The sequence below is a fragment of the Coregonus clupeaformis genome, unplaced genomic scaffold, assembly GCF_020615455.1.
Source record: "Coregonus clupeaformis isolate EN_2021a unplaced genomic scaffold, ASM2061545v1 scaf0288, whole genome shotgun sequence".
NCBI classification, from domain to species: Eukaryota; Metazoa; Chordata; class Actinopteri; order Salmoniformes; family Salmonidae; genus Coregonus; species Coregonus clupeaformis.
In genome coordinates this window covers 229,119-373,297 of record NW_025533743.1, presented here as the reverse complement: position 1 = coordinate 373,297, position 144,179 = coordinate 229,119, and the positions used below count along the sequence as shown (strand labels likewise).

The following is a 144,179-nucleotide window of genomic DNA, read 5'->3' as shown; positions in this document are numbered from 1 at the left end:
CCTAGTGCTAAGTAAAGCTTGGTCTGAGCCTAGTGCTAAGTAAGGGTTGGTCTGAGCTAGTGCTAAGTAAGGATTGGTCTGAGCCTAGTGCTAAGTAAGGGTTGGTCTGAGCCTAGTGCTAAGTAAGGGTTTGTCTGAGCCTAGTGCTAAGTAAAGGTTGGTCTGAGCCTAGTGCTAAGTAAAGGTTGTCTGAGCCTAGTGCTAAGTAAAGGTTGGTCTGAGCCTAGTGCTAAGTAAAGGTTGGTCTGAGCCTAGTGCTAAGTAAGGGTTGGTCTGAGCCTAGTGCTAAGTAAGGGTTGGTCTGAGCCTAGTGCTAAGTAAAGGGTTGGTCTGAGCCTAGTGCTAAGTAAAGGTTGGTCTGAGCCTAGTGCTAAGTAAAGGTTGGTCTGAGCCTAGTGCTAAGTAAAGGTTGGTCTGAGCCTAGTTTAGCTTGGTCTGAGCCTAGTAAAGGGTTGGTCTGAGCCTAGTGCTAAGTAAGGGTTGGTCTGAGCCTAGTGCTAAGTAAGGGTTGGTCTGAGCCTAGTGCTAAGTAAGGGTTGGTCTGAGCCTAGTGCTAAGTAAAGGTTGTCTGAGCCTAGTGCTAAGTAAAGGTTGGTCTGAGCCTAGTGCTAAGTAAATGTTGGTCTGAGCCTAGTGCTAAGTAAAGGTTGGTCTGAGCCTAGTGCTAAGTAAAGGTTGGTCTGAGCCTAGTGCTAAGTAAGGGTTGGTCTGAGCCTAGTGCTAGAGTAAGGGTTGGTCTGAGCCTAGTGCTAAGTAAAGGTTGTCTGAGCCTAGTGCTAAGTAAAGGTTGGTCTGAGCCTAGTGCTAAGTAAAGGTTGGTCTGAGCCTAGTGCTAAGTAAGGGTTGGTCTGAGCCTAGTGCTAAGTAAGGGTTGGTCTGAGCCTAGTGCTAAGTAAGGGTTGGTCTGGGCCTAGTGCTAAGTAAAGGTTGTCTGAGCCTAGTGCTAAGTAAAGGTTGGTCTGAGCCTAGTGCTAAGTAAAGGTTGGTCTGAGCCTAGTGCTAAGTAAAGGTTGGTCTGAGCCTAGTGCTAAGTAAAGGTTGGTCTGAGCCTAGTGCTAAGTAAGGGTTGGTCTGAGCCTAGTGCTAAGTAAGGGTTGGTCTGAGCCTAGTGCTAAGTAAGGGTTGGTCTGAGCCTAGTGCTAAGTAAGGATTGGTCTGAGCCTAGTGCTAAGTAAGGGTTGGTCTGAGCCTAGTGCTAAGTAAGGATTGGTCTGAGCCTAGTGCTAAGTAAGGATTGGTCTGAGCCTAGTGCTAAGTAAGGATTTGTCTGAGCCTAGTGCTAAGTAAGGATTGGTCTGAGCCTAGTGCTAAGTAAGGATTGGTCTGAGCCTAGTGCTAAGTAAGGGTTGGTCTGAGCCTAGTGCTAAGTAAGGGTTGGTCTGAGCCTAGTACCAAGTAAGGATTGGTCTGAGCCTAGTGCTAAGTAAGGATTGGTCTGAGCCTAGTGCTAGGTAAGGATTGGTCTGAGCCTAGTGCTAAGTAAGGGTTGGTCTGAGCCTAGTGCTAAGTAAGGGTTGGTCTGAGCCTAGTGCTAAGTAAGGGTTGGTCTGAGCCTAGTGCCAAGTAAGGGTTGGTCTGAGCCTAGTGCTAAGTAAGGGTTGGTCTGAGCCTAGTGCCAAGTAAGGATTGGTCTGAGCCTAGTGCTAAGTGAGGATTGGTCTGAGCCTAGTGCTAAGTAAGGATTGGTCTGAGCCTAGTGCTAAGTAAGGGTTGGTCTGAGCCTAGTGCTAAGTAAGGGTTGGTCTGAGCCTAGTGCTAAGTAAGGGTTGGTCTGAGCCTAGTGCTAAGTAAAGGTTGGTCTGAGCCTAGTGCTAAGTAAGGGTTGGTCTGAGCCTAGTGCTAAGTAAGGATTGGTCTGAGCCTAGTGCTAAGTAAGGGTTGGTCTGAGCCTAGTGCTAAGTAAGGGTTGGTCTGAGCCTAGTGCTAAGTAAAGGTTGGTCTGAGCCTAGTGCTAAGTAAGGGTTGGTCTGAGCCTAGTGCTAGGTAAGGGTTGGTCTGAGCCTAGTGCTAAGTAAGGGTTGGTCTGAGCCTAGTGCCAAGTAAGGGTTGGTCTGAGCCTCGTGCTAAGTAAGGTTTGTTCTGAGCCTAGTGCTAAGTAAGGATTGGTCTGAGCCTAGTGCTAAGTAAGGATTGGTCTGAGCCTAGTGCTAAGTAAAGGTTGGACTGAGCCTAGTGCTAAGTAAGGATTGGTCTGAGCCTAGTGCTAAGTAAGGATTGGTCTGAGCCTAGTGCTAAGTAAGGATTGGTCTGAGCCTAGTGCTAAGTAAGGGTTGGTCTGAGCCTAGTGCTAAGTAAGGGTTGGTCTGAGCCTCAGTGCTAAGTAAAGGTTGGTCTGAGCCTGAGTGCTAAGTAAGGGTTGGTCTGAGCCTAGTGCTAAGTAAGGATTGGTCTGAGCCTAGTGCTAGGTAAGGGTTGGTCTGAGCCTAGTGCTAAGTAAGGGTTGGTCTGAGCCTAGTGCTAAGTAAGGGTTGGTCTGAGCCTAGTGCTAAGTAAGGGTTGATCTGAGCCTAGTGCTAAGTAAGGGTTGATCTGAGCCTAGTGCTAAGTAAGGATTGGTCTGAGCCTAGTGCTAAGTAAGGGTTGATCTGAGCCTAGTACCAAGTGCTCTGACAAATAAGAGCTGCACAAACAAAACAGAGTAGCAATGAGCCCCATCTGTGTAGTGTTAGCCGTAGTGATAGCTTAAGTTAACGTAGTGAAGTATTGAAGTGTGCCCTAGATGCTGATCTTGGGTCAGTTTATAATTTCCCCACTAATGGTTAAGGTTAGGATTGGGGGAGGGAAGCTGATTCTAGATCTGTACCTGGGGGAAGGTTAACCCCGGAGCGGTTAGGGTTGTCTCTGTGGTGACCTTACTTACCCAGCTCTCCCTGCAAGGTCATCAGTTCCTGGGACAGGTCCCTGCGCTGCTTAATGACCTCATCACGCTGGGAAACAAACACACTGTTAGTCATCATTTAAAAACTCAGTTTGGGGCTTTGGTTCGCTGGCACACTGCAACAGGCTTGAGCCACGCCCCCCCACACACAAACACAACAGTTCAATAAGAATAACCTAAAAAAATGAATTTGTATAACAGCTTTCAATTCAATATCCTTGAAGATCTCCTTTAGAATAATATACTGCCATTTTAGATGCACACATCAGACGCATATTGAAGATTGATGACAAGTACCTCTGGGTTAGGGTTAGATACAGTACCTCTGGGATAAATCCAATGACAGTAACAGCTTCAGTAGTGTATGTGAGCTCCATCTCCTCAACTTCATTTCATTAACAGGATATTGAGCCAAATATCACAGTTGCATTGCTCCTACTCTAACAAATGCTATTCTACAGCATACAAATATATTTACTTTACCAGCAAATGCAACACAAGCTCCTTCACCTTCTCTTTCTCTCTCCCCATCTTTACAGAGGCAGCCCTAGCTGCAGTGCTCCTCCCAAACTGACGCAGAAGGAATCCCCCACTAACCGGTCTCCTACTCCTCAACAAATCCACCAGACACAGCACCAACTGAGGAGGACCTCAGGCCCTGTTACTGTCCTGAACCTCAGGCCCTGTTACTGTCCTGAACCTCAGGCCCTGTTACTGTCCTGAACCTCAGGCCCTGTTACTGTCCTGAACCTCAGGCCCTGTTACTGTCCTGAACCTCAGGCCCTGTTACTGTCCTGAACCTCAGGCCCTGTTACTGTCCTGAACCTCAGGCCCTGTTACTGTCCTGAACCTCAGGCCCTGTTACTGTCCTGAACCTCAGGCCCTGTTACTGTCCTGAACCTCAGGCCCTGTTACTGTCCTGAACCTCAGGCCCTGTTACTCTCCTGAACCTCAGAGATTGCATGGCTGTGTACTCGATTTTATACACCTGTCAGCAATGGGTGTGGCTTAAATAGCCGAATCTACTAATTTGAAGGGGTGTCCACATCCTTTTGTATATATAGTGTAGCGAACCATAGGCTATGTAGCCCCAGCAGGGGCCTGATAGTGGCTGTTTTTACACTGTGTTTATGGAGACATGGACTGGAAATCTAATGAAAACATGCCAATGACATCACCCAGTATCCTGTAATGGTAGAAGAAACATACAGCATATTATGTATTAGTATTGAGCTGAAAATACAATATCTGGCCAAGAGTTCCACAACTAGTTGTTAAACTGTACTCAATTGTATAGCCTAAGCATGAGTTCATGAGATTCTGTATGAAAAGCACTATATCAAATCTATTAATAATAATAACAATAATATTAGTAGAAAGCCTCTACTATGACCATAATTTGTGCTGCGGCAACCAACATGAGGGAGGGTGGTGGCTGAGGTGGGCTGTGTTCTGTTGGTCTGGGTTAGGGTGGACTGGTCTGGGTTAGGGTGGTGGCTGAGGTGGGCTGTGTTCTGTTGGTCTGGGTTAGGGTGGATTGGTCTGGGTTAGGGTGGTGGCTGAGGTGGGCTGTGTTCTGTTGGTCTGGGTTAGGGGTGGATTGGTCTGGGTTAGGGTGGTGGCTGAGGTGGGCTGTGTTCTGTTGGTCTGGGTTAGGGTGGATTGGTCTGGAGTTAGGGTGGTGGCTGAGGTGGGCTGTGTTCTGTTGGTCTGGGTTAGGGGTGGATTGGTCTGGGTTAGGGGTGGATTGGTCTGGGTTAGGGTGGTGGCTGAGGTGGGCTGTGTTCTGTTGGTCTGGGTTAGGGTGGATTGGTCTGGGTTAGGGTGGATTGGTCTGGGTTAGGGTGGTGGCTGAGGTGGGCTGTGTTCTGTTGGTCTGGGTTAGGGTGGGCTGGGGTGTACAGTATAGTCAGCCAGGGAGAGGAGAGTTGCTGATAGGATAAGCTCATCTGTAGTGCACCGTGGGAAGGTGTAAAGTTCCAATCATATCACTCATATCATATCACATGAGAACAAAAAACAGTGAGCTGAACACAACCCCAGTTCATACCAACCCCAGTTCATACCAACCCCAGTTCATACCAACCCCAGTTCATACCAACCCCAGTTCATACCAACCCCAGTCCTATCTGACCAAGCAGTGTCAGCAACATGATTAAGAACCACAATGTAATCTAATGTCCTAAATTACACTAGTGTCTCAATGTCCTCAATTCTATCAGTATTAAAAGCAACAGTAACTCCCTTACCAGAATTCAGTGTCTTTGTTAAGTGTATGGTTAAGGTTACATACATTTTCTAACCTCTCAGGATTACAACCAAATTATGATAAATGTACTATATTACGTATCGGATCACTAAAAAAAATACAATTTGTACATTACCATGTAGTTTACCAATAAAATGGTCTGAAGGTGATGTTGATATACTCGGAATACATATCCCAAAGGAAATAAATGATCTCACTCCAAGACATTTTAATAGAAAGTTAGCAAAAATAGATAAGATCTTGCTACCATGGAAAGGTAAATACCTGTCAATTTGTGGAAAAATCACCCTGATGAACGCTTTAGTATTATCCCAGTTTACCTATTTGCCTTGCAAACAGTTTTTTAAATTATATGAGAAAAAAATATTCACTTTTATTTGGAACGGCAAGTCAGACAAAATTAAACAGGCTTATTTATATAATGAATATGAATTCGGAGGACAGAAATTATTAAATATTAAAGCATTAGACCTATCACTAAAAGCTTCAGTCATACAAAAGTTATACTTAAATCCGAACTGTTTCTCTAGCAAATTAGTAAGATTGTCTCACCCCATGTTCAAGAATGGCCTTTTTCCCTTTATTCAGATTACAAACTCTCACTTTCAGTTATTTGAAAAGGAAATCATCTCCCAAATATCACTATTTCTAAAACAAGCCATAGAACGTTGGTTGCAATTTCAATTGAATCCTCCAGAAACGACAGAACAAATAATGCAACAAATAGTGGTCAAACTCAAATATACTGATTGATAAAAAAATATATAATATCATAGGTAGGACTGGTGGAGTTGTCGCACATGCAGCTAACAAAAACATATGGAAATGTCTGCTCTACCCAAAATTACAACCAAATAATTGCAGTATTACCGCAACAATGGAAGAGGAAAGTGGAAGGGGGAAAAAGTAAGGAACTTGTCTGTCGGCCTTGCATTAAAGAACATACAGTGGGGAGAACAAGTATTTGATACACTGCCGATTTTGCAGGTTTTCCTACTTACAAAGCATGTAGAGGTCTGTAATTTTTATCATAGGTACATTTCAACTGTGAGAGACGGAATCTAAAACAAAAATCCAGAAAATCACATTGTATGATTTTTAAGTAATTAATTTGCATTTTATTGCATGACATAAGTATTTGATCACCTACCAACCAGTAAGAATTCCGGCTCTCACAGACCTGTTACTTTTTCTTTAAGAAGCCCTCCTGTTCTCCACTCATTACTTGTATTAACTGCACCTGTTTGAACTCGTTACCTGTATAAAAGACACCTGTCCACACACTCAATCAAACAGACTCCAACCTCTCCACAATGGCCAAGACCAGAGAGCTGTGTAAGGACATCAGGGATAAAATTGTAGACCTGCACAAGGTTGGGATGGGCTACAGGACAATAGGCAAGCAGCTTGGTGAGAAGGCAACAACTGTTGGCGCAATTATTAGAAAATGGAAGAAGTTCAAGATGACGGTCAATCACCCTCGGTCTGGGGCTCCATGCAAGATCTCACCTCGTGGAGCATCAATGATCATGAGGAAGGTGAGGGATCAGCCCAGAGCTACACGGCAGGACCTGGTCAATGACCTGAAGAGAGCTGGGACCACAGTCTCAAAGAAAACCATTAGTAACACACTACGCCGTCATGGATTAAAATCCTGCAGCGCACGCAAGGTCCCCCTGCTCAAGCCAGCGCATGTCCAGGCCCGTCTGAAGTTTGCCAATGACCATCTGGATGATCCAGAGGACGAATGGGAGAAGGTCATGTGGTCTGATGAGACAAAAAAAGAGCTTTTTTGGTCTAAACTCCACTCGCCGTGTTTGGAGGAAGAAGAAGGATGAGTACAACCCCAAGAACACCATCCCAACTGTAGCATGGAGATGGAAACATCATTCTTTGGGGATGCTTTTCTGCAAAGGGGACAGGACGACTGCACCGTATTGAGGGGAGGATGGATGGGGCCATGTATCGCAAGATCTTGGCCAACAACCTCCTTCCCTCAGTAAGAGCATTGAAGATGGGTTGTGGCTGGGTCTTCCAGCATGACAACGACCCGAAACACACAGCCAGGGCAACTAAGGAGTGGCTCCGTAAGAAGCATCTCAAGGTCCTGGAGTGGCCTAGCCAGTCTCCAGACCTGAACCCAATATAACATCTTTGGAGGGAGCTGAAAGTCCGTATTGCCCAGGGACAGCCCCGAAACCTGAAGGATCTGGAGAAGGTCTGTATGGAGGAGTGGGCCAAAATCCCTGCTGCAGTGTGTGCAAACCTGGTCAAGACCTACAGGAAACGTATGATCTCTGTAATTGCAAACAAAGGTTTCTGTACCAAATATTAAGTTCTGCTTTTCTGATGTATCAAATACTTATGTCATGCAATAAAATGCAAATTAATTACTTAAAAATCATACAATGTGATTTTCTGGATTTTTGTTTTAGATTCCGTCTCTCACAGTTGAAGTGTACCTATGATAAAAATTACAGACCTCTACATGCTTTGTAAGTAGGAAAACCTGCAAAATCGGCAGTGTATCAAATACTTGTTCTCCCCACTGTAATTGGTTAAAGAAAATTGTGATAAATAAAAAAAGTATACCAGTTTCATTTAAGGACCAAAGGATTGACAGCCGTCCCATATAGATTGCAAAATAGTTGGGAAGAGATTTTTGACGTACCGATTCCATGGCATAGTGTTTATGAACTGAAACGCAAAATGACGCCGGATTCAAAACTTAGAATCTTTCAATTCAGATTTTGCTTGGAAGAGACAGAATCATTAGATCATTTGTTTTGGTACTGTCCATTTGTAGCTTGTTTTTGGTCACAGGTCCAGGAATGGCTGAAGGATTGCAATATTTACCTGGAGCTAACCTTGCAGATAGCATTACTGGGTGATCTGAAAAGTCATAGTCAATCGATCAATAATATAATAATCCTTTTAGCAAAAATGTTTATTTTCAATTTACAATCTGTAGAAACAATGAGAATAGAAGGGTTCAGAACTTTTGTGAAACATCACAGTATAGTTGAAAAATATATGGCAAATATAAATCCAATATGGATGGTGTTAAGAGATAGATGGGAGGTGTTGAATGGAGCTGAAGGATGGGACTAATAACAACTAATGTAAAGCAAACTGTGTCCATAATAAGTATATAGGTTATAGGTTGAGAGCTTTTGTGGAAGAGCACAGTTAGAAAGATATGGTATATAGAAGCACACCGGATGGACATCATGAAAATGATCGGAGAGGTTGAGGAAGTTCAGGAGTAAAAACAAACAATAGAATTATTGTAAAATTGACTGTGTCCATAAAATGTATATAGTATGTATAAGCTGGAAGTAGAGGCCTAAGCATTGTTGTTCACTAGTTTACTACAATTAGGGGAGGGTGGTGGGGTTGGAAAGTAATAAAGGGAAATATTATTTTTTTAAGGGTATGTATGTACACACACACACACGGGGTATTGGAAGTGATGCAGAAAATTACATTGATGGAAGTTACAATCTATCTGCAATATTAAAGCTGATCTACCCCCTAATAAAAAAATAAAATAAAAAAAAAGAAGAATAAATAAACATGTATGGTTAAGGTTAAGACATCCATACAGAAACATTAAAGGTGTGTTTCCTACCTCTGCCAGGGTCTGCTGCAGCACCACCACAATGGCCTCACATTTCCTGTTACTGGCAGCCAGGAGTCCCTGGAGCTGCTGGAGGCTCTGGTTGTTCCTCTCGCACGGTGCCCGGTAGCTCTCCGTGCCCGCTGCACTGCCCTCCGCCAGCACCAGGTCTGGATGCCTATTGCTCTGGGGCAGCGATGGTACTGGTGACCGCTGTTGAGGCTGTGGGTGGCTCCGTGTTGTCGCCCTCGGTCTGTTCTTGTCCACTACAAGAGAACATTCAGCGTTCAGTGTTGTTACAATGTTCAGCATCATCATTTCCCCCTCCATGATCCCTGTAGAAGACTAGATACAGTTTCACCCCATAAACTCCAGCCAGAGACTACTGTCCAGTCTAGCTCCAGCCTCCAGCCCATACAGGATGGCTGTCTGTCCAGTAACACTAGGCCAGCTCCAGGCCATACAGGATGGCTGTCTGTCCAGTAACACTAGCCCAGCTCCAGCCCATACAGGATGGCTGTCTGTCCAGTAACACTAGCCCAGCTCCAGCCCATACAGGATGGCTGTCTGTCCAGTAACACTAGTCCAGCTCCAGCCCATACAGGATGGCTGTCTGTCCAGTAACACTAGCCCAGCTCCAGCCCATACAGGATGGCTGTCTGTCCAGTAAAGATGGCATATGGGACAGTGGCACTGTCCTGTCCACAGAGCCCTTAGCAGCAGAAAGATGATTCACAGAGCCATTATTTCCCAGAGAAAGAGAAGGAGAGAGATGCTCCACTCTTCCAGCCCCAACCACACAGTAAAATGGATCCCCCGAATGAGATTACATCTCCATATCCTGATTCAATCATCCTCCTGCTCTGCTCTCTGGACGGACTCAGTGGTCGCCAGAGCCCGCTTATTTTAGCAGGGCCGTGCCAGTGGTTTTGATTTACATGAGCTTTATAAATATAACACCCCTCTGCATAATAACCGCATGTATCCCACTAATGAACAGAGGGCTATGTAAGCCCTGCCATAGCTTCTTAGAAGTTAAAGGAGACTGACTCTAAAGCTATAGGCGTGTTACTACAAAGTGTTGCCATGAGGTAAAACAGAAGCAGATGCGTTAGATACGGTGTGTTTGAGAACGTATCATTGATATTGGACACCTGCGGCTGGCAAGCTGTAAGACACTAGATGCTGCTTGCCTCGTTCTGTTGAGGGAAAGTATGTAATGGGACAGTGAGGACAGGCTTAGACATAACAGGAATACCAGCTTTAATGAGGGAAAGATTGTACCAATGCCCTCTGGGGACACTTCCAGTCACATAACCCTGGTATCAGATTTAGAGGATTTAGGATGACAACTGGCCTCCCTAATTAAACACAAGACCAACAAACGTGATAGTGTGTTCTGGTTTTGAATGGGACTGGTGAGTGTATGGAGTACTGTAGAGTTCTATCGATGACAAACTCCGATCAGAGAAATGTACCATCTACATCCTACATAAACTTACGCTTATGTGTGAAGCTTCAAACATGAATATCCCTTTACAGACATACTATATTTACCCCATGAGCCCATAGATTAACATACAGGGGACAATACTCTGGCTAAATTTAAAGTGGCAAGGATGGCAGCATCCAACCACATCACAACAGTGAGGGTGTCATTTCAAAAGGACTCTGACGGTCAGGTTAGTCAGACCTACAGTAGTATGCCTTAATGAGCTTCTTCATGAAAGGATGTTAGGATACTGCTTTCAACCCCCATTTTAACATCCATATACAGTGCCTTCGGAAAGTATTCAGACCCCTTGACTTTTTCCACATTTTGGTAGGTTACAGCCTTATTCTAAAATTGATTAGATTGTTTTCCCCCCCTCATTAATCTACACACAATACCCCATAATGCCAAAGCAAAAACAGGTTTTTAGACATTTTTGCACATTTATTAAAAACAATAAACTGAAATATCACATTGACATAAGTATTCAGACCCTTTACTCAGTACTTTGTTGAAGCACCTTTTTGGCTCAATTACAGCCTCAAGTCTTCTTGGGTATGACGCTACAAGCTTGGCACACCTGTATTTGGAGAGTTTCTCCCATTCTTCTTTGCAGATCCTCTCAAGCTCTGTCAGGTTGGATGGGAGCGTTGCTGCACAGCTATTTTTAGGTCTCTCCAGAGATGTTTGATCGGGTTCAAGTCCGGGCTCTTGCTGGGCCACTCAAGGACATTCAGAGACTTGTCCCGAAGCCACTCCTGCGTTGTCTTGGCTATGTGCTTAGTGTCATTGTCCTGTTGGAAGGTGAACCTTCACCCCAGTCTGAGGTACTGAGTGCTCTGGAGCACGTTTTCATCAAGGATCTCTCCATACTTTGCGCCGTTCATCTTTCCCTTGATCCTGACTAGTCTTCCAGTCCCTGCCGCTGAAAAACCTCCCAACAGCATGATGCTGCCACCACCATGCTTCACCGCAGGGATGGTGCCAGGTTTCCTCCAGAAGTGACGCTTGGCATTCAGGCCAAAGAGTTCAATCTTGGTTTCATCAAACCAGAGAATCTTGTTTCTCATGGTCTGAGAGTCCTTTCGGTGCCTTTTGGCAAACTCCACACGGGATGTCATGTGCCTTTTACTGAGGAGTGGCTTCCGTCTGGCCACTCTACCATAAAGTCCTGATAGGTGGAGTGCTGCAGAGATGGTTGTCCTTCTGGAAGGTTCTCCCATCTCCACAGAGGAACTATGGAGCTCTGTCAGAGTGACCATCGGGTTCTTGGTCCCCTTCCTGACCAAGGCCCTTCTCCCCCGACTGCTCGGTTTGGCCGGGCGGCCAGCTCTAGGAAGAGTCTTGGTGGTTCAAAACTTATTCCATTCAAGAATGATGGAGGCCACTGTGTTCTTGGGGACCTTCAACGCTTCAGAAATGTTTTGGTACCCTTCCCCAGATCTGTGCCTCAACACAATCCTGTCTCTGAGCTCTACGGACAATTCCTTCGACCTCATGGCTTGGTTTTTGCTCTGACATGCACTGTCAACTGTGGGACCTTATATAGACAAGTGTGTGCCTTTCCAAATCATGTCCAATCAATTGAATTTACCACAGGTGGACTTCAAATCAAGGATGATCAATGGAAACAGGATGCACCGGAGCTCAATTTCGAGTCTCATAGCAAAGGGTCTGAATACTTATGTAAATAAGGTATTATAGTTTTTGTAATACATTTGCAAACATTTCTAAAAACCTGTTTTTGCTTTGTCATTATGGGGTATTGTGTGTAGATTGCTTAGGATTTATTTATATTTAATCCATTTTAGAATAAGGCTGTAATGTAAAAAAAAAAAGTAAAAAGTCAAGGGGGTCTGAATACTTTCCGAATGCAATGTATTTACATTAACATTGTAATTTAGCAGACGCTCTTATCCAGAGTGACTTACAGTAGTGAGTGCATACATTTTTCATACTGGACCCCCGTGGGAATCAAACCCACAACCCTGGCGTTGCAAGCACCACGCTCTACCAATGGAGCCACACGGGACCCCATATGAACAAACATCACAAACCAAAAATATCACATGATATTCAGGTTAAATGGTAACACCAAATAGGTTTTTAATGCCCTAACGAGAGACAGAAATAAGGTTTTAGACTCTAAACAACATTCCTTACCCCAGGACACCTTAGCGGTTGACTATCCAGGAAACAGGAAAAGGAGCACGGTGTTACCCCAGGACACCTTAGCGGTTGACTATCCAGGAAACAGGAAAAGGAGCACGGTGTTACCCCAGGACACCTTAGCGGTTGACTATCCAGGAAACAGGAAAAGGAGCACGGTGTTACCCCCAGGACACCTTAGCGGTTGACTATCCAGGAAACAGGAAAAGGAGCACGGTGTTACCCCAGGACACCTTAGCGGTTGACTATCCAGGAAACAGGAAAAGGAGCATGGTGTTACCCCAGGACACCTTAGCGGTTGACTATCCAGGAAACAGGAAAAGGAGCACAGTGTTACCCCAGGACACCTTAGCGGTTGACTATCCAGGAAACAGGAAAAGGAGCACGGTGTTACCCCAAGACACATTAGCGGTTGACTATCCAGGAAACAGGAAAAGGAGCACGGTGTTACCCCAGGACACCTTAGCGGTTGACTATCCAGGAAACAGGAAAAGGAGCACGGTGTTACCCCAGGACACCTTAGCGGTTGACTATCCAGGAAACAGGAAAAGGAGCACGGTGTTACCCCAGGACAGCTTAGCGGTTGACTATCCAGGAAACAGGAAAAGGAGCACGGTGTTACCCCAGGACACCTTAGCGGTTGACTATCCAGGAAACAGGAAAAGGAGCACGGTGTTACCCTAGGACACCTTAGCGGTCGACTATCCAGGAAACAGGAAAAGGAGCACGGTGTTACCCCAGGACAGCCTAATGGTTGACTATCCAGGAAACAGGAAAAGGAGCACGGTGTTACCCCAGGACACCTTAGCGGTTGACTATCCAGGAAACAGGAAAAGGAGCATGGTGTTACCCCAGGACACCTTAGCGGTCGACTATCCAGGAAACAGGAAAAGGAGCACGGTGTTACCCCAGGACAGCCTAATGGTTGACTATCCAGGAAACAGGAAAAGGAGCACGGTGTTACCCCAGGACAGCTTAGCGGTTGACTATCCAGGAAACAGGAAAAGGAGCACGGTGTTACCCCAGGACACCTTAGCGGTTGACTATCCAGGAAACAGGAAAAGGAGCACGGTGTCCGCATTGATCTGAGAGTTTTGTTTGTCTCGTTAATAAACAGATCAATGCAGACACAGAGCTCATTTTTATGTAGTCAACAGTTGAAGTGTCCTGGGGTAAGGAATGTTGTTTGGATTTTTTCAAGTCCCTCAGTCAAACACTGGATTCACCTTTTTTGTTCAAGCTGGGCTGAAGTGCGTTTGTGTACACTTTCTTTCCAAGGTTTGTTTATTTATTTTACCCCTTTTTCTCCCCAATTTCATGATATCCAATCGGTAGTTACAGTCTTGTCCCATCGCTGCACCTCCCCTACGTACTAGGGAGAGGCGAAGGTCAAGAGCCATTTGTCCTCCGAAACACGACCCTGCCATGTCACACTGCTTCTTCACACACTGCTCGCTTAAACCAGAAGCCAGCCGCACCACTGTGTCGGAGGAAACACTGACCGAAGTCAGCTTGCAGGCGCCAGGCCCGCCACAAGGAATCACTAGAGCGCGATGGGACAAGGAAATCCCAGACGGCCGGCCAGCCAAACCCTCCCCTAACCCAGACGACGCTGGGCCAATTGTGCGCCGCCTCATGGTCTCCCGGTCACGGCCGGCTGTGATACAGCCTGGGATCGAACAGCGATGCAGTGCCTTAGACCGCTGCGCCACTCAGTAGACCCCTCTTTCCAAGGTTTCAACCTGAAGTACAAGTTAATGGATCAAAACCTGGAGTTGTTGTGTCAGAAATGTCCATGTTTACCACTTCATGATAATAATATTTTGCTGACTGAAACGATTGTTAATAATTCTATTAATAACATAAACTAGAAAAGCACTCTATTGAGACTATAGTTATCATATAATAGCTCACATGTAAATGAAGTAGCATTCATAAATATGCCACATCTTGCACAACCATTTATTTAGTCTATACTGGAAGCTGGCTGTTGGCTTGACCAGCCCCATGCTGGTTTTGAGGGGAGGGCTGTGTGGTATTGAGGGGAGGGCTGTGTGGTATTGAGGGGAGGGCTGTGTGGTATTGAGGGGAGGGCTGTGTGGTGCGAGATGTTCTCTATGTAGTCTGACGCCCTCTGCTGGTGATGTCAGAGGTCCCTGGTCTCTGGACTCTGTGGGGATTACTAATGCAATACTGCAGCAGCAGCCAAGACCTGCCCTGAGACACACATACATGCAGCATAGTCCTGCCCACACGCAATATGATACACAGGCATTGGAAATACTGCAGTGGATACTATTGAACACATTTTTATATAGGTCTCAATTCTGAGTAAACTGACATGTAGAATCATTATAATATGTATCGGAGAAAATATGTAAAGGTCATAGTTTCTAATCAGTTCACTAATTTGAGATTCTGACAATTTCTTAAGCTTTCTTCAAAACAGTTTGAGTGCCCTAATATAGCCACATGGGAGATTGGAGAAGGAACTTTTATGATGTCATGGAATTTCAGTCCCCCTTTAGGAAGTGAGTCCTGGGGTAAAAATTGACATTATTATGCAACAGATAACCGCAGAGTGTTTCAATAATTAATGTTAATCTCTTTTACCTGTATTATTCAAACCCGTCCCAAGAGGCAGCTGGCCATGCACTCTATAATAATAATATGCCATTTAGCAGACGCTTTTATCCAAAGCGACGTACAGTCATGCGTGCATATATGACAATGCAGGGTTGTCCCTACTTACCACAGCCACAAAATACAAATTGGCTATATCGTAAAAATTCTAAAAATCAGATTTTTGGTCTTCATTTAAGGTTAGGCATAAGGTTAGCAGTGTGGTTAAGGGTTTGGTTTAAAATCAAATTTTAAGAGAAATTCTAGAACTAGGCGGGATTTAGACATTTGTGGCTGTGGTAACTAGTGACAACCCCAAAACAGGTGTTTCTGTTGCCATCCAATTGGTGTCTGCCATGGCAAGAGAGCCCCTACAACTATTTTGATCAAGTATCCAGATAAGGAGAGGATGACATAACATGGAAATTGTAACGCACTCCTTCTCCTAGCTCTATAGCAATTCTATTCCCACTCTGACACCATAGAGTGGGGTTTACTGGTGCCACCAGGCGATGGCACGCCATAGCACAATGCATGATGGGTGATGAGAGGCTGATCACAATAACATTATTGTACGGCTGTGGGGTGATGGAATAATACCAGTAAAAGTGCTAAGTGAAACGCTATTGATTCTGAACAATCCCCTCTCCAAAAGGTACTTCAATTCAGAAACTAACTCAGGCCATGTTATTATATATAATTTTCCTGGTCTTTCAAATTAATAACTTGGCACCGACTGTTACAGGGGCACACATTGAAATACAGGTAACTGCCCAAATAAAAGAAACATCAACATAAAAGTGTCTTAATAGGGCATTGTACCACCATGAAACAGACCAGCTTCAATGTTCCTTGGCATAGATTCTACAAGAGTCTGGAACTCTATTGGAGGGATGCGACACCATCCTTCCATGACAAATTCCATCATTTGGTGTTTTGTTTATGGTGGTGGAAAACGCTGTATCAGGAGACGCTCCAGAATCTCCCATAAGTGTTCAATTGGGTTGAGATCTGATGACTGAGACGGCCAAGGCATATGGTTTACATTGTTTTCATGCTCATCAAACCATTCAGTGACCACTCATGCCCTGTGGATGGGGGCATTGTCATCCTATGGGGGCATAGTCATGGTAGCCAAAATAATGGCCTGCCCAGCATTTTTATACGCAACCCTAAGCATGATGGGATGTCAATTGCTTAATTAACTCAGGAACCAGACCTGTGTGAAGGCACCTGCTTTCAATATACTTTGTATCCCTCATTTACTCAAGTGTTTCCATTATTTCTTTCAGTTACCTGTATATACAGCCTTCAGTTAGTGCCAAACATTACTCCTTCCTTCCAACATCTACATCACATTAAGAGATGGGCTAAGTGATCCCCAGCTCAAGAAGAGGTTAGTTACTGATTAGGTTCTGACTTGGATAACACTAGATAAAACCCTTCAAAAAAATCACAACATTTTCAAATCTTTTTATCGATGGCAATTTAAATGCAGAGACACCGTGACGAGATCCTGAGGCCCATTGTCATGCCATTCATCCGACACCATCACCTCGTGTTTCAGCATGATAATGCACGGCCCCATGTCGCAACACAATTCCTGGAAGCTGAAAATGTCAGTTCTTCCATGGCCTGCATACTCACCAGTCACCCATTGAGCATTTTTGGGATGCTCTGGGTCAACGTGTACAACAGCGTGTCCAGTTCCCGCCAATATCCAGCAACTAAGCACAGCCATTGAAGGGGAGTGGGACAACATTCCACAGGCCACAATCAACAGCCTGATCAACTCTATGCGAAGGAGATGTCGCGTTGCATGGGGCAAATGGTGGTCACACCAGATACTGACTGGTTTTCTGATCCACGCCCATAGGTACACACACACACGTATGTAGACACCCCTTCGGCTATTTCAGCCACACACGTTGCTGACAGGTGTATAAAATCGAGCACACAGCAATGCAATCTCCATAGACAAACATTGGCTGTAGAATGGCCTTACTGAAGGGCTCAGTGACTTTCAACGTGGCACCGTCATAGGATGCCACCTTTCCAACAAGTCAGTTCGTCAAATTTCTGCCCTGCTAGACCTGCCCCGGTCAACTGTAAGTGCTATTATTGTGAAGTGGAAACATCTAGGAGCAACAACGGCTCAGCCGCAAAGTGGCAGGCCACAAGCTCACAGAACAGGACCACCGAGTGCTGAAGCATGCAGCGTGTAAAAATCGTCTGTCCTCGGTTGCAACACTCACTACAGAGTTCAAAACTGCCTCTGGAAGCAATGTCAGCATAAGAACTGTTCGTCGGGAGCTTCATGAAATGGGTTTCCATGGCCGAGCAGCCACACACAAGCCTAAGATCACCATTCGCAATGCCAAGTGTCGGCTGGAGTGGTGTAAATCTCGCCGCCATTAGACTCTGGAGCAGTGGAAACGCGTTCTCTGGAGTGATGAATCACGCTTCACCATCTGGCAGTCCGATGGACTAATCTGGGTTTGGCGGATGCCACGAGAACGTTACCTGCCCCAATGCATAGTGCCAACTGTAATGTTTGGTGGAGGAGGAATAATGGTCTGGGGCTGTTTTTCATGGTTCGGGCTAGGCCCCCTTAGTTCCAGTGAAAGGAAATCTTAACGCTACAGCATACAATGACATTCTAGACGATTCTGTGCTTCCAACTTTGTGGAAACAGTTTGGGGAAGGTCCTTTCCTGTTTCAGCATGACAATGCCCCCGTGCACAAAGCGAGGTCCATACAGAAATGGTTTGTCGAGATCGGTGTGGAAGAACTTGACTGGCCTGCACAGAGCCATGACCTCAACCACATCGAACACCTTTGGGATGAATTGGAACGCCGACTGCAAGCCAGGCCTAATCGCCCAACATCAGTGCCCGCAGCAATGTTCCAACATCTAGTGGAAAGCCTTCCCAGAAGAGTGGAGGCTGTTATAGCAGCAAAGGGGGGACCAAGTCCATATTAATGCCCATGATTTTGGAATGAGATGTTCAACAAGCAGGTGTCCACATACACTACATGACCAAAAGTATCTGTGACCAACAGATGCATATCTGTATTCCCAGTCATGTGAAATCCATAGATTAGGGCCTAATTAATTTATTTCAATTGACTGATTTCCTTATATAAACTGTAACTCAGTAAAATCTTTGAAATTGTTGCAGGTTGCATTTACATTTTGGTTCAGTGTATATGATTCCAACAGTTCACCCAAGTGTTTTGATCAATTTAATCGCAATATTTGGTCAAACAAATTGCAATTAGATTTGTCCATATCGTGCAACCCTACTGCATTGTATCATCTAGGTAAGAGAAGTAACCTTTAATGGTTACTCAGCATGTCAGAGGGTTAAATCTAAGGTTCATGGTGTAAATTTAATAATCAAATAATGACTACCTTATAAGGGGATCACCTACAACGACCTACTCTGGGCCTTGTTTCAGGAGTTGCCATGCTGACAATTAATGTCACTCAAAAACAAGTGCCATCTCAATGTAATGTTTGAGGGAAACCTTATTTGGCTTTATTTGCCCAAACAAAAAAAGGATGCATTAAAAAAAAAAAAATCTGATGAGAATTTTATGTGGGATTTGTCCTCCGTCACAACATTCCCACAGCTCAACCTAGTGACTACTGCTGAAAATAACCCACATGTCAGGCTGAAACTGGAGCAGTGGGTCTCTCTCTGCATGTAAGACGAAGAGTGCTCTCATGCGTACACTCTCCACAAATACAACACACACAGCTATGTCTTACTATACTTGCGAGGACTTTTTGGGGACCAACAATTGATTCCCATTCAAAATCATATTTTCCCCTAACCATAATTCCTAACCCTAATTTGAACCCCAACCCTAATTCTAACCCTAAACTTAATCCCTAAACCTAACATTTTACTTTTTTTACAAGTGAGGACCGGCAAAATGTCCTTTGTTCTCTGAATATTAGTTTGTTTACTATTCTTTTGAGGACTTATGGTACTCACAAGTATAGTAAAATGTGTACACACACACACACAAATCCAACATGAAAAACATATTTCTGAAATCAACATGATTGTCAAGAGAAATCCCACTGAGTATTTCATTTAAATAACGTTTACAAAAAAAGAAACACAGAACATAAAAAACATGTTTCCATTTAGAGGAAATGTTCCTGCTGAGAGTCCTCATTATGTGTGCCTACGGCATATTGGCCACAGCTCTCCAGAAAAGGTTTGGTTTAGAATAATCTAGTCAGAATTCAGAACCTCAAACATGCACAGTTTCACACATTCTGGCAATCATGTATGGATATGACCATTGACCACATACAAAAAATGAAAATCTACATCTCAGATAGGCTTATGGAGTTGGGAAGTTCAACTCTTTTCCAACACAAAGTGTCAATACTGTCGGTAACTAAAATAACCATCTCACCAGGTAATACAGCGGCAGGACGAAGACGTCTTGATGAAGCAGTTCTTTTCAGAGGGCTGGCTCTGGACCTTGAGGGCACCTGATTGGTCGACGCTGTAGTTTTGCATCCTGCTGTGAATAATAAAAGCTTCAGATGAGGCTCAGGGTTTGAGTGGATTCGACCCATCACACACACACACACACACCAATAAGACACTGTACCCTGGCTATGAAGGGACTGAGAACAGCTGCATCAAAGCTAGTTGTGCCTGCTGAATTACATTTAAAGGCTGATGCCTCATACGTAGAGGACAGGGGCTACTGATGGGAACTCAGCTAAACACATTTTAAAAGGTGTTTGATCAGTACACATCTTATCAGACTCCTGGATAAAATGAATGTTTAATCTAATCAAACTGCACATAAGTGTGTTTTAACAGTGTCCATCAGCACCCTGTTGACGCATCTAAACAAAGCTTCAAGTCAGCATTTTGGTTCTCTAATCTATTTCCTAAATCACCCAAATTTCCCTTCCAGGGATTTGATAGCAGATGTTTTGAATCTAGACAGGCTCCATCTTATTTGCGCTGCATTATGGGATTTTAGGTGAAACACAAAACAGACTAACAACTAATCTGATTAGAATTTGGGAGATTGAGGGATTCAGAAAACAGAAATTGAGAGGGGATTCATTCCTTCAGGAAGAAAAAAAAAAAAAACCTTGGGGGGAAAAAGCCAATAGAATAGTTGTTAGTCACTTGTTGGTTTTGTGGATAACTATGTCTGTATGAGAATCCCATCTCACCAGGTCCTATGTTACTCCCTGGGTGTGAGAGGAGTCTACCTTTTAACACTGTGGCCTTGGAAGGGATGCTCTTGGGGACACCCTGGGACTTGTAGGGCAGTCTGGAGGAGGAGACAGCAGTAGAGGGCTGGCGGAGTCTGGAACCAGTGACTCTGGGCTTAGTGCTGCCGTTGGCTGAGGAGGTTCCAACCTCTGTCTGGGACCTCGGATGACCTATGTGACAAAACATTGGTAGAGAGATCAGCATTGAGACGCAGAAATCAGAGGCAGAAGTGTAAAGAAAGAAAGCCTGCAGGGTGTAACAGTATATTCTGCTCCTACATGTTTTCATAAGGCTGCACCACAATACACAGACAACATTTCAACTGTACTCAAAGTGCCCCAGTCCTTGTGTTCAGTAGTCCATCTGGTAACTAGTCAGAGATCAGCTGTTATGAGCCATGGTCAAGGCAAAGGGTGAACTGACTGGTGCTTTTGTTCATGCCAGATCAGAGCACTGGTAGAAATATAATAATTGCCCTAAGCAGGTTGGATAGCAGACAGACAGGCTTAGCCTTGCTCCACATCAGGCCTGTTACGCCACCCAATACCCCTCTGATGGAGTTACATAAGCAGGTTACATGAATGACTGGTGTCAAATAAGAGCACAAAGCTGAGTGCCAAATTGTGTGGCACCTATCATTTCCTCATGGTTACTAATTTTTCAGAAACACTGTGCAGCGGCAGAATATTAGACTTCTAGGGTACAGCATCAGTTACATAAACCACCACACAAATCCAAAACACTGTGCAGCTGGTCAGTCCTCTGGTGCTTATACACACTGCTAGACATACAGACCTGACTAAACGATAACAGGATAGCTCACTGTTTACATTACAGAGGAAATGCCTAGGAAATCATTAGGCCGGTGCTTATTCAAAGGCAGGCAGTCTGGATTAGAAAAAGGTATTAACTCTGTACCGCAGCCAATGTTTACACTATCCTCTGGATGAGATGTCACTTTTACTCTATGTGAGAGAGAGAGCAAAGCACTAATGCAAAAGCTCGGTGTGAATCTAGTCTTATAGAACTCTCACAGAGCAGCAAACGTTTTACATTGTATTCTAACTTGAATTTAACTATGTCTGTTGGAGAATGCTCTTCCCTGATGCGGTGCTCTGTTTGGCCCGTGGCGAACACATACCTCCGGAGGCACTGCTGCAGACATCTCTTCCCTGGCTCAGCCTGGCTGCTGGAGGGAGAGCCTGGGAGGCTGAGGCAGGCGCTCCTCTGGCTCTGTTGAGGGATGGTCTACTCTTAATCCTGTCACACGCAGCTCCTCCTGCTGCCGTTGCTCCCGCCGCGGTCTTAGAGGAGGCCGTCTGCAACAAGAGCAACCCATCACTCCCAGAGTCCCACTCAACAGGCCCAGACAGCGCGTTCCCGCTCCTCACCGTGGGCCATAAACAGAGAGACCCAGCTCACTGGGAACTAAGACAAACACGTTGCAGGCAACAGAACCAAGCTGCTAGTGTACTTTACCCCCTGCGATTCATGCCAGTCCCGGACACCTCTCTCTCAGTTTTTCCCCTCCTCTAAAAACACTCTCAGAGCACATGGTGTGTGTTTGCTAGACTCCAGCTGAGCAGCAGTCTTGCCTCTTCTCTCCGAGGGATAATTAAAACCGATTTAAAGTACTACATTTCCATCTAAAAAGCCTGCTTTTTTAGATGGAAACCCCTCATAAGGAGGGCCTTGGAAAAACTGGACGTCTGTGGTCTACTTAATAATAATATCTCAGATCTGCCTAATGATGAAAAATTATTACTTTCAAAACGATCACATGGACCTTCACAAGCCCATTCATCTACAATGTTAGAAAATTAAACAAAGTAGTGTATTATATGCTGCAGTTATTCTAATGAATAATATATTTTATGCACATTTCATCATACTTGGATTTGATTAAACAAGCCAAAACGCATTTATTCTACGTTACGTTTAGGGCACAAGACACTTGCATTTACTTACAGGCAGATTTTCTTAACCTTGCTGCTTCCCTCTTCTGCTTCCTTCTTGGTCTCAGGCTGTTTGTTGTGGGTAGTGGCAGTGCTGTTGTGGCTGGCTGGTCTGGCCTGGCTCTGTCCCAGGTGGACGTAGACCTTGGGGATGATGAAGCTAGCTGAGCTGCTAGGGGAAGCTCTGGACTCCCTGTGTGGTGTAGATGTAGTGGAGGAACTCTCCGAACAGCAGCGGGACCGCCGTGCTGACACTGGTGCCTTGTCCTGATTGGATGGTGAGGAGGCTGAGGAGACGGAGCATTGTCTCGTCCTGTGTGGCACTTCCTCCTTGTTGCCAGCCTTGCCAGTACTGGCCAGGGCTGGTGTAGGGTCAGCTCGCTGCTCTTTGGAGGGTGACTCTGTGGGAGATGGGAAACAGAAGGTCTGGTTTCCAGGCAGCACTGGAGCGGGTCCTCCTCCACAGTTAGAAGCCACGTGCTCGGCCTCTGAGCTGACCCGACTACTAGCCTGACTGCTGGGTGCTGGTGGGGCTGACAGGGATGCTCGACACTCTGCCTCCTCAGTCAAACTAAGAAGAAGTGGACCAATGGGAGACCCAGCAGCCGAAGAGAGGTCTTGGTCATCTGCCTGGATAAATGTAATTCCCAGGAAATCAGGCACTGCATTCTGGACCACAGCAGCCCTAGGGGGGCCATCTTCCACTGTGGCTAGTTTACTACGAGTGTTTCTCATTGGAGTGTTCCTGTTCACATGAGATGGTTTACTACAGGGCTGGTTGACTGGTTTCCCTGGCTTATTCTTTACAGGTGCAGGGCTTCCCAATGCCAACGGATGAGCTGGTCTCGAGCATGATCTTGGGTCTCACATGCTGAAATCCGGCTTTGGGAAACCTGTTGATTTCAGATTTGCTGATTCTGTTAGCTGATGATGGGGGAAGCCTGGCGACCAAACTGTGTTTTGGGGATGCGAGCTTTGCGGCCGCCCTCGCTGGTCTGTAGCCGTCTGGACCACAGGGCTCCCAGTGTGACTTTGTTCCCCAGTGCACAGGGACTCCATTAGGGAGGGGAAGTCCAGGGGTTTGTTCCCAGCACACTGCATTGGTGTGGAGGTCTGGGCACGGCAGTAAGGGTACAGCTCCTCTGAGACTGGCAGCATGAAGGTCCTGCCCTCGGTGGATCCTCCACTGAAATAGGCTTCCGAGCTGGCCCGCCTGCTGAGGGCTGGGGAAGCACCTCCACATGCAGCAGATGGGGCTGGCTCACACAGAAAGGTCCCCTGGTGTACACCCTTTGCCTCACAGGGATCCGCATCCACAGGAGACCCAGGCGGTGCCAGGCCATCCCTCTCAGGAGGGAGATCCTGGTCATCTGACTGGATAAAGGTCATGCCCCAGCACTGAGGGCCTGGGTTGTCCTTTACTTTGAGGGTGTCAGTGGGTCTGTTCTCCAGGAGGCCGTCACAGACGTCAGGCAGGGTGGTGGTGGACACAGACAGCAGGCCATGGCCCAGGTCAGCAGGCAGGGCAGGGGAGCCGTGGGCAGAGGAACTGGTGGATAGCTCCAGCAGAGTCAGAGACACAGTGAGAGTGCCAGCCTCCTGCAGACAGAAGCTGTTCCACCTCATCACCATCTCTCCTGAGCCGATGGAGCAGTTGTTCTCACTGGAACCAGGGAGCGACACGGAGTTACCATTACGGTCCCCAGGCCCTGAGGAGAGGGCCAGCTGCAGGGGTCCCTGTGACGAGGGTCTACTCTTTGTCTTCACACTGCCAGGCTTTTTAGACATGTTTCAGCACAGCTGTGTTTGAGTTTACTGTATACCCACTGAGTTATATCAAGTTGAGTTTTCAAAGCACCTCAAAATTAATAGCTATTTACTTCCATGGGTTTCAAATGACTTGGTTGGGCAGCAACCTTTTGAAACATACAGCTACAACTTTAACTTCATAGTTGATCCAGGAGAATGTCTGAGAATCACCATCAGGAACAGATCTGTACAAGAAAACAGGGACAAAATGGTGAGATGGCTGACGGAGTCAAAGGGGAATATTCTATACAACTATGTGATAAAATACACCAAACAAATTGAACTTAACATAAACCTAATATGCTCTGTACTTGTGTAATGGTCTGATCTCTGTATAAATTACACAAATGTCATCAAATGACATTTTTGGAGGTGACATGTTTGGGCTGACTCTCTGACAATATTAAAAGAAAACCGATATCCCTGGACTAAACACCACACTCAGCACATTGGTGACAGATAGAAGTGACATTGTTAAGGCTTTACTTTACAGGACTATAAGCCTGACATGAACATAGTACGCATACCCATCCTCATAGTTCAATATAAGCAAAAAAAATAAAACTAATTCTCATCAAGGGAAACTGGCATTATTCAACCACTGGCTGTGTTAGTCCCCATGTTTCCTAGCCAATCCAGTGTTTTGCATTACAAATAATACTGTACAATTATCTTTACTCTGATACTCTACTGAATTGTTAATGACTTCAGACACGGTTTCATTAAAAATGTAAGAGTATATAGCCCAACTGTCTGAACTGTTGCTGGTCATGCTGACACTGGACATCAAGGCAGTGAATTCAGACACTCCATTGTATTACCATAGTATAACATTACCCTTTGACCAAAATAACTAACAGAAAACAAGAAACTTGAAATGGCAAATAACATTCCCTTGCCTGAGGGTTATAACAACCCACCCGATGCCCTGAGGCGTGAGAGCCGGGTGGCCAGTTGGGAATGATGCATGAGCAGTCACAACCCTAATGTGGACCCATGTTGGGGTTGATGTTGGGAAACCAGCCCAGTTGGGTTTGAGACCACGACCACTAAACAGGTCTGTTTTGTTTGTTTCATTACATTTACGTCATTTAGCAGACGCTCTTATCCAGAGCGACTTACAAATTGGTGCATTACCTTATAGCCAGTGGGATAACCACTTTACAATGTTTTTTATTTTATTTTATTTTTTGGAGTGGGGGGTAAGGGGGACGGGGGAGTGGGGGGGTAGAAGGATTACTTTATCCTATCCCAGGTATTCCTTAAAGGAGGTGGGGTTTCAAATGTCTCCGGAAGGTGGTGAGTGACTCCGCTGTCCTGGCGTCGTGAGGGAGCTTGTTCCACCATTGGGGTGCCAGAGCAGCGGACAGTTTTGACTGGACTGAGCGGGAACTGGGCTTCCGCAGAGGTAGGGGGGCCAGCATTTGTAGCTGTCCACTAATAAGGAAAACAAACAACTGACGAAATTAAATGATTTGTTTAATACTATACAAGATGTTGCACATCATGATTTGCAATCTACTGATTCTGACAAATACAGTATACTACTCTGAGACGCATTCATTAACAAAATCATTGGTGAGAAAAAGCACCTTGCCAGTCAGTTGGTGTTGTTGTGTATCCGTATCAAGCCACAGATCTCAGTTTACCCAGGTCCCTCTCTGAGATAATCCCATTAGTGCTTCCCACAGCACTAAAACCAACCAGTAGCCCTGTGTACACCTCCTGTGGGCTAGCACTAGCATTAACACTGCTGGGATGACTGCTCCCCTTTACACAGACAGTACACACCCCTCCCCGGCGCGCAAACCCAGCCGTGCATCAGTAACACACAGCGAAAGAGAGAGGGACCTCTTCCATGACCAGCAAGCAGAATAGTCTGTTATTATCCCCCCTCCCTCCCTGTAGGAATGTGGCTTAGTCCAACAGTGCAGCAGTAGCAGCCTCTCTGTCAGTCAGGCCCCTGGACAGTACACAGACAGTACAACGTGCCTGTGCTCGCGGCAGAAGGCAACTCAAGGTCCAGCTCATGTGGTGCACCACTACTAAGTTCGGGGGATGGGGGCAAGAGAGAGAGATCTAGAGAAAGGGAGAGCAACTTGTTATTTTACCCCTGCCGAGCCCATTACGGGGGGGAGTGGCCAAGGCCCGGCAGTCCGAATCAGCATTCACTGTTGCTAAGCAGCCAAAGTGTCTCTTTCATGAGGGAATGGATAAGACAGCTTTTTGGCAAATGGGGGAGAAATGAAAAGGGGTGTGGGAGTGGGATGAGCGGGTCCTAGGTTCTGGACAAAGCCGGACCATTCCTACATACAAATACTCACAATAAACTATTACTGTACATTGAATTAACGTTTGTTAGTTTGAGCAAAACAACAGCACAAATATGCAGGGATGTCAGTCCAGGCCTAGAGTGATAGTGGACTGCTCCCCTGGACCTTCATCAAACCTCTAGGCCTAGTAAACACTGGTGATGTCATCACAGAGGGCATGACCTGCTAGGTTAAGAGCCCTACTGTTGACCCTGCCTGCCATTACAATATAGGGCCTATGCCTGAACCCTACTGAGCCTCAGACCAGCGCTGTTTCTGCTTAATATAAAGGTCCTTACACGTGGCCTGAGGACCCATCATCTCGGCAAGCAACGAGACGCAACCCGAGCCACCAGCACTGGAAGAGCTCCCCGTCCCAAACCATTTCCTAAAGGGATTACAAAATAGGATTACCTGGAGTTACCCAGGGGACAGTTTGGTGTTTCTGTTGCAAAGTTCTATTATGTAACAATTTTGCCTGTAATTAGTGCCCATCATCAGCCTGGAGAACATGAGAGAGAGGAGTGTGTACCGGAGCTCATCAGTTTGTAGCTGTGAGCCCCTGTGAGGCTTGGTTCCAACACAGCAGCAGTCCAGCTCCCTCCCAGACTCCTCCAACGTGAACAGTGATTAGGTCTGGATGAGCGGAGCACAGTCTGCCCACACACTCAGCAGAGCCTGGCCGAAATGTAATTTAGAAGATCATTGTTACAATCTGAAATAGCAGGGTATGAAACACTATCCCCCCCGCCCGACTCAGTCATAGGACCTCTAAAAACATCTGATATACATCTGATACTTCCTGGAAAATTGCTCTGGGAAGAACAATTCCAAAATAATTATTACAAGATTAATGCCCCATTATCTTCAGCTCTCAGTGTGACCCTTGTGGGCAGATAGAAATGAAGATGGAACACACAAGCTTTGTCTTTGTGGAACATAACAACTAGCTAGGCTAACCAGTGAATGTGCTTCATTGTGCCCCATGCATGCAGTGTCAGTGAGTGACGCTACAAGACTGTGACATAGGATAGATTTCCTGTAAATCAGGGATGTGATAACAGAAAACCTGTGTTCAAACGCCAATGATGATGAATTCTGACCATGGCAGGTGGAAATGAGACAAGTGGCACCTTACTGGAGTTAATCAAGTAAATCCAGTCAGTGAAGGTTTACACCGGTTCTACACACTATGAACTGAAGCAGAGGTCAAACAATGCCATCACAGTGGTAGTATCCCAATAATCTTTCCTTTCTCCCGAAGTGTGCACTTGTTCACTTCCCTTCATGGATTTGAAGGGAAATGACAGGTATATGGAACCTCACTGCTGCTCTGCATCCTAATCCCCCAGGCACCCAGCATCCAGCCTGCTCTGCATCCTAATCCCCCAGGCACCCAGCCTGCTCTGCATCCTAATCCCCCAGGCACCCAGCACGCTCTACATCCTAATCCCCCAGGCACCCAGCATCCAGCCTGCGCTACATCCTAATCCCCCAGGCACCCAGCCTGCTCTGCATCCTAATCCCCCAGGCACCCAGCCTGCTCTGCATCCTAATCCCCCAGGCACCCAGCATCCAGCCTGCTCTGCATCCTAATCCCCCAGGCACCCAGCCTGCTCTGCATCCTAATCCCCCAGGCACGCAGCATCCAGCCTGCTCTGCATCCTAATCCCCCAGGCACCCAGCATCCAGCCTGCTCTACATCCTAATCCCCCAGGCACCCAGCATCCAGCCTGCTCTACATCCTAATCCCCCAGGCACCCAGCCTGCTCTGCATCCTAATCCCCCAGGCACCCAGCCTGCTCTGCATCCTAATCCCCCAGGCACCCAGCATCCAGCCTGCTCTACATCCTAATCCCCCAGGCACCCAGCATCCAGCCTGCTCTGCATCCTAATCCCCCAGGAACCCAGCACGCTCTACATCCTTGTCTTCCAAGATGGCGTAGCAGTGCGGTCGCTTTTATTTCATCGTCCTTATGTAAATATCCCGTTTCTTGTTTTTTTTTGTCTATTTTGTATATATCTCTCAATTTTTACTTTTCATCCTTTAACTAAATATACTTTCCTGCAACCCGCCTCACCCAACGTGGAAAGGATTCTATTATTTCTTTATAACTTTCATCAAGAACCGTAAGCTGAATGGCTACCTACTATTAGTCACCGTTAGCGTCTTCCCCACTGTCCGTGGCCTACACTATCCACCAGCCAGCTCTAGCTCTAGCCTGGACAATTGGTCGGCCAGTCTGCACAGCGTGCTATCGACCCAGCGTGCTATCGACCCAGAGCTTATTGGACTTTCTGCCGGAATCACTGGACCCTAGCGCCGGATCATCACAACCAGCTAGCTAGCTGCAACCTGTTGTTGGCTGATTACCATTGCCCTATAGCAAGCACCAGTTAGCCTTGAGCTAGCCTCAGGCCCATCTCCCGGCTATCTACCGCTCTGTCAACCGGACGCGACCTCTAGTGTTGACACTGAGCCCCGCCGATCCAACACGACTGGTTTGCCGACCCGAAATAGTCTGATGTGGTTTCATCAGGCTTCCAGTTGCGACGACCACGAAGATCCATCTGCCAGCCCCGGCCCGCTAGCACACGCAAACTACAACTGTGCTCCCTGCTAGCTGTGCTGAAGCACCAATTTGAACTGCTCTCGGACTCACATATTGCTGTTCACTGGACCTTATGATCACTCAGCTGCACAACTGATGCCTGCTGGACTGTTCCTTTACACGGTACCCTGTCCTGTTTATTCTGTTTAGTCTTAGCCCAAACGTTATCGCTATTTCCAGTTGTTGTCTTAGCTCTCTCTAATAACACCTGTGACTGCTTTATGCCTCTCTCCCCATGTCAATTATGCCTTGCCTATTGCTGTTTGGGTTAGTTCTTATTATACAATTTCACTGTAGAACCCTAGTCCCTCTCAAACTGCCTCATATAGTTCCTTTGTTCCACCCCCCATACACGCTGAGACCGGCTCAATCGGTGCCTCCAATGACGCTATCTCTTTCATTGTTACCCAACGCTTAGGGTTACCTGAACTGTACTCATATCCTTCCATATCCTTTTCTGTACATAATGCCCTGAATCTTTTCTACAACGCCCGGAGAACTGCCCCCCTTTATTCTATGTACCCAACGCACTAGAAGACCAGTTCTTAAAGCCTTTAGTCGTATCCTTATTCTAGTCCTCCTCTGTTCCTCTGGTGATGTAGAGGCTAACCCAGGCCCTGCAGCCCCCAGTATCACTCCTACTCCCCAGGAGCTATCATTTGTTGACTTCTGTAACCGTAAAAGTCTTGGTTTTCTGCACATAAATATCAGAAGCCTCCTTCCTAAGTTTGAGTTATTCACTGCGTTAGCACACTCCGCCAACCCTGATGTTCTAGCAGTGTCTGAATCCTGGCTTAGGAAGGCCACCAAAAATTCTGAAATTTCCATCCCCAACTATAACATTTTCCGTCTAGATAGAACTGCCAAAGGGGGTGGAGTTGCAATCTACTGTAGAGATAGCCTGCAGAGCTCTATCATACTATCCAGGTCTGTGCCCAAACAGTTTGAGCTTCTACTTCTAAAAATCCACCTTTCCAGAAATAAATCTCTCACTGTTGCCGCTTGCTACAGACCCCCTCAGCCCCCCAGCTGTGCCCTGGACACCATATGTGAATTGATTGCCCCCATCTATCCTCAGAGTTCGTACTGCTTGGTGACCTAAATTGGGATATGCTTAACACCCCGGCCATCCTACAATCTAAACTAGATGCCCTCAATCTCACACAAATTATCAACGAACCTACCAGGTACAACCCTAAATCCGTAAACATGGGTACCCTCATAGATATCATCCTGACTAACTTACCCTCTAAATACACCTCCGCTGTCCTCAACCAGGATCTCAGCGATCACTGCCTTATTGCCTGCGTCCGTAACAGGTCCGCGGTCAAACGACCACCCCTCATCACTGTCAAACGCTCCCAAAAACACTTCAGCGAGCAGGCCTTCCTAATTGACCTGGCCCAGGTATCCTGGATGGATATAGATCTCATTCCGTCAGTAGAGGATGCCTGGTTGTTCTTCAAAAGTAATTTCCTCTCAATCTTAAATAGACATGCCCCATTCAAAAAATACAGAACTAAGAACAGATATAGCCCCTGGTTCTCCTCAGACTTGACTGCCCTTGACCAGCACAAAAACATCCTGTGGCGTACTGCATTAGCATCAACTAGCCCCGCGATATGCAACTTTTCAGGAAGTTAGGAACCAATATACACAAGCAGTTAGGAAAGCAAAGGCTAACTTTTTCAAACAGAAATTTGCATCCTGTAGCACTAACTCCAAAAAGTTTTGGGACACTGTAAAGTCCATGGAAAATAAGAGCACTTCCTCCCAGCTGCCCACTGCACTGAGGCTAGGAAACACTATCACCACCGATAAATCTACAATAATCGAGAATTTCAACAAGCATTTTGCTACGGCTAGCCATGCTTTCCACCTGGCTACCACTACCCCGGCCACCAGCTCTGCACCCTCCGCTGCAACTTGCCCATGCCCCCCGCTTCTCCTTCACACAAATCCAGACAGCTGATGTTCTAAAAGAGCTGCAAAATCTGGACCCCTACAAATCATCTGGGCTAGACAATCTGGACCCTTTCTTTCTAAAACTAGCCGCCGAAATTGTCGCAACCCCTATTACTAGCCTGTTCAACCTCTCTTTCATAACGTCTGAGATCCCCAGAGATTGGAAAGCTGTCGCGGTCATCCCCGCGGCAGCTGTTGACTTGGCTTTCAAAAGTTTTTGAAAGCCAAGTCAACAGATCACCGACCATTTCGAATCCCACCGTACCTTCTCCGCTATGCAATCCGGTTTCGAGCTGGTCATGGGTGCACTTCAGCCACGCTCAAGGTCCTAAACGATATTATAACCGCGATCGATAATAGACAGTACTGTGCAGCCGTTTTCATTGACCTGGCCAAGGCTTTCGACTCTGTCAACCACCGCATTCTTATTGGCAGACTAAATAGCCTTGGTTTCTCAAATGACTGCCTCGCCTGGTTCACCAACTACTTCTCAGATAGAGTTCAATGTGTCAAATCGGAGGGCCTGTTGTCTGGACCTATGGCAGTCTCTATGGGGGTGCCACAGGGTTCAATTCTTGGGCCGACTCTTTTCTCTGTGTATATCAATGACGTCGCTCTTGCTGCTGGTGACTCTCAGATCCACCTCTACGCAGACGACACCATTTTGTATACATCTGGCCCTTCATTGGACACTGTGTTAACAAACCTCCAAACGAGCTTCAAATCCATACAACACTCCTTCAGTAGCCTCCAACTGCTCTTAAACACTAGTAAAACTAAATGCATGCTCTTCAACCGAACGCTGCTTGCACCCGCCCACCCGACTAGAATCACTACTCTCGACGGGTCTGACCTAGAGTATGTGGACAACTACAAATATCTAGGTGTCTGGTTAGACTGTAAACTCTCCTTCCAGACTCACATTAGGAATCTCCAATCCAAAGTTAAATCTAGAATCGGTTTCCTATTTCGCAACAAAGCCTCCTTCACTCATGCTGCCAAACATGCCCTCGTAAAACTGACTATCCTACCGATCCTTGACTTCGGCGATGTCATTTACAAAATAGCCTCCAACACTCTACTCAGCAAATTGGATGTAGTCTATCACAGTGCCATCCGTTTTGTCTCCAAAGCCCCATATAAAACCCACCACTGTGACCTGTACGCTCTTGTTGGCTGGTCCTCACTACATATTCGTCGCCAAACCCACTGGCTCCAGGCCATCTATAAATCACTGCTAGGCAAATCCCCGCCTTATCTTAGCTCATTGGTCACCATAGCAACACCCACCCGTAGTCTGCGCTCCAGCGGGTATATCTCACTGGTCATCCCCAAAGCCAACACCTCCTTTGGCCGCAATTCCTTCCAGTTCTCTGCTGCCAATGACTGGAACAAATTGCAAAAATCTCTGAAGCTGGAGACACTTATCTCCCTCACTAACTTTAAGCATCAGTTGTCAGAGCACCTTACCAATCACTGCACCTGTACACAGCCCATCTGAAATTAGCCCGCCCAACTACCTCATCCCTATATTGTTATTTATTTTGCTCATTTGTACCCCAGTATCTCTATTTGCACATCATCTCTTGCACATCTATCATTTCAGTGTTAATACTAATTGTAATTATTTTGCACAATAGCCTATTTTATTGCCTTACCTCCATAACTTGCTAAATGTGCACACACTGTATATATATATGTATTTCTGTTGTATTTTTGACTTTGTTTTGTTTTACCCCATATGTAACTCTGTGTTGTTGTTTTTATCGCACTGCTTTGCTTTATCTTGGCCAGGTCGCAGTTGTAAATGAGAATTTGTTCTCAACTGGTTTACCTGGTTAAATAAAGGTGAAATAAAAATAAAAAAAATCCCCCAGGCACCCAGCATCCAGCCTGCTCTACATCCTAATCCCCCAGGCACCCAGCACGCTCTACATCCTAATCCCCCAGGCACCCAGCATCCAGCCTGCTCTACATCCTAATCCCCCAGGCACCCAGCCTGCTCTACATCCTAATCCCCCAGGCACCCAGCACGCTCTACATCCTAATCCCCCAGGCACCCAGCATCCAGCCTGCTCTACCATCCTAATCCCCCAGGCACCCAGCCTGCTCTACATCCTAATCCCCCAGGCACCCAGCACCCAGCCTGCTCTACATCCTAATCCCCCAGGCACCCAGCATCCAGCCTGCTCTACATCCTAATCCCCCAGGCACCCAGCACGCTCTATATCCTAATCCCCCAGGCACCCAGCCTGCTCTACATCCTAATCCCCCAGGCACCCAGCACGCTCTACATCCTAATCCCCCCAGGCACCCAGCATCCAGCCTGCTCTACATCCTAATCCCCCAGGCACCCAGCATCCAGCCTGCTCTACATCCTAATCCCCCAGGCACCCAGCACGCTCTACATCCTAATCCCCCAGGCACCCAGCCTGCTCTACATCCTAATCCCCCAGGCACCCAGCACGCTCTGCATCCTAATCCCCCAGGCACCCAGCACGCTCTGCATCCTAATCCCCCAGGCACCCAGCCTGCTCTACATCCTAATCCCCCAGGCACCCAGCATCCAGCCTGCTCTACATCCCTAAATTCCAGGCACCCAGCTCTCAGCCTGCTCTACATCTTAATCCCCCAGGCACCCAGCATGCTCTACATCCTAATCCCCCAGGCACCCAGCACCCAGCCTGCTCTACATCCTAATCCCCCAGGCACCCAGCCTGCTCTACATCCTAATCCCCCAGGCACCCAGCATCCAGCCTGCTCTACATCCTAATCCCCCAGGCACCCAGCACGCTCTACATCCTAATCCCCCAGGCACCCAGCACCCAGCCTGCTCTACATCCTAATCCCCCAGGCACCCAGCCTGCTCTACATCCTAATCCCCCAGGCACCCAGCATCCAGCCTGCTCTACATCCTAATCCCCCAGGCACCCAGCACGCTCTACATCCTAATCCCCCAGGCACCCAGCATCCAGCCTGCTCTACATCCCTAATCCCCCAGGCACCCAGCCTGCTCTACATCCTAATCCCCCAGGCACCCAGCATCCAGCCTGCTCTACATCCTAATCCCCCAGGCACCCAGCCTGCTCTACATCCTAATCCCCCAGGCACCCAGCATCCAGCCTGCTCTGCATCCTAATCCCCCAGGCACCCAGCCTGCTCTACATCCTAATCCCCCAGGCACCCAGCATCCAGCCTGCTCTACATCCTAATCCCCCAGGCACCCAGCCTGCTCTACATCCTAATCCCCCAGGCACCCAGCATCCAGCCTGCTCTACATCCTAATCCCCCAGGCACCCAGCACGCTCTACATCCTAATCCCCCAGGCACCCAGCATCCAGCCTGCTCTACATCCTAATCCCCCAGGCACCCAGCCTGCTCTACATCCTAATCCCCCAGGCACCCAGCACCCAGCCTGCTCTACATCCTAATCCCCCAGGCACCCAGCCTGCTCTACATCCTAATCCCCCAGGCACCCAGCACGCTCTACATCCTAATCCCCCAGGCACCCAGCACGCTCTACATCCTAATCCCCCAGGCACCCAGCACGCTCTGCCCTGGACTCCATGTGTGACTGGAGCTGCCAGGCCAGCGTCACACAGAGACAAGGTTATGAGTAGACACACCCTGGTTGCAACCAAAATGGCACCATATTCCCTAAATATATGGATATAGGGTGCCATTTGGGACAGACCCAAAGCCCACTGCTCAAGCTGGGCCACAGGCAGGGGACAACAGGTCAAGTTTTGGGATTCCACTCTACATGCCATTGCAGAGGAACAGCCAACCAAGGTCCTTGGCATGGTCTTTGGATAGTTAGAGCCAGCTACAAAAATAATATGGCTTACTGTGCACAAAAGCCTTTGAGGTATTGCATGGCAATGTAAATAAAGAAACCTTCTCTGATAAGCTGTTTGCTTGCACTGGTCAGCGCAAAGAGGCAATCCTCAAAGAGAACTTACACACAGCCTAAGATGCCATGCATACTAGTTTGATAGGCATTTCACATTAGATTATAGAATGCAACAATAGTTTGGAGCCAGCAATAAATGTTAGTGAGTTTTTCCCTTATAGATGACAGTATGAGCATACTGAAGATCTATTTCCAATCATTTCCTCCAATTCCCCAAAATGGAACATCTCAACAAAGTACCTAATGTGCTTCAGGATGGTTCCAAGAGAAACAGGGTGTTTTAATAGTGAACTAATGAACTGAACCTCAGCTCAGGTTTCTCAAGAAGAGCAGCTTATGAGCAACACCAAACAACAGCCAAACCAAGCCGCTTACAGCCAGTGGAATGAGAGCATTACAGAGAACAGAGAAAATAGCCTGAATAGACCCTGGGTGTATTTCTAGTAACTCATTCAGGATCCTCTTACTAATCATGAGGTCATAGCTCCATAGGCACACCACTGGTTTTAACTAGATGGTATACAGCTACGACCGGAAATAACTTTTGAGAACTTACGCAGCAGGTTAGAACTTACACAGCAGGTTAGGAGAATGAACGTAGCAGGTTAGGAGAATTAGGTTAAGGTTAGCTAAAATGCTCTCCCTAACCTGCTACGAAAAGTCAATTCCGGTCATAGCTGTACTCCATCTACTCACAGGCACCACCACCTCGTTCTCCAACCAAGGCACATTAATTTGAGTAGCAAACTGAAGTGAAGAGGAAATTTGGCAACTCTTGCAGGCAAGTGGAAGTTCATAAAGTTCTTAGGTTTACAGAATAAGAAAGTCAAGGAGGGATATATACATTTCAAAATCCAGCCTCCTGGGTTCAGTGACCAATCACAATGGGAATAAAAAAACCCTGATGCGATTGGTTGAGTGTTTTGCATGGCTCAGGGCCCCAGGTGGGCGGAGTTTTAAACCATTCTAGACCATTGATCCTAAAAGGGATACTTCAGGATTTTGGCAATGAGTCAGATGTACTCTTGGATACCATTTTTGTGTCTCTGTGTGCAGTTTTAAGGAAGTTGCTAACAACATTAGCACAATTGCTAACAACATTAGCACAATTGCTAACAACATTAGCACAATTGCTAACTAATGTTAGCGCAATGACAAAGTCTATGGTAATTGCTAGCTAGTAGATACCATAGACTTTTTCATTGCCCTGAGGGCTCCACCATTGGTAAATGACTTGCAGAAATATGACCCATAGGAGGCCAGGAGTCCATTTTGAAATGTATAGAAGCCTCCTTCACTTTCCAATCTGTAAAACACTCGGGCCTTGATGGTTGGAGGGTACAGGCGTTGCTAGAACTAATAAGCATCGAAATTAGGCCAAATCAAAATAAAGCACTTTAAAATAGGCTACATAGTCCACAAGGCCTGATAATAGCTGACTAAACGCCGTTCCACGGTGAAGGAGTGGAGTTTAGTCAGCTAAATCAGGGCACAAATTGTATTTGAAGCGTTGCTTTTTCTAGAGGTTCCTAGACTATCATATTTTTTCACAAATCTTTAAAAGTCTAGACTACTGCAAACTAAAATAACGAATTGATTATTTTTTTTACACTTGCTTGTGTCAATTGCTGCGTGTATGTAAAAAAATCATACTCACAAGAAGAACGTTTGAGTTGATATGAGCAGATCAAATGGATTTCGCAAATCCCGACATGGATCTTATATGCCTGCTGCACGCGCCCCTCAGAGTTCGCGCTCACCTATGGTGCGTTCAGCAGGACTCAATTTTCGAAACGGAATGAAGTTGGCTCTATTCTTCAATTCATGGCATTTCTATCTGCAATGAATGAAAATGTATACTAACTACCTACTGAACGTGGCCATGGATGTCAGGAGCCTGAGGTGAGGTAGCTTTCAGTTAGTTTTGTTTTAGGACAGTAGGCCTATGCCTAATTATTGCACACACTACAGTCACCAAGCCTAAGCACTCTCATCTTTTTAGAAATTGTTTGAAATAGTCTATCTTTGACAGACTATTATTCTTTCCCCTGCAGGTTTTTATTTTTAGGTAAATTTGAATAGTCAGTCAGCTTATTTTCTCCGCCAGTGAGACAGAAAAACAACAAGTAAAACATTTTAATCAGATTTGCAAGCAAGGCACTTATTGAGAATGATAAGAGCACATAATTGTGATCAGGAATTCATTCAAACACTTCAGCTTCTTGCATAGCTTATGTGATAAAATGTGACTAAATAATACACTGTTTTAGCCCACTTTAATTGGATTGTATCCACAGGATCAGACAATATTGGGCTCAAAAGCAGCCGGCCTTATTTTCATGACTACAGACTTGAGGCCATGCCAGGTGTACCAGACTACTCCGCTGTCTGTCACAGCACTGTAGGCACCTTGGTAGTAGTAGCCATTCAGGTTGGCAGAGTGACATCTAGTGGAAACAGAACAGAACAGCAAGAATTAGGATAAATAAATAATCATAAAGTGTATTTTATTTGTCATAATGTCAAATGATGTATTCTTCGAATGGTTGTAGATTAGAGAGAGAACTTGTCCAAAGAGAGAACTTGTGACATCACCCAAATTAGCCCTTTTAGTAGCCTAGACCATTGATAGACAGAGAGAATAAGGAACACCTTTTTGGTTACTACATGATTCCATATGTGTTGTTTCATAGTTTTGATGTCTTCACTATTATTCCTACAATGTAGAAAATAGTTTAAAAAATAAAGAAAAACCCTGGAATGAGTAGGTGTCCAAACGTTTAACTGGTACTGTATACACTGAGTGGACAAAACATTAGGACATGGACTGACCAGGTGAATCCAGGTGAAAGCTATGATCCCTTATTGATGTCACTTGTTAAATCCACTTCAATCAGTGTAGATGAAGGGGAGGAGACAGGTTAAAGAAGGATTTTTAAGTCTTGACACAATTGAGACATGGATTGTGTATGTGTGCATTCAAAATCAAATCAAATCAAATTGATTGGTCACATATGCATGGTTAGCAGATGTTATTGCGAGTTTAGCGAAATGCTTGTGCTTCTAGTTCCGACACTGCAGTAATATCTAGCAAGTAATATCTAACAGTTCCACAACAAATATCTAATACACACAAATCTAAGTAAAGGAATGGAATAAGAATATATAAATATATTGATGAGCAATGTAATTATCAGAGCGGCATAGGCTAAGATGCATAGATAGTATAGAATACAGTATATACATATGAGATGGGTAATGCAAGATATGTAAACGTTATTAAAGTGGCATTATTAAAGTGACTAGTGTTCCATTTATTAAAGTGGCCAGTGATTTTCAATTCTGTATGTAGGCAGCAGCACCTCTGTGTCCAGTGTGACGAGTTACCAGGAGTCACAGATTTCCCCTGCAGCCCATTCGACCTGAGCAGCCCTTACAGCCTAGTTACAGTGAAGCCATGATGAACCACACAGAGCACGCTGCTTCAGCCTGTTCACTCAAGACACAGGTACAGCATAGTACACACACAGTACATCCCAAAACGTAACAGCTAATACCCAACTGATCTGATCCCTGTTTGTTTTCAGCTGTGGACTAACTCTGAGGTGCAGCGACACCAGATCCTGGGAGGGAAGCTGAGCCAGAAGAGGACAGGGCCTGAATCTTTAATGGCAGAGTATCAGGGGAGACACAGATTGAATGACTCCTACAAAAGGATGGAGGAGCAGCTCTCAGAGCATCAGTGGATGGATGACAGGTTAGACTAAGGGGATAACTTTGGAGGGCAGCCTGCGTTATCATTTGGGAGACCATTATCTTTTAGAAGTGATGTATTTGAGCTAATGTCTTGCCGTCATGTGGAAGCCAGTTTTTCTCAGTCATGTGTCCAGCAGCATGTCGTTGTTTGACTGCTGCTCTGATGAAGAAGCGTGTCAGGGCAGGTGCCTTCCCTGGTTGATGATCTGTTGTCTGTGTGCATGCCTCTGTGTTTGCTTGTTGCTCTTTCTCCTGTAAGTAGTCCATAAATGATTCCATTACCCTTTGTGCCTATGCTGGCAGTGTTTTTGTGTGTTAATGAGTTTGGAATTAAATTCACCTGACCAAGATAGCATATTTTTATGTTGCTAGGATGCCAATGTCCATTCTAGTGATAATTTAATTATTTGTTGGGATGTCCCCTTTCAGGACGGAGGAAGCTGGAGGAAGATGGCTAGGAGATGGGGGTTGAGGAAGAGGAGGAGGTGGACTCCAGTTCAAGTTAAGTGTCCTCTGAGTCTTTCAGAATGAGACAGTCCAACAGGACCAGAGGATCCAGAGAAAGGTTGCTATTGACTGTTTCCCATTCCACTTAACATAATGTCTGCGTCCCAAATGGCACCCTATTCCCTTTATAGTGAATTACTTTTGACCAGGGCCCATGAGGGCCCATAAAGTGCACTAGGGAATAGGGTGTCATTTGGGATGCAGACAATGTATCCGGGCCTGGTCTTCCCTCTCCAGTGACCCCTCTGTGGAGGGAACCTGCGTCCCTCTCTCTAGGCTAGGGGTCAGCTGAGGGTCAGGAGTCATGGCCAGGAGAAGGTGCACTGGGTGTCAGATCTGTCTAGCGTGGAGGTGGAGGAGAGACAGCAGAGACAGCAGAGGCAGGAGAGACAGCAGAGACCACAGAGACAGCAGAGGCAGGAGAGACAGCAGAGACAGGAGAGACAGGAGAGACAGGAGAGACAGGAGAGACAGGAGAGACAGCAGAGACAGGAGAGAGAGGAGAAAGCAGAGACAGCAGAGACAGCAGAGACAGGAGAGACAGCAGAGACAGTAGAGACAGCCGAGACAGCAGAGACAGGAGAGACAGCAGAGACAGTAGAGACAGCCGAGACAGCAGAGGCAGGAGAGACAGGAGAGACAGGAGAGACAGCAGAGACAGCAGAGACAGCAGAGACAGCAGAGACAGCAGAGACAGGAGAGACAGCAGAGACAGTAGAGACAGCCGAGACAGCAGAGGCAGGAGAGACAGGAGAGACAGGAGAGACAGCAGAGACAGCAGAGACAGCAGAGACAGCAGAGACAGCAGAGACAGGAGAGACAGCAGAGACAGGAGAGACAGGAGAGACAGGAGAGACGGCAGAGACGGCAGAGACAGGAGATACAGGAGAGACAGCAGAGACAGGAGAGACAGGAGAGACAGGAGAGACAGGAGAGACAGCAGAGACAGGAGAGACAGGAGAGACAGGAGAGACGGCAGAGACAGGAGAGACGGCAGAGACAGGAGAGACGGCAGAGACAGGAGAGACAGCAGAGACAGGAGAGACAGGAGAGACAGGAGAGACAGCAGAGACAGCAGAGACAGCAGAGAAAGGAGAGAAAGGAGAGACAGGAGAGACAGCAGAGACAGGAGAGACGGCAGAGACAGGAGAGACAGGAGAGACAGGAGAGACAGGAGAGACAGGAGAGACAGGAGAGACAGCAGAGACAGGAGAGACGGCAGAGACAGGAGAGACGGCAGAGACAGGAGAGACAGCAGAGACAGGAGAGACAGGAGAGACAGGAGAGACAGCAGAGACAGGAGAGACGGCAGAGACAGGAGAGACGGCAGAGACAGGAGAGACAGCAGAGACAGGAGAGACAGGAGAGACAGGAGAGACAGCAGAGACAGCAGAGACAGCAGAGAAAGGAGAGAAAGGAGAGACAGGAGAGACAGCAGAGACAGGAGAGACAGGAGAGACAGGAGAGACAGGAGAGACAGGAGAGACAGCAGAGACAGCAGAGACAGCAGAGACAGCAGAGATGGCAGAGACGGCAGATACAGGAGAGACAGCAGAGACAGGAGAGACGGCAGAGACAGGAGAGACAGGAGCAGATCAGACAGCTCCAGAGACAACTGGACTACAGCACAAGGGTGTGCCACTCACTGGGACAGAACCAGCAGGTCAGACATCTCTTACAGGAGAACTGAGCTTTCATAGCACTGGTTTCTGTTAAGAGGGTGGTGGTGGTGATGAGGATTTTATAATGAGGAATAGGAGGAGTTTGTAATATTGTGTGCTACTCTCTTCCTACATTGTACCAGATTATGTCCTATGTGTTCCAGTCTGTATTCTCCCTGAGCCCTTATGGCATCAGCCCTGGACATACACAGGTCTACCTCATCAGGAACCAACTCAACCACTGCTGCACCAAGCTGGCCAGACAACAGAACAACATCCAAAGGTGGGATACAGTAAAGCCTTGACCATAAACAGCGATGACATTACTGTATTTGCGATGACATTACTGTATTGTGACCAAATGCAAGGGCTTGTTCCTGTTCAGTAGTGAAAATGCATATTGTCCACTTCAACTAAAACATGATTTCATTTAACAGAATGAGGCAGCTTTTGAATGATCTCCTACACGAACAACAGTCTCAACCTCCTTGCCTCCCCAGTAAAGACCTTGAAGATGAGTGGCATCAACACCTTCTCATATCCTCCCTCAGGCAAGGTCTTTATTTAACTCTCCAGGTTTCAATGCAAGCTGGGGATTTTGTATGACTTAACAAGAACAAAGTGTTTAAAAAGTATGAATAGTGAATTATAATTAATCATTGATCAGTAACTGTTTGTATCTTTTCAGGATTTGACCCATGTCCTGCACCTCACCCATCTATGGGGGAATTACCAGATCCCCAGTCAAGCACCAGATGGCAGCAGTGGGCTGAGCCGAAGTCCTCTGTGCTGACAGCTCATGATACAGCCTTTCCACAGCCATTTGATAGCCACTCTATGAATGGGCCAGAACAATGGTAAACCTACTGCAATCACAGTGTTTGGAGCTGCCTCCTCCTCTGTTTGTTTCATGGTAAATTACATCATGATTTGTTATTGAAAAGCACACTCAATTTGAGACAGTGGAAGCCTGTGCCTGCTCAGTTGTGAGAATGTTTTCTTATTGGGTTGGCATACTAAATACATGTTGTTAATGGAGACAATATTCCAGAATAGAACAACTTGGATTCTCAATTCTAGGGTTCCTGAGGAGGAGGAGGAGGAGGAGGAGGAGGAGGACAGAAGCACACTGCCAAGAGCCGTCAGCTTGGCGGATGTCCATGTTGGAAGTCCAGACCAGCTAGGTGGTAAAGCGAAGAGCCAGAAAACCTCCAGGTTATTTCCTCTCCATAGAAATGGCAGGAGCAGTCGGTTTGGAGAGAAATCTTCTAGAATTCTCACCAGCAGTCTATCCAACCCCGTGGACACCACCGCCAGCCCAATGACAACCCTCAAATCCAACAAGGCCACCGCCCCCGTCAGCCTCATGTCTAAACACAGCCTGTCCTCGTCTAAGAACAAGAGGAACCAGAGTAGAGGACACAGAAGAACCCCTGGTGAGTGAAGGGGATTATAGAGCAATGAATCTGATGCATTTGTGCATACAACTAAAAATCACTTTTGACTAGGGCCCATGGTCAAAAGTAGTGTACTGCATAGGAAATAGGGTGCCATATGGGACACAGCCATTGACCTAAAAGGAATGTTTGTTGATTTGTGTGTTGACAGATGCGGGGGTCACTGATGGTTCATTGTTTGAGGTGTTGCGTGAGACCATCCACTCTGAGGTTGCTTCTGTGATATCTCAGGATGAGACCAGGCCCTGTTTTCTCAAAGAGCTGTTCCAGCAGCTGTAGCTGCTCAACACGGACTACCTACGGCAGAGAGCACTGTTCGCCCTGAAGCTGTAGCTGCTCAACACGGACTACCTACGGCAGAGAGCACTGTTCGCCCTGAAGCTGTAGCTGCTCAACACGGACTACCTACGGCAGAGAGCACTGTTCGCCCTGAAGCTGTAGCTGCTCAACACGGACTACCTACGGCAGAGAGCACTGTTCGCCCTGAAGCTGTAGCTGCTCAACACGGACTACCTACGGCAGAGAGCACTGTTCGCCCTGAAGCTGTAGCTGCTCAACACGGACTACCCTACGGCAGAGAGCACTGTTCGCCCTGAAGCTGTAGCTGCTCAACACGGACTACCTACGGCAGAGAGCACTGCTCGCCCTGAAGCTGTAGCTGCTCAACACGGACTACCTACGGCAGAGAGCACTGTTCGCCCTGAAGCTGTAGCTGCTCAACACGGACTACCTACGGCAGAGAGCACTGTTCGCCCTGAAGCTGTAGCTGCTCAACACGGACTACCTACGGCAGAGAGCACTGCTCGCCCTGAAGCTGTAGCTGCTCAACACGGACTACCTACGGCAGAGAGCACTGTTCGCCCTGAAGCTGTAGCTGCTCAACACGGACTACCTACGGCAGAGAGCACTGTTCGCCCCTGAAGCTGTAGCTGCTCAACACGGACTACCTACGGCAGAGAGCACTGTTCGCCCTGAAGCTGTAGCTGCTCAACACGGACTACCTACGGCAGAGAGCACTGTTCGCCCTGAAGCTGTAGCTGCTCAACACGGACTACCTACGGCAGAGAGCACTGTTCGCCCTGAAGCTGTAGCTGCTCAACACGGACTCACCTACGGCAGAGAGCACTGTTCGCCCTGAAGCTGTAGCTGCTCAACACGGACTACCTACGGCAGAGAGCACTGTTCGCCCTGAAGCTGTAGCTGCTCAACACGGACTACCTACGGCAGAGAGCACTGTTCGCCCCTGAAGCTGTAGCTGCTCAACACGGACTACCTACGGCAGAGAGCACTGTTCGCCCTGAAGCTGTAGCTGCTCAACACGGACTACCTACGGCAGAGAGCACTGTTCGCCCTGAAGCTGTAGCTGCTCAACACGGACTACCTACGGCAGAGAGCACTGTTCGCCTCCTGAAGCTGTAGCTGCTCAACACGGACTACCTACGGCAGAGAGCACTGCTCGCCCTGAAGCTGTAGCTGCTCAACACGGACTACCTACGGCAGAGAGCACTGTTCGCCCTGAAGCTGTAGCTGCTCAACACGGACTACCTACGGCAGAGAGCACTGTTCGCCCTGAAGCTGTAGCTGCTCAACACGGACTACCTACGGCAGAGAGCACTGTTCGCCCTGAAGCTGTAGCTGCTCAACACGGACTACCTACGGCAGAGAGCACTGTTCGCCCTGAAGCTGTAGCTGCTCAACACGGACTACCTACGGCAGAGAGCACTGTTCGCCCTGAAGCTGTAGCTGCTCAACACGGACTACCTACGGCAGAGAGCACTGTTCGCCCTGAAGCTGTAGCTGCTCAACACGGACTACCTACGGCAGAGAGCACTGTTCGCCCTGAAGCTGTAGCTGCTCAACACGGACTACCTACGGCAGAGAGCACTGTTCGCCCTGAAGCTGTAGCTGCTCAACACGGACTACCCTACGGCAGAGAGCACTGTTCGCCCTGAAGCTGTAGCTGCTCAACACGGACTACCTACGGCAGAGAGCACTGTTCGCCCTGAAGCTGTAGCTGCTCAACACGGACTACCTACGGCAGAGAGCACTGCTCGCCCTGAAGCTGTAGCTGCTCAACACGGACTACCTACGGCAGAGAGCACTGTTCGCCCTGAAGCTGTAGCTGCTCAACACGGACTACCTACGGCAGAGAGCACTGTTCGCCCTGAAGGTACTGGAACAATTGAACTGTGCCATTTACCATCTACAGGTGTTATACTATAGGCTATTGTCACCACGGTAATACAAGAGCCATATGAGATTGTTGTTTATATATTAATCAATTTTCCATTACTTGTAGGACATAGTGGCTCGGCATCTTTCTGAGAGAGATGTGTCTGAAGACCAGCCTATGCCTCCCAGCCCTGTTCTCCAGGCTTCCGCCACCACAGAACTGACATCCAGAAAGATCATGTTCTCAACGTATGCTGTATGTTTTTCTCTGACCTGCAATCACCTGACTAATGTAACACATGACATCCTTTGTTTGTTTTATGACCAGACCGAAATTACCATAACAAGAATAATATTAATGTCACTGTTTATTGGATTTGTAACAGGATTACTCAGGAAAGAGACAGAAAATAAATGTCTCAGAAGGAGGTGAATGCATGCTATCTATCGCCTCCCACCTTAAGCCATTTACCAATGAGGATCTGGGTAAGAACAGTTCATGGATGTGAACAGTGCTGTCTCCTTAATGAATAGTCAATGCTATATGTCTAAGTGTCTGTTTAACTTTGATCTGTTGCTATGATTGACTGGACACCCTGCTGTTTTCTAGGTGCCTGTGATGGTACTAACTCTTGCTTAACTGAGATCCAGTGTGCACAAGTTGACACTCAACAACTTGACAGGCAGATAAACATTATCATGGCTGAGATCCTTCCCATTTTGAAGGTTAGTGTCACGACTTCCGCCGAGGCTGCCTCCCCTCCTTGTTCGGGCAGGTTTCGGCGTTCGTCGTCACCGGCTCACTAGCTACTGCCGATCCCATTCTCATCACTCCACTTGTCATGTCTTGTCTTGTCAATCACACACACCTGGTGCTCATTCCCCTAATTAGTATGTGTATAAGTGTTCCCTCTGTTCCCCTTGTCTTTGTGAGTGATTGTTTCATTGGAGAGCGAGTAGCTCGGTTGAGCTACTCTTCCATTTGTTATTGCCAAGGTGGAATATTTCCCTTGTAATAGTTTTGTAATGACGGTTGGTGCGTTTTATTTATGTAAACGGGATAAACTCTGGACTTCGGTGTTTTACCTCCTGCGCTTGACTCCTTCATTCACACCTCATCACAGTTAGACACAATGCTTGGTGTAGGCTACTTGCGATTTCAATGCCCTGAATGTGTATACTCATTATATTTTTACAATTTCTAAGCTGAAAAAGATTTATTTAGAACTGAAATGAAGAACTTCTTAATTTCTCACAGTGTGTGTTGTGTTGTCAGGAGCGTGTAGAGGAGGAGCTCTTCTTATCTCCTGGCCTCCATCAGACACAAGGTTCTGGCTCTGACAGAGTAAAGGGGCGGGAGCAAAGAATTCATCCGGTTCTTCCACAAACAGCTCAATGATGTTCTGCAGGTGAGAAAACATCACGTCCTGTCAGCATCCCAAATGGCACCCTATTCCCTATAAAGTGCACTACTTTTGACCCATACTGTAGGGCTCTGGTCAAAAGTAGTGCGCTATGTAGGGAATTGGTGTTTATTTTATTTACCATCATATAGCTGTTTGACAAATGCAGCCAAATTGTTATTTCATTTATTCATTGTTTTCCAGGAGACAAAATCATTGGCGGAACAACAGCCATACCCGACATCACTGGAAGATGAAGATAAAGTATATTTACTATTTTAGTCCTGTCTTTTCCCCTTTTAATTTACATACACTATATATACAAAAGTATGTGGACAACCCTTCAAATTAGTAAAATCGAGCACACAGCCATGCAATCTCCATAGACAAATATTGGCAGTAGAATGGCCTTACTGAAGGACTCAATGACTTTCAACGTGGCACCGTCATAGGATGCCACCTTTCCAACAAGTCAGTTTGTCAAATTTCTGCCCTGCTAGAGCTGCCCCAGTCAACTGTATATGCTGTTATTGTGAAGTGGAAACGTCTAGGAGCAACATCAGCTTAGCCGCAAAGTGGTAGGCCACACAAGCTTACAGAATGGGACCGCCAAGTGCTGAAGTGCGTAGCGCGTAGAAATCGTCTGTCCTCGGTTGCAACACTCACTATCAAGTTCCAACTGCCTCTGGAAGCAATTTCAGCACAAGAACTGGTCTTTGAGAGCTTCATAGAATGGGTTTCCATGGCCGAGCAGCCGCACACAAGCCTAAGATCACCATGTGCAATGCAAGCGTCTGCTGGGGTGGTGTAAAGCTTGCCGCCATTGGACTCTGGAGCAGTGGAAACGGGTTCTCTGGAGTGATGAATCACGCTTCATCATCTGGCAGTCCGACGGACGAATCTGGGTTTGGCGGATGCCAGGAGAATGCTACCTGCCCCAATGCATAGTGCCAACTGTAAAGTTTGGTGGAGGAGGAATAATTTGTCTGGGGCTGTTTTTCATGGTTCGGGCCAAGCCTCTTAGTTCCAGTGAAGGGAAATCTTAACGCTACAGCGTACACTGACATTCTAGACGATTCTGTGCTTCCAACTTTGTGGCAATAGTTTGGGAAGGACCTTTCCTGTTTCAGCATGTCAATGCCCCCTTGCACAAAGTGAGGTCCCTACAGAAATGGTTTGTTGAGATTGGTGTGGGAAGAACTTGACTGGCCTGCACAGAGCCCTGACCTCAACTTCATCGAACACCTTTGGGATCAATTGGAATGCCAACTGCGAGCCAGGCCTAATTGTACCCTATTCCCTATGTAGTGCACTACTTCTGACCATAGCCCTGATCAAAAGTAGTGCACTACATAGTGAACAGGGTGCCGTTTGAGATGTAGACCCTGCCATCTACAAAATTCCTAAACTACTGTATCTTGAATGTGTTTTGTTAGGACAAGGATGAAGCAGAGCGGAGGGAGAATGTGCTGAGGCAGGGGAAAGGATGACTAGTTTGAAAGATAACAGCTGCAATGATGCCTTAGAAGGAGAAGAAGTGGAAGATCTGAATGACAGTGAAGGACTGCTTCTATCAATAAGTAAGCTTCAAAATTGTATTTCACCTTGGTTAATACATATATGATTTTGATATTGTGTGAAGTGTTTGATTTGGTCTGTGTTGGTCCTGTAGACCTGTCTAAGGCAGACACCCAGGCTCTGACTAACTACAGCAGCAGAGAGGACGAGAATGAGGAAGAGGAAGAAAAAGACTTAAAGGCTGAGCCTGATGACGTCCAGACCTCTCTCCAAGCCAGTAACGACTCTCTCCAAGCCAGTAACGACTCTCTCCAAGCCAGTAACGACTCTCTCCAAGCCTATATAGTATACTATACTCTCCTCCTCCTGAGTTATCAAGCCCTGAGTAACCATAATGGGGTCACATGTATTCATTTATCCTTTACAATAGGGAGGGTCAGGAAATGTAAGCCAAAAGTCGGATGAGGATGTTTTTGTCAAAGTGGAAGATATACCACCGCCGCAACATCCTGAAGTTAATAAGGTATGTCCTGATGATGCAAACAACAAATAAAATGTGAAATATTAGCAATGTCACTGACTACTGATGCAGATGGAAATAACATATTTGTTGCTTTTTTCATAAAGGAGGAGATTCAAAAAAGTTGAACTGAAGATCAGAAAAGCAGTTTGTCTGAGGTAGTTGATGGAAAAAACAGTACCAACAAGAAATCTCAAGCTTGACTCTGACGGTACAGGACAACTTCACAACAGTTGAATCAATTATTAAAGAAAACAACAATTCTGAAAACTCTTGAATCTCTTAAAACGAAATATAACTTTTCAATTACAGTAATCCCAAGTTTGACACTTTTCTGAATATTCTTCTTCCCCTGTGAGACAAACGTAGAATGTGAAATATTAAACAAACCTGATATAGTGATAGTAAAACACTTTTATGCCACAGTGTTTGTTTCATCCATGGAAGTGTCCCTGGCCTAGAGGCACGACGTCGTCTCATTCTTCTCTTAACTGATGGTTCACAGCATACATCAGCAAGGAAAGTGTTTCCATATCAAAAACAAATCAATACATGATCAAATGTGAAACCTAGTGATTTGTCGGTGGATAGCTGTTTATTAGAGATCAGGATGGGCTTCGGACAGATTTTCCCTACATCTCTTCTGTGTCTGATTTTACATTCACTGAAGCAATCCACTGTAATGAAGAAGAACGATATAACTGATTACTCAACCATGATTCTCATTCAAACACTCAGGGATCAGTTTCTATGGCTACATGGATTCTGATACAGTTAGAGATCTTTATCTTAATCTAACCATGTTATTTTATGGTGGACTAAATGTATGTAGGCTGTGACGACCCTCCCACTCTGTCTGCCGTATTCTCTCTTTGCTCTTTTTCCTTATTAGGATGCCGGTGGGCGGAGTTGGGAGGGTCGTCAGCTACATGGGAAACACCTGGGCCGGGTGTGTCCCAGCATAAATGGACCTCTTCCACATTCATTGAGGAGACTCTCTCCAGGCAGATACTTTGACTTTGGTTGGGGTATTTTTGTGGCCTTTTTGGTTGTTTGCTTTGGCACCTCTCAACACTTTTCCATATTACATTTATGCATGCAAACACTCACTTACACTACTGATTACTGATTACACACCCCATTGTTATTTGATTTAGTTTAGTTAATAAATATATACTTTGAGTATTCCTTGTCTCCACCTGTCTCCCTTTTGTTACGAACTTGAGCCGGTTCGTGACAAGGCTGCATTGGGATATAAGTTCACAACATAAGGAAACATTTCCTTCCTTGTTTCCTCTCGTTTCCTCTGACAATGCCTGTTTCTGATAATAACAATAACAAGAATTACAAGAATAACCATAACAAGAATAATAATAATAATAACTAATAATCATAATAATAATGGTAATAAAAGCGGCCTGTTTCTAGTTCCCAAGTGCCAACTCTGTCTATAGATGTTGAACCTATAACCTCTGTTGGCAATCCCTTGTTCAGCAGCACAGCATGGTCTGTCATGTGAAGTGGGACTAGATGGGGGAGAGAGTCCAGGATGTTTTTCAGTACATGATAATGTTTACTGCCTGCTGTTGTATTGGGCTGGTGATTGTGAAAGCACTGAGTCAGCCTTTATGGACCTCGATGACATACTGTCCTGAACCTCTGGTTTGAATGAAGAGCTTTTTAGGACGATATGCATCATTCCCTTAGCTCTTCTATAATTGTATAGCGGAATGACTGTCTCTGACTGGGCTTAGTGAATAATTTATTATTAAAAGTATTATTTTCCCCTAAATTGTACCCCTTAACTTTGTTTTAGTCTATAGTAGACAGAATATGAGCAGTAAAAGAGATTACTCATCCTGATTACGCAGGAAAGTATAGTCTTGCCCATGTTTAAATGCAATGTTCTTTTATTTTTCTTTAACAAGCTTAAATGTGTCATACAAAAAGCATTGATATAGTAAACATTAAGTAAAACAATGATCCTTGTGTGAAGAGAATATGTAGGAACAAACTGTTCTGACGCTTGGTCTTGATGGGCGCTGAACTAGTAGACGACTGCTTCATCGGTATACTGCAGCAGAAATGGTCAGACTCATCATTTATCTGTCCACAACACCTCTGCCTGCCTTTATGTTGACTCACAACATAATAATGAATGGTTGCCAGAGGAGAGTGTAAAGTAGCAGACAGTATTGTGTTCCAGTGTTGGGCCAATGTCGTGTATTTGATGAATTACGTCATGTTTTGCATACTGTCTGTATCTAGTTTGACCACTAGATTTATCTCGATGTCTAATGATTTCCTGGGAGACTAGACTGTTTCCAATAGTGTTCCAACTGTTTTGGCCTCAAATCATTTATGAACGCTCTCTATTGTCGTTTTCTGGATTGACTCTGTTAATAAAACGACTGTGCTTAGACCATAAAATGCAATTTACCTGAACAGAAGTGGAATTGGTGCCACCATGTGTCTTTACTGAACACATCATTCAGAACTGTCCTCTTTCTTCACCATACTGGAATAGACACCCCTGCTCTTTGGTCTTTGAATAATTCAAACCTCACCATCCATGAACTGCAAGTTCTGTGAGTCAGAAAAAGGGGTTATCAAGAGTTGTTTTTAGGAGTACCTTGTGATGAGTCGTTTTGCTGAAATGCTTGAGGAAACACAGAGGCTGGCTGAGATGAAATCAGTGACACAGAGATGCCTCTGATTTTCCTGTTGCTTTGAACAACTACCTTCAAAGCAATTTATTGGGGTGATAGCCTACCGAGTCAAACTTAGTAACTTTTGAAGTACACAGTAATGAACTGTACCTGAGACCAAAAAGCTACCAGAATCCAGAAACAGAATTACTTTCACATTTATGTGAGTTCATTCAATGAGACTCGTGCTTGATAAACCTAAGTAGAGGAAAATAGGCTTTGGCACAAGGTGGAACATCACATTTCACCACAACAACAACTCTTATGGAGCAGGACCAGTTAGGTACCTGGCATCACTTCCTTGTTGTGTACACAGTCTTATATTGTTTCTCCAACAGCTCAGAGACACAGTTTCTCTCCTAGGAATAAAAAGGGGATGTGATCTCTTAGCACCAAGGGCTTTTAGTACGTCCCAAATGTCACCCTATTCCCAATTTAGTGCACTACTTTTGACCAGGGCCCATGCACTCTTGGGAATAGGGTGCCATTTGGGATGCACATATATTTATTTCCCTAATAACCAGAGCATCAGCGTTAAAGAGCAACTGTCTTAAAAAATCACGAATCCCTTTGAAAACGGCCTACAGTGCATTCGGAAAGTATTCAGACCCCTTCACTTTTTAATTTTCCATTTTAGTCATTTAGCAGATGCTCTTATCCAGAGCGACTTACAGTTAGTGAGTGCATAATTTATTTTTCTTCATATTGGTCCCCTGTGGGAAACGAACCCACAACCCTGGCGTTGCAAACGCCATTCTCTACCAACTGAGCTACACGGGACTTCCACATTTTGTTACATTACAGCCTTTTTCTAAAATGGATTCAAAAAAAAATGGTCCTCATCAATCTACACACAATACCCCATATTGACAATATGAAAACAGGTTTTTAGACATTTTTGCAAATTTATTAAAAATAAAAACAGAAATATCTTATTTACATAAGTCTTCAAACCCTTTGCTATGAGACTCGAAATTGAGCTCAGGTGCATCCTGTTTCCATTGATCATCCTTGAGATGTTTCTACAACTTGATTGGATTCCACCTGTGGTAAATTCAATTGATTGGACAGGATTTGGAAAGGCACACACCTGTCTATTTAAGGTCCCACAGTTGACAGTGCATGTCAGAGCAAAAACCAAGCCATGAAGTCGAAGGAATTGTCCTTAGAGCTCCGAGACAGGATTGTGTCGAGGCACAGATCTGGGGGAAGGCTACCAAACAATTTCTGCAGCATTGAAGGTCCCCAAGAACACAGTGGCCTCCATCATTCTTGAATGGAAGAAGTTTGGAACCACCAAGACTCTTCCTAAGAGCTGGCCGCCCGGCCAAACTGAGCATTCGGGGAAGAAGGACCTTGGTCAGGAGGTGACCAAGAACCCGATGGTCACTCTGACAGTGCTCCAGAGTTCCTCTGTGGAGATGGGAGAACCTTCCAGAAGGACAACCATCTCTGCAGCACTCCACCAATCAGGGATTTATGGTAGAATGGCCACACGAAAGCCACTCCTCAGTAAAAGGCACATGACAGCCCGCTTGGAGTTTGCCATTAGGCACCTAAAGGATTCTCAGACCATGAGAAACAAGATTCTCTGGTCTGATGAAACCAAGATTGAACTCTTTAGCCTGACTGCCAAGCGTCACGTCTGGAGGAAACCAGGCACTGCTCATCACCTGGCCAGTACCATTCCTATGGTGAAGCATGGTGGTGGCAGCTTTATGCTGTGGGGATGTTTTTCAGTGGCAGGGACTGGGATACTAGTCAGGATCGAGGGAAAGATGAATCGAGCAAAGTACAGAGAGATCCTTGATGAAAACCTGCTCCAGAGCACTCAGGACCTCAGACTAGGGCGAAGGTTCACCTTCCAACAGGACAACGACCCTAAGTACATAGCCGAGACAACGCAAGAGTGGCTTCAGAAGTCTCAATGTCCTTGAGTGGCCCAGCCAGATTCCGGACTTGAACCCGATCGAACATCTCTGGAGAGACCTGAAAATAGCTGTGCAGCGACGCTCCCCATCCGACCTGACAGAGCTTGAGAGGATCTGCAGAGAAGAATGGGAGAAACTCTCCAAATACAGGTGTGCCAAGCTTGTAGCGTCATCCCCAAGAAGACTCTAGGCTGTAATCGCTGCCAAAGGTGCTTCAACAAAGTACTGAGTAAAGGGTCTGAATACTTATGTAAATGTGATATTTCCGTTTTTTATTTGTAATACATTTGCAGAAATTTATATAAACCTGTTTTTGCTTTGTCATTATTGGGTATTGTGTGTAGATTAATGAGGGGGGTAAAACAATCTAATCAATTTTAGAATAAGGCTGTAACCTACCAAAATGTGGAAAAAGTCAAGGGGTCTGAAAACTTTCTGAAGGCACTGTATATGGATGTTAAAATGGGGGTTGAAAGCAGTATCCTAACTTCCTTTCATGAAGAAGCTCATTAAGGCTACTGTAGGTCTGACTAACCTGACCGTCAGAGTCCTTTTGAAAATACACCCTCACTGTTACATTTTTTACATTTACACGTCATTTAGCAGACGCTCTTATCCAGAGTGACTTACAAATTGGTGCATTCACCTTATAGCCAGTGGGATAACCACTTTACAATGTTTGTTGGGGGTAGAAGGATTACTTTATCCTATCCCAGGTATTCCTTAAAGAGGTGGGGTTTCAAATGTCTCCGGAAGGTGGTGAGTGACTCCGCTGTCCTGGCGTCGTGAGGGGAGCTTGTTCCACCATTGGGGTGCCAGAGCAGCGAACAGTTTTGACTGGGCTGAGCGTGAACTGTGCTTCCGCAGAGGTAGGGGAGTCAGCAGGCCAGAGGTGGATGAACGCAATGCCCTCGTTTGGGTGTAGGGACTGATCAGAGCCTGAAGGTACGGAGGTGCCGTTCCCCTCACAGCTCCGTAGGCAAGCACCATGGTCTTGTAGCAGATGCGAGCTTCAACTGGAAGCCAGTGGAGTGTGCGGAGGAGCGGGGCTGTGGGGGGTGGTGGGGGGGAGCTAGGTCCGCAGGGAGTCTAGTTTTCCTCCATTTCCGCTCGGCTGCCCGGAGCCCTGTTCTGTGAGCTCGCAATGAGTCATCAAGCCACGGAGCTGGAGGGGAGGACCGAGCCGGCCGGGAGGGTAGGGGACATAGAGAGTCAAAGGATGCAGAAAGGGAGGAGAGGAGGGTTGAGGAGGCAGAATCAGGAGATTGGAGGGAGAAGGATTGAGCAGAGGGAAGAGATGATAGGATGGAAGAGGAGAGAGAAGGGAGAGAGAGAGCGAAGGTTGCGACGGCGCATTACCATCTGAGTAGGGACAGAGTGAGTAGTGTTGGAGGAGAGCGAGAGAGAAAAGGATACAAAGTAGTGGTCGGAGACATGGAGGGGAGTTGCAGTGAGATTAGTAGAAGAACAGCATCTAGTAAAGATGAGGTCAAGCGTATTGCCTGCCTTGTGAGTAAGGGGGACGGTGAGAGGGTGAGGTCAAAAGAGGAGAGGAGTGGAAAGAAGGAGGCAGAGAGAAATGAGTCAAAGGTAGACGTAGGGAGGTTGAAGTCCCCCAGAACTGTGAGGGGTGAGCCATCCTCAGGAAAGGAACTTATCAAGGCGTCAAGCTCATTGATGAACTCTCCAAGGGAACCTGGAGGGCGATAAAAGACAATGTGGTTGTGATGTGGTTGGATGCTGCCTTCTTCTTCTTCTTCGTTTAAATTTAGCCAGAGTATTGTCCCCTGTATGTTAATCTATGGGCTCACTGGGTAAATATAGTATTTCTGTAAAGGGATATTCATGTTTGAAGCTTCACACAGAAGCGTAAGTTTATGTAGGATGTAGATGGTACATTTCTCTGATCGGAGTTTGTCATCGATAGAACTCTACAGTACTCCATACACTTACTAGTCCCATTCAAAAACAAAGTTACAAAATGTGGACAAAGTGAAGGGGTCTGAATACTTTCCGAATGCACTTTATGTGGCATCGATATGAGTCAGAAACAGTTTTTCTAGTGTCAAAATTGACTACAAAGTGTAAATAGGATAATTTGGTCATAAAGTCAGTCTCGTCTAAAACAGATTTTGGAACATCCGTGCATCACACCGGGTAAATGAAGGTTGGGTTTGGATTTGACAATGTCCATTTGCCCACTAACATGGCGTGAACAGCTGGGGTGATTGCGCTCTATCCAATAGCATAGACCAGTAGTCACCAACTGGTCCATCTCCAAGGCATTCCTAGTCCATCACCAAACATTTCTGTAAAAACCCGTTTTGCACTGTTGGCGGTAGGTGCACTTGATTCAGTAGTCCTAGTGCCAGGAAGGCAAAGTGTTCCCATTTTGAACCATTTAATATGTCTGAAGGTAGAACTCCGCCTACCCGGCAGGCCCAGAGAGCAAATACAGATAGCTCAGATCCCCATGTCTGCACAGTTTCCTCAAGCCATTGACTGTAAAAAGAAGCCTTGAACGCACAGCAATGTTGATACTGTGAGATTTCAAAACTTATAAAACCATGAATAGAGCAACTTAACGAATACAGCAAAGAGCTGGTGTTTTTATGAGCAAGTTCATGTTTAAGTTGTTATTCAGCAGTGTCAACACTTTGTTCAATACTTTTATAAGCCATCAAATTCACGGTCTCCCTACTTCCACTCACGCTACAACCAGCATTGCAGCTGCAATGAATGAGAATAGCAAAGTGTTCCCATAAGATTGCCTTGTTATTATTAGTGGCTTGTCTTTTTTAGGAATATTTCACTTTCTCTGGTCATAGGAGTAACATGAATTGGAAGACTGTGTCCCGTTTTCTCAGTGGAGGGAGGGAGAGAGGCGGCCTCACCTCCCCTCAAACTGACCATCAGATGCAGACCATCAGTCCAGTAAAACAAAAAAGAAGCAGATTATTATGCTCACGTAGCTGTGCCTCACAAGCAATACAACAAATGATCTATTACCAGTGTGATCATATACCTACATTTTATAAATATAATTTCAAAATGTTCTGAGAAGAACAACATTGGCAGGGCAATTCAAGCATAGCCAATATGCAGTGATAATGTATTGGGCCTATAGTCTACTGCACAAACCTCATTGCTACATAACTGTTTTTGATTGGTTAATGTTGCATAGGCTTAAATTGTGTTGAAAAGAAATCTGAGCGGTAGATCTCGGCTTGCGTTTTGACTCAGAAAGTGATCTTGACTCAGAAAAGGTTGGTGACCACTGACATAGACAGTAATACAGACCTGCCCAGCAGCTCCAACTTTGTTTGCATAAGACAAAACGTTGCAAAAAAAAAATCTTGAGAAATACTGCACCAAACACCTTAGATGTAAAATTGCGCAACTAAAACGTCCTCGGCAAGAACTTTATTTAAAATTATTTACAGATTTCTTGAGTTATCGTAGATTCATTCTGAGGATTTGGTCAGGAAACACTTCCAAGACTGAAATCTCGTTTTTTCTAATGAGCAACAGAAAAACACACATGCCAATCGGTGGCTCTTTAACCTCTCACACTCACATGTTGTTATTAAAGTGGTCACAGCAATGCATAAAACATTTGGCCATGTGCTATTGCAGAATAGAAAACTCTGTTTCCAATTATTTGTGTTATGGTTCTTTCTCATACTCAAGCCTAAAAACCTGCATCAATTAGATGGCTCTCAGCACTTGGCTGCGACAGACAGAACTGATCTCTACAGTAGAGTGTTTTATTCATCAGACTTTACAGAACTACTATTTTCTCATAGAAGTCTTTGGAAGTTCACTTCACTCAGCAAAAACCCTCGCCACCTTGTTCCATATTTACCTCTGGGAGTCTAACTCTAATGTGAGTTTGCAGTGTACTTGATGGAGGGTGTGTCTGTCACTCCAGGCCATGCAGTTACTGCGCTGTATAGTCGTGGTCAAAAGTTTTGAGAATGGCACAAATACTAATTTTCACAAAGTCTGCTGCCTCAGTTTTGATGATGGCAATTTGCATATACTCCAGAATGTCATGAAGAGTGATCAGATGAATTGCAATTAATTGCAATGTCCCTCTTTGCCATGAAAATTAACTTAATCCCCCCAAAAACCTTTCCACTGCATTTCAGCCCCAGCTGCCATCATGTCAGTGATTCTCTCATTAACACAGGTGAGAGTGTTGACGAGGACAAGGTGATTGAGTTAGAACAGGGGTGTCAAACGTACGGCCCGCGGGCCGGATCAGGCCCGCAAACGGGTTTAATCTGGCCCGCGAGATGATTTTGAAAAAAAATAAAATACAAAATTAGAAAATGTTTTTTGTTGTTGTTTTTTTTAGTATAAAAATGCGCTGCAATTTTTCAATAAAATAAACTGCTGTTCCAATTGCGTCCACTGGATGGCGCAATAGCAATTGTGTTAAGCAAGCAAACTGTTTATACCGGGGCAGAGCAAGTAGGTCAAGCACGTGCAGCCAATGAGCTACTTTGTTTTGCCCGCGATATTTATTAAGGCTTCTACTTTTAACATTATGTGCTTTGGCACCCTCATTGCCCCAATATGTTTCTGTCAAAAAAGAGAAAAGTGGGCGCAGAGTGCAGAGTGTTCCAAGAAAAATGGTCATCCTATTTCTTCACGGAATTGAATGGGAAAGCTGTATGTTTGGTGTGTTCAGAGCATGTTGCAGTGCTGAAAGAATATAACCTTCGATCGCCACTATGTGAGTCTTCATGCCGACAAATATGACAACTTTCAAGGACAGCGGAGATGAGAGAAGGTGAATGAACTGTTGGCGGGTCTGAAGAAACAGCAGTCTGTGTTTACTCACAGCCGAGACATCAGTGACGCTGCAGTGAAAGTTAGCTACCTCATTGCTAATGAAATCGCAGTGGCTTCAAAACCATTTAGTGAGGGTGAATTTGTAAAAACATGCATGATGAAGGCAGCGGAGATTGTGTGCCCTGAAAAGCGGCAGGCTTTTGCAAATATCAGCCTGACAAGAAACACAGTTGCAGACAGGATTTCCGATCTTTCAGTGGATTTGGACAGCCAGTTGAAGCAAAAGGTAAAGTCATTTATTGCGTTTTCGGTTGCAATTGATGAAAGCACGGACATTACAGATGTTGCACAACTGGCCATTTTTTCATCCGCGGAGTTGATGACACATTGACCGTCACCGAGGAGTTCGTGGAGTTGGTGCCGATGACAGATACAACGACAGCAGCTGATATTTTTACCGCACTCGTCGGCCCGAGCTGGACAGGGTCGGAGTGGACTGGTCCCGCGCTGTCAGCCTGGCTACAGATGGTGCGCCCTCAATGATCGGGAAAAAAGCAGGCGTTGTGACAAAGTTCAGAGAGAAAGTGCAATCTGCAAATGGAGGACGTGATTTTTGACTTTTCACTGTATTTTTTCACCAGGAGGCTTTGTGTTGCAAGTCATTAAAGATGGATAACGTCATGAAGGTGGTCATCCAAACTGTTAATTTCATCCGATCCAGAAGCCTGAATCACCGTCAGTTTGACAGCCTTCTCAGAGAGAAAGACCACATCTATGGCCTGCCATACCACACTGAGGTAAGATGGTTAAGCCGAGGTGCTGTGCTGAGGCGTTTCTTTGATTTACGAGAAGAAATTGAACAGTTCATGGAAGAAAAGGGCAAACCAGTGTTAGAATTTCATTCCGCAGAATGGATGCCGGACCTTGCATTTATGGTGGATGTTACAGAGCACCTGAATAACTTGAACAAACAGCTGCAAGGGCGCAACAAAGTTGTCACGCAGTATTGTGACAGCATACGTTATTTCAAGTTGAAGCTGTCATTGTGGGAGACGCAACTTGCCGGTGGTGATGCAGCTCACTTCCCCTGTCTGAAAAATGTGTGCGCGACCCAACATGTGGCAGACATGAAGCGGTTCAAAGATAAAATAACTGGACTGTTACGGGAGTTTGAGGAACGCTTTCAGATTTATGTTTCTATGTTTTTATGTTGATGTGCTATTGTTTTTAATTGATTTTATTTTATTTGTATATTTAACCTATTCTTGACTCTGTGGTTCTTGCACTTGTTTGGGGAACAGGATTTCATTATTTTTATCTACATTTCTTCCTGAGAAATGACACCCTGATATAGTTATGTGATCTGTGATATACTTCTGTGAATCACTGAGGCATTGTGTGTTTGTGTGTTTTTTGTCCTCAGAACTTTCAAATAACTTGAGGTGTTTTATGATTAATAGTGATGTTGTGCTTTTGGACACTGTCCTCAGGCTCCAGCTTTATGTTTATATGTTTTTATGTTGATGTGCTATTGTTTTTAATTGATATTATTTTATTTGTATATTTAACCTATTCTTGACTCTGTGGTTCTTGCACTTGTTTGGGGAACAGGATTTCATTATTTTTATCTACATTTCTGCCTGAGAAATGACACCCTGATATAGTTCTGTGATCTGTGAAACAGTTCTGTTACTCACTGAGGCATTGTGTGTTTGTGTGTTCTTTTTCTTTAGAATTTTCAAATAAACTTGACGTGTTTTATGATTAATAGTGATGTAGTGCTTGTACTATTTTGGACACACTGTCCTCAGGCTCCAGCTTTATGTTGTATGTTGATCGTATTAAAACAAAGAAAACAATCTGAAGTTGTTGTTTTTAAGTTATATATACCATGATTTTTCCGGTCCGGCCCACTTGGGAATAGATTTTCCTCCATGTGGCCCCTGAGCTAAAATGAGTTTGACACCCCTGAGTTAGAATAACAGACTGGAAGCTTTAAAAGGAGTGTGGTGATTGAAATCATTGTTCTTCCTCTGTTAACCATGGTTACCTGCAAGGAAACACGTGCCGTCATCATTGCTTTGCAAGATTGCACCTAAATCAACCATTTATCGGATCATCAAGAACTTCAAGGAGAGAGGTTCAATTGTTGTGAAGAAGGCGTCAGGGCGCCCAAGAAAGTCCAGCAAGCGCCAGGACCGTCTCCTAAAGTTGATTCAGCTGCGGGATCGGGGCACCACCAGTGCAGAGCTTGCTCAGGAATGGCAGCAGGCAGATGTGAGTGCATCTGCACGCACAGTGAGGCGAAAACTTTTGGAGGATGGCCTGGTGTCAAGAAGCGCAGCAAAGAAGCCACTGATCTCCAGAAAAAACATCAGGGAGAGACTGATATTCTGCAAAAGGTACAAGGATTGGACTGCTGAGGACTGTGGTAAAGTCATTTTCTCTGATGAATACCCTTTCCGATTGTTTGGGGCATCCGGGAAAACACCTTGTCCGGAGAAGACAAGGTGAGCGCTACCATCAGTCCTGTGTCATGCCAACAGTAAAGCATCCTGAGACCATTCATGTGCTTCTCAGCCAAGGGTGGGCTCACTCACAATTTTGCCTAAGAACACAGCCATGAATAAAGAATGGTACCAACACAACCTCCGAGAGCAACTTCTCCCAACCATCCAAGAACAGTTTGGTGACGACCAATGCCTTTTCCAGCATGATGGAGCACCTTGCCATAAGGCAAAAGCGATAACTAAGTGGCTCGGGAACAAAACATCGACATTTTGGGTCCATGGCCAGGAAACTCCCCAGACCTTAATCCCATTTGGAACTTGTGGTCGATCCTCAAGAGGCGGGTGGACAAACAAAACCACACAAAAACTCCAAGCATTGATTATGCAAGAATGGGCTGCCATCAGTGTCACGATCGTCGAAAGGAGGAGACCAAAGCGCAGCGTGTTGAGCGAACATCGTAGACTTTATTTAATTAAAGAAACCACGATCAAAAACAACAAACCAAATAGGACGAAAGTGAAGTCCAAATACTGATATACACTAACAGCAACAAGGAAACAAAAACCCACAAAACCAAGGTGAAACCACACCGTATAAATATGGCTCCCAATCAGAGATAACGAGCCGACAGCTGACACTCGTTACCTCCGATTGGGAGTCATATGACTAATCAACATAAAGAACAATTAACCCAAACATAGAAATGCACAACCAGAAATCCCCAGCATAGAAATACACCCAACCAATGAAAATAAACAACCCTGGCTCAAATATCAAGGTCCGTGGAGCCAGAGTGTCACAGTACCCCCCCCTAAAGGTGCGACCTCCGGGCGCACCAGCATACAGTCTAGGGGAGGGTCTGGGTGGGCGTCTGTCCAGGTGGCGGCTCTGGCCCAGGTCGTGGTCCCCACCCCACCTTAGTCACTATCCGCTTCCGTATTCCCCTCCACATGACCACCCCCCAACTAAACCCCACTGGATTAAGGGGCGGCACCGGACTAAGGGGCAGCACCGGACTAAGGGCAGCCCTGGACTAAGGGCCGCACCGGGCTAAGGGACAGTACCTGACTAGCTGGCTCTGGCGGATCCTGGCTGGACGGCTCTGGCGGATCCTGGCTGGACGGCTCTGGCGGATCCTGGCTGGACGGCTCTGGCGGATCCTGGCTGAGCGGAAGGCTCTGGCTGATCCTGGCTGGCAGAAGGCTCTGGCTGATCCTGTCTGGCAGAAGGCTCTGGCTGATCCTGTCTGGCAGAAGGCTCTGGCTGATCCTGTCTGGCAGAAGGCTCTGGCTGATCCTGTCTGGCAGAAGGCTCTGGCTGATCCTGTCTGGCGGAAGGCTCTGGCTGCTCCTGTCTGGCGGAAGGCTCTGGCTGCTCCTGTCTGGCGGAAGGCTCTGGCTGATCCTGTCTGGCGGAAGGCTCTGGCTGCTCCTGTCTGGCGGAGAGCTCTAGCGGCTCCGGTCTGGCGGACGGCTCTGAAGGCTCATGGCAGACGGGCGGCTTCTGCAGGCTCAGTACCGACGGGCAGCTCCCTGCGGCGCTTTGGCAGACGGACAGTTCAGACGGCGTTGGGCAGACGGGCAGTTCAGGCGCCGTTGGGCAGACGGCAGACTCTGGCCGTCTGAGGCGCACCGTAGACTTGGTGCGGGTGGCGGAACAGGCGGACCGGGCTGGCGGCGCGCACCGTAGTCTTGGTGCGGGTGGCAGGAACAGGCCGGAGTCGGGCTGGCGACGCGCACCGTAGTCTTGGTGCGGGTGGCAGGAACAGGCCGGACCGGGCTGGCGGCCGCACCGTAGACTTGGTGCGGGTGGCAGGAACAGGCCGGGTCGGGCTGGCGACGCCGCACCGTAGTCTTGGTGCGGGTGGCAGGAACAGGCCGGACCGGGCTGGCGACGCGCACCGTAGACTTGGTGCGGGTGGCAGGAACAGGCCGGGTCGGGCTGGCGACGCGCACCGTAGTCTTGGTGCGGGTGGCGGAACAGGCCGGACCGGGCTGGCGACGCGCACCGTAGACTTGGTGCGGGTGGCAGGAACAAGCCGGGTCGGGCTGGCGACGCGCACCGTAGACTTGGTGCGGGTGGCAGGAACAGGCCGGGTCGGGCTGGCGACGCGCACCGTAGTCTTGGTGCGGGTGGCAGGAACAGGCCGGACCGGGCTGGCGACGCCGTACCGTAGACTTGGTGCGGGTGGCAGGAACAGGCCGGGTCGGGCTGGCGACGCGCACCGTAGTCTTGGTGCGGGTGGCGGAACAGGCCGGACCGGGCTGGCGACGCGCACCGTAGACTTGGTGCGGGTGGCAGGAACAAGCCGGGTCGGGCTGGCGACGCGCACCGTAGACTTGGTGCGGGTGGCAGGAACAGGCCGGACCGGGCTGTGGAGACGGACAGGAGGCCTGGAGTGAACAGCGGCCACCACCCGTCCTGGCTGAATGCCTACCCTCACACACTCTGTGTGAGGCATCAGCACAGGACGTACAGGGCGGTGTACCCCTGGCCTGGTGGCCTCCTGGATACTCCCCCCTTTTCTCCTCCGTCAGCCCCGTCGTCCATGCCGTGTGCCCCCCCCTAAAAATTTTCTGGGGTTGACTCACGACCCTCCGACGATGGCCCTGCTGCCGCCGTTGCTCCTCTCTCGCCAGGGCCTTGATCCTTCCCCAAGGTCCCTTGCCTCCGAGCATGTCCTCCCAGGACCACGATGTGCCCACCTGGGCCATCGCCAGCCTCTCCATCTCCTTGCCCGGCGCCTCCTTCCATGTCCAGTCTCCTTGCTCCTGGACACGCTGCTTGGTCTTTCTTTGGTGGGTTTTTCTGTCACGATCGTCGAAAGGAGGAGACCAAAGCGCAGCGTGTTGAGCGAACATCGTAGACTTTATTTAATTAAAGAAACCACGATCAAAAAACAACAAACCAAATAGGACGAAAGTGAAGTCCAAATACTGATATACACTAACAGCAACAAGGAAACAAAACCCACAAAACCAAGGTGAAACCACACCGTATAAATATGGCTCCCAATCAGAGATAACGAGCCGACAGCTGACACTCGTTACCTCCGATTGGGAGTCATATGACTAATCAACATAAAGAACAATTAACCCAAACATAGAAATGCACAACCAGAAATCCCCAGCATAGAAATACACCCAACCAATGAAAATAAACAACCCTGGCTCAAATATCAAGGTCCGTGGAGCCAGAGTGTCACAATCAGTCAGGATGTGGCCCAGAAGTTTAATTGACAGCATGCCAGGGCGGATTGCAGAGGTCTTGAAAAAGAAGGGTCAACACTGCAAATATTGACTCTTTGCATAAACTTAATGTAATTGTCAATAAAAGCTTTTGACACTTATGGAATGCTTGTAATTATACTTCAGTATACCATAGTAACATCTGACAAAAATATCTCATAACACTGAAGCAGCGAACTTTGTGAAGACCAATACTTGTGTCATTCTCAAAACTTTTGAACACGACTGTACAACCCATCTGCTCCTCATTGTTCATTCCATCAGATGAAGACTACATGAGGAGGAGAAGTTACTGTAGATCTGTCATGCACACACAGTCTTAGGGACCTCACTGCAGGACATTTGTCATTGTGTACACTCAGATAAATGATGATGTACTATCCCTAAAAATTTCCCTGTGGTTAGTTCTCCCACGTCCTCACAGTCCTGACATGCTGACAGTGACAGGTCTCTCTCTCTCTCTCTCTCTCTCTCTCTCTCTCTCTCTCTCTCTCTCTCTCTCTCTCTCTCTCTCTCTCTCTCTCTCTCTCTCTCTCTCTCTCTCTCTCTCTCTCTCTCTCTCTCTCTCTCTCTCTCTCTCACTCACCTTTATCTCTGTGAATCTCCAGTGATGAAGAGAGAGAATTGTCTGTCCAAGCCCCACCTGACAGTGACAGGTCTCTCTCTCTCTCTCTCTCTCTCTCTCTCTCTCTCTCTCTCTCTCTCTCTCTCTCTCTCTCTCTCTCTCTCTCTCTCTCTCTCTCTCTCTCTCACTTTTATCTCTGTGAATCTCCAGTGATGAAGAGAGAGAATTGTCTGTCCAAGCCCCACCTGACAGTGACAGGTCTCTCTCTCTCTCTCTCTCTCTCTCTCTCTCTCTCTCTCTCTCTCTCTCTCTCTCTCTCTCTCTCTCTCTCTCTCTCTCTCTCTCTCACCTTTATCTCTGTGAATCTCCAGTGATGAAGAGAGAGAATGCTAATTGTCTGTCCAAGCCCCACCTGAGACTAATTTGTCTACTGACACTGTTTCCTGTATGTTTTGACACAATGTGTATTTTGTCATCAGAAGATCAGTTAATAATTTCCTTACCATACTGTAATACCTTGAGCTAAAACTTAACAGTGTTTGGTGGGTCACTGATGAGTCTGCATCATCAACATGTGCACCAAGCACACGTTTCTACGAGATAAAAAAGTAACGCTCGCTGGTACTAATCTAAATCACAGTCAACAGTCAGTCAACAGCACTTGGGAGTCAAGGGGTTTTAATGCACTTCAAATAATTGGATAAAGTAGTTTAACCTTTAAAAAATCTATCAATCATGTAATCATGTTGCCAGTCTCTGTCCATCTCTACAGGCCTCTCATCTTCTCTTGAAGCAAGCTAAAATTGCCAAGAGAAAATGCTGTCAAGAACTATGGAATAGTGGTAATTGTATCAAAGTACATAATAAATCATTTCTATGGTAATGATTTAGATATCATTTAGCCCTCAGAATTTTTATCTGAAACAATTAACCCTAGTGCATACATTGAATGGGTAAAGTAAGGATAAGATGTCATGCAAAGAAAATATAATAACCACAGAACGATTAGCGTATATAAGAATGTATTCTATAAATGAATCCAGTATTTCAGTTTCTAAAGTCCTATCTCAAGATAACAACCTAAGCTTTTCTCATACTGTATCATGTCCAATCAGTTATCCTTAACAGAAATAACATGTTTTCTTTCTGTTCTCATTGGAGCATATTGCTGAACACTTCTCAACATTTGATGAGAGTAACCATACAAATCCACGGCCAATGAGATAAAATGTCAAACAAATGTATTCTCCCAGGCGACTCACAGAGTTGACACTGAAGAACACTGGAACATGTTCTGATCTATATTCTGATCTACTGGCCTCTCTTTAATCCAGGGATAGAGCCCTGGGATAGAGCCCTGTAAACAGCTAGGAGAGATGTCCAGCTGGCCTTTACCGGCCCAAAGCTAGTTAGACTAAGACCCTTTAGCCAGCTCAGAAGATGATTTGCGGCTTAGGTTAATTACATTTCTTGGTCGAACAATTGCTGTATTGACAGATCATATAAATTATGTTTTTTAGATAAAAGTGTAATTTACACAAATATCTGTCAAACTTTCACAGGCTCTAGTGTCTCTACTAGATAATCTGTAAAAATCTTGTCCATGGAATTATAATTCTCTTGCCCAATTTGCTGGATTCAGTTGACCCAATTCATGGACAATCAATTGTTCTTCCTCTTCTTCAATCTTTGATGGAAAATCTTTCATTCTCTCAGCTTTAACCCCTATTGATCTGTGCTCAAAATCAATCCCTTTAGTCCCATAAAGATTTAGGTGTACGAAATATGAAGAGCTGTGAACCATAAAGAGGATGCTTCTAACCTTTTTCCTACAATATTTTACCTGAAAACACCTATAATAATGTACCTCTGAGTCCCAAATGGCACCTTATTCCCTATACTGTATAGTGTAGGGGAATAGGAACTCTGGTGAAAAGTAGTGCACTATATAGGGAATAGGGTGCCATTTGGAACGTAGGCTCTGGTGAAAAGTAGTGCACTATATAGGGAATAGGGTGCCATTTGGAACACACCCTACCTCTCTCATACAGTAAATCCCCACAACAGGGAAATTATTTATAGGATGAAATGCAGTTACTTTCTTTCTCTTGGTTTTATGACTGAGAACAGAAGTGAATAATACTTGGGTTTAGTTGAATTGCTCAGGAAATTACTGGGTGCAGACCATTCAGTTCAGGCAGCTTAAGTATTGTAACTCTGAGCCCAGATAGAGACTTTACCTGATACTGAACAGAAACATCTAAATGCAATTATTCTATTCTATTCTATTCATTATACCTGAAACAAGATTTTACTTTTTCTGAAAATCTTAAAATGAAAAACAGTTAATTGTGGTAAATATCTTATTTTTGTGGGTATTTTTATGCAAAAACACAATATGGGTGTCTGTTGGTCGCCTTGACACCGATAAAATACAAAGGAAAGGAAAGTCGAACCTGACTGCCGTCTGTAAATACCAAATAGCTTGAGTTTGCTCGATAACAATTACCAGTGCAAGCTCATAGGTGGGTGGCAGGCAATATTTCATTTTCAAAAGTGCTTGTATTGCCAACTCCATCCATTGTCTGGCATTCTTATTACCCTCACTGGTGTCAGAATTTTTTCAGCCAGGAACGAGCGCTCGAGCTTGATTACATCACTTCTTGCAGTGCGCGCGTACTGTACCCACACTGTGCTGCTGCTCTCGAGCGCCTCATTCGGAGTGAGGAGCAAACAGTTGGGCTGTAATCTCTGACTCACAAACGACTTCGAAATACAATCGTCCTTTGGATATTAAAGGATAAAACATGACTTCAGATGAATTCCCTTTGCAGTATCCCTGTTCAAATTCGTCTTGTTTTGGGAGTGGACTGACAGAGGTCAAGGAATGTTCGCAACTAATTGAGTAGCAGAAAGTTGTGAGAAGGTGAGTTTCCATGTAGGGCTGTCTGTAGGCTAATTACCCTGCAATCGTTTTCAGAGTATTTATGTTAATTTGCATATTCTGTTCTGTTATAAATTAAGGCTTTAGGCTACCCAACATGCATTTGCTTAAAAATCTTACTTGAGAAGTGAATTAATTGAATAAGTCTATTGACAATCATTTACAGTAGGCTACTTGTATTATCCCTCTCAAGTGTAGCTTGTAACAGGACAATTATAGTTGACTTGTTTTATATAGTTGACTTGTTTTATGCCTGTTAGAGTGCCTGCGTGTGTGTGTGTGTGTGTGCTCTTTCATCCTACATTTGGACATTTTTGTCATTTAGCAGACGGATCTTATCCAGAGCGACTTACAGTGGGCCGTGGGATTTATTTAAGATACTCTTGAAATGTTTAATTGGATTTTGGGATTTGGTTTAAATTGGCTGCATACCTAAGCATAGTAGTTCTCAAAACATACATCCAACTGCAATTTATTCACACTTCAGTCTTTGATTATTTAATTTTTTTAGGAGCTATGCTGATGTACGGTGCCAACATGGGAAAGCTCTTCATTATGTTATTATGCAGATCTTATGGAGTTGCTCAGGAATACCTGGACAGCAGACATCACCATTTTAATTTACACAAACACTATACAATACCACTATACAGTGGGGAAAAAAAGTATTTAGTCAGCCACCAATTGTGCAAGTTCTCCCACTTAAAAAGATGAGAGAGGCCTGTAATTTTCATCATAGGTAAACGTCAACTATGACAGACAAAAATAGAAAAAAAAATCCAGAAAATCACATTGTAGGATTTTTTATGAATTTATTGGCATATGATGGTGGAAAATAAGTATTTGGTCAATAACAAAAGTTTCTCAATACTTTGTTATATACCCTTTGTTGGCAATGACACAGGTCAAACGTTTTCTGTAAGTCTTCACAAGGTTTTCACACACTGTTGCTGGTATTTTGGCCCATTCCACCATGCAGATCTCCTCTAGAGCAGTGATGTTTTGGGGCTGTCGCTGGGCAACACAGACTTTCAACTCCCTCCAAATATTTTCTATGGGGTTGAGATCTGGAGACTGGCTAGGCCACTCCAGGACCTTGAAATGCTTCTTACGAAGCCACTCCTTCGTTGCCCGGGCGGTGTGTTTGGGATCATTGTCATGCTGAAAGACCCAGCCACGTTTCATCTTCAATGCCCTTGCTGATGGAAGGAGGGTTTCACTCAAAATCTCACGATACATGGCCCCATTCATTCTTTCCTTTACACGGATCAGTCGTCCTGGTCCCTTTGCAGAAAAAACAGCCCCAAAGCATGATGTTTCCAACCCCATGCTTCACAGTAGGTATGGTGTTCTTTGGATGCAACTCAGCATTCTTTGTCCTCCAAACATGACGAGTTGAGTTTTTACCAAAAAGTTATATTTTGGTTTCATCTGACCATATGACATTCTCCCAATCCTCTTCTGGATCATCCAAATGCACTTCAGACGGGCCTGGACATGTACTGGCTTAAGCAGGGGGACACGTCTCGCACTGCAGGATTTGAGTCCCTGGCGGCGTAGTGTGTTACTGATGGTTGGCTTTGTTACTTTGGTCCCAGCTCTCAGCAGGTCATTCACTAGGTCCCCCCGTGTGGTTCTGGGATTTTTGCTCACCGTTCTTGTGATCTTTTTGACCCCACGGGGTGAGATCTTGCATGGAGCCCCAGATCGAGGGAGATTATCAGTGGTCTTGTATGTCTTCCATTTCCTAATAATTGCTCCCACAGTTGATTTCTTCAAACCAAGCTGCTTACCTGTTGCAGATTCAGTCTTCCCAGCCTGGTGCAGGTCTACAATTTTGTTTTTGGTGTCCTTTGACAGCTCTTTGGTCTTGGCCATTGTGAAGTTTGGAGTGTGACTGTTTGAGGTTGTGGACAGGTGTCTTTTATACTGATAACAAGTTCAAACAGGTGCCATTAATACAGGTAACGAGTGGAGGACAGAGGAGCCTCTTAAAGAAGAAGTTACAGGTCTGTGAGAGCCAGAAATCTTGCTTGTTTGTAGGTGACCAAATACTTATTTTCCACCATAATTTGCAAATAAATTCATTAAAAATCCTACAATGGGATTTTCTGGATTTTTTTCTCCAATTTGTCTGTCATAGTTGACGTGTACCTATGATGAAAATTACAGGCCTCTCTCATCTTTTTAAGTGGGAGAACTTGCACAATTGGTGGCTGACTAAATACTTTTTTGCCCCACTGTATATGAAAACTCAGCTGCCAAAAGCTATGTAGAATGCCCCATTAAAATGGGAATATACATCACAGACCCATCCTGGGACATTCAATACAAAATAGAATCTGGAGATGGAGAGGCTTTATTCAAGGCTGAAGAGTATGTACTGGGAGACTTCAGTTTCCTGCGAATTAGGACCAAAGGAGGCAGCTCTGCTATACTCAACAGGGAAGTGAAGGAGCACTACTCACTGAGAGTCAAAGCACTAAAATGGAGCACCAACGCTGTCGCTCAAACAAGAGTTCAAGTGCGAGTTCTGGACACCAACGATCTCCGGCCTCTTTCTCACCAACCTCCTACTCAGTCTCCGTGCCTGAAAACGCTGCCATCAGAACCAGCATCGTGAGAGTTACCGCCACCGATGCCGACATCGGCACAAATGGAGAGTACTATTTCAGCTTGGAAGGAGAACACACCGATATGTTTGCCATTCATCCCACCAGTGGGGTGATTACTCTGATGGCCAAACTGGATTATGCTGACCGGAGGCTGTTTGAGATGGATGTCTTGGCGGTAGATCGGGAATGAAACTCTATGGGAGCAGTGGCTTCAGCAGCACAGCCATGCTGACGGTCAGGTACTGCAGGCCAATGAGCACGCTCCCATCCTCACAGCTGTTCCCTTAGCTCCATCAGACACAGACACGGACCCTACGTACGCTCTAGTAACCGTGGAAGACAATGATCAAGGGCCTAATGGTGAGATAGCATCACTGAGTATAGTAGCTGGGGACCCACTCCAGCAGTTTAGGGCAGTGAGAACCAGCCCTGGTGGGAAAAGAATACAGGGTCAAAGCCATTAAGGATGTGGACTGGGATAGTTGTCACTTTGGATGCAATCTTACACTACAGGCCAAGGATAAAGGTAGCCCACCACAGTTCTCCTCAGCTGAAGTCATTAGAGTGAGATCCCCACGTGTTGATGTAAGGGCTCCTACATTTGAAAAAAGCATTTACAGAGTCAACCTGACAGAATTTGTCCCGCCCAACACTTCTGTTGTAATGGTGAGAGCTATGCCAAATCACCCCATGTTAAAATACTCCTTAAAATACCCCAGGATCCAACAGAACACCCGTCCTTTCACTATTAATTCAAACACAGGCTTGATCACAACAACTGCAGCTATCCAAGCCGACCGTGCCAGCAAGTATGACTTTGAGGTGATTATTAACCAAGAACAAGCATCAACCAGGGTGGTCATCAATGTGATTGATGTGAATAATAACGCACCAGTTTTTCAGCAACAGTCCTACAAAGGCAATGTCAATGAAAATGTGCCAGTGGGGACCAGCATCCTCACGGTCAGTGCTAGCGACATGGATGAAGGAGAGAATGGTTACGTTACTTACACCATCGCCAATGTAAACCAACCACAGCCTTTCACCATAGATTACTTCACAGGTGTCATCAGCACTGCCAGGGAATTGGACTATGAGAGGATGCCAAGGGTTTACAACCTCAGAGTCAGAGCTTCAGATTGGGGCTCTCCTTTCTGCCGTGAAGTGGAGACCCTTTCTCTTTCAATTTCTAACACTACACTGGCCCTTGTTTGAGAAGGTTGACTGTGAAGTGAGCTTACCAAGATACTACAGGGTTGGTGAGCAGATAGCCGCAGTGTCTGCTATCGATGCAGACGACATGGAAGTGGTTCAGTATGTAATCATAGATGGTAACCACCTTGGTCTTTTTGAGTTGACACCAGACACTGGGGTGTTATCACTAAAATAGCCTTTACATGATGGCGAGGCTGCAAGGTTGACCTTTCACTCCTTACAAATTAGTGCCAACGATGGTGAGACATCAAGTAAGCCAATGTTTGTGAACATCACAGTCCTGTCTGGTTCAGGAGCCGTCTTCGAACAGTGAGTCGATACAGGACTGGTTGGGCGTCTGGCTGAGAAGCTGCTTCTTGGCACCAAGCTCCAATCTCAAAGGGAGAGTGAAGATCATTTTGAGGACATTCATTCAATCAATAATTATTCTCCCCGCTTTGTGGACTCTACTCCTAATGTCATTGAGGTTAAAGAGGACCTACCAGTTGGAATGAGGATAGCTCATCTAAGTGCCATAGACTCAGACAGTGGCTTCAGTGGAACATTGATGTTTGTTATATCTGGAGGAGATGTTGAAAGTTGTTTCATGTTTGAAATGGACACTGGTTGGCTAAAGATTATGGAGCCGTTAGACAGAGAAATAACGGATCAATATACTCTCAACATCACTGTGTATGATCTGGGAATACCACAGCGGTCAGCATCACATGTCTTACAGATCAATGTCTTGGATTCAAATGACAACAGCCCAAACTTCCTCCAGAATAGCTACTCTGTATCGATAAGGGAGGATACAGACGTAGGAACAGCGGTCATTCAGGTTGATGCCACAGATAAAGATTCAGGGGCCAACGGAATCATCAGGTATTCATTGATGGCTGAGTCCGATCACTTTGTCATAGATGACCAGACGGGAGTGGTGAAGGTTAAAAGTCCATTGGACCGGGAGCTCCACCCAACAATTATCCTAAAAGTTGTGGCCTGTGATCAGGCAGTTGATGAACCTCAGATGATTTCTACAGTATCTCTGAAGGTAGTGTTAGAGGATGTCAATGACAACCCTCCTAGGTTTTTCCCCCTCCACCAGCGCGTGAAGGTGCGGGAGGATCTCCCGGTAGGGGCGGTGGTGGTCTGGCTACAGGCCCATGATCCTGACCAAGGTCAGTCTGGACAGGTCCATTTCAGCCTGCTGGACGATGGAGATGGAGACTTTGATGTTGATAAAACAAACGGTGCTGTTCGTATTTTAAGGACCCTGGACTTTGAGAGGAGACCGGTGTATAACCTGACTGCCAGAGCCAAGGATAAAGGGAAACCTGAGTCGTTGTCCTGCACCTGTTTTATTGAAATCTCCATAGTAGATGTGGATGAGAATCTGCACCAGCCTCAGTTTGCCTCTTTTGTGGATAAGGGAAGTGTGAGAGAAGATGCTCCTATTGGCACAACTATAATGACAGTTACAGCACAGGACAATGACCAAGGTAGAGATGGAAAAATACAGTATTCTATAAGGGACGGATCAGGCCTCGGAGTATTCACCATAGATGAAGAGAGTGGTAAGAGATTCCTTCTTTTTAAAAATGATTTTCCCATAAAAAAATTATCACCTTTAACCCTAACCCTGCTATAGCATTGAAATGTACTATATATTGCATGTTGTAACCAGGTGGATGCAAAAATGGTCTTCATATATTTTCTTGTTTGGCCAAAACATTTGTCCCTTTAGGCCAACACAACCCTTTATCACTGAGGTATTTAAAACCTGGTTATTCTTGAACTTACTTTGCATTTTCAATGATGATGATTTTTGACTTATGTCTGGACTTTCAGCTTGTAACGTTTGCTATGTAAAGTAGAGAGCAGAGAGCTGGGATCTCGAGCCATGTGAGAGACCAGAGTTCCCAGTGATGCCTTGCTCAGTGGAAGCTCAGCCCAAACTGTGACTGACATGAAAAATGCATCTTCTCTTTCTCCTCACAGGTGTCATACAGACACAGGAGCTTTTAGACCATGAGACCACCAATCGTTACTGGCTGACTATCTATGGCACCGACCTAGCTGTGGTGCCTCAGTCGTCATTTATGGAGGTCTACATTGAGGTTAGTTTATTGTTGAATTGTGTTATTTTTTGTCTATGTCCCTCTTGTGTATTTATCTTAATGCACACACTGTAGCACTTTGCGATTGTTTTTCAATGACATCCGTGTTACAAATCAAATGTATAATTATTTATTATTCAGGTTGAAAATGTCAATTACAACGCGCCACAGACCTCCGAGCCTGTCTATTACCCTGATGTCATGGAGAATTCCCCCAATAATGTATCTGTTATCCAGGTCCATACTTCTAGACATACTTTTAAAGAAGCACTTTTATAAACTTCCACTGTCCTCCAAGAGTTGTTGAATGTTCTCTTCTCTTCTGTTATCCAGGTGGAGGCTGTGGACCCTGACTCTGGAAACAGTGACCAGGTCTACTATAAGATAACCAGCGGGAACCCACAGAGATTCTTCAGCATCGACCACCAGACTGGTGAGATCCTAAACACTATTTGTTAATATTTATGCTTTGTATTGAGAAAGCCCTTGTGCACCCAGCCAACAAGGTTTACTGCCCATGAGAAAGCCCTTGTGCACCCAGCCAACAGGGTTTACTGCCCATGCGAAAGCCCTTGTGTCCCCAGCCAACAGGGTTTACTGCCCATGCGAAAGCCCTTGTGCACCCAGCCAACAGGGTTTCACTGTAAATCAATCAATTTCATACCACTGCACACACAGCCAGTGGGAGCGTCCCCAATGGCACCCTATTCCCTATATAGTGCACTTACTTTTCACCAGGGCTCTGATCAAAAGGAGTGCACTATGTAGGTAATAGGGTGCTATTTGGGACGCAAACTGTATCAGGTTTTAGCTACCAAAGTTTTTGTTCTGAAGAGAACAATGTCAGCATTTTTACAAAGAAAGACCCTGTGGAGAACAGATCCAGCCAAGCAGGAAATGGATACCTCCTCTAACAACTTCCAGACAGTCCTACTGTAGTCTGTAGACCTATCATAGGTTACATTTGTTACATTTACATTTTAGTCATTTAGCGACTTACAGTTAGTGAGTACATTTTTCATACTGGCCCCCCGTGGGAATCGAACCCACAACCCTGGCGTTGCAAACGCCATGCTCTACCAACTGAGCTACACGGGGCCTATCCTTAGCTACAGTATTAGAATATATTTTCCCTCTTGGCTTATTTATTTTATACTATAACTGTTGAGAAGAATGAGTTACTTCCATTATGTCATTATTTAATTACTTCATTGTTAAGTCGAGTAGTAATCAAGAACCTTCCCAGCCCTGTGTTGTTGTGGACTTTCCCCATCCATAACCTGTGTAGCTCAGTTGGTAGAGCATGGCGTTTGCAACACCAGGGTTGTGGGTTCGATTCCCACGGGGGCCAGTATGAAAATGTATGCACTCACAAGCTATAAGTCGCTCTGGATAAGAGCGTCTGCTAAAATGTAATAACTAACATAATGCTATGCTATCAACAGGCTTGGGTTACAAAATGTATTTTTTCCCCCTGCTAATCATACATAGCACACAAAACAGCCATCTTTTATGTGGTTTCAATGGGCAAGGAGCCTCCACATTCAACCTAACAAGCATCCCGTTAAGTCTTGGGAAACAGAACCATTTTCCTTTCCTCAGAAGATGGCACAAACTGGTTGTAATGGAAGCGGTTAATTTCTTTGGGTTTATGTGCATGAATTTGTGTAAAAAAAAACCTGTGTTTATGGCCTAGTGTTAAAGGACCATATATAAAGTAGAACATGCCTGATGGTCTATTCCAGCTCCTCAGGGCTGGGTGGAGCTACATGTACTGAGTACAAAACAGAAACATTCTACAGTATGCCTCTGAAACATACCCATGTTTATTTGCTTTGAATAACGTTAACTCACATTGTCAGTAATGCAAATGGGAGTTTTGCAAGAACACAGGAGTATCTTACATGTAGATCATGACTGTATTAATACAGTCTGTGTTTGATGTCTGTCCTGACAGGTTTGGTGACAACCACTTCCAGAAAACTGGACAGAGAGCAGCAAGAGGGAGATACGCTGGAGGTGAACATCTTTTATATGTAGTGTAATCCTATTGGAAATCAATGTCCAATTAATCAAAATATTAATATCTAACATACTGTAAAAGTGACACCTAATGCTTGCATGACCCCTCCCCTCCTCCCCCCACACCCAGATCACAGTAACAGACAAAGGCGTCCCAGCCAGGTCCACCGCTGTCCGGGTGGTGGTGAGGGTGCAGGATGAGAATGACAACACCCCACAGTTCCTGGAGAAGATCTATAAGGTCCAGCTCCCAGAGAGGGACAGGGACAGGTCAGAGAGGGAAAGACCAACAGAGAGGAGGGGGGTTGCTAAGATAGAGCCCATCTACAGAGTGATCGCCTCTGACAGAGACACGGGCCCCAACGCTGAGGTCTCTTACAGCATCGAGGGGGGAGACGAGCAGGGGAGGTACTTCATCGAACCCAAAACTGGCCATGTGTTCTCCAGAGAGGTCGTCTCAGCAGGACAGAATGACATCCTTACAGTAAGTCTGTACAGCTTGTTGCAGTAGCTACTGTGGTATTACATCTGTTTAACAATGAGATGTATTAAAACATCTATCATATCTATATATCCATTCAACACCAGCCTGCTGCTTCAAACATTGTGCTTAAATATGAACTAGTTAAAGACATGCAGTAAGTCTGCTCAACATGCTACTGATGTATAACGTGTATTAAGTCTGCTCAACATGTTACTGATGTATAACGTGTATTAAGTCTGCTCAACATGTTACTGATGTATAACATGTGTTTTTAGTCTGCTCAACATGTTACTGATATATAACGTGTATTAAGTCTGCTCAACATGTTACTGATGTATAACATGTGTATTAAGTCTGCTCAACATGTTACTGATGTATAACGTGTATTAAGTCTGCTCAACATGTTACTGATGTATAACATGTGTATTAAGTCTGCTCAACATGTTACTGATGTATAACATGTGTATTAAGTCTGCTCAACATGTTACTGATGTATAACGTGTATTAAGTCTGCTCAACATGCTACTGATGTATAACATGTGTATTAAGTCTGCTCAACATGTTACTGATGTATAACATGTGTATTAAGTCTGCTCAACATGTTACTGATGTATAACGTGTATTAAGTCTGCTCAACATGTTACTGATGTATAACATGTGTTTTTAGTCTGCTCAACATGTTACTGATATATAACGTGTATTAAGTCTGCTCAACATGTTACTGATGTATAACATGTGTATTAAGTCTGCTCAACATGTTACTGATGTATAACGTGTATTAAGTCTGCTCAACATGTTACTGATGTATAACATGTGTATTAAGTCTGCTCAACATGTTACTGATGTATAACATGTATTAAGTCTGCTCAACATGTTACTGATGTATAACGTGTATTAAGTCTGCTCAACATGCTACTGATGTATAACATGTGTATTAAGTCTGCTCAACATGTTACTGATGTATAACATGTGTATTAAGTCTGCTCAACATGTTACTGATGTATAACGTGTATTAAGTCTGCTCAACATGTTACTGATGTATAACATGTGTATTAAGTCTGCTCAACATGTTACTGGTGTATAACATGTGTATTAAGTCTGCTCAACATGTTACTGATGTATAACATGAGTATTAAGTCTGCTCAACATGTTACTGATGTATAACATGTGTATTAAGTCTGCTCAATATGTTACTGATGTATAACATGTGTATTAAGTCTGCTCAACATGTTACTGATGTATAACGTGTGTATTAAGTCTGCTCAACATGTTACTGATGTATAACATGTGTATTAAGTCTGCTCAACATGTTACTGATGTATAACATGTGTATTAAGTCTGCTCAACATGTTGCTGATGTATAACGTGTGTATTAAGTCTGCTCAACATGCTACTGATGTATAACATGTGTATTAAGTCTGCTCAACATGTTACTGATGTATAACATGTGTATTAAGTCTGCTCAACATGTTACTGATGTATAACATGTGTATTAAGTCTGCTCAACATGTTACTGATGTATAACATGTGTATTAAGTCTGCTCAACATGTTACTGATGTATAACATGTGTATTAAGTCTGCTCAACATGTTACTGATGTATAACGTGTGTATTAAGTCTGCTCAACATGTTACTGATGTATAACGTGTATTAAGTCTGCTCAACATGCTACTGATGTATAACATGTGTATTAAGTCTGCTCAACATGTTACTGATGTATAACATGTGTATTAAGTCTGCTCAACATGTTACTGATGTATAACATGTGTATTAAGTCTGCTCAACATGTTACTGATGTCAACAAGTATTTGATACACTGCCGATTTTGCAGGTTTTCCTACTTACAAAGCATGTAGAGGTCTGTAATTTTTATCATAGGTACACTTCAACTGTGAGAGACGGAATCTGCAATTACAGAGATCATACGTTTCCTGTAGGTCTTGACCAGGTTTGCACACACTGCAGCAGGGATTTTGGCCCACTCCTCCATACAGACCTTCTCCAGATCCTTCAGGTTTTGGGGCTGTCGCTGGGCAATACAGACTTTTAGCTCCCTCCAAAGATTTTCTATTGGGTTCAGGTCTGGAGACTGGCTAGGCCACTCCAGGACCTTGAGATGCTTCTTACGGAGCCATTCCTTAGTTGCCCTGGCTGTGTGTTTCGGGTCGTTGTCATGCTGAAAGACCCAGCCACGACCCATCTTCAATGCTCTTACTGAGGGAAGGAGGTTGTTGGCCAAGATCTCAAGATACATGGCCCCATCCATCCTCCCCCTCAATACGGTGCAGTCGTCCTGTCCCCTTTGCAGAAAAGCATCCCCCAAAGAATGATGTTTCCCACCTCCATGCTTCATGGTTGGGATGGTGTTCTTGGGGTTGTACTCATCCTTCTTCTTCCTCCAAACACGGCAAGTGGAGTTTAGACCAAAAAGCTATATTTTTGTCTCATCAGACCACATGACCTTCTCCCATTCCTCCTCTGGATCATCCAGATGGTCATTGGCAAACTTCAGACGGGCCTGGACATGCGCTGGCTTGAGCAGGGGGGACCTTGCGTGCGCTGCAGGATTTTAATCCATGACGGCGTAGTGTGTTACTAATGGTTTTCTTTGAGACTGTGGTCCCAGCTCTCTTCAGGTCATTGACCAGGTCCTGCCGTGTAGTTCTGGGCTGATCCCTCACCTTCCTCATGATCATTGATGCCCCACAAGGTGAGATCTTGCATGGAGCCCCAGACCGAGGGTGATTGACCGTCATCTTGAACTTCTTCCATTTTCTAATAATTGCGCCAACAGTTGTTGCCTTCTCACCAAGCTGCTTGCCTATTGTCCTGTAGCTCATCCCAGCCTTGTGCAGGTCAACAATTTTATCCCTGATGTCCTTACACAGCTCTCTGGTCTTGGCCATTGTGGAGAGGTTGGAGTCTGTTTAATTGAGTGTGTGGACAGGTGTCTTTTATACAGGTAACGAGTTCAAACAGGTGCAGTTAATACAGGTAATGAGTGGAGAACAGGAGGGCTTCTTAAAGAAAAACTAACAGGTCTGTGAGAGCTGGAATTCTTACTGGTTGGTAGGTGATCAAATACTTATGTCATGCAATAAAATGCAAATGAATTACTTAAAAATCATACAAGGTGATTTTCTGGATTTTTGTTTTAGATTCCGTCTCTCACAGTTGAAGTGTACCTATGATAACAATTACAGACCTCTACATGCTTTGTAAGTAGGAAAACCTGCAAAAATCGGCAGTGTATCAAATACTTGTTCTCCCCACTGTATATCTCACTAGATCAGGACATTTAAGCCTCCATATATCTACTAGTTCTAATGTATCCATGACATTCACGATTTCCTTAAGAGCATGTGGGTGATTGTTTGTGGTGTGATTTCCTTTACGGTCCATTGAGCTATTTAAAACAGTATTATAATCCCCCCACCATAATAATATTGTCTTGAATTGCTTGCAGGGTTGATAATTTATTATATATATTGTCAAAGAAGTGTGGATCATCATTATTTGGTCCGTAAATGTTAATGAGCCATATCTGTTTATTGTCCAATAACATATTTAAAATAATCCATCCTCCTTGCGTATCTATTTGGACAATTTGCACATTCGGATCGAAAATACTATTAATTAATATCATCACCCCTTTTGAATTTCTTTGCCCATGGGAGAAGTATATTTAGCCCCCCCATTCCTTTTTTCCCGCAACTTCATCTAGAATTGTTGAATGAGTTTCCTGTAAACAATAGATATTATATTCCTTCTCTTTGAGCCATGTAAATATTGTTCTTCTTTTGTTATTATCAGCTAAACCATTACAATTATAACAGGCTATACTTATTTCACCATACACCATAATGAGATACAAGTTTGAAGTCTATTTATCATTATATATGTTTGTAAATTTACCAATAAAAAATACCGTAATGATTGAGTGTCCATATAGCTGTACCATGATATTTGCATTGCTACTAAGTATTGTCATCCCAGTGACAATTGCTACTAATTGTTCTCCACTAATTCCCCCGCTAAAGCCCCTCCCCATCCCAAGTTGAGCCGTCATCCCAGTGATCGGCATCCCACCCACATCCCTCCGGATCCCTAGGGCCCCGAGAGGCCAGGACCCATCCATCGAAAACAGCACACAGTGCCACGCACAAAACAGAAGCAGATTAACCGCCAAAAGCATTTCCAATGCTGTCACCTCTATATATAACTATTTAAAAATATATATCTATTCAAATATCTTGCATATCTTATTTTCCATAATTATCAATTAATATGCGTAATAATGTCGGCAGTTCATGCGTGGGATTTTAACATATAACCCGGATTGCCATTGTATTACATTTAATTTATTGACAAGCAATTATTATCCTAGCAAATAATTACCGTGGTCCATCCCATACCCCCCCCAACATCTCCACCCCCCCACAACAGATGCCGGACAAACACACACGCACATACTCACATACTCCAACACACTCAACCCCCCTCCTCCACAATCCACCATAAAATCAGATACTCAACGGTTGTTATATCCCAGAGCCCAACTCAAGAAAGGACCTGATTTACGAGTGCACATACAGTTACAGCTGATTGAGAAAGCATGCAAGTTTGAGCAGAAATTGACAACAATGTGAGATTTGATTAATCTACTAAATCCTAGGTGATGGAGATCAGATCCACCCTCTTCACCTGAGACACAAACACTCTGGTCCCCCGTTGTAACCATTTTTCCCAAGCATCTCCGTGCAGTCAGACCTTTGATTATTTTGTGCCACCTGGGCCACAATGATAAGCCCCCTCTTTGAAACCCCCTCTCTTACTGTTAAGTTAATTTGCAAGATGTTGGAAATCGGTGCAACAAATACTTACACAGCAATGCATGATTTGCATACTGTTGTAACTAAATGCATTTTGAAACAAACAGCCTCTTTTCAATTTGAAGTATGTTGAAAATTGGTGCAACAAATACACAGCCTCTGTCTTCATTTTTCTAGGTGTTCATCACAGTGATTGACACCAACAACCACCGGCCCCAGTTCTCTCAGCCCCAGTATGAGGTCAGCATCCCAGAGGACACAGTACCAGAGACAGGCATCCTGCAGCTCAGTGCCACAGACAGAGACCAGAGGAACAAGCTATCCTTCACTCTGCTGAGCAGCACTGATCTCTTCAGCCAGAGGAGGTTCAGGCTGGACCCTGGAACGGGACAGCTCTACACCACAGAACCGCTGGACCTTGAGGTCATGCACAAACACACCCTCACTGTCATGGTAAGACAACACTAGGTATCTACCGCCACACCCTCACTGTCATGGTAAGACAACACTAGGTATCTACCGCCACACCCTCACTGTCATGGTAAGACAACACTAGGTATCTACCGCCACACCCTCACTGTCATGGTAAGACAACACTAGGTATCTACCGCCACACCCTCACTGTCATGGTAAGACAACACTAGGTATCTACCGCCACACCCTCACTGTCATGGTAAGACAACACTAGGTATCCACCGCCACACCCTCACTGTCATGGTAAGACAACACTAGGTATCTAACGTATCTGTGTCCCAGATGGCACGCTATTCCCTTTATAGTGCACTACTTTTGACCATGGCCCACAAAAAATAGTGCACTATATAGGGAGGAGGGTGCTATTATTTGGAACGCACAATGAGTCATGTATCACTCATAACACGCAAATCAAACTGATAAACAAGCCTTTCAAATCAGATCAAGCTGATAAACAAGCCTATCAAATCAGATCAAGCTGATAAACAAGCCTTTCAAATCAGATCAAATCAAGCTGATAAACAAGCCTTTCAAATCAGATCAAATCAAGCTGATAAACAAGCCTTTCAAATCAGATCAAGCTGATAAACAAGCCTTTCAAATCAGATCAAATCAAGCTGATAAACAAGCCTTTCTGTGTCACTGTGTGGATGTCTTGGTTGATGTTTTGGTTGAGAAACAGGCCTGTAGGAATAACTTGTACAGTGTAGCACCTACCCAGGTGAGTCCTGTGATCCATGTGTTTTCCAGGTGCGTGATGATGATGTGCCTGTAAAGCGTAACCTGGTCAGAGTGATAGTTAACGTGGAGGACACCAATGATAACACCCCCTGGTTCACCAGCTCCCAGTACTCAGGCCAGGTGTTTGAGTCAGCCGCTGTGGGATCGGCTGTACTTCAAGTTACTGCTCAGGACCGAGACAGAGGAAGCAATGCAGAGATCAGCTACATCATAGAGTCAGGTACAGTACTGTTCCTACCACACTGTTGAAAATATGACTCTGTGTACCATTACTTTTTAGTCTTTGACTATTAATTAGTAACTACAGTACACCAGACTGTAGAATAACAATCCATGCTGCTACTAATTTCTCTTTTGCTGTTTTCCCTTCACAGGGAACGAGGACAACTCGTTTGCTATCGATCTAGTCCTGGGGACCATTACAGTGGCGAAGGAGCTTGATCGTGATGACAAGAGTCAGTTTGAGCTGGCTGTAAAGGCGTCAGACAGAGGAGAGCCTCCACTGAGTGCGGTGACAACAGTACGTATAGCTGTCACTGTGCCAGATAACGCCAGGCCCAGGTTCCCTGAGGAGGAGATCTCAGCTGTTATCAGTGAGACAGCCCCTGTAGGGAGCTTTTTGACTCTAGTCTCTGCCTGCGGTCACTCATCTGTCCTCTACCAGATCAGAGAGGGAAATGTCAACAACGCCTTCGATATCAATCCAACGTCTGGTGTTGTTGTCACTCAGAGGCTGTTGGACTATGAGAGTGTGTCTTCATACAGACTGACCGTGCAGGCCACCAACATGGCGGAGATGGTGAACTATGTTACAGTCCGTATTCACCTCAGAGATGAGAATGATGCAGATAGATTCAGCAGTGGGTCAAGTTGTCAGGCAGATAACCACAGTGGATAAAGACACTGGTAGGAATGCTGAGATCAAATACCAGCTAAAAGAAGACTGGGGATATTTTCAGATCAGCCCCTCAGGGGAAATCTCTCTCAAAAGGACCATTCACCCAAAAGACGTTGACAAAAAGTTTGCGATCAGCGTCATCGCTAAAGACAGAGGGGACCTATCTCTCTCAGCGACAGTGGAGGTGGCGGTGACGGTGGTGAGCAAAGCCGTGCCTGTGTTTGAGAAATCCTCCTATGACATAGTTATACCAGAGGATGTTCCAGTAGACACCTCTATTGTGAAGATCCAGGCCAAAGCCTCAGAGGGACTAAGGACTGTCTATAGCATCTCTGAGGAGACCCTTTAGGTCAGTTCTCCATTAGTTTCATCACTGGTGTCTTCCATGTTGTACAGCCGTTGGACTTCGAGACCTACCCAGCATACAGACTTAGCATCCGAGCCTCAGACTCACTTACAGGGGCTCACTCTGAAGTTTTCCTTGACATTATCTTGGAGGACGTCAATGATAATGCACCGACTTTCAAAGAGAGGTTATATGAGGCTAGTGTGTCTGAGTCGGCTGACATTGACTCGTCAGTGTTACAGGTGTCTGCCATAGACTCAGACTCAGGCAACAACAAAGTGCTGTTTTACCAGTTAGTGGAGGAGGGGGGTGGCTCCTCAGATTACTTCACCATTGACCAAGACAGTGGGGTGATCATGACATCTGGCCTGTTAGACTATGAGGTGGGACCACAACATAGGTTGGTGGTCAGAGCTGTGGATGGGGGTGTCCCTGCCCAGTCCAGTGAGGTCCCAGTCATCATCTCAGTGACAGACATCAATGACAACCCACCAGTCTTCACTCAGCATCTGTATAAGGCTATGGTCAGCCAGCTGGCCGAAAGGGGTCATTTTGTAGCCTGTGTGAGGACCTCTGATGCTGACCTGTCAGACACTGACCGCCTTGAGTAATCCCTACTCTCTGGCAATGAGGACTCCAGCTTCATCATAGACGGAAGGAGTGGAGAGATTGTCATATCGAACCACCGCAAGCTGAACATGGAGCCACTGTATAACCTCAGTGTGTCTGTGTCTGATGGGCTTTATAGTAGTGGATGTAATGTCCAGGTCACAGTGATCACTTCTAACCTCCACAGCCCCTCTTTCTCCCACACTGACTCTGTTATAGAGCTGTTGGAGAACTCCCCTGTTGGCATGTTGGTCACTCAAGTCACAGCTACCGATAAAGATACAGGAGTGTATGGCAAGGTGACATATTACATAGTCAATGACGTCGCAAAGGATAAATTCACTATCAATGAAAATGGGGAGATTTTTACTGTGGAAATCTTAGACAGAGAGAATGTAATCAGTAGCCTAATCTCTATTAGTCTGATGGCTACAGATGGAGGGGGGAAAGCTAGGCTTCACCACTGTCAACGTGATCCTGACGGATGTTAACGATAACGCTCCTCAGTTCAGGGCAGCAGAATACAGAGCCAATATTCCCAGGGATGTCGCTGAAGGAACTATCATAGTCAGAGTTACTGCTGTGGACGCAGACGAAGGCAGCAATGCTGACATCACTTACACTGTAGAATCTGAGGTGGGAGGTTTTGACATACATCCTCTCAATGGTGATGTAATCGCCAAAGACAATTTACGACTTATAAAAATGACCTATTTTCCTTTTATGTGAGTGCTAAAGACGCTGGAGATCCACCTAAACAAACTGTGGTGCCAGTATACATCAGATTACTGCCCAAGGAGGTGACAGTGCCAAAACTAGTTGAGTTACAGAAGAGATGGTCAGTCAGTGAGGGCCTTCCTATAGGTTCTGAGATTGATGTCATCCAAGAGAGTGAGCAGCCTTTGATATACAACCTTGTTAAAGGCAGCACCCCTGAGAGCAACCAAGACCAAGTCTTCGTTGTCAACACAGACACAGGGAAGCTCAAACTAGCCAAACGTCTTGACTTTGAATACACTAAATGGTACCGGCTGACTCTGCAGGCACAGGGCGACCTAGAGGGCATTGACGTGATTACTACTGCCCACCTCCATATTCAGGTACAGGACGTCAACGATAACAGTCCACAGTTTGAATCGGACTCTTACAGATCATTTGTTGTTGAGAACCTACCTAGAGGAACCTCAGTGATTCAGGTGAGGGCTACTGATCTAGACTCAGGAGTGAACGGCCAGGTTACATACAGTCTGGACCAGTACCAAAACTCTGTAGAGGTCCTGGGGATATTTGCTGTGGATGGAGAGTCAGGGTGGGTCACAACACTGAAGGAGCTGGACCGGGAGCAGCAGGACCGGTACTCAGTAGCAGTACTGGCTACAGACAGAGGGCATGACGGGAGGCTGAATGCCACTGCCACAGTGGAGGTGACAGTGGTGGACGTGAATGACAATCCCATGCGCTTCACGGAGGAGGTGTTCAGGGCCAGCGTCAGTGAGGACATCCCCGTTCCTAGCAGGGCCATAGCAGTCCTGAGGACCACCGACAGAGACTCTGAAGACCTCAACAAGCCAATCTGCTGTTTCATCACAGGTACTCTGGCTGGCTTGAGTGGACAGATTGACTTTGAATTACAGAATTTTACAGGGATGTTTCAGTTGCTTACATCAGTTTTGTATACTTTTGCAAGATTGTTTGTTACCCTGAATGTCATATTTCCTTTGCCTCTCCCAGGAGGTGATCCACGGGCTCAGTTTGGCCTGGAGCACTCTCAGGGGGAGTGGAGGGTGGTGGTGAGGAGAGCTCTGGACAGGGAGGAGAGGGACAGCTACCTCCTGAACGTCACTGCTACCGACGGAACGTCTGTGACCACAGCCACTGTGGAGATCAGTGTCCTCGATGCAAACGACAACAGTCCTGTCTGTGAGAGGGTAAGGGTTGGGCAGTACAAAGACACTTAGAGAACATACTGTAACAGAGTGAAAGCACTGTTAAACTAAATGGCCTACAGTAATATGACGTCCTATGAAGTTTCTTTGTAATATGAAGTTTCTTTGTAATATGAAGTCCTATTAAGTTTCTTTGTAATATGAAGTCCTGGGAAGTTTCTATGTAATATGAAGTCCTGTGAAGTTTCTTTGTAATTTGAAGTCCTGTGAAGTTTCTATGTAATATGAAGTCCTGTGAAGTTTCTTTGTAATATGAAGTCCTGTGAAGTTTCTATGTAATATGAAGTCCTGTGACGTTTCTATGTAATATGAAGTCCTATGAAGTTTCTTTGTAATATGAAGTCCTATGAAGTTTATTTGTAATATGAAGTCCTGTGAAGGTTCTTTGTAATACGAAGTCCTGTGAAGGTTCTTTGTAATACGAAGTCCAAAAGTTTCAATGTATTTTGTTGAGTTTCTTAGAGTTGTTTACTTCATGTAACGTCCATGACTTCCTCTACAGGCTCTCTATGCCCAGACAGTCCCTGAGAACACTCCTGAAGGGAGGCTGGTCCTGCGAGTCTCTGCCACTGATGCAGACATCCAATCCAACGCTCAGATCTCATACACTCTCTCTGGAGATGGAGCTGATTAATTTAGCATTGAATCAGACACAGGTACTGTATATGAGTCAGACACATAATCATCATGCTTGTTGAAAATTGTTCACCAAATGTTACTAGTAAATGTTCTAAGAGTGGAGCCTTCTAAGAGACGTAATTGTCTGTGCTGTGTGTTCTCTGAAGGCCAGCTGAAAACCCTGTTGCCGTTGGACCGCGAGGAGAGGGATGTGTACAGTCTGGTGGTGCAAGCGGAGGATGGAGGACAGCGTTACTGCCAGGCTAATGTGGTGATAACAGTGGGAGATGTCAATGATAACACTCCTGAGTTCACAGCTGACCCCTACCCTGTCACTGTCTTTGAGAACACTGAGATAAACACGTATGTGGCACGGCTACAGGCCACTGATCTGGATGCAGGTAAGAGGCTTTATATTAAGGCCTTTTAGGATCTAATGCATTAACGTGCCAAAAAGTATTCATGTTATGATAAGATATATCCTGTTATTAGACATAACTAATGTAATAAATGTGCACCAAATAATTACGATTTACGGATCAATTATAATTAGGGGTGTAACGATCCATCTACTACATCGATGTATCGATTTATATTCATATGATCCAACTACATCGATCTGTGCTCGGCGAGTTGGCATTTTGGACAACATATATCGATCTAACATCGTTTTAAAATGTAATAAATCGATTTTATCGATACTAGGGAAATAACCCATTGGATTTAAGCACGTCAGACTTTATATGCAGGGGTGCACATAACTGGTACGCAGATACGCAAAGCGCGACAAAAATCAGGAATGCGTAATGACACTTGTGTTACTACGCGCCTTTGCGTACTTGACCGATCTTCTCATCTAACCTTACACATGACATGTTGCTTGTCAACTACTGTCAGGGATGTCCAAAAAGCAACAGACATTAAGCAGATTCTTTGGCGTTTCGCCACCTACAAAGAAACGCCAACTGGAGCCAGAGCCGAAGAAAATACTTTTTTCGGAAAAGTGGCTTGAAGCTAACGATGAGCGCACTGAAATGTGGTGCAAGATTTGCCGCTCAAATCCACATCTAGCAGACAAAACAGGTGCATTTTATAAAGGCTCAAAGAATTTCAACCATCCTTTATTTGACAAACATGAAAAGAGCAAGGAGCACACGAATGTGGCGCAAGCCATTGCTAAAAGCTAGCCGAGAATACATGTCCAGTCGCGAGACAAGCTGAATGAAGAACAGCGGCAAGCTCTGTTTAATATTTTTCTCTTTCCATAAAGCTAAACATGCACGTCCCATGTCTTCCTATTCTGAGGATGTTCCTTTACTGAATGCTTTTTGATGGATCTGAGGACATCACAAAAACTGAGCAGGAAATAGTTTACATTGTGTCTGTGTCCAGCAACGGAGAGTTTACTTCGGACTTTATTGGACTGATTGAATTGGGTGCTGACCAACCGCACAGGCCATAACAGACGGACTTGTGAGACTTTTGGTAAGTTTCATAATACCAGATGGTCTGCATGGAGTCATGAAACACTGTTAAAAATATCAAGACTATTGCCAGCCATTAAAATGCAACTGGTTACCAGGTATTTATTTCAGTCACACTGGTTGAATTTTTGGCTAAAAGGTTACTGAATCGATTTCAAGTCACTGAATCGTTTCGGATCGTATCGTTCTAAATGAACCAATATCGTCCTTGAATCGTATCGACAACCACGAATCGTGATACAAATCGAATCGTTGTTAAAACGAATCGTTACACCCCTAATTATAATAGATGGCTGATGTAATGAATAAAGAGCCTTGAGAAAAGTCCTAATTCACATTCAAAAGAAATGGTTGGTGTGGTATACCTTTTGAAATTTGTCTCGCAGAAGTTTCCAAAGTCATAATGAACTTGTAAGCACTGGTTGCTCTTTGTTGCCAAGCAATCAATTATGAAGTAAGACAGAGAATGAGGTCTGTGCTTTATCCCGGCATTAACGCAAGACACACACACACACACACACACACACACACACAATTAACACACAGCGCAGACTGATGGAATTATTCAACTGAAAAAGATTGCTTTGATGATGAACTGACATAATGTTATTTAGTCTGTGTCACGATCGTCAAAAGGAGTGGACCAATGCGCAGCGTGGAATGCGAACATATTTTATTATTATTCACCACACGAACAAAAACAACAAAACGATACGTGAAGTCCTTGGGTACATACACAAACCAACACGGAACAAGATCCCACAAAACACAAGTGCCAAACGGCTGCCTAAGTATGGTTCCCAATCAGAGACAACAAGCAACAGCTGATTCACGTTGCCTCTGATTGAGAACCACCCGGCCAACATAGAAACACATGAACTAGAAACTGAAACAATGAACACAAAACATAGACTCTACACACCCTGGCTCAACATAAAAGAGTCCCTAGAGCCAGGGCGTGATAGTCTGTTATTGACAGTGGTCCTTTCCTCTTAACGGTCAAGCCCTAAATATTCCTCAAATCCACTTAAACAACAGCAAGCTGTGTAAATAATATTTCCTCTCCAACCAACCAACCCACAGGAAAACAACAACAACATAATTAAAGACTTCCTCTATATGGACTTCATGCAGTGAGTGAGTGATTGATACAGAAAGTTCATGATAGTGCTTTTGTCCATTTGTCCTCGGCAATACAAGTATAAAGAGATGGTATCCACTATACATTAGGTAGTTTGCTTCAGTCAACAGCCCTAACCAAGGTGAAAACACACTTACACATGGCCAATAATATATATACAATATACATTTTAAAACACTCACACTTGTAATTTCCAACTAGCATCTACTTTGCTGATTACTACTTTATTGAGGAAAAATGTACTTACTATGACTGTGAAATGTGGTTGTCTAACCTAGCTATCTTAAGATGAATGCACTAACTGTAAGTCACTCTGGATATGACACCCTATTCCCTATTTAGGACCCATAAGGCTCTGGTCAAAAGTAGTGAACTATGTAGAAGGGAATATGGAGGGTGCCATTGGGGACACAGCCTTTGGTTCTGTTCCCAGCAGAAAGACTTACTGTATGATGATGTAGTTATGCATGTCTGTCATTCTTCCACAGTGTTGTTGTGTGGATTTACAACAAATTGTAGCTGTTTGTTCCAATATACCTCTAATTGACCTCTTACTGGTGCTTTTCAGCACTTCATATTGAGACAATAGTGCTCTCCTTGGAGCCATTTCTTTTTCGCCTGGTTATTTCTCCATGGACTCCTACCTAGGACTTTCCGTATCTCCGTTGGTACCTGCTGTGATAGAGAGCCAGACAGACTTTAATCTGTGATAAGAGTTGAGTTATGCAGCACACTCCTCTCTGGTTGCATCATAAATGGTACCCTATTCCCTTTATAGTGCACTACTTTTGACCAGGGCCCATAGGCCCTGTGCCCTATATATGGAGTAGGGTGTAGTTTGTGATGCCTGCCTGGCTGTATTCATCAGGGTCTGTTGTTGTGAAGCAGCCAGGCCTCTATCATAAACAACACTAATCACAGACCTAAACACAGACGTGCCCATAGGATGTTCATGTCATCACAGAAAGACTCATTCTCGCTGGCCTCAACAACGTGCATCATTCAGGACGCCACACAGGAATGAGAGTTTACAGGATCAGTTAATGAATTGTTTTGTCACCTGATGACTCTGGAGGTTGTTGAGATCATGGAGAGATTTGGCCCCAATTCACTCAGCTGCCGTGCAGTTATCTTAACAAATGACTGTGGTCAGATACAGTATGCTGGATATGCTTGGACTGGGCTGGGCAAGCTCTGGTTAAAACACGCCATTGACCTCCCATTCCATCTGGACTGTTCATGTAGGATAGAGTGGAGATGGCTGTGCATTTATGGGTTAAACTCTCTCTCTCCCTCTCTCTAGCAAACAACAGCAGGATCCTGTATTCCTTTGAGGACTCAGCCGATGGCGATTCTCCATCCAGCAGGATTCAGGGGCTGGTCCGTGTGGAGCGACCCCTGGTGAGGACCCAGGCTGGGTACACGCTGCGTGTCCGGGGCCACAGACCAGGGCTCACCCAGAAGACTGTCCTCTGTCTGTTCTGTGCTGGTTTCTGTGCTTAAGCGTCAACGACAGACCCCCGGCCTTCCAAAACAGGGACTATGGCGTCACGGTGTCAGAGGACGTCACCTTGGGGACCCAGGTGGTCAGGGTGTTTGCGGCTAGCGGTGACCCCAAGGCCACCGCTGACATCACCTACTCCATCGTCAACGGCAACGAGCATGGGATGTTCAGCATCGACTCACACACCGGTTGCTATACTATAAATGTCAACTTTATTGTTTATGCCATTAGCTGTCCTAGTCATGTGTGTTTAATGTCCCTTTACTGAGCGTATGTATGTGTGTCTACAGGTGACATTTTTGTGACCAAGGCTCTGGATCATGAAGCGTCCCATGAGCACTATTTGACAGTACAGGCCTTGGACAAAGGCAGGACGAGCCAAGGTGACATTGCCACAGTAACCATCTACTTGACAGATGTCAACGACAACTCTCCTGTCTTCAGCCAGGAGGTGTACTCTGCTGTGATCAGTGAAGATACCGACACGGGCCTGACCATGTTGACCGTGAGTGTCTAGTAGTACTAAAACTGCAATCACTATAAATGAAACATTTTCAACCTTTGATTTGTACTCAATGCTCTATAGAAAGAAAGGGGGGGAAATCCTGCAGTGTCATTTTACTAGAAAATGTCTGATGCAATATTGTTAACATGTCCATTCATGCACTCTGTTCTTTGTTGTTAAGGTGATGGCTGATGACATTGATGGTCCCTCCAACAACCACATCCACTTTTCCATCATCAAGGGCAACCAGGCCGGGCCCTTCACCATAGACACGGTCAGCGGTGAGGTGAAGGTTGTCTGCCCGTTAGACCGAGAAAAGGTAGCTAACTAACTTTCCACATTCTTCCCATCTTTCTACCCATGTTCCTCTTATTCAACAGAGCACAATTAACACTCCAACTGTCACAGTTTGAAGCAGACAAGGATTGGCAATGTTACAAGCCTCAATTGTGTCTAATTGCTCTCTAAGTCTAGAGTTGATTTTTTTCCACCCCTTCACTCTGTGTTAAAACTAGGTGGCTCTGTACACTTTGACGGTACTGGCATCAGACAGTGGGAGCCCCTCCAGATCCAGCAGTGCCCTGATCAACATTGACGTGTCGGATGTGAATGATAATGCACCCGTGTTCTCTGAGGCCGACTACAGCCTTGTCATCCAGGTAAGACAGGCATGTCAGAGGTAGACATGCCACGGAGAGATAAGAGAGAGATTCCATCTGACAACACTGACTACACGTCTGAAATGAAGTGAGGTTTAGCTGGAGGGTGCAAGTTAACTGAAGTTAAGAGGACTCAGAAACGTTATTGGGTGCCATAGAGTTGCACTTGAAGCAGGTGAGTGTAAGGAATAGTGTGAGGTATAGATACAGGATGTATAGCTGAGAAGAGAAAGACAGGATAAACGAGGGAGCTTCAGTAAGCCTCTGAACAATAGCTCCTGAATCAGCATCGAAAGACATGGATATGGAATCTCTCTCTATCTCTCTCTCTCTCTCTCTCTCTCTCTCTGTCCCCCTCTCTCCCTCTCTCTCTCTCCATCTTTCTCTCTGTCTCTCTCTCTCTCTCTCTCTCTCTCTCTCTCTCTCTCTCGTCCCCCCTCTCTCCCTCTCTCTCTCCCTCTTTCTCTTTCTCTCTCTGTCTCTCTCTCTCTCTCTCTCTCTCTCTCTCTCTCTCTCTGTCTGTCCCCCTCTCTCCCTCTTTCTCTCTCCCTCTTTCTCTCTCTCGCCCTCTTTCTCTCTCTCGCTCTCTCTCTCTCTCTCTCTGGCCCCCCTCTCTCCCTCTTTCTCTCTTCCTTTTCTCTCTCTCTCGCCTCTTTCTCTCTCTCGCTCTCTCTCTCTCTCTCTCTCTCTCTCTCTCTCTCCCTCTCTCTCTCTCTCTCTCTCTCCCTCTCTCCCTCTTTCTCTCTGTCTCTCTCCCTCTCTCGCCCTCTTTCTCTCTCTCTCTCTGTCTCTCTCTCTCCCTCTTTCTCTCTCTCTCTCTCTCTCTGTCTCTCTCTCTCTCTCTCTCTCTCTGTCTCTCCCTTCCTCCCTGCCTCCCTCTGTCCCCCTCTCTCTCTGTCTCTCTCTCCCTCCCTCCCTCCCTCTGTCCCTGTCTCTCTCTTTCTCCCCCCTCTTTACCCCAGGAGAGTGTCCCAGTAGGGACCAGTGTTCTCCAGCTGACTGTAACAGATAGGGATGCCTCCCACAACGGCCCCCCGTTCTACTTCACCATCCTGGGGGGAGACGAGGGAGGCTCCTTCCTAATAGACCCCCAGGGAACCCTCAGGACCACCACACTGCTGGACCGCACAGTAAAGGACCACTACATACTACATGCTCAGGTTGGACTACATTCATAAAATGTACATTTCTCTGAAATGTGGTTTGTTCTTGATACAGTAAATGAATAGTAATCGATTAACCATAGAGGTGACTGAAGGGTCGTATATCTGCTATCTGTATTTTTTTTTATCTTATCTTTTTTTTTTTGGTCATTTAGCAGACACTCTTATCCATTGCGACTTACAGGAGCAATTAGGGTTAAGTGCCTTGCTCAAGGACACATCGACAGATTTTTCACGTAGTCGGCTCGGGGATTAGAACCAGCGACCTTTCGGTTACTGGCACAACGCTCTTAACCACTAAGCTACCTCCTGTATCAGGGAGCACCAGTAGGTTCACCGGAAACACAGGAATGGTTGCAAGCTTCTGTGATCATAGCAGAGTTGGTACAGATTGCCCTCATTCCATTATTGATTCTCTTCTTTAATCCCAGAAGCAGCAGTGAATAAAGTCCACCAATTCCCCCTCTGGTCAGCAATGGCGCTTGCAAGCCTGTTATTTTATCCTCTTAACCTGAAGTGAGGAATTCAAGCACTGGGTAGTGATTATAATGATAGGTTGTAATAATGATGTAATGGTTGTGGTTCTGTTGTGTTTCCTCAGGTGTTAGACAGTGGCAGACCACCGATCCTGGCCTCCACAGTGATCAATATCAGGGTGATCCAGGAGAGCCTCCACCCCCTGCTATCCTCCCCTGGAGGTACTCATCTCCACCCCAGGAGAGGCCTACCCGGGCGGGGTGCTGGGTCAGATCCGAGCCACTGACCAGGACCTTTATGACTCCCTGACCTACCACCTCCAGCCCGACATAGCCAACACACTACTGTTCTCCCTGTCCCCCTCAGATGGCCGGGCTGGTGACCCGGCCGGGTCAGGTCCTCAAACTGGGCCACTACCTGCTCAACGTCACCGTCACCGATGGACCTTCTACCACGGCAACCGGTGTCGGCGTGCCACGTCCCACCAGGTGACCAAGCGCATGCTGGAGAGCTCCGTGGCTGTCCGCCTGGCTGGGGTGGGCCCCGAGGAGTTCATAGGGGAGCACTGGAGGGGGCTTCCTGAGGGCGCTGCGCATGGTGGCAGGGATCAGGAGGAGTGATGTCCAGCTGGTCAGTCTGCAGCCCTGTGAGCCCCCTGGTAGCCTGGATGTCCTGCTGACCACTACCAAGGACAGGATCCTCCTCAGTAAGCTCAATGCCTCTGTGGGGGCTATTCAGGAGGTTACAGGCCTCCGCGTGGTCATGGTGTTCAGGAAGCTATGTGCAGGCTTGGACTGTCCTGCCATGCTCTGTAGTGAGGTGGTCACCCTGGACCAGAACTTCCTGACCACCTACAGCACGGCTAGACTCAGCCTCATCACCCCGCCACATCACAGATCTGCTGTGTGCCTCTGCAAAGGTACAACACACAACACACATCACACATCACACAATACACATCACACAACACACATCACACCACACAACAGACACCACACACCACACAACACACAACACACAAAACACCTCACACCTCACACAACACATCACATATCATCAGGCTATTGATAAAACAATAGAGGTCGTCCAATACACTACATTTTGGACGTGTCCCAAATGGCACCCTATTCCCTACATAGTGCATTACTTTTTCCCATAGCTGTATGAGCTGTATGAGCCCTGGTCAGAAGTAGTGCACTATATAGGGAATAGGGTGCCATTTAGGATGTGTCCTCTCCCTCATTGTATTGATTTGATATGCTCGGTACTAGGTGGTGAGTGTCCTGTGTTGAAGCAGCTCTGTGAGGGGAAGCCCTGTCCTGAGGGATGTGTCCAACCAGAGAGAGGGACCATACAGCTGTGTCTGTCCACCTGACCAACAGGGAGGATGCTCAGGTACTCTCTGTCACTTAAACAACCTAACAGATCATCAACCAAGATAGTGTTTGAATGACTGTTTCTTTAGTCTAATGTTGCTAGACATTATTCTCACATTCCAGATGAATAGAGGATGACGAACAGAATTACATTTGAGTCATTTAGCAGACGCTCTTATCCAGAGCGACTTACAGGAGCAATTAGGGTGAAGTGCCTTGCTCAAGGGCACATCGACAGATTTTTTCACCTAGTCGGCTCAGGGATTCGAACCAGCGACCTTTCGATTACTGGCCTAACGCTCTTAACCACTAAGCTACCTGCCGCCCTAGAATGGCTCCTGTTTCTTCGGATCCTATATAACCATTACTTCAGTCACCACCAAAACAGATATTAGTAACAGAGATGTAATATGCCACATAACAAACTGATCCGTCTATCTGTTCTTTTTAAACCACAGGAGGTCAGTCTCTGTGGTTCAGTGGGAAGGGTTACATCAGGTACCGTCTGATGGAGAACCGTAATAGAGAGGAGATGAAAGTGTCTCTCAGACTGAGAACGCTGTCCCACCATGCCATTCTCCTGTTCGCCAGAGGAACAGACTACAGCATTCTAGAGGTAGGTCTATAGATGAGTCCCAGATGGCACCTATTCCCTATATAGGGCTCTGGTTAATAGTAGTGCACTATAAACTAGTGCACTATATACAGAATAGGCCACAAGTTGCTGTTGGTTGTTCAGTTAGGAAAATCAGTAATGTAATTTTAAGGGAATAAAACAGGCCATAAACTCAGGTGTAACACATCCATCAATACAACACTATACAGTACACCTCTAGAGACACTCACATACTGAATTGGAAAATAGTATGCGTTTAGTCAGTATTCTCTGACATCACATTGTATGCGTTCCAAATGGCACCCTACTCCATCTACACTCAGTGGCCAGTTTATTAGGTACACCCATCTAGTACCGGGTCGGACCCCCCTGTAGCCATGAAGGGATGCACCTGCTCAGCAACAATATTCAGTTACACTCTGTAGCTCAAACGTTGCTCAATTGGTATCACGGGACCTAACGTGTTCCAGGAAACATTCCCCACATCATTACACCACTGCCACCAGCCTGTATCGTTGACACAAGGCAGGATGGGGCCATGGACTCATGCTGTTTACGCCAAATCCTGACACTGTATTCAGCATGACGCAACTGGAACCGGGATTCGTCGGACCAGGCAATGTTCTTCCACTCCTCAATTGTCCAGTGTTGGTGATGGCGTGCCCACTGGAGCCGCTTCTTCTTGTTTTTAGCTGATAGGAGTGGAACCCGGTGTGGTCGTCTGCTGCAATAGCCCATCTGTGACAAGGACCGACGAGTTGTGCGTTCCGAGATGCCGTTCTGCACACCACTGTTGTACTTTGCGGTTTTCAACTCTTTCTCTCTACCGCACCTGCTATTTGAACCTCTATGAACAGCCAAGTGACATTTACTCCTGATGTACTGACCTGTTGCAACCTCTACAACCACTGTGATTATTATTTGACCCTGCTGGTCATCTATGAACGTTTGAACATCTTGGAGAAAAATCTGGCCTTAATGGCCATGTACTGTTATAATCTCCACCGGCACAGCCAGAAGGGGACTGGCCACCCTTCAGAGCCTGGTTTCTTCCTAGGTTTCTGCCTTTCTAGGGAGTTTTTCCTAGCCACCATGCTTCTGCATTGCTTGCTGTTTGGGGTTTTAGGCTGGGTATTCTGTATATATATCTGCTGATGTAAAAATGGCTTTATAAATACATTTAATTGATTGATTGTAGCTGTTTTCGCCCACAGGACTGCCGCTGACTGGATGTTTTTTGTTTGTAGCATTCTCGGTAAACCCTAGACACTGTTGTGCGTGAAAAGCCCAGGAGGGCCACCGTTTCTGAGATACTGGATCCGGCGCGCCTGGCAGCAACAATCATACCACACTCAAAGCCGCTTAGGTCACACGTTTTGCCCATTCTATCGTTTAGTCTAACAGGAACTGAATTCCTGTCTACCTGTTTTATATAGCAAGCCACGGCCACCTGACTCACTGTCTGTAGGAGCAAACCATTTTCGTGAATGGGGTGGTGTACCTAATAAACTGGCCCCTGAGTGCACTATATAGGGAATATGGTGCCATTTCAGACACAACCATTAGTGATGGGTAAAAACTCAATACAATGTCTCATATCGTTTTGACAATATCGCAAAATAATTTTTGTTGCGCTAGTTGGCTGTACCTGCACCAAGGCTCCAGTATATTCCTTTATAGCTTGTTCTCCATCTTCTTTTTAAATAGGGAGCCAATTTATTTACAACACTTTTATTTCTGTGACTGATCAAAACTTGTTTTCTCATGGCTCTCTTGTCCCTCTGCAACAGACATATGGTGGGCAATATGTGTGGAACATCAAATAGCAAAAATATCACAGTATTGAAATGCAATAAACACTACATGACCAAAAGTATGTGGACACCTGCTCGTCGAACATCTCATTCCATTCAGCCACAAGAGCATTAGTCAGGTCGGGCACAGATATTTGGTGATTAGGCCTGGCTCGCAGAAGGCGTTCCAATTCATCCCAAAGGTGTTCGATGGGGTTGAGGTCAGGGCTCTGTGCAGGCCAGTCAAGTTCTTCCACACCGATCTTGACAAACCATTTCTGTATGGACCTCGCTTTGTGCACGGGGGCATTGTAATGCTGAAACAGGAAAGAGCCTTCTCCAAACTGTTGCCACAAAGTTTGAAGCTCAGAATTGTCTAGAATGTCATTGTATGCTGTAGCGTTAAGATTTCCCTTCACTGGAACTAAGGGGCCTAGCCCGAACAATGAAAAACAGCCCCAGACCATTATTCCTCCTCCACCAAACTTTACAGTTGGCACTATGCATTCGGGCAGGTAGCGTTCTCCTGGCATCCGCTAAACCCAGATTTGTCCGTCGGACTGCCAGATGATGAAGCGTGATTCATCACTCCAGAGAGCTGCTTTCCACTGCTCAAGAGTCCAATGGCGGCAAGCTTTACACCACTCTAGCCAACGCTTTATTGCGCATGGTGATCTTAGGCTTGTGTGCGGCTGCTCAGTCATGGAAACCCATTTCATGAAGCTCCCGGGGAACAGTTCTAGTGCTGACGTTGCTTCCAGAGGCAGTTTGGAACTCGGAAGTGAGTGATGCAACCGAGGACAGAAGATTTTTACGTGCTATGCACTTCAGCACTCGGTGGTCCCGTTCTGTGAGCTTGTGTGGCCTACCACTTCGAGGCTGAGCCGTTGTTGCTTCGAGACGTTTCCACTTCTCAATAACAGCACTTACAGTTGACCGGGACAGCTCTTACAGGGCAGAAATTTGACGCACTGACTTGTTGGAAAGGTGGCATCCTATGATGGTGCCACATTGAAAGTCATTGAGCTCTTCAGTAAGGCCATTCTACTGCCAATGTTTGTCTGTGGAGATTGCATGGCTGTGTGCTCAATTTTATACACCTGTCAGCAAAGGGTGTGGCTGAAATAGCCGAATCCACTAATTTGAAGGGTGTCCACATACTTTTGTATATATAGTGTATATAGGATTGTGAGAATCGCAATACATATCGAATCGGTACCAAAGTATTGTAATAATATTGTATTGTGAGGTCCCTGGCAATTCCCATGCCTAACAACCATTATCTATCTTAATGAACCCACTACTGCCCCCAGATAGTGGACGGTAAGCTGCAGTACGAGTTTGACTGCGGCAGTGGCCCAGGCATCGTCTCTATCCACAGTGCCCAGGTCAGTGATGGCCAGTGGCACACCGTATCCCTTGAGGTAGACGGCAATCACGCCATGCTGGTTCTGGATCAGCTCTACACAGCCTCGGGCACGGCACCAGGCACCCTCCACTCCCTCAACCTGGACGGAAGCCTATTCCTGGGTGGTGTTTCTGAATCTGACCAGCAGCGTTTGCCAGTCTCTCACAGTCGTGATCTACAGGGTTGTATGGAGGCAGTCAGGTATTTGATGTTTCCCTTCTTTTTGTCCACTTTTTTTCAAATGTTGTCCTTCTTTTCGTAAAGTGATTTGTGACAAACTTGCTTGTGAAATGCATAAATAAATGTTGATTTATTTTTGTCAGGTTTAATGGCTATGATCTGAACCTGGACACCGAGGCCCAGGCCCATGTTCTAGTAGAGGAGGTGGTGGGGGTGGCACCAGGCTGTGGGACCCTCCCTGTCCCAGACTGCTCCTCTCAGCCCTGTGGGAATGGAGGAACCTGCTCCACTCTGCCTCATGGAGGTAGGAGACAGACACCATTTACTGACAGAGATGAATCACCATACAGTCCTATTCACAGTCTACACAGAACACATTGATCTCAAACATCTTGTTGTCCTATATATATTATTTTTTACATTATACACTTGTTTCTATTGCAGGTTACTTCTGTGAATGCAGTGACTTGTTCATGGGGTCTCACTGTGAGGTGGCTGCTAGCCCCTGTTCCTCCAACCCCTGTCTGTATGGAGGAACCTGTGTCCTGGACAACCAGGACTTTTACTGCCAGTGTAGAGGACAGTACTCAGGACCACGGTACATAGAGCAGTTACCCATTATGGACTAAGATTTGGAATAATGTGTCCCAAATGGCACCCTATTCCTTTGTAGTGCACTACTTTTGACCAGGACCCATAGGGTTCTGGTCGAAAGTAGTGCACTGTATAGGGAACAGGTTGCCATTTGGGACACAAACAATCGTGACCTTGAGGTTCTATCTGACATCTTGGTCAAAAATGAGTTATTCACATAGAGTTGCTCTTTAGGTGGTCCTTAACATGTGAGACATGTCAGATTTCTTTTACAATGAAAAAAAACAACAACATCTGCAAGTTCTATCTGCGCAAACACCTTTTAACTTGGTGCTATAAGGTTCTATCTGCAATCCAATCACACAATGCTGGGCTGCCAATCAAAAAGAACTGTATGGAAGGTGATATTATTGAGTCATGAAAGAGGAAGACGTCACAAAACAGTTACAGTGGGGGAAAAAGTATTTAGTCAGCCACCAATTGTGCAAGTTCTCCCACTTAAAAGATGAGAGGGCCTGTAATTTTCATCATAGGTACACGTCAACTATGACAGACAAATTGAGAAAAATAAATCCAGAAAATCACATTGTAGGATTTTTAATGAATTTATTTGCAAATTATGGTGACTGACGTATTGTGTACAGCCTGCACAAAAAACAAAGCAGAGCTCATGCCTTTCAAGCAACTTTTTCCAAATCATCATTAGAGTCGCATCACTCAGCCTTACAATGTATTAAAAATCTAAACATATATTCCAACGTCTGTAGAACAACTAAAGTTACATTAATAACTCTTTGTTAACCGCTCAACACAGAATAGCCGCATGTGCACTCCCTCAAATCATTTGGAGAAAATATTATTTATATTTTATTCAGCTTTGTTCAATTGTATTCTTCATACTATAAAATAATGCCACGGAATTCTAAGCAAATCTTGTCTGCTAAATGAACTGGTGTAGCCCACAGCCATTTGGCATAGCCAGATCAGGACCTAACATAAGGACAACTCAGAGTATGCTATTCTGTTCTTCTTAAATAGACTACATTTTCTTCATATCATGCTTCTTTAGACCTGTCTAGAATAAATAATGGATTTATTGTGATGGTGTAGGCTATATTACATGAATTTATTACACTTTTTAAAATGTAGATGTTCCAAAGGTCTGCTTCAGTGGCTAAATGTGTTTATGTTAATTACCGGTCAATTACCGTGAGACTGACAGTTATTTGCTTGACAATCACCGGCTGATGAAATTTCGTGACTGCCACAGCCCTACTCTGAGACCAGGTTGCTCACATGACATTCATGGAAAGCATTCTACAAGACACTGCATCATGTTTTATCACTGTCAGAAACACTTTTTTTCTTAAGAGCCCTTTCCCTTTTAATCAATTATTCATTAATTTAATCGCTGTAATGGTGTTTATTATAAAACCTCTCATACCACCTTTCAGAATAAAAATAATAATAATGTGGCAGTCATGTTTTAACTGCTAAAACAAGGATGATAAAAATAGGCCTGGATAGTAGAGAAGGAACAACAATAAGGCCAAGTCGCACCTGCACATTTGTCCTGTATGTGTCCTATGTAATGTATGGAGGGCTTGGACACTGTTTCCAAGTTCGTTGTAAATATGTCACACTGCAATGTCATCTATACTAAACAAAAATATAAACACAACATGTAAAGTGTTTCATGAGCTGAAATATAAGATCTCAGTAAAGCTTATTTCTCAAAAATTTTGGGCACCTTGTGTTGGGGACAATAAAAGGCAACTCTAAAATGTGCAGTTTTGTCACACAACACAATCCCACAGATGTCTCAAGTTTTGATGGAGCTTGCAATTGGCATGCTGACTGCAGGACTGTCCACCAGAGCTGTTGCCAGAGAATTTAATGTTAATTTCTCTACCATAAGCCGCCTCCAATGTCAATTTTATCGATGGCAATTTAAATGCACAGAGATACCGTGACAAGGTCCTGAGGCCAATTGTCATGCCATTCATCCGCCGACATCACCTTATGTTTCAGCATGATAATGCACGGCCCCATGTCGCTAAGATCTGTACACAATTCCTGGAAGCTGAAAATGTCACAGTTCTTCCATGGCCTGCATACTCACCAGCCATATCACCCATTGAGCATGTTTGGGATGACCTGGATTGACAGCGTTTTCCATTTCCCGCCAATATCCAGCAACTTCGCACAGCCATTGAAGAGGAGTGGGACAATATTCCACAGGCCACAATCAACAGCCTGATCAATTCTTTGCGAAGGAGATGTGTCACGCTGCATGAGGCAAATGGTGATCACACCAGATACTGACTGGTTTTCTGATCCACGCCCCTACCTCTTTTGTTAAGGTATCTGTGACCAATTTATGCATATATTTATTCCCAGTGAAATCCATAGATTAGGGCCTAATCTTTTCTTTAATGAGTCTGACGCGAAGGATATACTGTTTCTCCCGGACCAGGCCCAAATCCCCGTCATTCGCATGAAGAAAAGACTGAGATACAGGGGGCGCAGATCCGGGTACCTTGTGAGAATTTGTTGGCGAGTGGGTAACCCGCCTCTACCATCCATTCTATTGTCCAACGTGCAATCAGTGTAGAAAAAACAAGATGAGCTCCGTTCGAGACTGTCCTACCAACGGGATACTAAAAATTGTAATATCTTGTGTTTCACCGAGTCGTGGCTGAATGGCGGCACGGATAATATACAGTTGGCTGGGTTTTCCGTGCATCGGCAGGACAGAACAGCTACGTCCGGTAAGACGAGGGGTGGTGGTGTGTGTCTATTTGTCAATTACAGCTGGTGCGCAATGTCTAATATTAAGGAAGTCTTGAGGTATTGCTCGCCTGAGGTAGATTACCTCATGATAAGCTGTAGACCACATTATCTACCAAGAGAGTTTTCATCTATATTTTTCTATTTACCACCACAAATCGATGCTGGCACTAAGACCGCACTCTAGAGCCTAGAGCTGCCTCTTTCAAGGAGCAGGACAATACTCTGGACGCTCATAAGAATCCTGCTATGCCCTTAGACGAACCATCAAACAGGCAACATGTCAATACAGGACTAAGATTGAATCCTACTACACCGGCTCTGACGCTCGTTGGATGTGACAGGGCTTGCAAACTATTATAGACTACAAAGGGAGACCCAGCCGCGAACTGCCCAGTGACGCAAGCCTACTAGACAGGCTAAATGCCTTTTATGCTCGCTTCGAGGCACGCAACACTGAAGCATGCATGAGAGCACCAGCTGTTCCGGACGACTGTGTGATCACGCTCTCCTTAGCCGATGTGAGCAAGACCTTTAAAACAGGTCAACATTCACAAGGCCGCGGGGCCAGACGGATTACCAGGACGTGTACTCAGAGCATGCGTGGACCAACTGGCAAGTGTCTTCACTGCCATTTTCAAGCTCTCCCTGACCGAGTCTGTAATACCTAAATGTTTCAAGCAGACCCTGTGCCCAAGAAAGAGAAGGTAACCTGCCTAAATGACTACCGCCCTGTATCACTCACGTCGGTAGCCATGAAGTGCTTTGAAAGGCTGGTCATGGCTGACATCAACACCATCATCCCGGAAACCCTAGACCCACTCCAATTCGCATACTGCCCCAAAAGATCCACAGATGACGCAATCTCAATCGCACTCCACACTGCTCTTTCCCACCTGGACAAAAGGAACACCTACAGCACCAGTCAAAAGTTTGGACACACCTACACATTCCAGGGTTTTTCTTAATTTTTTACTATTTTCTACATTGTAGAATAACAGTGAAGACATCAAACTATGAAATAACACATACGGAATCATGTAGTAACCAAAAAAGTGTTAAACTAATCAACAAATATTTTATATTTGAGATTCTTCAAAGTAGCCACCCTTGGCATTCTCTCAACCAGCTTCATGAGGTTGTCACCTGGAAAGCATTTCAATTAACAGGTGTGCCTTGTTAAAAGTTAATTTGTGGAATTTCTTTCCTTCTTAATGCATTTGAGCCAATCAGTTGTGTTGTGACAAGGTAGGGGGCTATTCAGAAGATAGCCCTTTTTTGTAAAAGACCAAGTCCATATTATGGCAAGAACAGCTCAAATAAGCAAAGAAAAACGACAGTCCATCAATACTTTAAGACATGAAGGTCAGTCAATCCGGAAAATTTCAAGGACTTTGAAAGTTTTTTCAAGTGCAGTCGCAAAAACCATCAAGCGCTATGATGAAACTGGCTCTCATGAGGACCGCCACAGGAAAGGAAAACCCAGAGTTACCTCTGCTACAGAGGAGAAGTTCATTAGAGTTACCAGCCTCAGAAATTGAAGCCCAAATAAATGCTTCACAGAGTTCAAGTAACAGACACATCTCAACATCAACTGTTCAGAGAAGACTGCGTGAATCAGGCCTTCATGGTCTAATTGCTGCAAAGAAACCACTACTAAAGGACACCAATAAGAAGAAGACTTGTTTGGGCCAAGAAACACAAGCAATGGACATTAGACCAGTGGAAATCTGTCCTTTGGTCTGATGAGTCGAAATGTGAGATTTTTGTTTCCAACTGATGTGTCTTTGTGAGACGCAGAGTAGGTGAACAGATGATCTCTGCATGTGTGGTTCCCACCGTGAAGCATGGAGGAGGAGGTGTGATGGTGTGAGGGGGCTTTCCTGGTGACACTGTCAATGATTTTTTTGAATTCAAGGCACACTTAACCGGCATGGCTACCACAGCATTCTGCAGCAATACGCCATCCCATCTGGTTTGGGCTTAGTGGGACTATCATTTGTTTTTCAACAGGACAATGACCCAACACACCTCCAGGCTGTGTAAGGCCTATTTGACCAAGAAGGAGAGTGATGGACTTCTGCATCAGATGACCTGGCCTCCACAATCACCCGACCTCAACACAGTTGAGATGGTTTGGGATGAGTTGGACCGCAGAGTGAAGGAAAAACAGCCAACAAGTGCTCATCATATGTGGGAACTCCTTCAAGACTGTTGGAAAAGCATTCCAGGTGAAGCTGGTTGAGAGAATGCCAAGAGTGTGCAAAGCTGTCATTAAGGCAAAGGGTGGCTACTTTGAAGAATCTAAAATCTAAAATCTATTTTGATTTGTTTAACACTTTTTTGGTTACTACATGATTCCATATGTGTTATTTCATAGTTTTGATGTCTTCACTATTATTCTACAATGTAGAAATAGTAAAAATATAGATAAATCCTTGAATGAGTAGGCGTGTCCAAACTTTTGACTGGTACTGTATGTGAGAATGCTATTCATTGATTACAGCTCAGCGTTCAACACCATAGTGTCCACAAAGCTCATCACTAAGCTAAGGACCCTCGGACTAAACACCTCCCTCGGCAACTGGATCCTGGACTTCCTGATGGGCTGCTCCCAGGTGGTAAGGGTAGGCAACAGGTAGGCAACAACACATCTGCGACGCTGATCCTCAACACGGGGGCTCCTCAGGGGTGCGTACTTAGTGCCATCCTGTACTCCCTGTTCACCCATGACTGCGTGGCCAAGCACGACTCCAACACCATCATCAAGTTTGCTGATGATACAACAGTGGTAGGCTTGATCACCAACAATGATGAGACAGTCTATAGGGAGGAGGTCAGAGACATGCCAGTGTGGTGCCAGGACAACAACCTCTCCCTCAACGTGAGCAAGACAAAGGAGCTGATCGTGGACTACAGGAAAAGGAGGGCCATTCACATCGACGGGGCTGTAGTGGAGCGGGTCGAGAGTTTTAAGTTCCTTGATGTCCACATCAACAACCAAATATCATGATCCAAACACAGCTAGACAGTCGTGAAGAGGGCACGACAATGTATTATCCCCCTCAGGAGATAATATTTGGCATGGGTCCCCAGATCATCAAAAAGTTCTACAGCTGCACTATTGAGAGCATCCTGACCGGTTGCATCACCGCCTGGTATGGCAACTGCTCAGCATCCGACCGTAAGGCGCTACAGAGGGTAGCGCGTAGGGCCCCGTACATCACTGGGGCCAAGCTTCCTGCCATCCAGGACATATATACTAGGCAGTGTCAGAGGAAGACCCAAAAATGTGTCAAAGACTCCAGTCACCCAAGTCATAGACTGTTCTCTCTGCTACCGCACGGCAAGCAGTACCGGAGCGCCAAGTCTAGTTCCAATAGGCTCAGTAACAGCAAATACCCCCAGCGGTCTAAGGCACTGCATCGCAGTGCTTGAGGTGTCACTACAGACCCGGGTTCGATCCCAGGCTGTGTCGCAGCCGGCCACGACCGGGAGACCCATGATGCGGTGCACAATTGTCCCAGCGTCGTCCGGGTTAGGGGAGTGTTTGGCCGGCTGGGATGTCCTTGTCCCATCGCGCTCTAGCGACTCCTTGTGGTGGGCCAGCTGCATGCACGCTGACTTAGGTCGGCAGTTGTACGGTGTTTCCTCCGACACATTGGTGTGGCTGGCTTCCGGATTAAGCGAGCAGTGTGTCAAGAAGCAGTGCGGCTTGGCAGGGTCGTGTTTTGGAGGACGCATGTCTTTTGACCTTCGCCTCTCCCGAGCCCATACGGGAGTTGCAGCAATGGGACAAGACTGTAAGTGGATATCACGAAATTGGGGAGAAAAAGGGGTAAATAAAATTTAAAAATAAACAAAGAAACAGTTTCATCTAGATGTGTGAAAGTTAGTGTATAAGCTAATGATCCATCATGTATGACATTCCTAGGAGTGTGTAAACTTACATTTTGTATTACCATATCATATTTGTATGTTCTCTATAGTTATGTACTTGAAAATGTATCAATTGACCAATTCGGCACATTTGGGCAGACTTGATACAAAATAGTCCAGTATTGCAATGCTTCACTGGATCAATCTGAAACGTTGCACACACACTGCTGCCATCTAGTGGCCAACATCTAAACTGCGCCTAAACTGCAATATTATATTGTGGCCTTTCTCTTGCATTCCAAAGATGATGGAACTAAAAAAATTATAGAAAATTCATGATTTTTTGTTTGTATTATCTTTTACCAGATCTAATGTGTTATATTCTCCTACATTCATTTCACATTTCCACAAACTTCAAAGTGTTTCCTTTCAAATGGGTGCATATCCTTGCTTCAGGTCCTGAGCTACAGGCAGTTAGATTTGGGTATGTCATTTTAAGCGAAAATTGAATAAAAGGGTCCGATCCTTAAGAGGTTAAGGGCTTTTAAGTAAGCATTTCACGGTAATGTCTACACCTGTTGTATTTGGCGCATGTGACAAATACAATTTGATTTGATTTTGAATTGAATTGATTTGTTTTAATGAATTTATTTCAATTGACTGATTTCCTTATATGAATTGTAACTCAGTAAAATCTTTGAAGTTGTTGCATGTTGCGTTTATATTTTTGTTCAGTATAGATTGGCATCCAGAAAACCAATATTGCGTATGGGAATCTATACAAGGCAAACAAACTGTTCTTAAAAACACCACAACAGACCTGGTCTAGTTTATGACAGGGCAGTGGTGTCCAAACCTAATCCTGAAGGGCTGCAGTGAGACAGCAGCCCGCAGGCTTTTGTTCGATTACTGCACTGATCACTGATTCAAATTATCCAATAATCATGGCTGTCACTGAAAAACTATTTGTGTAGTTAATCAGACATGTTAAAGTTGCCCACCAAAATGGAAGAACACCCCTGGTTTAGGATAATATTCCAATACTGTGGTAAATACAGTACATAGCCATCTTCAGATGCAGAATCAATATGACTTACTGTATGTGACGTGAACTGACGTGACATATTTTATTAAGACAGATTTTATTTTGGTATCCAGGAGCAGGGTTGTTAAACATAGATTTTATCTACTTACAAGGCTTAGCTACTCTGTAGTTGTGCTGTCCTCTTCTCACCTGTTGTTGGTCATACACTGAAGTCATGGAGTTATTGTATTCTTTCTCTCTTTCAATTCAACCACTACACATGTAGTCTTATCCCTTTCTCTGAAATACCTTATTGAACAACCTTAGTCGAACCAATAATAACCTGACTTCAGCTCTTGGAGAAGTCCTTGTCGCTTGCGCTGCAGTTTCTCTATTACGCAATTTATTAGTCCTGTGCTAGTTGGTTTTTTCATGCTCATGTCACATTTCTTCCTTCCCCTTAAAGAGACAAGTGTATTTTTCAATGACTACTTATATGAGAGAATATAATTGCTGTATACTCTAGAAACTTTTCTTTAGCATGCCTAGTTTATGACTACTATGTTTTTTTTTTACATAATCAGGGTGTGAAATATTTTCTGATACTCTTGCTGTTGAAGTGCACAACAAGCGAGAGTCTGATCTTTTTTATCACTGTTAAAATGAAATGTGTGAATTGATTTTAAGGAATATTTAATGATATTTCAACATGTAACAGAATGTTATGTAAGGCTCTATCCATGCTAGTCCCCATTAACATTCCGAGTGGAAATCATTAACAGGATTGATAAAGATATTGACCATGAGTGCATTTTTATCCTGGATGAAATAGCTGATTGACTTCAATGTGCATACAGGAAAACCTTTATTGTACTTTCCTTGATTAAAATAAAAAAGAAGGTAATTAAAAGCTCTTACTTCCCAAAGAAAACAATATATTGTTGTAAAAAATGTAATTCATGGCAGAAGGATAAAGCTTTATCTTGCTGTATACAACATATTGCCATATTTGGATACTTGCTTTAGCTCTCTGTCAAAGTCAACTAACATGTTTTAAAAAATCCATGTAGATCTCAGCTGCAGTTAAACGATATTCAACAATGTATGTATATTTACTTCTGTCTACTATCACTAACAATAACAGGCGACAATAATTACACATTTTGAGATCAGATAAAAGTTCCACCACATAAACAAATACTAAGACACTGGCAGTCGAGGAAAAGTTGCTGAAACATGCAGAATGGAGCTAATTGTCCATATTATTGATCATTGCTGTTCTGACAAATTTGTTCACATGGTGTGAGAAAGGCTAAACATTGTAGTTGTGCTTTACTTTGTACTGTTTTTCTAAGATAGGTTTTGGTGAGTGTGTGGTCTTTCTAAATATGACAAACTGAGGAAAGATTGTCTGTAAGTGAGACAAATGATTTGAGTAAAAGTAAATAAGCTAAAGAGTAAATACTTACTTGCAATCGTCTAGCAGAACTATGTTCCCCGGCGAGCGATGTCTCAACAGCTGAAGTTCAAAAACCAATAGGGCCTTATCTAAAATGCTCTGTGTTCAATGGGAGTGGTAAAAAAGACAGCCACCTCCATAATGACTAATTACTGAAATACATTACAATACTTTATATTAAATCTACCTATTATGGAATAAATAGAATAGATCCAAAATTGCAAGCTTCAAGCTAAATCAAATGCACCTTGAACACAAATATTGGAAGGCTTTTTAATAGGGGTGTAACGATTCGTTTTAACAACGATTCGATTTGTATCACGATTCGTGGTTGTCGATACGATTCAAGGACGATATTGGTTCATTTAGAACGATACGATCCGAAAGCGATTCAGTGACTTGAAATCGATTCAGTAACCTTTTAGCCAAAAATTCAACCAGTGTGACTGAAATAAATACCTGGATACTGGACAGTGCAGGTGAAGTTTCCTAGATTCCTGTTTCTTGTAAGGACCGCAATGGTGGCTTGATAATTTCTCGCTCGTCGGCTTCTCCTCTGTCGTCCGCCATGCTATGTTTTGTTGTCTTTGCGCCTTTGCGCTGCTGCTGGCGCGGGCGATGACGTCACGGATAGGCAGACTGAATCGAGTAATGTTTAAAGCCTTTATCATTAAAAGTGCTAAGAAAAAACATCCATATAAAGTCTGACGTGCTTAAATCCAATGGGTTATTTCCTAGTATCGATACAATCGATTTATTACATTTTAAAACGATGTTAGATTGATATATGTTGTCCAAAAGGCCAACTCGCCAAGCACAGATCGATGTAGTTGGATCATAGGAATATAAATCGATACATCGATGTAGTAGATGGATCGTTACACCCCTACTTTTTAAATATTTAACCAGGTCGGCTAGGGACTCCTATACTTCCTGTCATGCAATCACTAAAACATTCCATTCAACAACTGTCTTTCTCAGTAACCTCACTTTGTATGCCAAATCCTTATTGATGTCAACAATACATGTTTTAAATTAAAGTCAAAGTTGTGCGTACATATATCAAGTTAGGTTTCAGGCTCTCTTTTAAAGTCACAATCAAGAGTTTGTGTTTCAGCCCAATATGCTGGGGGGGGTGGGGGTGGGGTGGGGGGGGCAAGTTCATAGGCTGTTCTTCTTCGTTGGTGGCACTATCGTGCCGATTCATGGAAGTTAAAATGCTTTAGAATAGATGCTGGATGCTAAATAACCAGCCAACAAACTTACTAAAACAAACTGTTTGGATGAAACAGTCTGTGGACCCCAGGAAGAGTAGCTGCTGCTTCAGCAACAACTAATGGGGATCCTAATAAAATACTAAATACAAAAAAATTCCTTGATAAGTCGAAAATATGCTAAAACATAACCTACTTTAAACCTAACCTACTTTCTATGGCCAAATTTCAAACGTACATCATTTCACTTATATTTACATCAATGAAGTTAAGCATTATGTCACCTTCAAAAGTTTTATTTTCAATTAAAAACAGAAGAAAATTAAGATTGCAGTATGGAATATTTTTATTATTGCTCCCACCTATATCTTGCACTTATGTTAGCCTTATCAAAAAACACAAATAAAAACATATATATATATATATATATATATATATATATATATATATATATATTAAAAAAGGTTGTCACCAATGTGTCCAACTGTAGGGTATTCTGAAGGTTGTTCCATAAGTGAGATGCTAAGAAACTAAAAGCCATTTTACGTAAACCTGTAGTGACAGATGGAATTTCAAGCGTTAGCCATCCCTGTGAGCTGGTATGGTATCTCGTACTTCTATAGGTTAGTAACTACAGTGGGGAAAAAAAGTATTTAGTCAGCCACCAATTGTGCAAGTTCTCCCACTTAAAAAGATGAGAGAGGCCTGTAATTTTCATCATAGGTACACGTCAACTATGACAGACAAAATGAGGAAAAGAAATCCAGAAAATCACATTGTAGGATTTTTTATGAATTTATTTGCAAATTATGGTGGAAAATAAGTATTTGGTCAATAACAAACGTTTCTCAATAATTTGTTATATACCCTTGGTTGGCAATGACACAGGTCAAACGTTTTCTGTAAGTCTTCACAAGGTTTTCACACACTGTTGCTGGTATTTTGGCCCATTCCTCCATGCAGATCTCCTCTAGAGCAGTGATGTTTTGGGGCTGTCGCTGGGCAACACGGACTTTCAACTCCCTCCAAAGATTTTCTATGGGATTGAGATCTGGAGACTGGCTAGGCCACTCCAGGACCTTGAAATGCTTCTTACGAAGCCACTCCTTCGTTGCCCGGGCGGTGTGTTTGGGATCATTGTCATGCTGAAAGACCCAGCCACGTTTCATCTTCAATGTCCTTGCTGATGGAAGGAGGTTTTCACTCAAAATCTCACTATACATGGCCCCATTCATTCTTTCCTTTACACAGATCAGTCGTCCTGGTCCCTTTGCAGAAAAACAGCCCCAAAGCATGATGTTTCCACCCCCATGCTTCACAGTAGGTATGGTGTTCTTTGGATGCAACTCAGCATTCTTTGTCCTCCAAACACGACGAGTTGAGTTTTTACCAAAAAGTTATATTTTGGTTTCATCTGACCATATGACATTCTCCCAATCCTCTTCTGGATCATCCAAATGCACTCTAGCAAACTTCAGACGGGCCTGGACATGTACTGGCTTAAGCAGGGGGACACGTGTGGCACTGCAGGATTTTAGTCCCTGGCGGCGTAGTGTGTCACTGATGGTAGGCTTTGTTACTTTGGTCCCAGCTCTCTGCAGGTCATTCACTAGGTCCCCCCATGTGGTTCTGGGATTTTTGCTCACCGTTCTTGTGATCATTTTGACCCCACAGGGTGAGATCTTGCATGGAGCCCCAGATCGAGGGAGATTATCAGTGGTCTTGTATGTCTTCCATTTCCTAATAATTGCTCCCACAGTTGATTTCTTCAAACTAAGCTGCTTACCTATTGCAGATTCAGTCTTCCCAGCATGGTGCAGGTCTACAATTTTGTTTCTGGTGTCCTTTGACAGCTCTTTGGTCTTGGCCATAGTGGAGTTTGGAGTGTGACTGTTTGAGGTTGTGGACAGGTGTCTTTTATACTGATAACAAGTTCAAACAGGTGCCATTAATACAGGTAACGAGTGGAGGACAGAGGAGCCTCTTAAAGAAGAAGTTACAGGTCTGTGAGAGCCAGAAATCTTGCTTGTTTGTAGGTGACCAAATACTTATTTTCCACCATAATTTGCAAATAAATTCATAAAAAATCCTACAATGTGATTTTCTGGATTTTTTTCTCTCAATTTGTCTGTCATAGTTGACGTGTACCTATGATGAAAATTACAGGCCTCTCTCATCTTTTTAAGTGGGAGAACTTGTACAATTGGTGGCTGACTAAATACTTTTTTTCCCCACTGTATGTCTATGTTAGGTAATATGGGAACTTTTGCAAAGGGGCTTTATAAATGAACAGAATGCACTGATTCGACCTACACAGCGTCAGAGAGGGCCCCCGGACTCTACCCCCGGACCATTCACTGGCCTGCCCCAAGCCTGGATCAGGATTCAGACATGACACAGATAAGGAACTCCACTGCCGAACTCTACCGCTTTCAGGCTGCCGAGTTGTAGACTCAGCGATATGATGTAGATGTAGAAAGTAAACAGGATAGTGGGTCAATTTCCACAACAACTAAGAGCGTTGAAGTGCGAGGCTCAACTTCTCTGCTGTCCCGTGTAGCTCAGTTGATAGAGCATGGCGTTTGCAACGCCAGGGTTGTGGGTTCGATTCCCACGGGGCCAGTATAAAAAATAAATTAAAAATGTATGCACTCACTAACTGTAAGTCGCTCTGGATAAGAGCGTCTGCTAAATGACTACAATGTAAAATGTAAATGTTTTGGTGCCCTGGCTACCACGCTGTAACAGCGTGAAGCGAACCTGTGTACATGCGCAGATACTGTGTGTGACTGTGAGAGCGAAGTCTGCATCTTGCTCATCTCAATATCTGTGGCGCAAAAATGTAATCCATCTACCAGCAGCTTCAGCTATCCCCCACCATGCCCCCTGACCAGGTTCTGGCTAACACTACCCCCACAGCCTGCTGTTTCTCTGCTCTCTCTCCTGTTGATGTGGCCCACATCACAGAGTTGGTCACCAGATCCAAATCCTCTACCTGTCCACTGGAGCCCATGCCCACGTCTCTGGTAAAGGCATGCCTACGTTCCCTGTACCTTCTCATGGTCGACATTATTAATTATTCCCTCTTGATTGGAAATGTTCCTCCTGCACTCAAAATGGCTGCTGTCATGCCCATCATAAAGAAAGAAGGAATGGACCCGGATAACTTTAACAACTACCAGCCTATTTCCAACTCCCCATTTCTAGCCAAAATCCTGGAGCGAGCAGTTGCTACCCAACTACATTGTCACTTGACCAACCATGACATGTACAAACCTCTTCAATCAGGGTTCGGGCCAAGCACAGCACAGAGACTGCACTGGTAAATGTAATCAACAACCTCCTCATTGCCACTGACTCTCGCCTGCCACATCATCCTCCTCGACCCCATGGAAATGGTCCTGGGCATCACCGGAATGCCATTCAACTGGTTCTGGTCCTACGTGGCTGACCGGAAGCAGTATGTGTCCTTTGGAGACTCCAAATACCCCTCAACCCCTGTCAACCAAGGCATGCCTCAAGGTTCTGTGATTGGACCCCTGCTGTTCATCACGTTTTCCCTGGGCCAGATCATCCGCCATGGCCTCAACTTCCACTGCTATTCGGATGACACACAGATTTACCTCCACACCGAACCCACCTCTCACCTCCCTCCTCCGTCTCTGATCGACTGTATCCAGGATATAAAAACTGGATGACATCGAATCTACTCAAACTCAAAAGCAATACAACTGAGGTCATGCTGGTCGCTCCCAAGGTTCTCCTCAAGAAAGTGGGTGACCTCGTGATGTCCATTGACTGCTGCTCCATCTGCCCATCATCAGATGTCAGAAACCTGGGTGTCATCCTGGACCCCACTCTCCCATTCGAGCCCCAAATTAAGTCCAACACCAATTCCTCCTCCTTCCACCTCTGTAATATCTCCCGACTCCGACCATCCCTCACGGACCCGGTAGCAGAGACCCTCATTTACGCTTTTGTAACATCACGTATGGACTACTGCAATGGAGTCCTATTCAGGGTGTCCAGCAAATCCCTGGATAGGCTCCAGTACATCCAGAACTCCGTTGCTAGGGTCATCACACACACCAAACCCTGGGAACACATCACCCCCTCTCTGCAACCCCTTCACTGGCCCCCAGTCAAATTCTGGATTGCCTACAAGATCCTACTCCTCACCTACAAAGCACTCCATGGCCTTGCCCCCTCATACATCTCCGACCTCCTCCACAGACCGCAGTCTCCGCTCCTCTGACTCTGGACTACTCACTATCCCCAAAACAAGACTGTGCACCATGGGGGATCAGGCTTTCAGCGCCGTTGTCCCAAAACTCTGGAACTCTCTCCCCCCAGCCACCCACAACTCTGACTCTATCACCATTTTCAATAACCGACAAAAAAACAACTGGTTCAGTCTGGCTTTCCCCTCAGTTTAGCTCAGCCCTTACTCAGCTCTAGATTAAGCTAAGTATCTTTTTTTTTTAAAGTATTCTATTGTTTTATCCTTGTTTTGTTTTTTACTCTTTTGCTGTACAGTGTCCTTGGGTTTCTTGAAAGGCGCTTTAAAGGTCCAATGCAGTCATTTGTAACTCAATATCAAATCATTTCTGGGTAACAATTAAGTACCTTACTATGATTGCTTTCAATTAAAATGGTCCAAAAAATAAGAGCAATTTATCAAGCAAAAATGTTGTTAGGACTGTCTGGGAGTGGTCTGAGTGGGGAGGGGAAAACTGAAAACTAGCTGTAATTGGCAGAGAGGTTTGGAACTCTCTTATTGGTCTATTAACTAATTTACAGCAAGGTGATGTCACCAGGCAGGCCAAAACTTCATCCTACCACAACAGGCTGACATTTTTTATTTTCACAATTTCACAGTATTATTCCAACCTCATAGTGTAGAAATATATATAAAACCCAGGAAAATCTAGTTTTTGACTGCACTGGGCCTTTAAATCCCATGTACAGTGCATTCGGAAAGTATTCAGACCCCCTTCACGTTTTCCACATTTTGTTACGTTACAGCCTTATTCTAAAATGGACTAAATAAATTGTTTTCCTCATCAATCTACACAAAATACCCCCATAATGACAAAGCAAAAACAGGTTTAAAAACAGAAATACCTTATTTACATAAGTATTCAGACCCTTTGCTATGAGACTCAAAGTTGAGCTCAGGTGCATCCTGTTTGTATTGATCATCCTTGAGATGTTTCTACAACTTGATTGGAGTCCACCTGTGGTAAATTCAATTGATTGGACATGATTTAGAAAGGCACACACCTTTGTCTATTTAAGATCCCACAGTTGACAATGCATGTCAGAGCAAAAACCAAGCCATGAGGTTGAAGGAATTGTCCGTAGAGCTCTGAGACAGGATTGTGTCGAGGCACAGCATTGAAGGTCCCCAAGAACACAGTGGCCATCATTCTAAAATGGAAGAAGTTTGGAACCACCAAGATTCTTCCTAGAGCTGGCCACCCAGCCAAACTGAGCAATCAGGGGAGAAGGGCCTTGGTCAGGTAGGTGACCAAGAACCCAATGGTCACTCTGACAGATCTCCAGAGTGCCTCTGTGGAGATGGGAGAACCTTCCAGAAGGACAACCATCTCTGCAGCACTCCACCAACCATGCCTTTATGGAAGTGTGGCCAGACGGAAGCCACTCCTCAGTAAAAGGCATATGACAGCCCGCTTGGAGTTTGCCAAAATGCACCAAAAGGACTCTCAGACCATGAGAAACAAGATTCTCTGGTCTGATGAAACCAATATTGAACTCTTTGGCCTGAATGCCAAGCTTCACGTCTGGAGGAAACCTGGCACCATCCCTACGGTGAAGCATGGTGGAGGCAGCATCATGCTGTGGGATATTTTTTCAGTGGTAGGGATTGAGAGACTAGTCAGGATCGAGGAAAAGATTAACGGAGCAAAGTACAGAGAGATCTTTGATGAAAACCTGCTCCAGAGCTCAGGACCTCAGACGGGCGAAGGTTCACCTTCCAACAGGACAACGACCCTAAGCACACATCCAAGACAACGCAGGAGTGGCTTCGGGACAAGAATTGAACCCGATCGAACATCTCTGGAGAGACCTGAAAATAGCTGTGTAGCAACGCTCCCATCCAACCTGACAGAGCTTGAGAGGATCCGCAGAGAAGAATGGGAGAAACTCCCCAAATACAGGTGTGCCAAGCTTGTAGCATCATACCCAAGAAGACTTGAGGCTGTAATCGCTGCCAAAGGTACTTCAACAAAGTACTGAGTAAAGGGTCTGAATATTATATTTCCGTTTTTTTTTATACATGTGCAAAAATATCCCAACATTTGTTTTTGCTTTGTCATTATGAAAAAAATAAATAATAATAATTTAATCCATTTTGTGGAAAAAATGAAGGGGTCTGAATACTTTCCGAATGCACTGTATGTTAATTATTTGTTATGTTAGGGCGACAAAACAAATCAATGGAATCTGTTTGCGTCAGACATACATAGCAAGGCTATCCGAAACATTGTTTTCGCGACAAGCCAGCTCACTTGTACAACGCAGTCTTACTCTTAGTAGTGGTCTGAGGAAATGGCAGAGAAATGCCCTGTTACCCAAGATTTTGAGTGTTACTATCAACCGAAGAGAAAAAACCCTAACCGAAAACAACAACAAGATATTGGGAGGTCAAGAGTAAATACCGGTGACAGTTTTGAAAGGTGGAGGGAGCTCCGGAGTCAACTCCATCTTAGACGCGATTCCGAAATATCATCGTTTCTGCTGGACAGGTATGCTAGTTGGCACTGAAAGATACAACCGCTTTCTTCCTAAAGTTAGCTGATTATGTGTTCGTCAATGACTAGCCGGCAAAATAACCTAATTAAGCGAACTATTTAAGTAACGTCTACTTCTAACAGTGACACTCTTGAAACAAAGTAGTTGTAAATGGTTACAAAGTTGTTAACGACTAGTACAAAGTGACATGATCTGCTCTTTTTATTCTTTGCTAACTAGCTAACTACAATGACACCGCAGCTTGCTACTGTACACCAACTGTCAATTTGTTACCGTTTGTGTGATGTGTAACATTACTACCCAGCCTGGCTAGCTAGCTAACGTTATGTAAACATTGAGCAACCCATTTAGTCCAGGAAAGTTAGCCAAATAGTGTCTAATTTGGAGAATATGTGGTTGATATTGCAGCGGCAAAACCTTTCGTATTTTCCTCATAGTTACCAGAAGGGACTAAGAGGTCCATCCAGGTCCACCCCTGCCAAAGATTGGAGCATTCTAAGTGCATGCTCTGTCTAGCATTGGCATTGCTTCAAGCTCGACTGTGTCGGTCAGGTAAGATGGCATGACTTCGAACAAATAATAGCCTATTTTTTAACTTGTATGCAGTGGTAACCTACACAAAAGTGTCATATTATGATATATGGTCTCCTGAGTGGCGCAGTGGTCTAAGGCACTGCATTGCAGTGCTGACTGTGCCACTAGAGATCCTGGTTCGAATCCAGGCTCTGTCGCAGCCGGCCGCGACCGGGAGACTCATGGGCGGCGCACAATTGCCCCAGCGTCGTCCAGGGTAGGGGAGGGAATGGCCGGCAGGGATGTAGCTCAGTTGATAGAGCATGGCGTTTGCAACGCCAGGGTTGTGGGTTCGATTCCATGGGGGGCCAGTATAAAAAAATATATATATGTATTCACTAACTGTAAGTCGCTCTGGATAAGAGCGTCTGCTAAATGACTAAAATGTAAATATATATCCTTGTCACTCATGAATGTTGTCTTATGTCTAAAAATATGTAGTTACACACCTTCAAATTAGTTGTTCTATGATTCTGTTTCATATATTTTTTATTGTAGAACAAATAAATAATTTTGCACTTCAACCTTTGTCTGTAACATCAGTTGTTTTAGAGTGGGTTAGAGTTAGCGAACACATACACAAAAATAAACAAAAAAACAGTTCAAAATACATGGACTGAATTCTCTAGGTCAGTCTTCCAGGAGTGATTCCTTTATACTGGCCATAAGGGTCAGGGAAAGTGTCTCTGATGTGCCACACGCAACAGCTTGGAATAACATTTCTGTGGCCCTGCCGAGCGTGACCATGCTGCGAACAGATTAACTGCCAGTAGGCAGCATGCCTTTACTCTGCATGGTCTTCTCCTGTTCCTCGCTGTCATCCAGGGCTAACAGATAATTCCTATAAAGCCTGATATTCCTCAGATTTCCAGGCTCCAGGCAGTAAGTGTATATGTGCGGCGTTGTACTGATACAGGTATTTAGCTCCCCACCACAACACTTCTTCTCAATGTCAGTTGGCATTTCACGACACCTGCCACAGGTGCACCAAAAAGGGCCTCCCCCGCACCTCCACCACCTCCCTGGTTGACCTGGATGAGATGGACCACATCAAAAGTGCTCCTGGTGTCCTCTCCAGCTTCATCATCAAGACACCATGTTCTCTCTCTCCGGTAGCTGTTCAAGATACACCTACAGTTAATGAGTAAAAAAAAAAAAAAAGCTATATTTCCTGGTTGACATGAGTACCAGAGTTGACAATCTGGTCTAGATTTGGTTTAGACTAATCAGACATTGTGTAATGTGGCTTACAAACCTCCACCTGTGCACGTCTATCTTGACGACGATGATCAACTCTCTCCCTGTCAGCCAGGGATATTTCCCAGATTCTGCCTCTGCCCCTTCGACCTCTCCCCTGTTCACTCCCCCTGGCCCTGTTTGATCCTCTTGTCCTGCTCTCTACATGGGCCCTGCTCTCTACATGGGCCCCTGTCTCTACAGTGGCCCTCAGTAATCCTCCACGGACCCCTGGACCTCCGCCCCTGACTCTCCCTTTTTGTGTAGGCCAATGTGTGCCATGTTCAGGTAGCAGATTATCCTTAAAGCAATCATTCAATAATCAGGATCATCTTTATCCGCCAAGTACATTTACCTGTACCAGAAATGTGTCCTGGTGAAATGGTGCTGCCAGCAATTGACAGAAAATATACTCTATGTAAGAATAGCAATTAGTAGATGGTAATATTATTTGCTGTAAATATTTCATAGACCTAGCTATGCTGACAGCTAGCTAGCTAACTTAGCTACAACTATTGATCAATTCATATGGTCATTAGAGGGGGGGATGGGAAAAAGCTCTGGTACATGTATTTCCAATGCTGTGGCATCAAAGCACTGAATAAGTAAAATTAAGACTTAATATCTCTTATTTGAAAGATATAAACCAAAATCTAAAATGCATTATTATATTTTGCACTTACTGAGTCTGGTTTTAACATTGGTTAGCTAGCCACAACAATACAGTAAGTACAATTCTGAACCTAGACTGTAGCTACGTAGCTAGCTAGCTAATTTTGTTTCATATTTAATATTTAGATTTTTTTCTCCAATCTGTAAAGGTAGCTAGTCACACTGATGTAATTTGGCTCTTCTACAGCCTAAACATCGATGCAAGCAAAAGATGCCCATGCAGAGTCCAGAGGAAAAGACACCTGAAGAGGGCCAGGATGCTTAAGGACTTTCGAACAACTGTTCAGCAAAACTCTTTTGAGGCTCATGTTATGACATATTGCATTGGAAAGTCAAATGCAGAAAAGAAAAGACAGATTACCCAGTGCCAGTCTCTGGCAGACTACAGAGCACATTGCCTTACTGGCAGGAAAAAGACATACCACGTGAGTTATCAAAAAAACACTTTCACAATTGTCTGAAATCAGTGTCATGTCCTAGGATTTTTTTTATATTGACTCACTTCTGTCCTACTTGCATCATATGTCTGCTACAGTAGAACATTACAGTTTGAACATGGAAATGCTGCGGCTACTACTGTCTCTCTAACACAATGGACATGCTGCTGTTACTACTGTCTCTCTAACACAATGGACATGCTGCTGTTACTACTGTCTCTCTAACACAATGGACATGCTGCTGTTACTACGGTCTCTCTAACACAATGGACATGCTGCTGTTACTACGGTCTCTCTAACACAATGGACATGCTGCCGTTACTACTGTCTCTCTAACACAATGGACATGCTGCTGTTACTACTGTCTCTAACACAATGGACATGCTGCTGTTACTACTGTCTCTCTAACACAATGGACATGCTTCTGTTACTACGGTCTCTCTAACACAATGGACATGCTGCTGTTACTACTGTCTCTCTAACACAATGGAAATGCTGCGGCTACTACTGTCTCTCTAACACAATGGACATGCTGCTGTTACTACGGTCTCTCTAACACAATGGACATGCTGCTGTTACTACTGTCTCTCTAACACAATGGACATGCTGCTGTTACTACGGTCTCTAACACAATGGACATGCTGCTGTTACTACTGTCTGTCTAACACAATGGACATGCTGCTGTTACTACGGTCTCTCTAACACAATGGACATGAAGCTGTTACTACTGCCTCTAACACAATGGACATGCTGCTGTTACTACTGTCTCTAACACAATGGACATGCTGCTGTTACTACTGTCTCTAACACAATGGACATGCTGCTGTTACTACTGTCTCTCTAACACAATGGACATGCTGCTGTTACTACGGTCTCTCTAACACAATGGACATGCTGCTGTTACTACTGTCTCTCTAACACAATGGACATGCTGCTGTTACTACTGTCTCTCTAACACAATGGACATGCTGCTGTTACTACGGTCTCTCTAACACAATGGACATGCTGCTGTTACTACGGTCTCTCTAACACAATGGACATGCTGCTGTTACTACGGTCTCTCTAACACAATGGGCATGCTGCTGTTACTACTGTCTCTCTAACACAATGGACATGCTGCCGTTACTACTGTCTCTCTAACACAATGGACATGCTGCCGTTACTACTGTCTCTCTAACACAATGGACATGCTGCCGTTACTACTGTCTCTCTAACACAATGGACATGCTGCTGTTACTACTGTCTCTCTAACACAATGGACATGCTGCCGTTCTACTGTCTCTCTAACACAATGGACATGCTGCCGTTACTACTGTCTCTCTAACACAATGGACATGCTGCTACATTACTGTCTCTCTAACACAATGGACATGCTGCTGTTACTATTGTCTCTCTAACACAATGGACATGCTGCCGTTACTGATGAGGCTTTTCTGGTTGATGTATACTTTGGTGTGTTTTTTAAGTTGCTCTTTTGAGAGAAACTCAGAGCAGCAGTAAGGCTTCTCTCCTGTGTGTCCTTCCATTCATACTGTCAGATCTAATATGGAAGAACTGAATATTACCATAAGAACCATTCATACTGTCAGATCTAATACGGAAGAACTGAATACAAAAGAGAAGGTTGACCAGTACAAATTCATGTAACTTTATTTTTCATTGGCAGATCAATTAAGTTGGCTTGAATGCAGTTATCCAAACAAATTCATCATCAATTACTAAAATAAGTAGAAACAAACAAAACACACCAAAACTGACCAGGTGAACACTGATCAGTAAAGTACAGAGAGGCTAACATTCTATAACGCTCCCTTTCCTCTGCACAGTTCTCTCACAGTGAGAAACAATAGGATTACAAGAGTTCTATGCTTTCTTCATTTGATCCAATCCACTACCACTTAATAATTGTCTGAAATCAGTGTCATGTCCTAGGATTTTTTTTATATTGACTCACTTCTGTCCTACTTGCATCATATGTCTGCTACAGTAGAACATTACAGTTTGAACATGGAAATGCTGCGGCTATTACTGTCTCTCTAACACAATGGACATGCTGCTGTTACTACTGTCTCTCTAACACAATGGACATGCTGCTGTTACTACGGTCTCTCTAACACAATGGACATGCTGCTGTTACTACGGTCTCTCTAACACAATGGACATGCTGCCGTTACTACTGTCTCTCTAACACAATGGACATGCTGCTGTTACTACTGTCTCTAACACAATGGACATGCTGCTGTTACTACTGTCTCTCTAACACAATGGACATGCTGCTGTTACTACTGTCTCTAACACAATGGACATGCTGCTGTTAGTACGGTCTCTCTAACACAATGGACATGCTGCTGTTACTACTGTCACTAACACAATGGACATGCTGCTGTTACTACTGTCTCTCTAACACAATGGAAATGCTGCTGTTACTACGGTCTCTAACACAATGGACATGCTGCTGTTACTACGGTCTCTCTAACACAATGGACATGCTGCTGTTACTACGGTCTCTCTAACACAATGGACATGCTGCTGTTACTACGGTCTCTCTAACACAATGGACATGCTGCTGTTACTACTGTCTCTAACACAATGGACATGCTGCTGTTACTACTGTCTCTCTAACACAATGGACATGCTGCCGTTACTACTGTCTCTCTAACACAATGGACATGCTGCTGTTACTATTGTCTCTAACACAATGGACATGCTGCTGTTACTACTGTCTCTCTAACACAATGGACATGCTGCTGTTACTACTGTCTCTAACACAATGGACATGCTGCTGTTACTACTGTCTCTCTAACACAATGGACATGCTGCTGTTAGTACTGTCTCTCTAACACAATGGAAATGCTGCTGTTAGCTACTGTCTCTCTAACACAATGGACATGCTGCTGTTACTACTCTCTCTCTAACACAATGGACATGCTGCTGTTACTACTGTCTCTCTAACACAATGGACATGCTGCTGTTACTACTGTCTCTAACACAATGGACATGCTGCTGTTACTACTGTCTCTAACACAATGGACATGCTGATGTTACTACTGTCTCTCTAACACAATGGACATGCTGCTGTTACTACGGTCTCTCTAACACAATGGACATGCTGCTGTTACTACTGTCTCTCTAACACAATGGACATGCTGCTGTTACTACGGTCTCTAACACAATGGACATGCTGCTGTTACCACTGTCTCTCTAACACAATGGAAATGCTGCTGTTACTACTGTCTCTCTAACACAATGGACATGCTGCTGTTACTACGGTCTCTCTAACACAATGGACATGCTGCCGCTACTACGGTCTCTCTAACACAATGGACATGCTGTTACTTTATGGTCTCTCTAACACAATGGACATGCTGCTGTTACTACGGTCTCTCTAACACAATGAACATGCTGCTGTTACTACTGTCTCTCTAACACAATGGACATGCTGCTGTTACTTCACACTCTGTCTCTCTAACACAATGGACATGCTGCTTTACTAGTCTCTCTAACACAATGGACATGCTGCTGTTACTACGTCTCTATAACACAATGGACATGCTGCTGTTACTACTGTCTCTCTAACACAATGGACATGCTGCTGTTACTACGTCTCTCTAACACAATGGACATGCTGCTGTTACTACGGTCTCTCTAACACAATGGACATGCTGCTGTCACATTACTGTCTCTCTAACACAATGGACATGCTGCCGTTACTACTGTCTCTCTAACACAATGGACATGCTGCTGTTACTACTGTCTCTCTAACACAATGGACATGCTGCTGTTACTACTGTCTCTCTAACACAATGGACATGCTGCTGTTACTACTGTCTCTCTAACACAATGGACATGCTGCTGTTACTACTGTCTCTCTAACACAATGGACATGCTGCTGTTACTACTGTCTCTCTAACACAATGGACATGCTGCTGTTACTACGGTCTCTATAACACAATGGACATGCTGCTGTTACTACTGTCTCTCTAACACAATGGACATGCTGCCGTTACTACGGTCTCTCTAACACAATGGACATGCTGCTGTTACTACTGTCTCTCTAACACAATGGACATGCTGCTGTTACTACTGTCTCTCTAACACAATGGACATGCTGCTGTTACTACTGTCTCTCTAACACAATGGACATGCTGCTTACTACTGTCTCTCTAACACAATGGACATGCTGCTGTTACTACTGTCTCTCTAACACAATGGACATGCTGCTGTTACTACGGTCTCTATAACACAATGGACATGCTGCTGTTACTACTGTCTCTCTAACACAATGGACATGCTGCTGTTACTACTGTCTCTCTAACACAATGGACATGCTGCTGTTAGCTACTGTCTCTAACACAATGGACATGCTGCTGTTACTACTGTCTCTAACACAATGGACATGCTGCTGTTACTACTGTCTCTCTAACACAATGGACATGCTGCTGTTACTACTGTCTCTCAACACAATGGACATGCTGCTGTTACTACTGTCTCTAACACAATGGACATGCTGCTGTTACTACTGTCCCTCTCTAACACAATGGACATGCTGCTTACTACTGTCTCTCTAACACAATGGACATGCTGCTGTTACTACTGTCTCTCTAACACAATGGACATGCTGCTGTTACTACTGTCTCTCTAACACAATGGACATGCTGCTGTTACTACTGTCTCTCTAACACAATGGACATGCTGCTGTTACTACTGTCTCTAACACAATGGACATGCTGCTGTTACTACTGTCTCTCTAACACAATGGACATGCTGCTGTTACTACTGTCTCTCTAACACAATGGAAATGCTGCGGCTACTACTGTCTCTCTAACACAATGGACATGCTGCTGTTACTGCTGTCTCTCTAACACAATGGACATGCTGCTGTTACTACTGTCTCTAACACAATGGACATGCTGCTGTTACTACTGTCTCTACACAATGGACATGCTGCTGTTACTACTGTCTCTAACACAATGGACATGCTGCTGTTACTACTGTCTCTAACACAATGGACATGCTGCTGTTACTACTGTCTCTCTAACACAATGGACATGCTGCTGTTACTACTGTCTCTCTAACACAATGGACATGCTGCTGTTACTACTGTCTCTAACACAATGGACATGCTGCTGTTACTACGGTCTCTCTAACACAATGGACATGCTGCTGTTACTACGGTCTCTCTAACACAATGGACATGCTGCTGTTACTACGGTCTCTCTAACACAATGGACATGCTGCTGTTACTACTGTCTCTCTAACACAATGGACATGCTGTTGTTACTACGGTCTCTCTAACACAATGGACATGCTGCTGTTACTACTGTCTCTCTAACACAATGGACATGCTGCTGTTACTACGGTCTCTCTAACACAATGGACATGCTGCCTGTTACTACTGTCTCTCTCTAACACAATGGACATGCTGCCGTTACTACTGTCTCTTAACACAATGGACATGCTGCTGTTACTACTGTCTCTAACACAATGGACATGCTGCTGTTACTACGGTCTCTCAACACAATGGACATGCTGCTGTTACTACTGTCTCTAACACAATGGACATGCTGCTGCTACTACTGTCTCTCTAACACAATGGACATGCTGCTTACTACTGTCTCTCTAACACAATGGACATGCTGCTGTTACTCGGTCTCTTAACACAATGGACATGCTGCCGTTACTACTGTCTCTCTAACACAATGGACATGCTGCTGTTACTACTGTCTCTAACACAATGGACATGCTGCTGTTACTACTGTCTCTCTAACACAATGGACATGCTGCTGTTACTACTGTCTCTCTAACACAATGGACATGCTGCTGTTACTACTGTCTCTCTAACACAATGGACATGCTGCTGTTACTACTGTCTCTCTAACACAATGGACATGCTGCTGTTACTACTGTCTCTAACACAATGGACATGCTGCCGTTACTACTGTCTCTCTAACACAATGGACATGCTGCTGTTACTACGGTCTCTCTAACACAATGGACATGCTGCTGTTACTACTGTCTCTCTAACACAATGGACATGCTGCTGTTACTACTGTCTCTAACACAATGGACATGCTGCTGTTACTACGGTCTCTCTAACACAATGGACATGCTGTTATTACTGTCTCTCTAACACAATGGACATGCTGCGTTACTGCCTCTCTAACACAATGGACATGCCGTTACTACTGTCTCTCTAACACAATGGACATGCTGCTGTTACTACTGTCTCTAACACAATGGACATGCTGCTGTTACTACTGTCTCTCTAACACAATGGACATGCTGCTGTTACTACTGTCTCTAACACAATGGACATGCTGCTGTTACTACTGTCTCTCTAACAGAATGGACATGCTGCTGTTACTACTGTCTCTCTAACACAATGGACATGCTGCTGTTACTACGGTCTCTCTAACACAATGGACATGCTGCTGTTACTACTGTCTCTCTAACACAATGGACATGCTGCTGTTACTACTGTCTCTCTAACACAATGGACATGCTGCTGTTACTACTGTCTCTCTAACACAATGGACATGCTGCTGTTACTACTGTCTCTCTAACACAATGGACATGCTGCTGTTACTACTGTCTCTCTAACACAATGGACATGCTGCTGTTACTACTGTCTCTAACACAATGGACATGCTGCTGTTACTACTGTCTCTCTAACACAATGGACATGCTGCTGTTACTACTGTCTCTCTAACACAATGGACATGCTGCTGTTACTACTGTCTCTCTAACACAATGGACATGCTGCTGTTACTACGGTCTCTCTAACACAATGGACATGCTGCTGTTACTACTGTCTCTCTAACACAATGGACATGCTGCTGTTACTACGGTCTCTCTAACACAATGGACATGCTGCTGTTACTACTGTCTCTCTAACACAATGGACATGCTGCTGTTACTACTGTCTCTCTAACACAATGGACATGCTGCTGTTACTACGGTCTCTCTAACACAATGGACATGCTGCTGTTACTACTGTCTCTAACACAATGGACATGCTGCTGTTACTACTGTCTCTAACACAATGGACATGCTGCTGTTACTACTGTCTCTCTAACACAATGGACATGCTGTGTTACTACTGTCTCTAACACAATGGACATGCTGCTGTTACTACGGTCTCTCTAACACAATGGACATGCTGCTGTTACACTGTCTCTCTAACACAATGGACATGCTGCTGTTACTACTGTCTCTCAACACAATGGACATGCTGCCGTTACTACTGTCTCTAACACAATGGACATGCTGCTGTTACTACTGTCTCTCAACACAATGGACATGCTGCTGTTACTACTGTCTCTCTAACACAATGGACATGCTGCTGTTACTACTGTCTCTCAACACAATGGACATGCTGCTGTTACTACTGTCTCTCTAACACAATGGACATGCTGCTGTTACTACGGTCTCTCTAACACAATGGACATGCTGCCGTTACTACGGTCTCTCAACACAATGGACATGCTGCCGTTACTACTGTCTCTCTAACACAATGGACATGCTGCTGTTACTACTGTCTCTCTAACACAATGGACATGCTGCTGTTACTACTGTCTCTCTAACACAATGGACATGCTGCCGTTACTACTGTCTCTCTAACACAATGGACATGCTGCTGTTACTACTGTCTCTCTAACACAATGGACATGCTGCTGTTACTACTGTCTCTCTAACACAATGGACATGCTGCCCATGCTGCTGTTACTACTGTCTCTCTAACACAATGGACATGCTGCGTTACTACTGTCTCTCTAACACAATGGACATGCTGCTGTTACTACGGTCTCTCTAACACAATGGACATGCTGCTGTTACTACGGTCTCTCTAACACAATGGACATGCTGTTGTTACTACGGTCTCTCTAACACAATGGACATGCTGCTGTTACTACTGTCTCTATACACAATGGACATGCTGCTGTTACTACTGTCTCTCTAACACAATGGACATGCTGCTGTTACTACGGTCTCTCTAACACAATGGACATGCTGCTGTTACTACTGTTCTCTAACACAATGGACATGCTGCTGTTACTACTGTCTCTAACACAATGGACATGCTGCTGTTACTACGGTCTCTCTAACACAATGGACATGCTGCTGTTACTACTGTCTCTCTAACACAATGGACATGCTGCCGTTACTACTGTCTCTCTAACACAATGGACATGCTGCTGTTACTACGGTCTCTCTAACACAATGGACATGCTGCTGTTACTACTGTCTCTAACACAATGGACATGCTGCTGTTACTACTGTCTCTAACACAATGGACATGCTGCTGTTACTACTGTCTCTCTAACACAATGGACATGCTGCTGTTACTACGGTCTCTCTAACACAATGGACATGCTGCTGTTACTACTGTCTCTCTAACACAATGGACATGCTGCTACTGTCTCTACACATGGACATGCTGCTGTTAGCTACGTCTCTAACACAATGGACATGCTGCTGTTACTACGGTCTCTCTAACACAATGGACATGCTGCTGTTACTACGGTCTCTCTAACACAATGGACATGCTGCTGTTACTACGGTCTCTCTAACACAATGGACATGCTGCTGTTACTACTGTCTCTCTAACACAATGGACATGCTGCCGTTACTACTGTCTCTCTAACACAATGGACATGCTGCTGCTACTACTGTCTCTCTAACACAATGGACATGCTGCCGTTACTCTGTCTCTCTAACACAATGGACATGCTGCCGTTACTACTGTCTCTCTAACACAATGGACATGCTGCCATTACTACTGTCTCTCTAACACAATGGACATGCTGCTGTTACTATTGTCTCTCTAACACAATGGACATGCTGCCGTTACTGATGAGGCTTTTTCTGGTTGATGTATACTTTGGTGTGTTTTTTAAGTTGCTCTTTGAGAGAAACTCAGAGCAGCAGTAAGGCTTTCTCTCCTGTGTGTCCTTCATTCATACTGTCAGATCTAATATGGAAGAACTGAATATTACCATAAGAACCATTCATACTGTCAGATCTAATACGAAGAACTGAATACAAAAGAGAAGGTTGACCAGTACAAATTCATGTAACTTTATTTTTCATTGGCAGATCAATTAAGTTGGCTTGAATGCAGTTATCCAAACAAATTCATCATCAATTACTAAAATAAGTAGAAACAAACAAAACACACCAAAACTGACCAGGTGAACACTGATCAGTAAAGTAAAGAGAGGCTAACATTCTATAACGTCTCCCTTTCCTCTGCACAGTTCCTCTCACAGTGAGAAACAATAGGATTACAAGAGTTCTATGCTTTCTTCATTTGATCCAATCCACTACCACTTAATAATTGTCTGAAATCAGTGTCATGTCCTAGGATTTTTTTTATATTGACTCACTTCTGTCCTACTTGCATCATTGTCTGCTACAGTAGAACATTACAGTTTGAACAGGAAATGCTGCATACTACTGTCTCTCTAAAACAATGGACATGCTGCTGTTACTACTGTCTCTCTAACACAATGGACATGCTGCTGTTACTACGGTCTCTCTAACACAATGGACATGCTGCTGTTACTACGGTCTCTCTAACACAATGGACATGCTGCACTGTCTCTAACACAATGGACATGCTGTACTACTGTTCTCTAACACAATGGACATGCTGTTGTTACTACTGTCTCTCTAACACAATGGACATGCTGCTGTTACTACTGTCTCTCTAACACAATGGACATGCTGCCGTTACTACTGTCTCTCTAACACAATGGACATGCTGCTGTTACTACGGTCTCTTAACACAATGGACATGCTGCTGTTACTACTGTCTCTCTAACACAATGGACATGCTGCTGTTACTACGGTCTCTAACACAATGGACATGCTGCTGTTACTACGGTCTCTTAACACAATGGACATGCTGCTGTTACTACGGTCTCCTAACACAATGGACATGCTGCTGTTACTACTGTCTCTCTAACACAATGGACATGCTGCTGTTACTACGGTCTCCTAACACACATGGACATGCTGCTGTTACTACGGTCTCTCTAACACAATGGACATGCTGCTGTTACTACGTCTCTAACACAATGGACATGCTGCTGTTACTACTGTCTCTAACACAATGGACATGCTGCTGTTACTACTGTCTCTAACACAATGACATGCTGCTGTTACTACTGTCTCTCTAACACAATGGACATGCTGCTGTTACTACTGTCTCTCTAACACAATGGACATGCTGCCGTTACTACTGTCTCTCTAACACAATGGACATGCTGCCGTTACTACTGTCTCTCTAACACAATGGACATGCTGCTGTTACTACTGTCTCTCTAACACAATGGACATGCTGCTGTTACTACTGTCTCTATAACACAATGGACATGCTGCTGTTACTACTGTCTCTAACACAATGGACATGCTGCTGTTACTACTGTCTCTCTAACACAATGGACATGCTGCTGTTACTACGGTCTCTCTAACACAATGGACATGCTGCTGTTACTACTGTCTCTTAACACAATGGACATGCTGCTGTTACTACTGTCTCTCTAACACAATGGACATGCTGCTGTTACTACGGTCTCTCTAACACAATGGACATGCTGCTGTTACTACTGTCTCTAACACAATGGACATGCTGCTGTTACTACTGTCTCTCTAACACAATGGACATGCTGCTGTTACTACGGTCTCTCTAACACAATGGACATGCTGCTGTTACTACGGTCTCTCTAACACAATGGACATGCTGCTGTTACTACGGTCTCTCTAACACAATGGACATGCTGCTGTTACTACTGTCTCTCTAACACAATGGACATGCTGCTGTTACTACTGTCTCTCTAACACAATGGACATGCTGCTGTTACTACTGTCTCTAACACAATGGACATGCTGCTGTTACTACGGTCTCTCTAACACAATGGACATGCTGCTGTTACTCTGTCTCTAACACAATGGACATGCTGCTGTTACTACTGTCTCTCCTAACACAATGGACATGCTGCTGTTACTACTGTCTCTCTAACACAATGGACATGCTGCTGTTACTACTGGTCTCTCTAACACAATGGACATGCTCATTACTGTCTCTCAATACAATGGACATTGTCTTTGGCTCTAACACATGGACATGCTGTTACTACTGTCCTTCTCCCTAACACAATGGACATGCTGCTGTCTACGGTCTCTCTAACACAATGGACATGCTGCTGTTATACTGTCTCTCTAACACAATGGACATGCTGCTGTTACTACTGTCTCTCTAACACAATGGACATGCTTTCTACGTCTGCCTCTCTAACTAGACGGACATGCTGCTGTTACTACGGTCTCTCTAACACAATGGACATGCTGCTCATTACTACGGTCTCTCTAACACAATGGACATGCTGCTGTTACTACGGTCTCTCTAACACAATGGGCATGCTGCTGTTACTACTGTCTCTCTAACACAATGGACATGCTGCCGTTACTACTGTCTCTCTAACACAATGGACATGCTGCCCCACTGTCTCTCTAACACAATGGACATGCTGCCGTTACTACTGTCTCTCTAACACAATGGACATGCTGCCGTTACTACTGTCTCTCTAACACAATGGACATGCTGCCGTTACTACTGTCTCTCTAACACAATGGACATGCTGCTGTTACTATTGTCTCTCTAACACAATGGACATGCTGCCGTTACTGATGAGGCTTTTCTGGTTGATGTATACTTTGGTGTGTTTTTTAAGTTGCTCTTTTGAGAGAAACTCAGAGCAGCAGTAAGGCTTCTCTCCTGTGTGTCCTTCCATTCATACTGTCAGATCTAATATGGAAGAACTGAATATTACCATAAGAACCATTCATACTGTCAGATCTAATACGGAAGAACTGAATACAAAAGAGAAGGTTGACCAGTACAAATTCATGTAACTTTATTTTTCATTGGCAGATCAATTAAGTTGGCTTGAATGCAGTTATCCAAACAAATTCATCATCAATTACTAAAATAAGTAGAAACAAACAAAACACACCAAAACTGACCAGGTGAACACTGATCAGTAAAGTAAAGAGAGGCTAACATTCTATAACGCTCCCCTTTCCTCTGCACAGTTCTCTCACAGTGAGAAACAATAGGATTACAAGAGTTCTATGCTTTCTTCATTTGATCCAATCCACTACCACTTAATAATTGTCTGAAATCAGTGTCATGTCCTAGGATTTTTTTTATATTGACTCACTTCTGTCCTACTTGCATCATATGTCTGCTACAGTAGAACATTACAGTTTGAACATGGAAATGCTGCGGCTATTACTGTCTCTCTAAAACAATGGACATGCTGCTGTTACTACTGTCTCTCTAACACAATGGACATGCTGCTGTTACTACGGTCTCTCTAACACAATGGACATGCTGCTGTTACTACGGTCTCTCTAACACAATGGACATGCTGCCGTTACTACTGTCTCTCTAACACAATGGACATGCTGCTGTTACTACTGTCTCTAACACAATGGACATGCTGCTGCTATTACTGTCTCTCTAACACAATGGACATGCTGCTGTTACTACTGTCTCTAACACAATGGACATGCTGCTGTTAGTACGGTCTCTCTAACACAATGGACATGCTGCTGTTACTACGTCTCTAACACAATGGACATGCTGCTGTTACTACGGTCTCTCTAACACAATGGACATGCTGCTGTCTACTGTCTCTAACACAATGGACATGCTGCTGTTACTACTGTCTCTCTAACACAATGGAAATGCTGCTGTTACTACGGTCTCTAACACAATGGACATGCTGCTGTTACTACGGTCTCTCTAACACAATGGACATGCTGCTGTTACTACGGTCTCTCTAACACAATGGACATGCTGCTGTTCTCTCTAACACAATGGACATGCGCTGTTACTACTGTCTCTAACACAATGGACATGCTGCTGTTACTACTGTCTCTCTAACACAATGGACATGCTGCCGTTACTACTGTCTCTCTAACACAATGGACATGCTGCTGTTACTACTGCCTCTAACACAATGGACATGCTGCTGTTACTACTGTCTCTCTAACACAATGGACATGCTGCTGTTACTACTGTCTCTAACACAATGGACATGCTGCTGTTACTACTGTCTCTCTAACACAATGGACATGCTGCTGTTACTACGGTCTCTCTAACACAATGGACATGCTGCTGTTACTACTGTCTCTAACACAATGGACATGCTGCTGTTACTACTGTCTCTAACACAATGGACATGCTGCTGTTACTACTGTCTCTCTAACACAATGGACATGCTGCTGTTACTACGGTCTCTCTAACACAATGGACATGCTGCTGTTACTACGGTCTCTCTAACACAATGGACATGCTGCTGTTAACTGTCTCTCTAACACAATGGACATGCTGCTGTTACTACGGTCTCTCTAACACAATGGACATGCTGCTGTTACTACGGTCTCTCTAACACAATGGACATGCTGCTGTTACTACGGTCTCTCTAACACAATGGACATGCTGCCGTTACTCACTGTCTCTCTAACACAATGGACATGCTGCTGTTACTACTGTCTCTCTAACACAATGGACATGCTGCCGTTACTACTGTCTCTCAACACAATGGACATGCTGCCTTACTACTGTCTCTCTAACACAATGGACATGCTGCCGTTACTACTGTCTCTCTAACACAATGGACATGCTGCCGTTACTACTGTCTCTTAACACAATGGACATGCTGCCGTTACTACTGTCTCTCTAACACAATGGACATGCTGCTGTTACTATTGTCTCTCTAACTACAATGGACATGCTGCCGTTACTGATGAGAGCATTTTTCTGATTGTATTTATTTGGTGTGTTTTTAAGTTGCTCTTTTGAGAGAAAGACTCAGAGCAGCAATAAACTTCTCTCCTATATATCCTTCCATTCATACTGTCAGATCATTGAAACCAAATATTACCCAAACATCCTGTCAATTATCACGGATAAATCGAGGTTAACATTACAAATTCATGTAACTTTATTTTTTCATTGGCAATCAATTAAGTTGGCAATGAATGCAGTTATCCAAAACAAATTCATCATCAATTACTAAAATAATAAAACAAACCCACACAAAGCTGACCAGGTGAACTATCTAAATAAATAAAACTAACATTCCATCTCCCTTTCCTCCTGCACAGTTCTCTCACCAGTGAGAAACAATAGATTACAAGAGTTCTATGCTTTCTTCTTTATCCAATCCCTACCACTAATAATTTTTAATCAGTGTCATGTCCTAGATTTTTTTATATTACTCACTTCTAACCTACTTGCATCTGATATGTCTGCTACAGTGAACATCTACAGTTTAGTAACACAAATGGAAATGCTGCCTATACTGTCTCTCTAAAACAATGGACATGCTGCTGTTACTACTGTCTCTCTAACACAATGGACATGCCTGTTACTACGGTCTCTCTAACACAATGGACATGCTGCTGTTACTACGGTCTCTCTAACACAATGGACATGCTGCGACACTGTCTCTCTACACAATGGCATCTGCTGTTACTGTCTCTAACACAATGGACATGCTGCTGTTACTACGGTCTCTCTAACACAATGGACATGCTGCCGTTACTACTGTCTCTAACACAATGGACATGCTGCTGTTATACTGTCTCTCTAACACAATGGACATGCTGCTGTTACTACTGTCTCTAACACAATGGACATGCTCTTACTACTGTCTCTCTAACACAATGGACATGGCTGTTACTACTGTCTCTCTAACACAATGGACATGCTGCTGTTACTACTGTCTCTAACACAATGGACATGCTGCTGTTACTACGGTCTCTCTAACACAATGGACATGCTGCTGTTACTACTGTCTCTAACACAATGGACATGCTGCTGTTACTACTGTCTCTCTAACACAATGGACATGCTGCTGTTACTACGTCTCTCTAACACAATGGACATGCTGCTGTTACTACTGTCTCTCTAACACAATGGACATGCTGTTACTACTGTCTCTAACACAATGGACATGCTGCTGTTACTACGGGTCTCTCTAACACAATGGACATGCTGCTGTTACTCGTCTCTCTAACACAATGGACATGCTCGCTGTTACTACTGTCTCTCTAACACAATGGACATGCTGCTGTTACTACTGTCTCTCAACACAATGGACATGCTGCTGTTACTACGGTCTCTAACACAATGGACATGCTGCTGTTACTACTGTCTCTAACACAATGGACATGCTGCTGTTAATACTGTCTCTCTAACACAATGGACATGCTGCTGTTACTACTGTCTCTCTAACACAATGGACATGCTGCCGTTACTACTGTCTCTCTAACACAATGGACATGCTGCCGTTACTACTGTCTCTCTAACACAATGGACATGCTGCTGTTACTACTGTCTCTCTAACACAATGGACATGCTGCTGTTACTACTGTCTCTAACACAATGGACATGCTGCTGTTACTACTGTCTCTAACACAATGGACATGCTGCTGTTACTACTGGTCTCTCTAACACAATGGAAATGCTGCGGCTACTACTGTCTCTCTAACACAATGGACATGCTGCTGTTACTACGGTCTCTCTAACACAATGGACATGCTGCCGTTACTACGGTCTCTCTAACACAATGGACATGCTGCTGTTACTACGGTCTCTCTAACACAATGGACATGCTGCTGTTACTACTGTCTCTCTAACACAATGGACATGCTGCCGTTACTACTGTCTCTCTAACACAATGGACATGCTGCCGTTACTACTGTCTCTCTAACACAATGGACATGCTGCGTTACTACTGTCTCTCTAACACAATGGACATGCTGCTGTTACTACTGTCTCTCTAACACAATGGACATGCTGCTGTTACTACTGTCTCTCTAACACAATGGACATGCTGCAGTTACTACTGTCTCTCTAACAGAAAGGACATGCTGCTGTTACTACTGTCTCTCAACACAATGGACATGCTGCTGTTACTACGGTCTCTATAACACAATGGACATGCTGCTGTTACTACTGTCTCTAACACAATGGACATGCTGCTGTACTACTGTCTCTCTAACACAATGGACATGCTGCTGTTACTACGGTCTCTCTAACACAATGGACATGCTGCTGTTACTACTGTCTCTCTAACACAATGGACATGCTGCTGTTACTACTGTCTCTCTAACACAATGGACATGCTGCTGTTACTACTGTCTCTAACACAATGGACATGCTGCTGTTACTACTGTCTCTAACACAATGGTCATGCTGCTGTTACTACGGTCTCTCTAACACAATGGATATGCTGCTGTTACTACTGTCTCTAACACAATGGACATGCTGGTGTTACTACTGTCTCTAACACAATGGACATGCTGCTGTTACTACTGTCTCTAACACAATGGACATGCTGCTGTTACTACTGTCTCTAACACAATGGACATGCTGCTGTTACTACGGTCTCTCTAACACAATGGTCATGCTGCTGTTACTACGGTCTCTCTAACACAATGGACATGCTGCTGTTACTACTGTCTCTAACACAATGGACATGCTGCTGTTACTGTCTCTCTAACACAATGGACATGCTGCTGTTACTACGGTCTCTCTAACACAATGGACATGCTGCTGTTACTACGGTCTCTCTAACACAATGGACATGCCGTTTACTACTGTCTCTCTAACACAATGGACATGCTGCTGTTACTACTGTCTCTAACACAATGGACATGCTGCTGTTACTACTGTCTCTCTAACACAATGGACATGCTGCTGTTACTACTGTCTCTCTAACACAATGGACATGCTGCTGTTACTACTGTCTCTAACACAATGGACATGCTGCTGCTACTACTGTCTCTCTAACACAATGGACATGCTGCTGTTACTACTGTCTCTCTAACACAATGGACATGCTGCTGTTACTACGGTCTCTCTAACACAATGGACATGCTGCTGTTACTACTGTCTCTCTAACACAATGGACATGCTGCTGTTACTACTGTCTCCCTCTAACACAATGGACATGCTGCTGTTACTACGGTCTCTAACACAATGGACATGCTGCTGTTACTACGGTCTCTCTAACACAATGGACATGCTGCTGTTACTACTGTCTCTCTAACACAATGGACATGCTGCTGTTACTACGGTCTCTAACACAATGGACATGCTGCTGTTACTACTGTCTCTCTAACACAATGGACATGCTGCTTACGCTACTGTCTCTCTAACACAATGGACATGCTGCTGTTACTCGGTCTCTAACACAATGGACATGCTGCTGTTACTACTGTCTCTAACACAATGGACATGCTCGCTGTTACTACTGTCTCTCTAACACAATGGACATGCTGCTGTTACTACGGTCTCTCTAACACAATGGACATGCTGCTGTTACGGTCTCTCCTAACACAATGGACATGCTGCTGTTACTACGGTCTCTCTAACACAATGGACATGCTGCTGTTACTATTCTGGTCTCTCTAACACAATGGGCATGCTGCTGTTACTACTGTCTCTCTAACACAATGGACATGCTGTTACGTTCTAACACATGGACATGCTGCACTACGTCTCTAACACAATGGACATACTGCCACTTATCTGTCTCTCTCAACACAATGGACATGCTGCCGTACTACTGTCTCTCTAACACAATGGACATGCTGCCGTTACTGTCTCTCTAACACAATGGACATGCTGCTGTTACTATTGTCTCTCTAACACAATGGACATGCGTCACATTGATGAGGCTTTTCTGGTTGATGTATACTTTTGGTGTGTTTTTTAAGTTGCTCTTTGAGAGAAACTCAGAGCAGCAGTAAGGCTTCTCCTGTGTGTCCTTCCATTCATACTGTCAGATCTAATATGGAAGAACTGAATATTACCATAAGAACCATTCATACTGTCAGATCTAATACGGAAGAACTGGAATACAAAAGAGAAGGTTGACCAGTACAAATTCATGTAACTTTATTTTTCATTGGCAGATCAATTAGTTGGCTTGAATGCAGTTATCCAAACAAATTCATCATCAATTACTAAAATAAGTAGAAACAAACAAAACACACCAAAACTGACCAGGTGAACACTGATCAGTAAAGTAAAGAGAGGCTAACATTCTATAACGCTCCCTTTCCTCTGCACAGTTCTCTCACAGTGAGAAACAATAGGATTACAAGAGTTCTATGCTTTCTTCATTTGATCCAATCCACTACCACTTAATAATTGTCTGAAATCAGTGTCATGTCCTAGGATTTTTTTATATTGACTCACTTCTGTCCTACTTGCATCATATGTCTGCTACAGTAGAACATTACAGTTTGAACATGGAAATGCTGCGCTATTACTGTCTCTCTAACACAATGGACATGCTGCTGTTACTACTGTCTCTCTAACACAATGGACATGCTGCTGTTACTACGGTCTCTCAACACAATGGACATGCTGCTGTTACTACGGTCTCTAACACAATGGACATGCTGCTACACTGTCTCTCTAACACAATTGACATGCTGCTGTTACTACGGTCTCTAACACAATGGACATGCTGCTGTTACTACTGTCTCTCTAACACAATGGACATGCTGCTGTTACTACGGTCTCAACACATGGACATGCTGCTTACTACTTCTAACACAATGGACATGCTGCTGTTACTACTGTCTCTAACACAATGGACATGCTGCTGTTACTACTGTCTCTCTAACACAATGGACATGCTCTGTTACACTGTCTCTAACACAATGGACATGCTGCTGTTACACGGTCTCTCTAACACAATGGACATGCTGCTGTTACTACTGTCTCTAACACAATGGACATGCTGGTTACTACTGTCTCTAACACAATGGACATGCTGGTGTTACTACTGTTAACACAACGGACATGCTGTACACGTACACAATGGACGTGCTGCCGTATCTAACACAATGGACATGCTGCTGTTACTATCTGTCTCTCAACACAATGGACATGCTGCTGTTACTACTGTCTCTAACACAATGGACATGCTGCTGTTACTACTGTCTCTAACACAATGGATATGCTGTCGTACTACTGTCTCAACACAATGGAAATGCTAAGCGTTACTATGTCTCTCAACACAATGGGAATGCTGTGTTATCTAAACAATGGAATCTGTTACTACTGTTACAAATGGAATGCTCTACTACTAACCAATGGAATGTGTGTTACTCTGTTCTTTTAACACCGGACATGCGAGCTACTGTCTCTCTAACACAATGGACATGCTGCTGTTAACCTACTGTCTCTCCAACACAATGGACATTCTGCTGTTACACTGTTTTAACACAATGGACATGCTGCGTTACTACTGTCTCTCTAACATCAATGGACATGCTGCTGCTACTACTGTCTCCTAACACAATGGACATGCTGCTGTTACTACTGCTCCAACACAATGGACATGCTGCTGTTAGCTACTGTCTCTAACACAATGGACATGCTGCTGTTACTACGGTCTCTCTAACACAATGGACATGCTGCTGTTACTACTGTCCTCAACACAATGGACATGCTGCTGTTACTACTGTCCTCAACACTGGAAATGCACCTTACTACGGTCTCTAACACAATGGACATGCTGCTGTTACTACGGTCTCTAACACAATGGACATGCTGCTGTTACTACGGTCTCTCTAACACAATGGACATGCTGCTGTTACTACGGTCTCTCTAACACAATGGACATGCTGCTGTTACTACTGTCTCTAACCAATGGACATGCTGCTTACTACTGTCTCTCTAACACAATGGACATGCTGCCGTTACTACTGTCTCTCTAACACAATGGACATGCTGCTGTTACTACTGTCTCTAACACAATGGACATGCTGCTGTTACTTACTGTCTCTCTAACACAATGGACATGCTGCTGTTACTACTGTCTCTCTAACACAATGGACATGCTGCTGTTACTACTGTCTCTCTAATACAATGGACATGCTGCAGTTACTACTGTCTCTCTAACACAATGGACATGCTGCTGTTACTACTGTCTCTCTAACACAATGGACATGCCTTCTTCACAATGGACATGCTGCTGTAAACGGTCTCCTAACACAATGGACATGCTGCTGTTACTACTGTCTCTAACACAATGGACATGCTGCTGTTACTACTGCTCTCTAACACAATGGACATGCTGCTGTTACTACGGTCTCTCTAACACAATGGACATGCTGCTGTTACTACTGTCTCTACACTAATGGACATGCTGCCGTTACTACTGTCTCTCTAACACAATGGACATGCTGCTGTTACTCACTGCCTCTCTAACACAATGGACATGCTGCTGTTACTACGTCTCTCTAACACAATGGACATGCTGCTGTTACTACGGTCTCTAACACAATGGACATGCTGCTGTTACTGCTGTCTTCAACACAATGGACATGCTGGTGTTACTACTGTTTCTAACACAATGGACATGCTGCACTACTGTCTCTCTAACACAATGGACATGCTGCTGTACTACTGCTCTCTAACACAATGGACATGCTGCTGTTACTACGGTCTCTCTAATACAATGGACATGCTGCCTCTGTCACTGGACGTCGGTCTCTTAACACAATGGACATGCTGCTGTTACTACTGTCTCAACACAATGGACATGCTGCTGTTACTACTGTCTCTAACACAATGGACATGCTGCTGTTACTACTGTCTCTCTAACACAATGGACATGCTGCTGTCTACGGTCTCTCTAACACAATGGACATGCTGCCTACTGTCTCTCTAACACAATGGACATGCTGCTGTTACTACTGTCTCTAACACAATGGACATGCTCGTTACTACTGTCTCTCCACAATGGACAGCTGCTGTTACTACTGTCTCTCTACACAATGGACATGCTGCTGTTACTACTGTCTCTCTAACACAATGGACATGCTGCTGTTACTACTGTCTCTAACACAATGGACATGCTACACATTACTGCCCTCTCTAACACAATGGACATGCTGCTGTTACTACTGTCTCTCTAACACAATGGACATGCTGCTGTTACTACTGTCTCTAACACAATGGACATGCTGCTGTTACTACTGTCTCTCTAACACAATGGACATGCTGCAGTTACATACTGTCTCTAACGCAATGGACATGCTGCTGTTATACTGTCTCATGTTTATACTCCTAACACAATGGACATGTGCTGTTACTACTGTTTCTCTAACACAATGGACATGCTGCTGTTACTACTGTCTCTCACACAATGGACATGCTGCTGTTACTACGTCTCTCTAACACAATGGACATGCTGCTGTTACTACGGTCTCTCTAACACAATGGACATGCTGCTGTTAGTCTCTCTAACACAATGGACATGCTGCTGTTATACTGTCTCTCAACACAATGGACATGCTGCTGTTAACTGTCTCTCTAACACAATGGACATGCTGCTGTTACTGTCTCTCTAACACAATGGACATGCTGCTGTTACTACTGTCTCTCTAACACAATGGACATGCTGCTGTTATTACTGTCTCTCTAACACAATGGACATGCTGCTGTTACTACTGTCTCTAACACAATGGACATGCTGCTGTTACCTATGTTCTCTAACACAATGGACATGCTGCTGTTACTACTGTCTCTAACACAATGGACATGCTGCTGTTACTACTGTCTCTCAACACAATGGACATGCTGCTGTTACTACTGTCTCTCTCTAACACAATGGACATGCTGCTGTTACTACGGTCTCTCTAACACAATGGACATGCTGCTGTTACTACGGTCTCTCTAACACAATGGACATGCTGCTGACTACGGTCTCTCTAACCAATGGCATGCTGCTGTCTACCATGGTGTTACTGTCTCTCTAACACAATGGACATGCCTTACTACTGTCTCTCTAACACAATGGACATGCACAGTACTACTGTCTCTCTAACACAATGGACATGCTGCCATTACTACTGTCTCTCTAACACAATGGACATGCTGCCGTTACTACTGTCTCTCTAACACAATGGACATGCTGCAGTACTACTGTCTCTCTAACACAATGGACATGCTGCTGTTACTATTGTCTCTCTAACACAATGGACATGCTGCCGTTATTGATGAGGCTTTTCTGGTTGATGTATACTTTGGTGTGTTTTTTAAGTTGCTTTTTTGAGAGAAACTCAGAGCAGCAGTAAGGCTTCTCTCCTGTGTGTCCTTCCATTCATACTGTCAGATCTAATATGGAAGAACTGAATAATACCATAAGAACCATTCATACTGTCAGATCTAATACGGAAGAACTGAATACAAAAGAGAAGGTTGACCAGTACAAATTCATGTAACTTTACTTTTCATTGGCAGATCAATTAAGTTGGCTTGAATGCAGTTATCCAAACAAATTCATCATCAATTACTAAAATAAGTAGAAACAAACAAAACACACCAAAACTGACCAGGTGAACACTGATCAGTAAAGTAAAGAGAGGCTAACATTCTATAACGCTCCCCTTTCCTCTGCACAGTTCTCTCACAGTGAGAAACAATAGGATTACAAGAGTTCTGCTTTCTTCATTTGATCCAATCCACTACCACTTAATAATTGTTCTGAAATCAGTGTCATGTCCTAGATTTTTTTTTATATTGACTCACTTCTGTCCTACTTGCATCATATGTCTACAGTAGAACATTACAGTTTGAAGATGGAAATGCTGCGCTATTACTGTCTCTCTAATACAATGGACATGCTGCTGTACTACTGTCTCTCTAACACAATGGACATGCTGCTGTTACTACGGTCTCTCTAACACAATGGACATGCTGCTGTTACTAGGTCTCTCTAACACAATGGACATGCTGCCATCATTACTGTCTCTCTAACACAATGGACATGCTGCTGTTACTACTGGTCTCTTAACACAATGGACATGCTGCTGTTACTACGGTCTCTCTAACACAATGGACATGCTGCCGTTACTACTGTCTCTCTAACACAATGGACATGCTGCTGTTATACTGTCTCTAACACAATGGACATGCTGCTGTTACTACTGTCTCTCTAACACAATGGACATGCTGCTACTACTGTCTCTAACACAATGGACATGCTGCTGTTAGTACGGTCTCTCTAACACAATGGACATGCTGCGTTACTACTGTCACTAACACAATGGACATGCTGCTGTTACTACGGTCTCTCTAACACAATGGACATGCTGCTGTTACTACGGTCTCTAACACAATGGACATGCTGCTGTTACTACTGTCTCTCTAACACAATGGATATGCTGCTGTTACTACTGTCTCTAATACAATGGACATGCTGCTGTTACTACTGTCTCTCTAACACAATGGACATGCTGCCGTTACTACTGTCTCTAACACAATGGACATGCTGCTGTTACTAGGTGGTCTCTTAACACAATGGACATGCTGTGTTACTACTGTCTCTCTAACACAATGGACATGCTGCTGTTACTACTGTCTCTAACACAATGGACATGCTGCTGTTACTACTGTCTCTAACACAATGGACATGCTGCTGTTACTACTGTCTCTCTAACACAAGGACATGCTGCTGTTACTACTGTCTCTCTAACACAATGGACATGCTGCTGTTACTACGGTCTCTCTAACACAATGGACATGCTGCTGTTACTACGTCTCTAACACAATGGACATGCTGCTGCTACTACTGTCTCTCTAACACAATGGACATGTTGCTGTTACTCGGTCTCTCTAACACAATGGACATGCTGCTGTTACTACTGTCTCTCTAACACAATGGACATGCTGCCGTTACTACTGTCTCTTAACACAATGGACATGCTGCTGTTACTACTGTCTCTAACACAATGGACATGCTGCTGTTACTACTGTCTCTAACACAATGGACATGCTGCTGTTACTACTGTCTCTAACACAATGGACATGCTGCTGTTACTTACTGTCTCTAACACAATGGACATGCTGGTGTTACTACTGTCTCTCTAACACAATGGACATGCTGCTGTTACTACTGCTCTCTAACACAATGGACATGCTGCTGTTACTACTGTCTCTTAACACAATGGACATGCTGCTGTTACTACGGGTCTCTCTAACACAATGGACATGCTGCTGTTACTACTGGTCTCTAACACAATGGACATGCTGCTGTTACTACTGTCTCTAACACAATGGACATGCTGCTGTTACTACTGTCTCTCTAACACAATGGACATGCTGCTGTTACTACTGTCTCTCTAACACAATGGACATGCTGCTGTTACTACGGTCTCTAACACAATGGACATGCTGCTGTTACTACTGTCTCTAACACAATGGACATGCTGCTGTTACTACTGTCTCTAACACAATGGACATGCTGCTGTTACTACTGTCTCTAACACAATGGACATGTGCTGTTACTACTGTCTCTAACACAATGGACATGCTGCTGTTACTACTGTCTCTCTAACACAATGGACATGCTGCTGTTACTACGGTCTCTCTAACACAATGGACATGCTGCTGTTACTACGGTCTCTAACACAATGGACATGCTGCTGTTACTACGGTCTCTCTAACACAATGGACATGCTGCTGTTACTACGGTCTCTAACACAATGGACATGCTGCTGTTACTACTGTCTCTCTAACACAATGGACATGCTGCTGTTACTACTGTCTCTCTAACACAATGGACATGCTGCATGTTACTTACTGTCTCTAACACAATGGACATGCTGCTGTTACTACTGTCTCTCAACACAATGGACATGCTGCTGTTACTACTGTCTCTCTAACACAATGGACATGCTGTCGTTACTACTGTCTCTCTAACACAATGGACATGCTGCTGTTACTACTGTCTCTTAACACAATGGACATGCTGCTGTACACTGGCTCTCTAACACAATGGACATGCTGCTGTTACTACTGTCTCTCTAACACAATGGACATGCTGCTGTTACTACGGTCTCTCTAACACAATGGACATGCTGCTGTTACTACGGTCTCTCTAACACAATGGACATGCTGCTGTTACTACGGTCTCTCTAACACAATGGACATGCTGCTGTTACTACTGTCTCTCTAACACAATGGACATGCTGCAAGCTTTACTGTCTCTCTAACACAATGGACATGCTGCTGTTACATACTGTCTCTCTAACACAATGGACATGCTGCTGTTACTACGGTCTCTATAACACAATGGACATGCTGCTTTACTACTGTCTCTCAACACAATGGACATGTGTCATACTACTGTCTCTAACACAATGGACATGCTGCTGTTACTACGGTCTCTCTAACACAATGGACATGCTGCTGTTACTACTGTCTCTCTAACACAATGGACATGCTGCTGTTACTACTGTCTCTCTAACACAATGGAATGCTGCTGTTACTACTGTTCTCAACACAATGGACATGCTGCTGTTACTACGTCTCTCTAACACAATGGACATGCTGCTGTTACTACGGTCTCTCTAACACAATGGACATGCTGCTGTTACTACTGTCTCTAACACAATGGACATGCTGGTGTTACTACTGTCTCTAACACAATGGACATGCTGCTGTTACTACTGTCTCTCTAACACAATGGACATGCTTTACTACTGTCTCTCAACACAATGGACATGCTGCTGTTACTACTGTCTCTAACACAATGGACATGCTGCTGTTACTACTGTCTCTCTAACACAATGGACATGCTGCTGTTACTTACTGTCTCTACACGCTGCTGCTGTTACTACTGTCTCTAACACAA

At 44.7% G+C, this 144,179-nt stretch overlaps 1 protein-coding gene, 1 long non-coding RNA gene and 1 pseudogene across 2 annotated transcripts; 2 read left to right on the top strand and 1 right to left on the bottom strand.

The window, feature by feature from the left end:
- Positions 1-2,852: 2,852 nt before the first annotated feature.
- LOC121559760 (mucin-5AC-like) lies at positions 2,853-23,003 on the bottom strand. Its single transcript, XM_045214630.1, has 6 exons — positions 22,299-23,003; positions 21,455-21,632; positions 20,310-20,483; positions 19,487-19,597; positions 8,779-9,032; positions 2,853-2,927 (listed from the first exon to the last, which is right to left on the bottom strand). The coding sequence occupies exons 1-6, from the start codon at positions 23,001-23,003 to the stop codon at positions 2,853-2,855; spliced, it is 1,497 nt and encodes a 498-aa protein (XP_045070565.1).
- A 21,186-nt stretch (positions 23,004-44,189) lies between these two features.
- On the top strand, positions 44,190-48,766 carry LOC121586971. The gene is made up of 9 exons (XR_006658503.1): positions 44,190-44,430; positions 44,560-44,688; positions 44,819-44,918; positions 45,043-45,158; positions 45,709-45,841; positions 46,040-46,099; positions 47,272-47,415; positions 47,508-47,876; positions 47,981-48,766. It is a non-coding gene; the product is annotated as an uncharacterized LOC121586971 (long non-coding RNA).
- Positions 48,767-68,825: 20,059 nt separating this feature from the next.
- On the top strand, positions 68,826-98,414 carry LOC123484365 (annotated as a pseudogene).
- The last annotated feature ends 45,765 nt before the right edge of the window (positions 98,415-144,179 follow it).

What these genes read in the sequence shown, in the direction of transcription:
- LOC121559760 (XM_045214630.1), bottom strand. Translation starts at nt 23,003, where the DNA reads ATGAGAAACACTCGTAGTAAACTAGCCACAGTGGAAGATGGCCCCCCT. An exon ending in CAGAAGAGGGAAGCAGCAAG is followed by an intron (nt 21,633 to 22,298) that starts GTTAAGAAAATC and finishes CTCTTGTTGCAG; the next exon opens with ACGGCCTCCTCTAAGACCGC. An exon ending in CTGCAGCAGTGCCTCCGGAG is followed by an intron (nt 20,484 to 21,454) that starts GTATGTGTTCGC and finishes TTTGTCACATAG; the next exon opens with GTCATCCGAGGTCCCAGACA.